The following is a 144,179-nucleotide window of genomic DNA, read 5'->3' as shown; positions in this document are numbered from 1 at the left end:
CTTATTACACGTGAAATAATTATTCCTCCACCTGACAGCGGGGACCCACCGGACGGGCCACCGTATTTCGCAAAAAAAACGTTTCCCCCCTGACTGCTGGGACCCACCAGCTACACCTTCGCACGCAAGGAAGTGCGTCTGGGCTAAAAAATGATTCGCCCCCTGATAGCTGGGACCCACCAGCTACATCTTCGCACGCAAGGAAGTGCCTGACAGTCGGGACCCACCTGGTCGAAGCGTACGTAGCGTTGTCATTCTGGTCGCGAACATATACGTACATATATACTGGTCGATGTAGAGGCGCGCACGTGTCGTAGTAGAGGCGCGCACGTGTCGTAGTAGAGGCGCGTACGTGTCGTAGTAGAGGCGCGCACGTAGCATGTACACGTACATACAGCGGCCAGTGTGGAAGAAAGAAAATACGGCCACGTATGTGTACATACGGGTGGGGTCTCGAACGCCTACTCGCGCATACATACGGCCAGGGCTCGTGTACATGGCTGGGTCGGAACGGAGAAACAGCGTTGTCATCGTGTTCATGGGGAGGCAACGGAATGCGTCGTGTTCATCGAGAGGCAACAGAACGCGTGGAGCCAACCGGCTTGGACGGAACAGGCGATGGAAACGAGGCCTGGCGTACCGCAGAACGGAGGAAACGGCCTTGTGTTCGACCGGCCACGTTCGAAACGGGATCCTGTTCATCGGGAGGGGTCTGGCGTACCGCAAAATGGAGGAAACGGACCTCCTACGGTCAAAATGGGGGTCTTGTAGATAGGGAGGGGTGTGGCGTACCGCAAAATGGACGAAACGGACTTGTGTTGGAGCGCTACGGTCGAAACAGGGGCCCTGTTCATCGGGAGGGGTGTGGCGTACCGCAAAACGGGACTCCACGGGATACTGTTCATCTCCACCGTCGACCTCCTCCAGCCTCCACGGGCTACGTCGACCTCCTCCAGCCTCCACGGGCTCCTGTTCATCCAGCCTCCACCGCGTGCTACTCCACCGGCTACTGTTCAACCACCCCTCCACGGGCACCCCTCCACCGTCTACTGTTCATCCAGCCCTCCACGGGGTACTGTTCATCCAGCCCCAACCGGCTCGATCGATCGGGGTCCTGATCATCCAGAGGCAACGCCACCGCTCACTGTTCATCCAACCCCCCCCCCCCGCGCAACGCTCACTGTTCATCCAGAGAGGCAGCATTGATCGGCTTCAGTTAGCAGCAGTAGCGAAGGAATCGCTCGATCGGGTTCAGTTAACAGCCATCGATCGATCGCTCGGGTTCAGTAACGCGTAGCCTACAGTGCAATCGCTCGGGTTCAGTTAGAGCCCAACGCCTCGCTCGGGTTCAGTTAGAGCCAACGCCTCGCACACACGCGCGCACACGTGTACGAGAGAAACACGCATCGCTCGGCCCTTGACCACCCACCGTAACCGGGAACTCCCCGAAATTTTCCTCGCCCTCGCTTCTACCACGGTTTTTTCCGTCATGGACGACCCAAAGAATGTCATGCAGCTACGTCTCCGGCCCGCCCAGGACGAAAGGCCCATTTTCTGTCATGATTTTTTGTCATAGAAGTAGGAGCCCACCACATCTGTGATGATACCGGGTTTTGTCACAATTATCGTCATAGAAGTGTCATATGTATGATAGAAAAAAGTTTCGTTTGGCCCAAAATGTCACGGATGTGTCTTTTTTTTGTAGTGATTATAGGAAATTATATCTAAAAAAGGAATTTCAGTGCATATTAAGCAGTGATCAATTCAAGTTGTTCCATTCACAACAGTGTTTATAGGGAACATTAGAAATGAGGCAAACTGCATCTGTTGTTCATTGCCCAGGTCATAGCAACAGGAACTAATTTTGTTGGTTGTTACCGGATCTAATTCACGAAATGATCAATATTAACCAACATAACTTGTAACTAAGAGCATGCAGTAAGACAAGCCAAGCATAAAGAATTAAGATCTATAGAAACCTTTTAATTGCAATAACCAACCTCAATAGACTGTTGTGTATCCTCAGACTCAGTGTAATACACTGCATCCGAGGGAAACTGGCTCTACATTTCTTCTATGCTTGCCACTTCATTCTGCAGCAATTATTCAGAGTAGCATGAGTGTACACCAAAGAACTCCTCTTATTTTCGTGTTTATTTGGTCTTGCTGGCACGGGAAGTAACTTAGGTGGCTGCTTAGGTAGATGGGCAACATAAAAAGTAGCACCTTTTGTTTCTGGTCACTTGAGCCTGGTCATTGTCATCATCCTTTTCTTCAATAGTAGGCGATGAAGTTTTAGCCTTACCACTAGAGCTCGCCTTGTGCGTGAGACAAAACCAATCAAGGAGACATGTGTATATATGGGTATATAACATGAGGGGTTGAAAGTAGCTGCATCTCGGCTTCTTCATCAAGCTTCTCCATAGGACCAGAACTGTCCCACTGGGAGCTCGAGTTCTACACCAGCAAGAACAGAGCCATCCTCTGAGACTACACACAGACACGAAAGGGACGACAAAGCGCATCGAGCTACCCACAGCCTCCAAAACAGGTATAACAACGGAAACAAGCATACACATCCTGCTCATAGGCATACACGAAATATAAGTAGCACAAGAACGAACAACACACAACGCCCAACCATATCCGGAACATTTAAACGATCAGCATGAAATACAGATATTTAAAAGATCACCAAGGCAGACAGCATGACATAGAAGATACTGAAAGTAAAGCACGCACACATGTAGTAGAAAGGAAAGAAGAAACCTTGATGAGTCGAACGACACAGCGACAGAAGAGATCGTACAACCTGCGAAATACACAAAAAACAAGCGGTCAGAGCATAATGACATACTGGCATGCAATGACCACTCGTCGGGCATACAAGCAACAGAACAGCCTATTTACCCGAGGCAGCAAGCAGAAGCACTTTGGTTAAGTAGCAGGACGGACGAGAAGAAGAAGCACCAGCGACAGGAGAAGTAGAGTAAATTGCATAAAACCACCACTTTGAGGGCTCGGTTTGCGAAAAACACCAGGATACAGATTCTCTGCAGAAAGCACCACGTCTTGCGTAATTGTTTTGCAAAAACCACTAATCGGCGGATCGGGCTGAGTTAAGTGAGTTTATGACAGGTGGGGCCCATTTTTCGCGTACGTGGCACTCCAGGCCGTCCCGACAGCCGTTAGACGGCGTTAGACGGCGCCGTTCGGGCTCGTCTTTAGTCATCCACTCCCACATCCGTCTCTTTTCCCCCTCCTCGCTCCCGCCGCCGTCGCCCTCCCCCATTCTTCTTCCCCCTCCTCCTAGCTCCCGCCGCTGTCGCCCTCCCCCATTCTTCTTCCCCCTCCTCCTCGCTCCCGCTGCCGTCGCCCTCCCCCATTGGTGCCGTCGCCATTCCATAGAAACACAGAGATGCGCAGTCCGGCGAAAGGTGGAGATGCTGGTGGCGGCTCTCCGCCCGGCAGCGCCGCACGCATCGTACGTAGTGGAGGAGGACCCGCAGTGGATCTAGGCGAGCTGTGCGCGAGCTCAAACCCTAGCAAGCCGTCGGAGGAAGAGGAGGAGGAGGACCCATGGTATTCGATGGAATACAGGGCGGCCAGAGCATTCACCGCGGCGGTGAAGGCCAATCCGACGGGAAGCCAGCACATCGCGTCATCCTTCGGCGGCGTATAGTGAGATCCACTTTTCTTTGCTCTTCTCTTCCCATTCTCCATTCAATTGCGTTGCCAGGGTACTCCTAGGGTTAGTGTTCATATTGTTCTATCCTATCAGATGCAGTACAAGTGTCAAATGTTGTGATTTTGTTGTCATATGCCCTAGGACATTATTTAGATTAGTTCAGATTATGTGCTTTGTTTGTCCTGTGCCTAGGGTTGACATTTTTAGATTAGTTCTGATGTTGTGCTTTGTTTGTCCTGTGCCCTAGGGTTTACATTTGGTTATTAGTTTTATTAGTGTTTCATTAGTGCTTTATATTATTTGCAGTCTGGATGATGAGGTTTGGGAATTGAGGATGCATTTCCATGACAGAGACAACATTGAGAGATCTATGATGGTGTCAGACATAACATTTTACAACCTAGTAGCACTGATAGAAACAGAAGGTTATGGATTTAAAGATTACATGTACTATGTCAGGGATCCTGGGCTAGGGATAGAAGGAATGGAAGAAATAGATGATGATGACAAGCTTGAGGAAATTCTAGACAACATAGCATTACAAAATTAGAAGATATTGAATGTGACAGTTGTTAGGGCCAGTTCTCCCAATGCTGCAAGTACAAACACCAGCTCCAATGTTATTGAGCAGCAAATCCCTCTAGAAGAAATTGGAGAGCCCAAACTGTATCAGATAGATGAAGAAGGAGTGATGTTCAGTGCACCAGATGTGCATGTAGCAGCAGCAAGTTCAGAAGCAGCAGAAGTGGAGCCAATGCCCATACAGTTTCAAACACAGCATAGCACCAATTTGGAGGAGCAAGTTGCTTTAGGTTATGTACAAGTGGAAGAAAATCATGTATACAATTCAGAGGAGCAAATGGAAATTGAAAAGGTTATGGAGGAGACAAGGAGGAAGGAAATTCAAATGTTTAGAAAGAATAAGAAAATAAAGAGAAGGTCAGTTCTGTGAAGAGAAAAGCTGCAGTGATGGATAATGAGGAGGACAGTGATGATGATGATTTGGAAGAATATGGTGATATCCTTGCTAGGCTTGAGGAGATGAAAAGACAGAGGGAAGATCCACTCCTTCATTTTGAAGGGGACACAGATGTTGAGGAAATGTATGAGACAGAGGAGGAGGATGCACTATATGAGCCTGAAAGTGAAGAAGAGGAGGGAAGAGGATGAAGAGAGTACTCTGGAGGAAGAGAGTAATCTGGAGCAGGAGCAAGATGGACAGAAGAAGAAAAAGAAGAAGAAACACAGAAAAGGCCCAACAAGCAGATCACATGCAAGTGTAGAGGAGTTGTTTGAGGATGACTGGATACCATCTTCTGATGAAGACAAGAAACGAATGGACTTGGGTGTGGAAGATGATGATGGTGCAGAGGCATTGGCATATGTTATGCCCAATGGCAGGAAAAGCAGAGCTAAGAAGATGAAGAAAAGGTTATGGGTATGATGAGAAGAGAGCTCACCCAGCTGAGCAATTTGTGAAGCATCTTTGCTTCATTGATGTGTACCAGTTCAGGAATGCACTTCAAACAATGCACATTGCACAGAATAGGAACTATGAGTACCATAGAAATTGCAGTGACAGGGTTATAGCACAATGCATAGATGAGACATGCCCTTTTTATATAGCAGCTTCTCAGATTGCAAATGAGAAGACTTTTACCATAAGGAAGCAGTATGTAGTGCACACTTGTCCTTCTGTGTCAGAGAACACAAAAGTTACTGCTAAGTGGGTTGCAAAGTTTTGTGAGGAAGCAATCAGAAATGACCCATGCACAACAATCACTACTATAATTAACACTGCAAAGAGCAAGTATGGAGTGGAAATATCAACCCACATGGCATACAGGGCTAAGAAGGCAGCAAAGAATGTTGTGTTAGGAGATCAGAAGGCCTAGTACACCAGGATTAGGGATTATTTGCAGGCTGTGCTAGATACTAATCCAGGTTCAAGGTGTATAGTGACAACAAGACATTTGAGGGAGCATCCAAGCACAAACCCTAGGTTTCATGCATTATTCTATTGCCTAAATGGATGCAAAGAAGGGTTTCTCAGTGGCTGCAGACCATTCATAGGTAATTCCTTGGTATCTAATGTGTGTTTGAATAATGTGTGTTTTCAAATAGTTTGCCTAATGTGTTAACTTGTTATAGGTCTGGATGGATGCTTCATAAAGCTCACTACTGGTCAACAGATCCTTGCTGCTACTGGAAGAGATGGGAACAATAATATATTTCCCATTGCATTTGGAATTGTTGATAAGGAGGACACAGATTCCTGGACTTGGTTTCTGTATCAGCTGAAGGTAGCACTAGGTGGCCAATCTGGGAAGTTTGGCAACTACACAATAATTTCTGATAGGCAGAAGGTAATGAAATCCACTTGTGCTAGCTTTCATTTAGTTCTTTCTAGTAGTTAGTTGCATTTAGGTGTAGCTACTTTTTGTACACAATCATTTAGTTCTTTGTAGTAGTTACACAATCATTTAGGTGTAGTCACTAAGTTAGCTTTACTTCAATTCACACAGGGCCTGCTTAAAGCCATAAATAGAGTCTTTCCCAATTGTCCACAAAGGTTTTGCCTGAGACACATTTACCAGAACTTTCAAAATGCTGGGTTTAGAGGGCCAGAATTAAAGAAATACATGGATGAAGCAAGTTACTCATACACTGAACATGGTTATAATGTTGCAATGGATGAGTTGAAGAGAGAGTGTGAGGCAGCATGGGCTTGGCTTAGTAAAATCCCAAAGCACACTTGGGCCAGACATGCCATGGACACAAATTGCAAAACAGATTTAGTAGTTAACAACTTAAGTGAGGTTTTCAACAAGTGGGTTCTAGATGTCAGGGCTAAGCCAATAAGGACCATGGTTGATGGAATTAGAACAAAATTAATGGTCAAGTTTAATGCAAATAGAACCAAGACTCAGACTGTCAGATGGGAGATTTGTCCAACATATGCAGAGAAATTGGAGGAAGCAAAGAAGTGGTCTAGAAACTGCCAATCATTGATGGCTGGCCCCAACCTTTACCAAGTTACTAGTGAGGAGAGAACATATGCTGTCAACCTAGCACATAGGACTTGTGGTTGTAAGAAGTGGGATATGACAGCAGTTCCTTGCAATCATGCTGTTTCTGCTATACACAAGGCTAAGCTTCAGCCAGAGGACTTTGTTGATGATTTCTTCAAAAAACCTATGTACCTGGCAGCTTACAGTCCTATAATATATCCTGTACCTGGCCCTGACATGTGGCCAAGGACAGATAGTTTGGACATTGAGGCTCCTGTTTTCAAAGAACACAAGGGCAGAGCACAGACTAAGAGGAGAAAGGGCCAATTTGAGAAGCCAGCTCCCAAAGACACTTCAAGAATGGCCTCAATTACCTGCTCCAACTGTAAAAAGGTGGGCCATAGGTACACCAATTGCCATGATGCTCTAAAGCCTGCACTTGCTATGAGAAAGAACAAACATCAGGTAATCACTCTGCTATGAGAAAGACTAAATTTGTTGTTACTTTGTTGCTTACTAATATTAAACTACTTGTTTCATTGCAGCCAAGCACCAGCTCTTACCCACCTGATAGTAGAAGCACACCAGCTCCAGCAAGGACTGCAGCCTCTGCTGCTGCCACTGCTGGTGGATCATCAAGGAGGGCAACATCTGCTGCTAGTCCAGCTCCAGCAAGGACTGCAGCCTCTGCTGCTGCCACTGTTGGTGGATCATCAAGGAGGGTAACATCTGCTGCTAGTCCAGCTCCAGCAAGGACTGCAACATCTGCTGCTAGTCCAGCTCCAGCAAGGACTGCAACATCTGCTGCTAGTCCAGCTCTAGCAAGGAGGGCAACATCTGCTGCTGCTCCCAAGGGTAAGGCAGCAGCCAGTAAATCTTCATCATCTGCTCCCAAGAGTAAGGCACCAGTTGCTCCCAAGGGTAAGGCACCAGCAACCAGATCTTCGTCAGCTGCTGCGAAGGGACCAAGGTTAGCTTTCATGCCTCCAAGACCAAGTGATGGTTCCTAGAGAGCCAGGAAGCCCAGCAACAGAATGAAGGATTACTTGACTGCCTCTGGTGCAAAATGGTGATGATGGTGATTTGGTTGTGTTGATGTTGTATCAAACTATGGCATTTTGGTTGTGTTGTGAAACTATGTTGTGTTGTTCTGCTACTCCAGTTATGCTACTCTGGAATTCTATTAGTCCTGTGATGATCAAATGTTATGATCAATTTGTGTCAAACTATGGCATTCTAGTAGTACTGCTGATGCTGTGATACTCTTGATGCTGTGATAGTCATGATGCTGTGATAGTCATGATGCTGTGATATTCTTGATGCCTACTTGATGCCTCGGCGTCGACAAAAAGCCAAAAACCCTAACTTGGCCTACTTGATGCCTCGACATCGACAAAAAGCCAAAAACAACCCTAATTGACCCTACTTGATGCCTCGGCATTGACAAAAAGCCAAAAACCCATCACTTGACCCTACTTGATGCCTCGGCGCCGATAAAAAGCCAAAAACCCTAACTTGGCCTACTTGATGCCTCGACATCGACAAAAAGCCAAAAACAACCCTAATTGACCCTACTTGAAGCCTCGGTGTCGATAAAAAGCCAAAAACCATCACTTGACCCTACTTGATGCCTCGGCGTCGATAAAAAGCCAAAAAAACCTAACTTGGCCTACTTGATGCCTCGGAGTCGATAAAAAGCCAAAAACCCTAACTTGGCCTACTTGATGCCTCGGAGTCGATAAAAAGCCAAAAACCCTAACTTGGCCTACTTGATGCCTCGATGTCGATAAAAAGCCAAAAACCCTAACTTGGCCTACTTGATGCCTCGACATCGACAAAAAGCCAAAAACAACCCTAATTGACCCTACTTGAAGCCTCGGTGTCGATAAAAAGCCAAAAACCCTAACTTGGCCTACTTGATGCCTCGGCGTCGACAAAAAGCCAAAAACCCTTACTTGGCCTACTTGATGCCTCGGCGTCGCTAAAAAGCCAAAAACAACCCTAATTGACCCTACTTAACTCAGAATCATCAGTTGAACAGGAACATACTAAAGCAAAAATCATCAATTGCAAACAGATTACTTAAGATAACATTAACCAGCTCTAAATACCACCAAATTCAGCACTAGTTCAATTCCATACATAATCATAGTTTGACATTCAGCACTAGCTAGTTCAAATAGCACCACATTCAGCACTAGTTCAAATGCAAACATCTTACTTAAGATTACATATCCATAGTTCAGGAGTACTCATAGTTAATAGAATTTAAACTACTATCATTACAACAAATGCCAAACCACACCCTGCAAAAGGTCAGCAAATGCCAAATGATATTGCCCATTCTTCTCTTGCACTACTTATCCATTTATGATGGCCTTGATCCCCTCCAGCTTCACATTGCTCTCTTCAACTGTCTTCTTGAGCTCATCAATGTGGATCTGCAAATTCTTCTTCTCTTCAGCTAGCTTCAACTTCATGTTCCTAATGACAGTACCTTGAGCAGCTGCTATGTTCTTCAAAGTGTCATACTTCTCCTGCAACTTGGTTGTTTCAGCATCTTTCCTTTCTATCACTGCCCTCTGCTCCTGGGCATCCATAAGTGCATTGACATCTTCAACCAACTTCTCATAGCTGGCCTGGAGTTTCTTCTTCTCTTGTGTCAGGTCATGAACATTAAATGAATGCATCAGACATTCCTCATTCCTGTCCATCTTACTCTGTTCATACATAGACCACAACTTGGATAGTGCATTCTCAAGGGTAGTGGGCCAAGATGGATCAATCCATTCTACTAGTCCACAGTTTTTACCTTCTTGAAAAAAGAGTATTAACAAAATGAATTACATAACAGTGACTTGCTTACAATGATAGGCTAGATTACTTTATACTAAAATTCAGATCATGCTCTAAAGTAAACAACTACTAAGTAAACAATGCTGGTGTGCTAACCCATGAATATTCTGTCCTAAAATAAGCTAACATGGCAGAGTTAAAAAATGACCTAACTAAACAATATTGCCAGATCCAAACTAAACAATGCTGGTGTGCTAACCCATGAATATTCTGTCCTAAAATAAGCTAACATGGTAGAGTTAAAAAATGACCTAACTAAACAATGTTGCCAGAACCAGACTAAACAATGTTGGCAGAGTAAACACTTAATGAATCCACTGTCCGAACTTCACATTATAATACAATGCCTGCTGGAGCGCCACATTACATGTCCATGGCAAACAAATGACAGATATGTTAAGTTAATCAACAACTTCCAATTAGTTAAGTTGGAACCATACCTTCTCTGCACAACAAAGAAACCTCCTGCCAGTGTGAATCCCTTCGAAAGCAACACGCCTTTCTGCTGCCTTCCCGTGTCCATGGCACAATACATACATATCTATCTCAGGGCCCTCGAAATCTGAGTCTTCGGTGCTAGCAGGAACCTGGAGTGCGAAGGAATGACAGAGATTTGGTCCAATGTTTGAAAAGAAGCTCATTCCAGAAATCCCCAAATATCAAACCCTAACCCTAACTCTGAGAACTGACCTTAATGGTGCCGTCGTCGAAATCTGAGCTCATGCACTGCCTGGTGTGCTCGCTGCTATCCGACCCATCACTCCACGACACCATGGCGCTGTGGCGGCGGCGCGGCGCGGCGGCGACGGGTGCGGCGACCAAGAACAGAGCGAGAGCGAGCGAGCAGAGTGGAGAAGGAGTAACGGTTCGTGCTTTTGACTGCTAGGACCGAACGGCGCCGTCTAACGGCTGTCGGGACGGCCTGGAGTGCCACGTACGCGAAAAACGGGCCCCACCTGTCATAAACTCACTTAACTCAGCCCGATCCGCCGATCAGTGGTTTTTGCAAAACAATTACGCAAGACGTGGTGCTTTCTGCAGAGAATCTGTATCCTAGTGTTTTTCACAAACCTAGCCTTCAAAGTGGTGGTTTTATGCAATTTACTTGGAGAAGTAGGCTGAACCTTAGAACAAGCATCAGCACACACGCATTTCATCGAGCAGCACACACGCATTTCATCAAACATTTTATAGGCAAACACAAGAAGAGTGGACTAACCTCAATACGAAGGAAAGACGGACCCATGGCTCGACACAAGCAACAATAGGAAACCATACCAAACTGCGCACGAATGAAACGAAGGCAAGCATGCGAAATTAGCATGAAGAATCCAAAGCAGCGGCGAAGAACATGTGAACCAGAGAAGTATGAACCTCAACCAGCGGCAACCATCGAGTAGAGGAGGCCCATCGGAACAAAGCATGGGGCTGCTGCATCTTGGCCACCATGCTGAACGAAATGGATAATTGACTGTAATGTGTATGATGAAACATTCAAAAAATTCTCACAACTTCCATCAGTTTGGACACAACATTCAGGAATCTTTGCAAACCTTTTAGAAAATTCTCGCAACTTCCAAAAAATTCCTTGCAAATTACAGAAAAATTCTCACAACTTTCAGATTAAAACACACACGACTTCCAATATAAAAAAAGGCAGACACATGAACAAAAGGGAGACAGATCTTGGACCAGTAGACTGGAGGAGGCCATGGCCTGCGTCCTCCAGATCTTCACACTACTACAGAGCAAGACTATTAACACCCCTCATCACACAAGGTTAGCTGGTAAGTGTGTGCGATAATTGCCAAAACATGATAGTGTGCGATGAGATACGCTCGAGCCACTGGAGTGTGAGGTGACTTGCATCACTTGTGGTTACACGGAATGAACCATTTGTGATGTGCATTGTCACATCCATCAAGCTTGCACAAGAAATAAGGATGTCAGCGGATGCATGTCCGCTGACCTGCTTATTCCTTGGAGCTGAACTTTGAGCCTATTTGCTTGAAGTTATATTGTGTGAGTTACATTGAGTCAGTTAAAAAAGTATCATAATATAAGAAATAAGACTGAGAGGCATATGAATTCTCTCAACAGCTTATCAAGAACTTTATATATCCCTAACAAAAATTAGTGGATATCACCAAGAAGAAGCACAGTGTCTAACTGAACCATTCAGCCTCTTATTATTTTGAGCAAATAGGCTCACAAATAAGTGCAGTCATGGATGTCACTTGCCATCTACCAGCCTGCTTAAGTGAGTTCAGTTGTAGAGTGTTCCTTGCGGTTCAAAGAAGCCATGCAAACATCAAATGAGCCTAGTTTCCCAAACCAAATTCTATGCGACAACTAATTTCAGATAACCTTTCTAACATTTGGAAAAGGGACATATAGCTCAGGAGCACACCACAGATTCTTGCTCATTCAAATAAATGGCTTTTGCTGACTTCCTCTATTATAGTGTGATAGATAGATCATGTGCTAAGTGTTTTGAAAAGAAAAGTTATTTGCCGTCGAAAGAATAAAAAATGAAGCACAAACCTTTCTCACCGAGTCCGATGTGGTGAACTCCTTCCATAGATTCCTAAGGATAAAGATGAACACAAAGCACTGTCGGTCCAGGAAACAGGCAGAGATTAATGTGAGTAATCCAAACCAAACCAAGAGCTCAGGCAACGGTGAGCACTCACCTTGATCTTGTCGAGCTTGCCCTTGTTCAGAACCTTGAAAACGGCGAACCCAGTGGGCGTCTCAAACAGCACCAACATCTCCACCTAAACCACAACTGAACTCACCTGGATCGCAAGGACAGCCACACAACCAAATCAAAACAAAGACCAAAAGTTTCACAAAACAAAGTAGGGTACCAGTGGCTGGGATGTTCCTTGTTCGTCCAGGTACACCGTACACCTCGGTCAAACTAACAAAACACGAGAGGAGTAAGCCACTGCCCAGCAAACTTACCTTGAGGGAGAGAGTAGAACAACTCTCTGCAAAGGTAAAAAAGATAAAACAAGAACAGAGTCAGTCATGAACAGAGCGTCAAGGAATCGATAGACCAACATGGAAGAGACTTTCACACAAAAGAAATAACTCACCCACGTACATTTGCTTCCCACAATCCCTGCAAATTGAAGGAACACAAACAATAGAGCAAAATATGGGGAGAGGAGGAGAATGAGTAAGCCGAGCGAGCACCAGTGGCGAGGTTGCAGGAGTCGGGATGAGAGAGGAGATCGGCCCCGTTTGGAAGCTCTCCACGAGCCAGCTTCCCGAACGAGCCAAGTGAAGCCACCCCGAACATTGTATCTCCGAGAAGCCAGCTTCAGGAGAACGCGAGCTACACAGTGCAATTTTTTAGAGCAGCAGAATCGTAGCTTCACCAAAACAAGAAGTGGGAGTTGCTAGAAATTACACCAGAATGCCCTTCCGAAGTGCCACGCACGAAGCGTTTTCTCTCGCTACAGCCCGGCCTGAGAGCCAGCTCGGCTGTCAGACCAACCCGCGGCTGCCCTCTAGCAACCCTAGCTGCGCCGCCAGGTCGCCGACGCGCCGCCGCACCGCCGCCGGTATTCCGCCGCGGGTCGCTGTCCACCACCGCTTGCAGTTGCGTCCGAAGTCGCCACGCGGCCATCTCCTGCATCTGCCACCATTACCTCTGTTGGTCACCGCCGGCAGCCGGCAATCTGCTCCGTCGAGCCTCCTGCAAGATCCACGCCGGCAGCCAGACCACCTGCTCCGTCAAGCTCAAGGTGAGCACACCCCATCCCTCTTCTGTTCAACTCTGATTTGGCTATTGTTGGTCTCTGAACATGTACAGATGTGTCCACGTTTTCGTCAGTTCATTGATACAGCAGCTAGAGCTTCAGTAGATATCAGGGTGCCGAACGTTTCCTGGCTCCACGAGAATCTAGCAGGAGCTGGATCAATGAGAAGCTGGCTCGTTTGGGAAGCTAGAGAGCTTCTGAACGGGGCACAAGCCCACCGTTCTTCCCCTGCTGCTCCTTGCGCCCCACGCCGGCCTCTTCTCCATCCCGCAATGTGTGCCGAGCCTAGAGCTCGGGCCTCCTTGCTCCCCCACCGGCGGCCTCCCGGCCATCGCCTGCTCCTCCATCCCAGCGGCTAGACCCCGCCTCCTGTCAGCTTGTTGACGCCGTGCTCCCCATCGGCTTCCTGCACGCAGGCTCACCAACGGGCGTCCCCTGGCTCGCGGTGGCGGCGGACCCTGACCACACCGTAGACGAAGGCTTCCAAGTGAAGTCAAGGAGGGAGGTGTGCCGGGCGTGGCGGTTGCGGGGATTGGGAGAAAGAGGGCCAGGGTTTGACTGACGCGACGTGGGACAAGGGCATGGGATGCACGTCGCGCCGCGCAGGGCAGGACGATTTTTATCTCCCGCTGGATGACCTGGAAGAAAACAAGCCCAGCTACCGTTGTGTGGGACCATCAGCCAACAAGGCCCACCCGTCATAGTTCGTGGGGCGGGTTCGTACGTGTCAGTACATCCTCTATCTCCCTCTAGCCAATCACAGATGAGACACAGCCAACAGAACCTCATCACGCGAAAGGAAACAACCCAAGCGATAGATTTGTGGGACCAGGATTCATCGCGGACCACCAGTCATTGTGTGTAAAGGTAGCGGCAGGTGTACAAGCGTTAGGCCATCTGCTCGGACTGCTACCACCAACAGTTGAAAAAAATGCACCCACGACGCGCGGCGCGCGCGGAGAGGCTTGTCTGAGCACCCGAGAAGCGCTCACCCAGCCAATCACGTGAGAGGCCGAGCCCACAGGTCATGGTCCGATGTGAACTCACTGCACGGTCAAAATGATTCCAACGAAGATCCAACGTCTACCAACAAAAGAAAGAGCAGTTTCACCAAGATCCAAGGGCTAAAATCAAAGCAAATTGAGGGACAACCGTGGAGACGAGTTGTCCAGGCTTCTTATAGGTTAGAATATGTCATTTTGACCTAGAAAAAAATAAGGAGAGGACTTTCGGGATGAAGCGCCGCTGTCTCGAGGCAGAACTTGGGCAGGAGCACTTTTGAGCGATTCCGTCGGGGGAACTTCCCTCTCGAAGGAGGAAATCATCGTCATCATCATCAGCAACAACTCTCCCATCTTGGGAAGGGCAATCTAAATCAACATCTTCAACAATACCATCTCATCTCAAACCCTAGTTCTTGTTACCAGAACTATAGATTGGCGCTTGTGGGTGACTAGTAGTGTTGATTACATCTTGTAGTTGATTACTATATGGTTTATTTGGTGGAAGATTATATGTTCAGATCCATTAGGCTATTTAATACTCCTCTGATCATGAGCATGATTATAATTTGTGAGTAGTTACTTTTGTTCTTGAGGTCACGGGTGAAATCATGTTGCAAGTAATCATGTGAATTTGATATGTATTTGATATTTTGATAATATGTATGTTGTTACTCCCTTAGTGGTGTCATGTGAACGTCGACTACATGACACTTCACCATATTTGGGCCTAAGGGAATGCATTGTTGAGTAGCAATTATATGATGGGTTGCGAGAGTGACAGAAGCTTAAACCCCAGTTTACGCGCTATTCCGTAAGGGACCGATTGGATCCAAAAGTTTAATGCTATGATTAGAATTTATTCTTAATACTTTTCTCGTAGTTGCGGATGCTTGCGGGAGGGTTCATTATAAGTAGGAGGTTTGTTCAAGTAAGAACAACACCTAAGCACCGGTCCACCCACATAACAAATTATCAAAGTAGCGAACACGAATTAAACCAACATGATGAAAGTGAATAGATGAAATTCCCGTGTACCCTCAAGAACGCTTTGCTTATCATAAGAGACCGTTTTGGCCTGTCCTTTGCCTCAATAGGATTGGGCTACCTTGCTGCACTTTTGTTACTACTATCGTTACTTGCTCGTTACAAATTATCTTGCTATCAAACTACTCTACTACTTACAATTTCAGCACTTGCAGACATTACCTTACTGAAAACTAGTCATTTCCTTCTGCTCCTCATTGGGTTCGACACTGTTACTTATCGAAAAGAGCTAGAATTGATCCCCTATACTTGTGGGTCATCACTTGCCTCGTTAGCACCAAAGAGGAAACCTACCACACTGCACCCGCTGGCGCCCGCCTGGCCTTGGTCGTCATGGCTTGCGTCACCTCAACCTCATGAGGTGAGTGCTTGCATAGGAATCTCCGCTCCTCGGGGACCAGCCTAGGGAGGCCGCTCCCTCCGGAGGCCTTGGTGTCCCGGGCCGCGCGAGGCTTGACCCCTCGCGAGGGTCTTGTTTTGTCGGTGCTGAAGATGGGCCATACCAGGCCGTCGATGGAGCCACGCCGTGGGCCGCAGGCAGGCAGGTCTGGGTACCCTAATTCCCAGAATGCCAATAGTAGCCCCTGGGCCCCAGGCGCGCTCGGACTTGGCTTCGAGGCAAAGACAAAGGGCAAGGGCGAAGCACCGTGGGCCCCAATCGCCTGCGGACCGGGTCGACGCGTGGCGCTTGATGGGACGTGGCCATCTCCACTTCCCACGCAGCCTCGGCAACCGTCCCGGGCTGACAAAAAGACCCACGCCTGCCGCCGAGCCTTCATTGTCTTCTCTTCATCTTGCTCCAAATCCCCTTTCCTCCCTACCGAGAGCGCCCCCAGATCTGCTAAACTTCTCCCTCAAGTTCTTCACCGATGACGTCCAAGAAGGTGAAGCCCGTTGCTCTGGCCGCGTACTCTGCCTCCTCGCCCGTGCCGGCCCTCAACGCATCCTCACTGATGGCGAGCAATGACAACGAGGGGAAGGAGATGACGCTTCAGGTCGGCTCGACTAAGTGGGAGACCTTGGCGGGGACATTCTATCCCTTCTTCCTCCACAGCTTCTTCGCGGGGCTCGTCCCGCCTTTTTCCATGTTCTTCATTGCCGTCCTTGACCATTACCAGATCCACGCTCTGCGCCTCCAGCCCAACTCCATTCTTCTCCTGTCGATCTTCGCCTTCTACCGCGAGGCGTTTGTGGGTGCGGCGCCCTCCGTTGCGCTGCTTCGCCACTTCTTCTACCTCCGGATACATGACCCGGCCCAGCGCTCCGGGTGCGTCTCCTTCGTCGTGGTCCACTGCGGCAACGCGCTCATGAGGGTCGGGAAGAAGGTGGAGAACTTCTAGCGCAAGTGGATCTTCATGGATGCCAATGGCCTCCACGCTTGGATGGAGCTACCGACTGAGGTGCCGGAGAAGCTGGACCAGTGGTCCCACGAGAAGCTCACCGACCCCCGGGCGGCGCAGGTCCCGAGGCTGATGGAGGCGGACCTGGATTCCGGGGCGCTGACGGGGGCCATGCTTGTCAGGGAGTTCTTGACGCAGCGCCTGGCCCCGCTCCAAGCACACTCATGCCCCATGTGGGATTTCAAGGGCGCGAAGGATGACCTCTGACTGCGCCCAGGGAGCTTGACAGGCAAGGAGGTGGGCAAGGCCGTGCGTACCTTGCTCGAGAAGGACCCGGGAAGCCTCCCGACAGCCTACCTCCTGTTGTACCGCCATGGCGATGGAGCGGCGCTGGCCGCCACCATGCCCATCTTCAACAAGCTGGGGCTCGTACCGCCGAAGCTCCCTAACTCCCCAATGCCGGTGTCCTCTAGCAAGGACTCCGAGGAGAAGGGGGAGGAGGAATCGGAGGCGACCATGGATGATACGGAGGGGACTTCTCCTCCGTCGCAGAGCGAGCTCCTCCGCGATCTCTCCGATGACGACAACGCCACCGACTACTTGGTTGAGGGATCCCCGCGCCCCACCGGGGTTGTCACGAGGTCCGGAGGCACCCCTCTGTGGAGGCTCGGCCGAGTGACTCCGAAGAAGGGTGAGGCGGCATCGTTTCCTCAGGGCGACGCTCCCGCCTTGTCGCCCGTCGCCGTCGCCCGAGAGCCAGCTGCCGTGGGCCCGGTTGGTCCTTAGGGCGCAACGAATCCCACACTCAAGAAGATCGGAGGCTCCGTGGTCCTGGCCAGAAAAAGGGCTTAAGTCGCCGTAGATGAGTAAGCATCTTACCTTTGCTTTCGTTTTCCATACTTGATGCCGCGCCCGTGACACTCCTCTCTTAGTGACCAGGCTCAAGCCTGTGGTGAAGAGGAGGAAGGAGGAGGTCGGGGCTCCCGAGGCCACACCATCTGCCATGGCCGTGGCGACCTCGACGTGGTCGAGGAGGCCGCCTCGCATTCCCTGGTGACGGAGCGGACCCCCAGAGCCCGTCGGCGAAGACTCAAGAGGAGACCTCTTCTATGGCCGAGCAGCCTCCGAGGCTGCACGTTGCCACTATACCTGCGACGGGTTCAGGGTCTCTAGAGCCCCCTGCTGCTTTTGCAGCCTCGGCGGCGTCCGTCCAGGCGCCGGTGCTGCCTCCTCCCCAAGCCCTCATGTTGGCGGACCCTGGATCCTCTGCCAGGTCTGGCTCTTTGGAGGAGGCCTACGCCGCGCTGGACCAGCTCCAGATCGATCTTCAGGGCGCCTACAGGCGTCCGGCGACGGGGCGTCTGGGGTTGATCTTGGGGTGGCTCTAGGCCGACGCGTCCATCAGGACGGCCTGGCGCCAGGCCGAGGCTGCTGTCGAGGAGGGCATGAAGGAGGCTGGCGAGGCCATAGTGGCCCGCGACGCGGTGCTGATCGATGCAACATCACCCAAGGAGCGCTACAACCCGGTGGAACCCAACTGAAGGCCCTCCATGAAGAGCAGGCTGTCCACACCCGCCGACTCCAAAAGCGGGAGGAGGAGCTCAAGGCCCGGGAGACCGTGCTCGCCGATCGTGACGCCGAGCTGGAGTAGACGGCCCAGGAACTGGCCGTGGAGCGGAGCCGCCTGAGCAAGCTGAAGGAGGAGGTGGATAGGGCTCAGCAGTCCCACACCAAGCTTGTCTCCGAGGAGACGACCCAGCTAGAGGCCAGGGAGAAGATCCATGCCGCGGCTGAGAAGGCGGCCGCTGCGGGGCGCGACGCCTTCGTCTCCCTCGAGCTGAAGTCCCGCGCGGCGCTGCAGTCCCTTTACGGAGAAGGGTACGAGAAGCCGCTGGCGACTCCGGAGGATGGCCTTGCCGGTCTTCTCGCCAAGCTCGCCGGGGAGCTCGAGGGCCTCGTCATCGGAGTGGGCACCATGGTGGAGGGGGAGTGCCGCGCGCTTTTCACCTCGGCTGCAACGCGCGTCTTCAGCCACCTGCTCCTTCGGGACCAAAGCTTCGACCTTGCCGCTCTGATCGAGCCGGTGGCTCCTGAGTCTCACGACGCTATTGCTGAGGTCGTGGAGAAGCAGGTGGAGGCCCTGCTGCAGAAGTTTCTCTGCGTCGACCACACGGCCGCGACGGTCGGAGCTGGCGACAAGGACGGCGACGGCGTTGTCAATGACGGGCTCCCCAAGGTGGGCGACGGCGGCAACCAAGGTTGAAGAAGAGGCTCGAAGGCGGCACTAGCCCCAGTTTAATCCTGTGACATTTACCATGCCTCATGGAGGCGTGCGAACTTTTGCTTGAACTTGAGAGACATTATGTTTTATAATAATTTGCTTAGGACTCCGCGATTTCCTTTATGTTTGCTTTTGGTGTTCTGCGTCGGCAGGGCCCGGCCCCGCGCATACCTCAACCGCCATTGGGGCGTCCGGATCACCAGGACGAGACCAAGGGGTGAGGGGCTACGTGACCAGTGAGGCCCCTGAGTCGCGATGCCCAGGGGTCCCCCTTGATGTACGAACAACTCCCATGAAGGAAACGTGAGCATCGTTTTTAGTGTTCTGCGTCGGCAGGGCCCGGCCCCGCGCATACCTGAACCGCCATTGGGGCGTCCAGATCACCAAGACGAGACCAAGGGGTGAGGGGCTATGTGACCAGTGAGGCCCCTGAGTCGCGATGCTCAGGGGTCCCCCTTGACGTATGAACAGCTCTCCATACCTTTTCTCGCCGGCTTCTGCTCAGGAGGGACGTGAGAAGGCCAGCAGCGTAAGCCAGGCGTGACTTGAGCATAGCCCCTGTGCCCAGCCCCCTCGCGTGACTCTCCCATGGGGAAAGCGGCGCGGTGAGACTGGACGGCGGGCTCAAGAGCCCTCCTGAGGTTACTGCAGCCGCTAGGGTGACCTCATTTGTTTATTCACCAATGCGGAGCATGGTGCTTCCACTCTTGCATGGGCATATCCGCTCCTCGACTGTGTCGTCCGCCAACGCGGAGCATGGGGCTTCCACTGGTGCGTGGATGGGAGCTCCCTCTGAGGGGAGACTCTGGGGCGTGTACAACCCCGTCCTGACATGTGGATTGCACGACAGGACTGGAGGAGGTGTATATGCCCGTGAGCCAGCGCGAGGCTCACGAGGCCCTACCTCAAGGAGGGTCGCGCCTGAATTTCTGGTCAGAACGTTTGAAAGGGTCCTGCGAGATGGTCAGGTGGCCTGCGCTGAGTGACTCTCCGGAGGTTATCGCATGAGAAGGCCAAACACCAACGACACCACGAGGTGACGTGAACGAGGCCGGCCCGCCAGACAGAGCTCAGCCGTTGGGTTTATCGATGCTGCAGGGACGGACCCGAGCACAGACGCCGTGCCCAGTCTTCTCATGGAATGGTCCTACAAAAAGACAGTCGGCGCGTAGCTCCCATGGCGGTGAGGCACCGGGTCGCGCGCCCTAACTTATCCGCTCTTGATTAGTGCTACTTCTTGAGCTTGCGTTGGTTTTTCCCTTGAAGAGGAAAGGGTGATGCAACAAAGTAGAGATAAGTATTTCCCTCAGTTACAGAACCAAGGTATCAATCCAGTAGGATACAACGCACAAATCACCTAATACCTGCACAAACAATCAAACAACTTGCACCCAACGCAATAAAGGGGTTGTCAATCCCTTCACGGTTACTTGCAAAAGTGAGATCTGATAGAGATAGATAAAACTAAACAAACGATAAAGTAAATAGTTTTGGTATTTTTGGTTTGTAGATCGGAAAGTAAAAGATTGCAAATTAGTAGATCGGAAACTAATATGATGGAAATAGTAGACCGGAAACTTATATGATGGAAAATAGACCCAGGGGCCATAGGTTTCACTAGAGGCTTCTCTCATGATAGCAAATAATAGGTGGGTGAACAAATTACTGTCGAGCAATTGATAGAAAAGTGCAAAGTTATGACGATATATAAGTCAATGACTATGAAATATAGGCATCACATTCGTGTCAAGTAGACAAAACGATTCTACATCTACTACTATTACTCCACACATCGACCGACTCCTCCCTGCATCTAGAGTATTAAGTTCATGAAGAACAGAGTAACACATTAAGTAAGATGACATGATGTAGCGGAATGAACTCAAGCAATATGATGAAAACTCCATCTTTTTATCCTCGATGGCAACAATACAATACGTGCCTTGCTGCCCCTACTGTCACTGGGAAAGGACACCACAAGATTGAACCCAAAGCTAAGCACTTCTCCCATTGCAAGAAAAACCAATCTAGTTCGCCAAACCAAACCAATAATTCGAACAGAATTACAAAGAAGATTCAAATAATATTCATAGATAAGTTGATCATAAATCCACAATTCATCGGATCTCGACAAACACACCGCAAAAGAATATTACATCAGATAGATCTCCAAGAACATCGAGGAGAACATGGTATTGAGAATCAAAGAGAGAGAAGAAGCCATCTAGCTACTAGCTATGGACCCGTAGTTCTGTGGTAAACTACTCACGCTTCATCGGAAGGGCAATAGAGTTGATGTAGAAGCCCTCCATGATCGAATCCCCCTCCGGCAGGGTGCCGAAAAAGGCCCCTAGATGGGATATCACAGGAACAGAAGGTTGCGGCGGGAAATGTCTTTTTGTGGATGCTTCTGGTGGTTTAGGAATATATGTGAATATATAGGCGAAAGAATTAGGTCAGGGGAGTCACGGAGGGGGGGGGGGCACAAGGCGGGGGCGCGCCCTCCACCCTTGTGGCCGCCTCGTCGCTCCTCCGACTTCATCTCCAAGTCTCCTGGGCGAAGGTTTTATTCCGTTTGGACTTCGTTTGGTATTTCTTTTCCACGAAGCTAAAAAACGAGGAAAAACAGAAACTGGCACTGGGCTCTAGGTTAATAGGTTAGTCCCAAAAATAATATAAAATAGCATATTAATGCATATAAAACATCCAAAATAGATAATATAATAGCATGGAACAATAAAAAATTATAGATACGTTGGAGACGTATCAAGCATCCCCAAGCTTAATTCATGCTCTTCCTCGAGTAGGTAAATAATAAAAACAGAATTTTTTATGTGGAATGCTAGCTAACATATTTTTCTATGTAGTTTTCTATATTGTGGCATGAATGTTCATATAAATAAGATTCAAAACAAAAGTTTAATATTGACATAAAAACAATAATACTTGAAGCATACTAACAAGGCAATTATGTCTTCTCAAAATAACATGGCCAAAGAAAGCTTATCCCTACAAAATCGTATAGGCTGGCTATGCTCCATCTTCATCACACAAAATATTCAAATCATGCACAACCCCAATGACAAGGCAAGCAATTGTTTCATATTTTTGATGTTCTCAAACCGTTTCAACTTCACGCAATACATGAGCGTGAGCCATGGACATAGCACTATAGGTGGAATGGAATATGGTGGTTGTGGAGAAAAAAAGAGGAGATAGTCTCACATCAACTAGGCATATCAACGGGCTATGGAGATGCCATAAATAGATATCAATGTGAGTGAGTAGGGATTGCCATGCAACAGATGCACTAGAGCTATAAGTTTATGAAAGCTCAAAGAAAACTAAGTGAGTGTGCATCCAACTTGCTTGCTCATGAAGACCTAGGGCAATTTGAGGAAGCCCGTCGTTGGAATATACAAGCCAAGTTCTATAATGAAAAATTCCCACTAGCATATGAAAGTGATAACATAGGAGACTCTCTATCATGAAGATCATGGTGCTACTTTGAAGCACAAGTGTGGAAAAATGATAGTAGCATTGCCCCTTCTCTCTTTTTCTCTCATTTTTTTGTTTGGTTTCTTTGGACTCCTCTTTTTTTATTTCCTCGCATGGGACAATGCTGCTCTAATAATGAAGATCGTCACACTTTTATTTAGTTACAACTCAAAAGATTACAACTCGTTACTTAGAACAAAATATGACTCTATATGAATGCGTCCAACGGTATACCAGGATGTGCAATGACTCAAGAGCGATTTGTATAAAAATGATGAAAGGTGGCTTTGCCACAAATACGACGGCAACTACATGATCATGCAAAGAAATATGACAATGATGAAGTGTGTCATAATAAACGGAACGGTGGAAAGTTGCATGGCAATATATCTCGGAATGGCTATGGAAATGCCATAATAGATAGGTATGGTGTCTATTTTGAGGAAGGTATATGGTGGGTGTATGGTACCGGTGAATGTTGCGATGTACTAGAGAGGCTAGCAATTGTGGAAGGGTGAGAGTGCGTATAATCCATGGACTCAACATTAGTCATAAAGAACTCACATAATTATTGCAAAAATCTATTAGTCATCGAAACAAAGTACTACGCGCATGCTCCTAGGGGGATAGATTGGTAGAAAAGGCCATCGCTCGTCCCCGACCGCCATTCATAAGGAAGACAATCAAAAAATATTTCATGCTCCAACTTCGTTACATAACGGTTCACGATACGTGCATGCTACGGGCTCACAAACCTTAACACAAGTATTTATCCAATTCACAATTACTCACTAGCATGAATCTAATATCACCATCTGTATATCTCAAAACAATCATAAAGAATCAAACTTCTCATAGTATTTAATGCACTTTATATGAAAGTTTTTATTATATCCCTCTTGGATGTCTATCATATTAGGACTAAATTCATAACCAAAGCAAATTACCATGCTGTTTAGAGACTCTCAAAATAATATAAGTGAAGCATGAGAGTTCAACAATTTCTATAAAATAAACCCACCGATGTGCCCTAAAAAGATATAAGTGAAGCACCAGAGCATAATTGCCTAGCTCAAAAGATATAAGTGAAGCACATAGAGTATTCTAATAAATCACGATTCATGCATGTCCCTCTCAAAAGGTCTGTACATCAAGGATGATTGTGGCAAACTAAAAAGCAAAGACTCAAATCATACAAGACGCTCCAAGCAAAACACATATCATGTGGTGAATAAAAATGTAGCCTCAAGTAAAGTTACCGATAGACGAAGACGAAAGAGGGGATGCCTTCCAGGGCATCCCCAAGCTTAGGCTCTTGGTTGTCCTTGAATATTACCTTGGGGTGCCTTGGGAGTCCCCAAGCTTAGGCTCTTGCCACTCCTTATTCCATAGTCCATCAAATCCTTACCCAAAATTTGAAAACTTCACAACCCAAAACTCAACAGAAAATCTCATAAGCTCCGTTAGTATAAGAAAATAAATCACCACTTTTGGTACTGTTCTGAACTCATTCTTTATTTATATTGGTGTAATATCTACTGTATTCCAACTTTTCCATGGTTCATACCCCCCGATACTAGCCATAGATTCATCAAAATAAGCAAACAACACATAGAAAAAAGAATGTGTCAAAAACAGAACAGTCTGTAGTAATCTATAACTCTCGAATACTTTTGTAACTCCAAAAATTCTGAAAAATTAGGAAAACCTAAGCAATTTCTTTATTAATCTTCTGAAAAAACAATTAGTATTTTATCACGCCTCTGTGATTTTAAATAATTCTGGGACTGAGCACAAAAACTATGTTTTTCAGCAAGATCAACTCAACTATCACCGTAAGCCATCCCAAAGGTCTTACTTGGCACAGACACTAATTAAAACATTAAAACACATATAACCAGAGGCTAGAAGAATTATTTATTGAAAAATAGGCAGCAAAAAAATATTGGGTTGTCTCCCAACAAGCGCTTTTCTTTAAAGCCATTAAGCTAGGCATCGATAATTTTAGTGATGCTCACATGAAAGATATCAATTGAAACACGAAGAGAGCATCATAAAACATGTGACACACATATTTAAGTCTAACATATTTCCTTTGCATAGGCATTTTATAAGCAAACAAATTATCAAGGCAAGCAAAAACTAGCATATGCAAGGAAGAAGAAAGAAACAATAGCAATCTCAACATAACAAGTAATGGAGAGCTCCACCCCGCCCACCCCACTGTAACCCTAGCCGCCACCGTCCGGTAATCTCCACCCCCAATCATGGAAATCACCATCCAATCAACCCATTCTCTCCGGGTTTCTGGTTTACCCCTTGGGGTCTCATCTCCATGGCGGTTCAGGCTTCCATTGCTCTTGGTTTTGACTTCTCTCATGGGACGGGTCTCTCACAAGAGATCTGGAGATCCATGAGGCGCACGGTGCATCCCACTAAAGGCTCTGGTCATTTCATCATGGTGGTTTCTTTTGCAAGGCATAATTTTCGCTTGTGTGAGGAGAATGTTGCCCTAGCTCTTGAGGCGGCGATTGGTGGATATTGTTCTTCATTGAAGGTATCATCACTGGTACGCGTCGGTCCTAAACAAACGTTTTTTTACCCCTTTCCGCGACGACATTTGGAACCGTCGCCAAGTGAGTGTGGGCGATAGGGGGGTCCTTCCCATACGACCCAGAAACCGTTGTGCATATGCCCTCCTGGCACACACGCTCGGCAAAATGAGGTCGTGTGCGACCGGCGAGCACTCAAATATAGAAATATGTACAATAGTGCTAAAAAATACAATTATACAGGCAAAATCATTTCTGGTCGTAAGTACATCCCACACAGTCAGTCACCACTAAACGTTTTCGTCCGTATATACATCCCACACAGTCACTACAAGGAAAACGTTTGCGCAAGGTGGCGTAACGCAAATAGTTTTGAAGAGAATGTCGTGTGTGATTGTTCATTGATGCAACATGGTTTATTCCTAGAAACTGTGTGCGTTGCCTTAGGTCATCGCCCACGGTGTTTCCTCATTAACCGTTTGCAATAGGAAAACCCAATTAGCAAGCTAATTGGCCAATTAGGGGGCTAATTGGCCTATTAATAATAATCCATTTACTAATCTAATTGACATTCATATTAAGCACATAATATATTCCATTTAAATATTAAGGAAGCAGGATTTCATAATTGAAATACATCAGAGTACAACATGATATAGCTTCAGCACTCAGCTACCCCATTACACAACTGCACCAGCGCAAGTTTCACATGCAACATCTAGAACCTTTCAAAATTAGCATCACAGAGGGTACATAGAGAGATGCATCTCATCTGGAAAACTGCTGAAGCGGAAGGCAGATATTGAGCCTTCATTCATGTTGAAGGTCTTTGCAACTTTAGGCCAGTGCCTGTGGATGATTGACCGTCCATCCTTCGACCTCTTCAGGAACACCTTAATATTGAACCGTGGGTGTTGTATGAAAACTTTCCTCGCCTCCTGACCACAGAGGTGGTTTGAGAGGTAATCATCAGTGAAGCCTGAAAACAAGGATGTGCATAAATATCTTCTCTATATTGGAAACGGAGCAAAGGAATACAAAAAGGCAAGGTATAATAGTTAGTACCATCTTGTAAACCTCAATGCTTCCCATTGTTTCCCTGCAACACATATAAGGTAGTTAGTCATCAGGTTAAGTAAGGGTTCGCATGCTATCAGTAAAATATGTTGATGATAAATAAGCACATTGCAGATTCATCAGATTAATTCAAGCCACATGGAAAACCCATTTATCCAAACCAAGCATGATTAGGAACTAGGAAAGATAGCACTTGTATATGTTTCTCATGTATTAAGTGCAGCCAAATTCGATTTATTCCTCACATGGTATACAATAACAGAATGCAGCCACAACAATTGAACATCGCATTGCAGAAATGAACCAAGCAGTTAACTAAACACCACAACAAATGAACCAAACGTTAACTGAGCACCACATTGGACAACATAACATACTCCTAATAGAAGATCAGACATTTAGCCAAACCAAGCATGCTTAACAACTTGGAAATATAGCAATTGTATTTGTTTCTCATGTATTTAGTACAGCCAAATTCGATTTATTCCTCACATGGTATACAATAAGAGAATGCAGCCACAACAATTGAACATCGCATTGCAGAATTGAACCAAGCAGTTAACTAAACACCACAACAAATGAACCAAACGTTAACTGAGCACCACATTCCACAATATAACATACTCCTAATAGAAGATCAGACAGTTAACCAAACCAAGCATGCTTAACAACTTGGCAATATAGCAATTATATTTGTTTCTCATGTATTTAGTACAGCCAAATTTGATTTATTCCTCACATGGTATACAATAACAGAATGCAGTCACAACAATTGAACATCGCATCGCAGAATTGAACCAAGCAGTTAACTAAACACCACAACAAGTGAACCAAGCCACAACAAATGAACCAAGTAGTTAACTAAACACCAATTGAACAATATAACATACTCGTAATAGAAGATCAGACAGTTAACCAAACCAAGCATGCTTAACAACTTCAAAATATTGCACCCTGAAGAATTGAACATCACATTTGTAGAATTGAACCAAGCAGTTAATTGAACACCACATTGCACGACATATAGAACATATACACTATAGCAGAAGATTGCATGGTGAAAGTAGATATCACAATTCACTAGAATTTGTTAAGGAAAGGTAGTAGCTAGCAAACTGAACATGGGTCCTTATAGTGAGCTAATAAGACAAGCTACTCCTCATTGTCGGAGATATCAATGACGATTGGCTCCTTGGACATGGAAGAGGGCGAGGTCTCCGCATCGTGGGTGCCCTCGTTGTAGTGGTGAGTTGCCTGAGCCGCTCCGGGCACCAACCTGCTGGTTCTCGAGATGAGGTTAGCACGTGCATGCTGAGAAAACACCTCGTAGTCTTCGTCGAAGGCATCGACGGTGGCCTTGAGAAAACGCCACGAGCTGTCATTTAAAGCAGCCAACCGCGTCACGGCAGCGGTGCGCGAGGCGTCAACGGTGGCCTCGACGGCGAGGTGCTCCACCAAGATTTGGGGGTCGGCACGAATGGCAGCCATCGCAACCTCATCTGCGCTTGCGGCCGTGTTTTGCTTCTCCGCTGCCAAATGCTCCTTGAGGTCCTGGCTATACTGCGTGCACTAGGGCTTAGGCCGACGCTTATTTGGTGGAGGGGTCGGTGATTTGGGTGAAAGGTGTCGCGCTCACGCCGGCGGTCGGGGCATGTGGGATGTGGAAGGAGGACGAGGATGGGGGGTCGGGTGTGGATTACCTGCCTGGAGATGAGGCCGAGTGATACGTCTCCAACGTATCTACTTTTCCAAACACTTTTGCCCTTATTTTGGACTCTAACTTGCATGATTTGAATGAAACTAACCCGGAATGACGCTGTTTTCAGCAGAACTGCCATGGTGTTGTTTATTGTGCAGAAAATGAAAGTTCTCGGAATGACCTGAAAATCCACGGAGATAACTTTTGGAAAATATAAAAAATACTAGCGAAAGAATCAAGGCCAGGGGGCCCACACCCTGTCCACGAGGGTGGGGGCGCGCCCCCTCCCGCTGGGCGCGCCCCCCTGTCTCGTGGACCCCCTGATGCTCCACCGACCTCAACTCCAACTCTATATATTCCGTTTCGCAGAGAAAAAATTAGAGAGAAAGTTTCATCGCGTTTTACGATACGGAGCCGCCGCCAAGCCCTAATCTCTCTCGGGAAGGCTGATCTGGAGTCCGTTCGGGGCTCCGGAGAGGGGGATTCGTCGACGTCGTCATCATCAACCATCCTCCATCATCAATTTCATGATGCTCACCGCCGTGCGTGAGTAATTCCATCGTAGGCTTGCTGGATGGTGATGGGTTGGATGAGATTTACCATGTAATCAAGTTAGTTTTGGTAGGGTTTGATCCCAAGTATCCACTATGTTCTGAGATCGAGGTTGCTATGACTTTGCTATGCTTAATGCTTGTCACTAGGGCTCGAGTGCCATGATTTCAGATCTGAACCTATTATGTTTTCATGAATATATGTGAGTTCTTGATCCTATCTTGCAAGTCTATAGTCACCTATTATGTGTTATGATCCGACAACCCCGAAGTTACAATAATCGGGATACTTCTCGGTGACGACCGTAGTTTGAGGAGTTCATGTATTCACTATGTGTTAATTCTTTGGTCCGGTACTCTATTAAAAGGAGACCTTAATATCCCTTTGTTTCCACTAGGACCCCGCTGCCACGGGAGGGTAGGACAAAAGATGTCATGCACGTTCTTTTCCATAAGCACGTATGACTATATTCTGAATACATGCCTACATTACATTGATGAACTGGAGCTAGTTCCGTGTCATCCTATGTTATAGCTATTACATGAGGAATCACATCCGACATAATTATCCATCACTGATCCAATGCCTACTTGCTTTTCACATATTGTGCTTCGCTTATTTACTTTTCTGTTGCTACTGTTACAACTACAACAAAACTGCTATCTTTACTTTTGCCACTGTTACCATTACTATCATACTACTTTGTTACTAAATACTTTGCTGCAGATACTAAGTTATCCAGGTGTGGTTGAATTGACAACTCAACTGCTAATACTTAAGAATATTCATTGGCTCCCCTTGTGTCGAATCAATAAATTTGGGTTGAATACTCTACCCTCGAAAGCTGTTGCGATCCCCTACACTTGTGGGTTATCAAGACTAATTTCTGGCGCCGTTGCCGGGGAGCATAGCTTTATTCTTTGAGTCACTTGGGATTTATATCTGCCGATCACTATGAGGAACTTGAAAGACGAAAGAACTAAGATTTTCCCCTCAACTATGAGGGGAGGTAAGGAACTGCCATCTAGCTCTGCACTAGATTCTCCTTCTGTTTTGAGCAAGCTTGCGGCACCTAAACCTGCTACTGCTTTGAATTCTGATATGTCGCGTGTTATTGATGATGCCACTTCTGCTATGCATGACACTTATGATGAAACTACTTCTGTGCGTGATACTACTTTGCCATTAGGTGAATTTCTTGATGAACAACTTGCTAGGGTTAGAGAGAATGAAATTATTAATGATGATATTATTGACGATAGTGATGATGAAAGTTCTCCCCCTGATTATGAATTGCCTGTTGTTCCTGAGGGTTATGTTATGGATAAAGAAGCTGCTAGAGCTATTTTTGCTTGCAAAGATAGATATGATCTTAAGAAGTTATTAGCTAAATGGAAGCAGCAATCCCTTAATACTAGAATGAAACCCGACCCCGCTTTTGCTACTTCACATATCTGTGTTACTGATAAGGATTATGAATTCTCTGTTGATCTTGAGATAATTACTTTGGTTGAATCTGATCCCTTTTATGGCTATGAATCTGAAACTGTTGTGGCACATCTTACCAAGTTAAATGATATAGCCACCCTGTTTACTAATGATGAGAAGTCTCGCTATTATTATATCCTTAAGATATTTCCGTTCTCATTAAAGGGTGATGCTAAAACTTGGTTTAATTCTCTTGATCCTGGTTGTGTGCATAGTCCCCAGGATATGATTTATTACTTCTCTGCTAAATATTTCCCTACTCATAAGAAACAAGCTGCCTTGCGGGAAATATATAATTTTGTGCAAATCAAAGAAGAGAGTCTCCCACAAGCTTGGGGGAGGCTTCTCCGATTACTTAATGCTTTGCCTGATCATCCTTTTAAGAAAAATGAAATACTTGATATCTTTTATAATGGACTAACCTATGCTTCCAGGGACTACTTGGATAGTTGTGCTGGTTGTGTTTTGAGGGAAAGAACAGTCGACCAAGCTGAATTACTATTGAATAATATGTTGACTAATCAAAATAATTGGACTCTTCCTGAGCCAATTGAGCCAACTCCTGAGCCTATTCCTAAACCAACTCCGAAGAAGAGGGGAGTTCTATTTCTCAGTCCTGAAGATATGCAAGAGGTAAAGAAATCTATGAAAGAAAAAGGTATTAAAGCTGAAGATGTTAAGAATTTACCTCCTATTGTAGAAATACATGGTCTTAATTTACCGCCTATCAAAGAAACACATTGTCTTGATAACCCGACACAGGTAGTAAAGGTAAATTCTCTCTATAGATATGCTTAGATGAATTCGATGACTTTATGGCTAGACAAGAAAGTTTTAATGCTTATGTTGGTAGAGAATTAAAGAATAATGCTTTCGAGATAGGACGCTTGAGTGATTATATGGCTAGAGTTAAAGGTGAACTTAAACTCATTAGCGAATATGCTTCTATGGTTACCACTCAAGCTGAGCAAGTACTTAAAGCTCAAAGTGATTTGCTCAATGAATTAAATAATAAACATGACTTTGCTGTTAGAGTGGCTACTAGAACTGGTAGAATGACTCAGGAACCTTTGTATCCTGAAGGCCACCCTAAGAGAATCGAGCAGGATTCTCAGAGAACTAATTTAGAAGCACCTAGTTCTTCCAAAAAGAAGAAAAAGAAAAACGATAGGACTTTGCATGCTTCTAGTGAACCTGTTGTAGACACACTTGAGAATCCCAATGATATTTCTATTTCTGATGCTGGAACACAATCAGGTGATGAACATGAACCTAGTGATAATGTTAATGATAATGTTCATGTTGATGCTCAACCTAGCAAAAATAATGATGTAGAGATTCAACCTGCTGTTGATCTTGATAACCCACAATCAAAGAATCAACGTTATGATAAGAGAGATTTTGTTGTTAGGAAGCACGGTAGAGAAAGAGAACCATGGGTTCAGAAACCCATGCCCTTTCCTCCTAAACCATCCATGATGAGGATTTTGAGCGCTTTGCTGAAATGATTAGACCTATCTTCTTACGTATGCGCTTAACTGATATGCTTAAATTAAATCCTTATGCTAAATATATGAAGGATATCATTACAAATAAAAGAAAGATACCGGAAGCTGAAATTTCCACCATGCTTGCCAATTATACGTTTAAGGGTGGAATACCAAAGAAACTTGGAGACCCCGGGGTACCAACTATACAATGCTCCATTAAAAGAAAGTATGTTAAAATTGCTTTGTGTGATCTTGGAGCCGGTGTTAGTGTTATGCCTCTCTCTTTATATTGTAGACTTGAATTGAATAAGTTCACACCTACTAAAATATCTTTGCAAATGGCTGATAAATCAACTGCTATACCTGTCGGTATTTGTGAGGATGTGCCTGTTGTGGTTGCAAATGTCACTATCTTAACGGACTTTGTTATTCTTGATATTCCCGAGGACAATAGTATGTCGATTATCCTTGGTAGACCCTTTTTGAATACCGCAGGGGCTGTTATTGATTGCAACAAAGGGAATGTCACTTTTCATGTTAATGGTAATGAGCATACGGTACACTTTCCGAGGAAACAACCTCAAGTTCATAGCATCAATTCTATTGGAAAAGTTCCAACTATCATTATTGGAGGTTTTGAATTTCCTCTTCCTACTGTCAAGAAAAAGTATGATATTCTTATTGTTGGGGATGTGCATATCCCCGTTGAGGTAACCTAGTGTTATTCAAAATTTCTCCGGTTCCGTGTTATTCAGAATGAGTTTGTTAACAAGACTTGATCAACCTTGTTAGTGGATTCATTTTGATGATCATGAGATGGATGAAACTAGAGGGCACAACCTTCTGTACCCTCTTTTTACTTTCTGTTATTTAGAATAAATAAAGCAAAAATAGTATTATCTGTATGTTTTCTGAATTATCCGTGCAATAAAAAAATACCCCGAAAATAAAAGTGCTCCAAATGCCCTGCAAATTTAGTATGATTTTTTATGGAATATTTGAGGATTTTAGGCACTGAAAACACTGCAGGGGGCAAGCACCTGGCCATGAGGGTGGAGGGGCGCCCACACCCCCTGGGCGCGCCCCCCTGTCTAGTGGGCCCACGGTGGCCCCTCCACTTATTCATGCACCTACACACTCCATCTTCCTCCCAAAAAAATCCCCATCCAGCTCAAGCACGAGTTCTAGCTCATTTTGCTGCGATTTTCGATCTCCTTGCTCAAAGCTCCATTCACAAAACTGCTTTGGGAGATTGTTGCTTGGTATGTGACTCCTCCATTGGTCCAATTAGTTTTTGTTCTAGTGCTTTATTCTTTGCAAATTTTTGCTGCATAGGTGACCCTGTTCTTGAGCTTGCATGTCAAATTTATGAGGTCCCAAGTAATTCTAATGCATGATATAGGCTCTAGGAACTTGTAGGAGTAGTTGCTACCAATCTTGTTTAGTTTTATTCACTTTTATTTTGAAGTTACTAAAAATTTCAGAAATTTTTAGAAAATGATAAGGAGATTTTTGAGGGGCTCTTCTAGCCAAGGCTCTCAGGATAAACAAGCTAAAGAGAAGGAAAATGCCAAGTATAATCTTCCTCGTGTAGCGGAAGTACGGCCGTGTGAATGGCCTTGTGATAATTTCTTGAGAGAAGCCGGGATTATGAAGACTTTTATTCTTTGATTGTAAATGCGGGCCTCACCGACTTCCTCCACGACCGGATCGATCAGTATCTCTTACTCACCAATACTTTCATGCAAAACTTTTATTATCATCCCAAGAATTCACCTCCATCAGTATCATTTCATTTATATGATGAATTCAAGGAAATGTCTTTACGTAATTTTTGCGCGGTATGTAGAATACCCTTTGAGGGCAGATTAGATGAACCACATCGAAAATATGTGGATGGTTTGTTAACACCATTACTGTAGGGGATCCGAAGAAGGGTTCCGATGCGAGAATCACTAGCATACACTTTCCCGTTTTACGCTACTTTGCCATATTTGCTAGTCGATGCTTAATTGGTTGTGGAAATAGTGGAAACTTCAGTGTTCCTGATATTATTATTCTGTTCCATGCCTTGTTTGGTGATAATAGTTTTAGTATGGGTGCCGTTATTGCTAAACGGCTAAGCCTGAACCGTACAAAAGGCCCCATCTTTGGAGGTATCTATGCTGCACGCCTTGCTAAACATTTTGAGATACCTATTAGGCACCATGAGAAAGAGGAGACAAAGTTGCCTCTTTCCCTTTTAGATTACAGGAGCATGGTAGCACATGAGTTTATTGTTCACAATGATGATAAGATACTCCCGTATAACCTGAGATTTAATAAGAAACACAATGATACTATTACCCTGCCTGCGCCTCTGTTGTTTGATTTGACTGCAGTTAATTATCTTGTCTCGCCGGAAGCGGTGTACGCTCATCGAGGCCAGGCATACGCTCCCGGGCCTGAGCCGGAACCTCCACTGGACCCTTATCGTCCATCATCTTACCAGTGGGATCCGGAGGAGATGGCTAGTCAGTGGTATCCTGATGACACCCCTCAGTACACCGGGGAGAGTAGCCGCGGTCCTTGGCAATAGACCAACTTAGGCCAAAAGCCTAAGCTTGGGGGAGTACGTATTTCTCACCGACTTTACATTCATGTTCACACACTATTCTAGTTGTCGGTGCTCATACTCCTTCATTGTATTATCCGTGCTAGTTTAATTTCTTTTTCTAGCTTTCTTCTTGTGTGTTTTATAAACCTTAAGAAAAACCAAAAAAATTAGTTAGTTTAATTTCCATGCTTGTAGTAGTATTTAAAATGAAAAAACCCAAAAAGATTTCTTGTTCTTCTTTTTTTTGTTGGGAGCTTTTCCGTGTAAATAGTTTTATTTCTTTCCTTTCCTTTGGGGGTCGAGAGTAGAAGACCATATTGAAAATGTTTAGTGGCTCTCATTTGCATGATTGTTGATTTAACTTAGAGCCCATATTACTTTGTCTTCTCTCTTGAGTTGAATGCTTGCAGATTCCAGCTTAGTCCAATGCACGTGCACTATTATTATTATACACACCGTTCGGTCGTGCAAGTGAAAGGCAATAATGACGATATATGATGGACTGATTGAGATGAGAGAAGCTGGTATGAACTCGACCTCTTTTGTTTTTGTAAATATGATGAGTTCATCGTTCCTGATTCAGCCTATTATGAAGTAAACATATTTGGAATGACATTTAGAGATTATAGTTGCTTGTGTCATTCTTAATTAGCTATGAGTTTATAATGGTTTACCTTGCGTGCCAACATGCTATTAAAATGATTATGATGTGGTATGATGGGATGGTATCCTCCTTTGAATGAATTGAGTGACTCGACTTGGCACATGTTCACGCATGTAGTTGAAACAAATCAACATAGCCTTCACGATATTTATGTTTATGGTGGATTATATCCTACTCATGCTTGTACTTGATGTAAATTAATTCTAATGCATGTTCATGACTGTTGTCGCTCTCTTAGTTGGTCGCTTCCCAGTCTTTTGCTAGCCTTCACCTGTACTAAGCGGGAATACTGCTTGTGCATCCAAACTCCATAAACCCCAAAGTTGTTCCATATGAGTCCATCATACCTTCCTATATGCGGTATTTACCTGCCGTTCCAAGTAAATTTGTATGTGCCAAACTCCAAACCTTCAAATGAAATTCTGTTTTGTATGCTCGAGCAGCTCATGTTTCAACTAGGGCTGTCTGTATCTTCCATGCTAGGTGGGTTATTCTCAAGAGGAGTGGACTCCGCCCCTCATTCACGAGAAAATGGCTGGTAACCAGGATGCCCAGTCCCATGATCAAAAAGATCAAAGCAAATCGAAATAATTAAACAAAACTCCCCCAGGGCTGTTGTTAGTTGGAGGCACTCGTTGTTTTGAGCAAGCCATGGATTGATGCTTGTTGGTGGTGGGGGAGTATAAACTTTTACCATTCTATTTGGGAACCGCCTATAATGTATGTAGCATGGAAGATATCGCCATCTCATAGTTGTTGCGTTGACAGTGAAAGTATGCCGCTCAAAATGTTATTCATCTCTATTTTAAAATCTAGCTCTGGCACCTCTACAAATCCCTGCTTCCCTCTGCGAAGGGCCTATCTATTTACTTTTATGTTGAGTCATCACCCCTCTTATTAAAAATCACCTGCTGGAGAGCACACTGTCATTTGCATTCATTACTATTAGTTTATATTGGGTATGACTTGACTGGATCTCTTTTAACATGAATTACAATGTTTAGTCAGTCCTTGGTCTTTAAAGGTGCTCTGCATTTATGTTTTGCGGTCTCAGAAAGGGCTAGCGAGATACCATCTTGTTATATCATATTATGATTGTTTTGAGAAAGTGTTGTCATCCGAGTTTTATTATTATTGCTCGCTAGCTGATTATGCCATTGATATGAGTAAATATGAGACCTAAGTGTTATTGTGAATATGGTTAGTTCATAATCTTTGCTGAAAACTTGAATGCTGGCTTTACATACTTACAACAACAAGAGCAAACAGAGTTTGTAAAAGTTTTTCTTTATCACTTTCAGTTTATCAACTGAATTGCTTGAGGACAAGCAAAGGTTTAAGCTTGGGGGAGTTGATACGTCTCCAACGTATCTACTTTTCCAAACACTTTTGCCCTTGTTTTGGACTCTAACTTGCATGATTTGAATGAAACTAACCCGGACTGACGCTGTTTTCAGGAGAACTGCCATGGTGTTGTTTATTGTGCAGAAAACGAAAGTACTCAGAATGACCTGAAAATCCACGGAGATAACTTTTGGAAAATATAGAAAATACTGGCGAAAGCATCAAGGCCAGGGGGCTCACACCCTGTCCACGAGGGTGGGGGCGCGCCCCCCTGTTTTGTGGGCCCCCTGATGCTCCACCGACCTCAACTCCAACTCTATATATTCTGTTTCGTAGAGAAAAAAATCAGAGAGAAAGTTTCATCGTGTTTTACGATACGGAGCCGCCGCCAAGCCCTAATCTCTCTCGTGAGGGCTGATCCAGAGTCCGTTCGGGGCTCCGGAGAGGGGGATTCATCGCCGTCGTCATCATCAACCATCCTCCATCACCAATTTCATGATGCTCATCGCCGTGCGTGAGTAATTCCATCGTAGGCTTTGTAACGCCCCGGATCCGATGCGCCAGGTGTCTGCCAGTTATTCGCCGTCCTTGCCTTGTCATTTGTCCGCGTGTTGCATTTTGCCATGTCATCATCTGCATTTCATATCATGTCATCATGTGCATTGCATTTGCATACGGGTTCGTCTCTTGTATCCGAGCATTTTCCTCGTTGTCCGTTTTGCAATCCGGCACTCCGTTGTCACCCGGCGCCCCCTTTTGTCTTCTTTTCGTGTGCGGGTGTTGAACTTTCTCGGAATGGACCGAGGCTTGTCAAGTGGCCTTGTATACCACCCGGAGACCACCGGTCAAGTTTCGTTCCATTTGGAGGTCGTTTGGTACTCCATCGGTTAACCGGGTAACCGCGAAGTCCGTTTTGGTATTGCAGCAAAACCCCCTTTCAAACAGCCCCAAAACCCCTCTAAGTCTCCGCCATGCTCTCGGTCGTTCGATCACGATCGCGTGGGCGAAAACCGCACCTCGTTTGGACTCTCCTAGCTCCCTCTACCTATAAATATGCCTCTTCCCCGAAATCCCACAGTCCAAACCCTAAAATCTTCCCCTCTCCGCGCCGGACGCACTGCGCCGCCGCTCCCGGCCAATGGCGTCGCGCCACGTCAGCCCCGCCACTCTCTCTCTCCTCCCCGCCGCCCGTGGCCCGCCGCGGCCCGCGCTCGGCCCTCCCCGGCCCGGCTCCGCCCGCACGCCCGCCTCCCTGCCGCCTCCTCGCGCCGCCGCCCGCGAGCCGCGCCGCCGCCGCCTGCGCCCGCCGCCGGAGCGCGCCTCCGCCGCCACAGCGCCCGCCGGGGCCACCTCCGCCGCCGCCCGCGACGGCCCGCATCTTCGCCGCCATGGCCGCCCTCCTCCGCCTCCCCGCGCCGGGATCCGGCCGGATCCGGCGAGATCCGGTCCGGATCCGCCATCTCCGGCGAGCCCCGCCCCTTCCCCGACATCTCCGGCGAGCCCGCGCCGGCGAGCCTCGTTTCCCGTGCCAAGGTTAACTTTCCCCCTCGGCCCCGATTTTTCGTGTCTTTTCTCGGTGATATTATATTGCTCTGTTCAACTGTGTGTAACTTCTTGCATATAGCTCCGATTCGCGCGTGTAATATGTCGAATTGTTCGTCTCGTGATGCTCTACATTTTGTTCAATTGCACCATGTTCATTAGAGGTCAGCTTGATGCCCAAATCTCTGTTGGAGGAAGGCTAGTTGCTGTTATTCTCTGGTTCTTAACAGAACTTGGAGATTTGTCATTTTTGTATCATTTTATCTGTGCATCTTTTGGGCATGAGCTCTACATGTGTTTTGAAGTATGCCATGCCATCTTTCCAGTGGTGTAGTCCATGTATTTTTGTGATCTCTGGGGTGACTAGCACAAGCATGCAAAGTAGGTCCCGTAATATTTCTGATTTCAGGGACTTAAGTGATTTGTCCAAGTCCTCGTCTGCTGTAATTTTATTGCCATGTAAACTTGATGCTACAGAGATAAGCATGCATATTTTGGAGATGTCCAGTAAGGATGTTTTGTATCTATAGTTGTAATTGATCCATTCATGCAATTGTTTGAAATTATGGAGTGCCATAGCATGACTCAATCTTGCTCTACTTTTGCTAAAAAATATTTCTGGCAGATTCTTAACATGATATGCAATTTTGTCAAGCTTATTGTAGTTGATCCTTACATTCTATGCTATTGTTCTTGCCATGGTTAGCTTCATAATCATGACCTCTTGCTGTAGGCATACTTGGTTTGTCATGTATTGCTCTGTAGTGAGTGCATCAAGCTCACAAAGAGGCCTACATATTATTATTTCTGCCATGCTCTGTTTTCTGCTAAGTCTGAAACCTGATAACGGAACTTGCTATGTTTACTTGCTTGCCATCATATCTTCTGGTCCTTTTTGGCTCATGGTCAGTAAGGGACTTTTGTTATATTCTTTGAGTATATTCATGCCATGCCTTTCTTTGCTATGTTAAGTTCCTGTAGCATGTTGATTTCGTGCTCTAAACATTGCAACCTGATGTTACTTCTGCCATGTCCAGTAATTTCTCTAAGTCTGTGAACCTGTTATTATTTGCAATCTTGCCATGTCCTTTTGAGCATGTTCTAGTGACTTCTGGAGATAGCTCAGTGTTCATGTTTTGTTGTACTTTACCTGTACAGCATGCCCATGCCTTTTTTTTCATGTTGAGTTGCTGTAGCATATTGTTTTGATGCTTGCCATATGCCTAGTTGCTGTTTTCGTCAGATTGTTGCTATGTATTGTTTGGAGTGTATGTGTTGCACCGTTACTCCGTTTTGAGCATGCTCTATATGAAACTTGCTTAGTTTTGCATGTAGTCTCATATTATCTTATTGCATCCTTGTTTTGAGGTGTTTGCTTGATGTTTGTTTGCATTTTGCATCAATGCCATGTTTAACTTGTCTTGCTCATATCTTCTAGACCGTAGCTCCGAATCTAATGAACTTTATATGTAACTTGACTAGAATTTCGTGTAGATCTTCATGGTGCTCTTTAACTTGCTGTTTAACAACTCCAACTTAATGCTTGTTCAGTTCTGGACTAATTTCGAAATTTGCATTTGAGGACTTACCGGAATTGTTATATGTTGTTTCCGGCCTCATTTAAACTTGCCTTGGTGTGTTGTTCTTGTATGCATCATTTCTTGCCGTGGTGCAGCCTCATATAGCCTCGTCATGCATCATTTTTGTTTGAGCATCATGCCTTGTTCATGTGTGGTGTGTTTACTTTGTTGTGTGCTTCTTCTCGATAGTTCCCGTGTCGTTGCGATCGTGAGGATTCGTTCGTCTTCGTGGCTTCATCTTCTTTATGGATTCGTTCTTCTTCCTAGCGGGATTTCAGGCAAGATGACCGTCACCTTGGATCTCATTACTATCATTGCTATGCTAGTTGCTTCGTTCTATCGCTATGCTGCGCGACCTATTCACTTGTTCCTCAAGCCTTCCAAATTGCCATGAACCTCTAACCTTTGTCACCCTTCCTAGCAAACCGTTGTTTGGCTATGTTACCGCTTTGCTCAGCCCCTCTTATAGCGTTGCTAGCTGCAGGTGAAGATGAAGATTGCTCCATGTTGGATTATGTTTATGTTGGGATATCACAATATCTCTTATATTATTAATGCATCTATATACTTGGTAAAGGGTGGAAGGCTCGGCCTTATGCCTGGTGTTTTGTTCCACTCTCGCCGCCCTAGTTACTGATATACCGGTGTTATGTTCCCGGATTTTGCGTTCCTTACACGGTCGGGTGATTTATGGGACCCCCTTGACAGTTCGCCTTGAATAAAACTCTTCCAGCAAGGCCCAACCTTAGTTTTACCATTTGCTCAGCCTATTTCTTTTCCCTAGGGAGTCGCTCTCTCGAGGGTCATCTTATTTTAACCCCCCCGGGCCAGTGCTTCTCTAAGTGTTGGTCCGAACTAGAGCCACTTGCAGCGCCACCTCGTGGGAACTTGAGGTCTGGTTTTAGTTGTACGTAGTGCTCATCCGGTGTTGCCCTGAGACCGAGATATGTGCAGCTCCTATCAGGATGTCGGCGCATCGGGCGGCTTTGCTGGTTTTGTTTTACCATTGTCGAAATGTCTTGTAACCGGGATTCCGAGACTGATCGGGTCTTCCCGGGAGAAGGAATATCCTTCGTTGACCGTGAGAGCTTATCATGGGCTAAGTTGGGACACCCCTGCAGGGTATTATCTCTCGAAAGTCGTGCCCGCGGTTATGTGGCAGATGGGAATTTGTTGATATCCGGTAGTAGATAACTTGACACTTGACCCTAATTAAAACGCATCAACCGCGTGTGTAGCCGTGATGGTCTCTTCTCGGCGGAGTCCGGGAAGTGAACACGGTTTCTGTGTTATGTTTGACGTAAGTAGGAGTTCAGGATCATTTCTTGATCATTGTTACTTTCGCGACCGTTCCTTTGCTTCTCTTCTCGCTCTTATTTGCGTAAGTTAGCCACCATACATGCTTAGTCGCTGCTGCAACCTCACCACTTTACCCCTTCCTTTTCCTTTAAGCTTTGCTAGTCTTGATACCCATGGTAATGGGATTGCTGAGTCCTCATGGCTCACAGATTACTACACCATCAGTTGCAGGTACATGTTGTGCGATGTTCATGACGCGAGAGCGATGTTTAATTGTTTTGGAGTTCTTCTTCTGCTTCTTCTTCGATCAGGGGATAGGTTCCAGGTCGGCAGCCTGGGTTAGCAGGGTGGATGTCGTTTGAGTTTCTGTTTATGTTTCATCCGTAGCCGGATGTTGATCTTATGTATGATGTTTGATGTATTGATGTATTCTCACGGCATTGGTATGCCTTGTATGCATCCCCAAATATTATGTAATGTTGATGTAATGATATCCACCTTGCAAAAGCGTCTTCAAGATGCGCTTCTATCCTTGGTGGGACCTTCGTGTTCCTTTAGGATAGGGCCGCATCTTGGGCGTGACAGGCTTGCTGGATGGTGATGGGTTGGATGAGATTTACCATGTAATCAAGTTAGTTTTGGTAGGGTTTGATCCCTAGTGTCCACTATGTTCTGAGATTGAGGTTGCTATGACTTTGCTATGCTTAATGCTTGTCACTAGGGCCCGAGTGCCATGATTTCAGATCTGAACCTATTATGTTTTCATGAATATATGTGAGTTCTTGATCCTATCTTGCAAGTCTATAGTCACCTATTATGTGTTATGATCCGACAACCCCGAAGTGACAATAATCGGGATACTTCTCGGTGACGGCCGTAGTTTGAGGAGTTCATGTATTCACTATGTTTTAATTCTTTGGTCTGGTACTCTATTAAAAGGAGGCCTTAATATCCCTTAGTTTCCACTAGGACCCCGCTGCCACGGGAGGGTAGGACAAAAGATGTCATGCACGTTCTTTTCCATAAGCACGTATGACTATATTCGGAATACATGCCTACATTACATTGATGAACTGGAGCTAGTTCCGTGTCATCCTATGTTATAGCTATTACATGAGGAATCGCATCCGACATAATTATCCATCACTGATCCAATGCCTACTTGCTTTTCACATATTGTGCTTTGCTTATTTACTTTTCCGTTGCTACTGTTACAACTACTACAAAACTGCTATCTTTACTTTTGCCACTATTACCATTACTATCATACTACTTTGTTACTAAATACTTTGCTGCAGATACTAAGTTATCCAGGTGTGGTTGAATTGACAACTCAACTGCTAATACTTAAGAATATTCATTGGCTCCCCTTACGTCGAATCAATAAATTTGGGTTGAATACTCTACCCTCGAAAGCTGTTGCGATCCCCTACACTTGTGGGTTATCAAGACTAATTTCTGGCGCCGTTGCCGGGGAGCATAGCTTTATTCTTTGAGTCACTTGGGATTTATATCTGCCGATCACTATGAGGAACTTGAAAGACGAAAGAACTAAGATCTTCCCCTCAACTACGAGGGGAGGTAAGGAACTGCCATCTAGCTCTGCACTAGATTCTCCTTCTGTTTTGAGCAAGCTTGCGACACCTAAACCTGCTACTGCTTTGAATTCTGATATGTCACATGTTATTGATGATGCCACTTCTGCTATGCATGACACTTATGATGAAACTACTTCTGTGCGTGATACTACTTTGCCATTAGGTGAATTTCTTGATGAACAACTTGCTAGGGTTAGAGAGAATGAAATTATTAATGATGATATTATTGACGATAGTGATGATGAAAGTTCTCCCCCTGATTATGAATTGCCTGTTGTTCCTGAGGGTTATGTTATGGATGAAGAAGCTGCTAGAGCTATTTTTGCTTGCAAAGATAGATATGATCTTAAGAAGTTATTAGCTAAATGGAAGCAGCAATCCCTTAATACTAGAATGAAACCTGACCCCGCTTTTGCTACTTCACCTATCTGTGTTACTGATAAGGATTATGAATTCTCTGTTGATCCTGAGATAATTACTTTGGTTGAATCTGATCCCTTTTATGGCTATGAATCTGAAACTGTTGTGGCACATCTTACCAAGTTAAATGATATAGCCACCCTGTTTACTAATGATGAGAAGTCTCGCTATTATTATATCCTTAAGATATTTCCGTTCTCATTAGAGGGTGATGCTAAAACTTGGTTTAATTCTCTTGATCCTGGTTGTGTGCATAGTCCCCAGGATATGATTTATTACTTCTCTGCTAAATATTTCCCTACTCATAAGAAACAAGCTGCCTTGCGGGAAATATATAATTTTGTGCAAATCAAAGAAGAGAGTCTCCCACAAGCTTGGGGGAGGCTTCTCCGATTACTTAATGCTTTGCCTGATCATCCTTTTAAGAAAAATGAAATACTTGATATCTTTTATAATGGACTAACCTATGCTTCCAGGGACTACTTGGATAGTTGTGCTGGTTGTGTTTTGAGGGAAAGAACAGTCGACCAAGCTGAATTACTATTGAATAATATGTTGACTAATCAAAATAATTGGACTCTTCCTGAGCCAATTGAGCCAACTCCTGAGCCTATTCCTAAACCAACTCCGAAGAAGAGGGGAGTTCTATTTCTCAGTCCTGAAGATATGCAAGAGGTAAAGAAATCTATGAAAGAAAAAGGTATTAAAGCTGAAGATGTTAAGAATTTACCTCCTATTGTAGAAATACATGGTCTTAATTTACCGCCTATCAAAGAAACACATTGTCTTGATAACCCGACACAGGTAGTAAAGGTAAATTCTCTCTATAGATACGATAAAGTTGAAATCCCGTCTACTAAATTCCATAGCCCATGCTTAGATGAATTCAATAAACTGTGTGGGATGTACTTGATTTTTTGTCTTGATTTGAATTACATAATGGGGTCACAGCGGCCATGGACGGTGTTTGAATTGGTAGACCTTTTATCTGCAATGATCATAAAAGAATTGGAATTATTCAGGGCTCGTTTGGACATTTTTATGCATTAAGTGAGTTTTCAATGCATTTATGTGCATAATTCAAATTTGAACTGCATGCACATGCTCCAGTGCATATAAATTGGTTGAAAAATCAAATTTCTGTCCTTGGGTGCATGCTTAGGTCCCATGCAAGAAACTGGAATGAATTTCAAACACTAGGGCACTGTTGATTGCCGGCAAAACATTGAGATGCCTGGTTTTTAAATTCTAGTAAATCCAAAACTCGTCTGAAATTCATGAAACTTGGCATGCTATCATGGAGCGGCATCAACATGCCGTGGTACAATTTTTGTCCCATTTGGGGCAGGTTTGGGCATATGCTTCTCACAAACCGGAGCTTGTCACAACAAGCATGATGGTTTTTGGTAGGGAACGTCCCACCTTTGGGGACGAAATGATATCCATTGCCTCTTATTACTTTCAAGTTTTTTTCTCGTGTCAACATAGAACAACAGGAGTGTTGTGTGAATTTTTGTGATTTTTTGGGGTTCTTTTGGACATTTTAAGCATTAACTGAGTTTTCAATGCATTTATGTGCATAATTCAAATTTGAACTACATGCGTATGCTCTCCCATGCAAGAAATGGGAATGAATTTCGAACACCAGGGCACCATTGATTGCCGGCAAAACATTGAGATGCTTGGTTTTAAAATTCTAGTAAATCCAAAACTCGTTCCTCAGATCTCGACTGTCGTCAGCTATCTGTCGATGATGATTCTGAACTCCTCGGAGCCATCATCTCCTCCCACGGGGGCTCCGTTCAACGCATCTGCATCCCGGCATGCTACCTGCTAGACATACCCTGCACGGTGGCCGCCATTCTGACATCCCGTCAATTCGATAAACTCCAGCAGCTTGAGTTCTACCATGACTATGTATGTAACATACCATGAACCGATGTATCTGTTCCCTCACCACTGATGTCCATCACGTGGTTTTCCTCCTCTCTCCAAACTGCCACCTTTGCCCGATGCCATCTAGCAGACAATATAGTACAAATGCTTCGACTCCCACTTCTAAAAAAACTTGCACTTGTGGTGGTTGATCTGTCGGAGGCCGCACCGCACAACATCATCCACTCCAGCTGCCCTGCCCTAGAGCGCTTGCTGCTTGTTTTTGCAATGGAAATTCATATCCGTTGTCTCAAAATAAAGTCGCCCCACCTTGTAAGACCGAAGATGCCCCTTCACTTCAAAGGTTGCTCCTTGATTCTAGTATAGTACCTTCACAAATAACTATAGTCTCTGCGCCTAAACTGGAGACCTTGGGTGCAATTCGTGATCCTTTTAGATGGTTCAAAATGGTGTTTGGCTCCACACCTATTGAGGTACTGTATATTATTCACGTAAAATTTTGTAATCTGCCTTTTTCATTTGTGTGCATAAGTTAAGTATCATCTTGGAGTACACTTTTGGTACTAATATTATGTTCTATGCTCAATCAAGAGCTTGTCCGTCCTATTAGTGGTGGTGGATTCTATCAAGACCTTACATATCAGTATGTGGTGTTTTGATCTTAACACGATTATTGGCTTGCTGCAATGCTTTCCATGTTTGGACAATTTGTATATAAAGGTGATGATTTCACGCACATTGAAAGCCCATATATAATGTACTATTATTAATCGTTGAGCTATCACTCTTTCAACATATTATTTTTGGACATTAACTGTTTTCAATCTTCATCTCTATTTAGGCACTAACACATGGAGAAAAAGGTATAACCAATCGATGATTCAAGAAGCACCGGGATTTTCTCAGATCTCATGACATTCGTTTTAAGACAGTAACACTGGAAGGATATGCATCCAACAATGAAAACACTAGCTTTGTCACATTCTTCCTGTTGAATGTGAGGGCATTATTGTCCGTGAGGATTATGTTTTTCGACAAGAAATTTCTTACAACTGCAAGTGTTGAACAACATAAAAAGAAGTTTCAGGTGGACCTAAGAGCTTCTGATCGTGCTCAGCTTCTGTTTACAGCAGCTTGTCATCATGTACCAGTAGAATTTCTAGCCGGGGATCTTGATTTTATGGATCAGACCGATCCATTTGATTGTGACTGCCGAAAACTTTGGTTGAGTTAGATGTCATTGTCCTGTTCAATCTGGATTTTGTCTAAACCTGATGAGCAATTAATCCTCGTGCTTTTATACTGTTTGTAAGCTGGAGTTAGATATTGTTTCCCTTTTCAACTCGGTTTTGACCCATATTTTCTTTCATACTGGTCCAATTGCTTGCCATTTCTTTCATTAAGACTTATATATTATAAGCATTCACAACATAGGGAAAGAACATCACTGTTACTGTTAGTCCAATTTGTGACAAGTTTTGGTACAAGCTTCTTACAAACCAGAGCTTCTCTCAAAAAGGCTCATGGTTTCGAGAGGGACCTTGTCACCTATGTGTGGGAAACGACATACGTTGTCTCTTCCCGCCTTGATTTATTTTACAGAGGCAACATGCAACTATATATAGTAGTGTCGTCCTAAAAATATGAAATTATTCACGGTTCATTTTGCCTTTTTATACATTATTTGAGTTTCCTAGGCATTTGGAAAATACTTTCGTGTGTGCAAAGGTCATGTGTGTACTAGCCACATATGTAATTTGATGTTCAATTTGTTTATGGAATCAAGTCCTTATAAGGTATAAGTACATATGCTGTTGTTCTGTCTGCAATGACATCGCACACGGACCCTCCTGGGGAACCCGTCGGTGATGATTTAATCAATCGCTGACAATTGTATACCACCAAGCGTTTGCCCACAACACACACGGCTTATTAGTAGCAATCGTCTGTGTTATTATGGATCTTCGCACACATTTCTGATTACAGACCTGTTTGCCGCGTAGTACACACATCTTGTTATATTGAACCATTTTTGTTCTCTTGGCTCAAAGCAAAGAGTTCATCCGACTGAACCGCATGCCGTATATCGCACACACCTTCATCTGGCTGGCCGTTTCTTTTGTGTTGCCTAATCACAAACAGTTCATCCGAGTGAACCGTATGATGTATATCGCACACACCTTCATTTGGCTGCCCGCTTCTTTTGTTCCTCATCATCACAAACAGTTCATTGAACTGAACCGTATGCCCTGCATCGCACACGCAACTAAAATCTGAACCGTGTTTGATGCATCCTCCATCGCAAACGTTTTGCACCTTTTTTGACATTTTTTACATCCCCGTTTGCGATTAGTGCATCGCACACAGTTTCGTGAAAGGGTCTCTGATCATAGTGTCGCGTTAGCAGCATCCTGCAGTAGTGCATGTTTACGTGATCGTGTTTTCTCTTTTCATGTCTCATGCAAAGAGGTTGGCTTTTTGATCTTGCATCAACGCAATCATGTCTGCCCCCAATTCAAGTGTCATTTTCATCTCTGGGTCATGGAGGGCCTGATTGGTCTAAGGAGTTTAGATCATGGCAAATTGAATGCAATGATGAATGGATCCTAGTTAGCCCGTCTAAGCGTAGGGCACGTCTAGGTCTAGCTGCAATGCTGCATGCCCCTGCAAAATCTTCTTTGCGTTCCAAGGGTGGTAATCATCCTTGCAAGAGTTTGCGTTTTGCTATGTTTCTTAATTATGATGCATGCAAAGGATATCGTTACAATGTGTCGGATTTCGGGGTCCGGTAACCCGTGAGAGGTTCGAACACTGGGGTGTGTGCGGAGATCTCAACCTGCCTAGCCTGCCTACTCGCGATCCTCCCTAGCCTAGCGCGAAGAGCTCACAGAGACAGAAAGACACAGAGATTTATACTGGTTCGGGCCACCGTTGTAGTGTAATACCCTACTCCAGTGTGGTGTGGTGGATTGCCTCGAGGGGCTATGGATGAACTAGTTACAAGGATGAACAAGCCTCAGGAGGTGAGGTGTTCTTGAGCTAGTGTGATGCTCGGGTGGAATTGTTGTCTGTCCCTTTCTATGGTGGTGGCTAAGTCCTATATATAGTCGCCTTGGTCCTCTTCCCAAATATGAGCGGGAAGGGATTCCACAACGGCGGGATTTGAAAGGGGACAAGTAGTACAGTCTATCCTGACAAAAGTAGTCTTTGCCTGCGAAAAGCCTCTGGTCGTGACGCTGCGGTGGGCTCGGTGATGACCTCCGTCTTGCCATCCTGGCGGTCTTGGTCTTGTTGCACCAGAATGGAAACCTTTGGCTGATTCCTCGGGACTCTGCGCCTGTGGCTTACCTCCCTTGCATCAAAGAGGAAACCTGCGCTCTGCACCTGCCTGGCCTTGGTCGTCATGGCTCACGTCAGCTGAGCCTCATGAGGTAGCTGCATAGAACTCTCCGCCCCTCAGGAGCCCTCCTGAAGAGGCCAACTCCTTCAGGGGTCTTGGAGTCGCCGCCTCGCGAGGCTTGGCCCCTCGCGAGGGTCTTGTGGTGTTTATGTTGAAGCTGGGCCATACCAGGCCATCGATGGAGCCACGTGGTGGGCTGTCGGCAGGCAGGACTGGATACCCCCAAGTCCAGGACGCCGACAGTAGCCCTCGGGCCCAAGGTGCGCTCGGACTTGGCTTCCAGGCAAAGGCAAAGGGCAGGGACGGAGCGCCGCGGGCCCTAACAGCCTGCGGCCCTGGTGACACATGGCGGTTGATGGGACGTGGGCGTCTCCACTTCCCCACGCCGCCTTGATATCCGGTAGACCCAGCAGCCGCTCGTTGTCAGAGCAACTCGCCCTTCGTGGTGTACCGTGCCCAACTCCTGTTTCTTCTTCCCCAATCTCGCCTTTGCGCCTGTGGATCTGGTGCCGGCGCCTTGCTCTTCCTTGGTATCCGTCATGGCCCCTAAGCCAAGGAAGAAGAAGTTGAAGCCGTGCGCGCCGGCCTTGGAGCCGGCCCTTGAGCAGTCAACGGTGATCAATAAGGAAGGGCTGGACAAGGTTCGCCATGTGCTCGCCGCCAGCTCCAATGAGGGGGGAGGGGGGGCGTGGCTGCCCGCCCCGCGTCTTGGCGAACCAGAGAGATGAGCGCCACTGAGATTCCCATCCACCTTCATGCTCTTCTTGCTGGGTTGATTCCTCCCTTCTCCCCCTTCTTCAACGCTATGATGTCGCATTACCAAATGCATCTCCTGCATTTGGATCCCCGCTCCGTCATCCTCCTTGCCGCCTTTGCCTTCCTCTGCGAGGCCATGGTGGGCATCACTCCCTCCGTGGCCTTGTTTCGGCATTTCTTCATGCTCCGGCTGTTGGATGCTCACCAGCGCTCTGGGTGCGTGACCTTCGAAGCCGTGGCCGCGACCGCTGGCTCGGGGATCCACTTCGAGTTCTCGCCCGTTGCGAAGAGATTCCGGAAGCAGTGGCTTCTGATGGACGCCCGCGCGTTCAGCCCCCTGCTCACGATTCCCGGGTCGCCGTCTTCGCCAAGCTCTCGCTGGTGCCATGTGAAGCTCACTGACCGGCGTCTTGCTTTTGTCTGGAAGAGGTTGGCGAGACTCCAGTAACTGGGGGTGACGGCGCCAATGGTGGTGAAGGAATTGGTGAAGTAGCGCCTTGCTCCCCTCCAGCGCCATTCCCGCCCGATGTGGGACTTAAACGGCACCGAGGATCCGTTGAGGCTGCAGAAGCCGTCGCTTGCCGCCGATACCTTGAGCGTGCTGCTCAAGCTCCTGACCGGCGAGCCTGAGCCTGATGACCTCCCAGGGGGTGGCTGCCTCCTTTATCTATGCTCAAACAAGGAGGCCTTCGCGGAGCAGATGCCCCTGTTTGATAAGTGGGGGTTGCTTCCCGAGGGCATTGAGGGGCCCCGTGAGAATCCAGTCTTCGTGGCTCCTCTCCTGCTCGATCCTGCTGCGCGCGCCCCAAGTGTGGAGGTAGGGGGACGCGCGCCTTTGTCAGCCATTGAGAACTCCTCCGGAGGCTTAGCCTTGCTAGAGGCTCAGGAGCCTCAGGCTTCTGGGGTTCCGGCAGGGGCTGCTGCAGAGCCTGCACTACACCAAGCTCCGGAGGCAGAAGCCTCTGACGTCCGGGGCGGTGGCTCCAGAGCTATTGCTGGCAACGAGGAGCCCATTAACGGCCCTAGAGCTATGAGCCAGGACTCCACGCCGGGCGCCCCTGCCCTCGGGACCCCTGCCCTAGGTATCACGCCGGACACTCCCCCTCCTGAGGATCGCCCGTCGGGACCAGGTCGGCGCCGCCTGTGCCTTGAGTCGCTCCTGAAGAGGAAGAGGTCCCCGTGCCGCGACGATGGCACCCGCCGGCCGCTGAAGCCAAGGAGATATGTGGCCGCCAACGAGTAAGTATCTTCGCTCCTAATCTCCAAGCGCACTGCATTTTCTCATGGTTGGGGTTTTGCAGGATCTTCATGAAGGCAAAACCTCAGGAGGCGGGTGCCCCCAAGAGCTCCAGCACATCGTAGGCGCGCAGTCCCTAGCGCCCTCAGCCTGCGCAGGGCGTGAATCCAGCTCTCTCCAGCACGGTGTCGTGCAGGTGCACCGGAACCGAGCCCCATGTTCTGTCCCCCTCCGACTCTGTCCGTGAGGGGAAGGGTGCGCCGGTAATCCTTCCTCTTGTCCTTGCCGGCAGGGGGGCACCCTCTGGGCAGCCTTCGTCTTCAAGCTGCGGGGCCCCACCGGCCAGCCCCAGCCGGCGACTGGCGGAGCCCCCATGTAACGCCTCGGATCCGATGCGCCAGGTGTCTTCCAGTCATTCGTCGTTGTTGCCATGTCATTTGCTTGCGTGTTGCATTTTGCCATGTCATCATCTGCATTTCATCTGCATGTTTTTCAAAACTTGCATCCGTTCGGGTTCCCCCGGTTCTATCCATTTTCCGTTCTGAGCCCAACCACACTCGCACGCGCCCGCGGCACCTCCGAAATATTATTTTTATAAGTGGCATAAAAATGTTCTCGGAATGGGATGAAACTTGTCGAGCGGTTTTATTATAGTGTAGATAGACCGCCGGCCAAATTTCGTTGCGTTCGGAGTCCGTTTGATAGCCCAAGCGTTAAACATACAACCGCAATATAGCCGGTGTAATCGTCGGACGTTTCGGTCTCCGAAACAGTTGCCGGGCTGCCCTTCCCTTCTCTCTTCTCAGTCTAGCCCATCTAAACACACCCACCTAGCCCATCCAAAAAAACCCTCCGACCGGAGCCATCAGATCATCATCGGAGGGTCCGGAATGCCCCTAAACCCTCCAACCCTAGCCCTTTCGCTATATATGGACACCTCACGTCCATTTCAGGCAACCTAGCCTCCCCTACCCTCAAACGCCGCCTCCCGCCTCGTTCTCTGTGGCGGCCACCCCTTCTCCGCTACTTGGCGCCTCACCGCGGGTCAGCGCCTCTGCTTCAGCTAAGCGCAAGGCGCCACGCGTAACCCTAGCTCCTCCCCACCCGCGCGGCCCGTTGCAGCCTGCTCTGGCCCGAACTCCGCCGCCGCCGGGCCCGAGCGTGCCTGCGCCCCGCGCCTCCCTGCTCTGGAGTGGGGTAGGAGCCCGATCCCGCAGCTCCTCCTCGTCTCCCACCCACCACCGCCGACGCGCGGCCACAGGAGGTCGCCGGAGCCCCGATCTACCGCCCCTCTCCCTCTCTTTTCCTCCTTGCCCCATCGTCTCTTCTCACCGCGCCCTCTCCCCTTCCTCTGCAGGACCTCGCCGCCGCGGCTTGCGGATGTCGTTGCCGGCACCGCCCAACGCCGGGAATGGTCACCCCACGCCCAGATTCTGTCTCCAACCCCGCGGATCCGCCTCCCCAGCCTCCCTGCGCGCAACCTCGTCGCTGGGATCGCGCCTCCGCTAGTACTGCCGCCATGGCCCTGCTCGGGTCGAGCAGGGAGCTCGCCCTCGCCCGCTTCGCGCGCCCGGGCCGGCCCAGCAGTTTGCATAGCCATAAATTGATGCATGTTGCTCCGATTTGCGTGTATAATATGTCAAAATGTTCATCTCAGGGTGCTCTTCGTGATGGAGTAGTTTGCATACATATTACTGTTAATATCGATGTCTTAATCTTCGTTACAAAACTGCTATGTGATATGAACTGCTGGAATCTGCTGATTGTTAACATCATTTGTGCATCTTATGAGTGCTACAACTTTGTCCCTGTTGATGCTATGATGATGATCGCGATATGCACATGTTCTGCTCTTGATACTCTACACGTTGGTGTGCTTTTCATTCATGTTAGGGTGCATCTAATATCTTACTCCCTGTTGCAAAAGTGCATGTTGCTGTTAACTGCTGAAAACTGCTGTAACGTGCTGATTTGTCATTTTTGTTGCATTTTGTGTGTGCATCCTATGGGCATGATGTCTACATGTTTTAGAAGCCTAATAATGCCATCTTTAGAGGGGTGCAATCCATGTACTTTTATATGCCCTATAGTGATTGCATCAGGCTTGTGAAGTGGGTAACTTGCTGTTAACTTTCTGTCAATGCTGAAACTGCTATATCATGTTGCCACGTTTGCTTGATGCTACCAATTCATCCATGCATATTATGGAGATGCTTAGTTGACATGTTTTGTTGTCTATGTTATTCTGTATCATACCATGCCATTTGATGCCTCATATATGTCATGTAGCATATGTTTTCATTGCCATGAAGATGCTTACATAATATCACAGATTCCTGTTAACTTCCTGATGCTATGTTGTGAGCTTTGTAGTAACTATTGTATGACTCTTTTGAGATCCTCCAATTACATGTTTTGTAATATCCTATGAGTGTTTTGCTCACATGCCATGGTTTTTTATTTTGGATGTCATATGCCTCTGTTCCATGCTTGCAAACATGCTATCATAATGTTGCTGTTTTACACTTGCTGAAACTGTTTCAACGTTCAATCTTGTCATGTTGGTTCCTATTAATCCATGAGCCATATGTATATGATGCCATGATGTTATCTGCTCTTTGTTATGTGTACTTTGATGCCATGCCCCTAGTTGCTATGTTTACTTGCTGTAGCTTGTCTCTTTATTGCTCTCAAGTTGCCATCATATTAACTCTGCTCATGCATATGTTCCTGTGTTATAAAGTTGCTTTTTGCATTGATCATATTGGTTTAATCTTGATGCCTTTGAACCTGGACCTTAATTATATTTGACGTATGTTATCTGTACATGAAGTACATGTCAAGTTTGTGATCATATAATTCCTGTAGCATGTTGTTTTGATGTTTGCAAAGTGCCTACTTGCTGTTTTGGGCAGATTGTTGTTACATCTTGTTTGGAGTGTGTGTTGCACGGTTGCTCCGTTTTGAGAATGCTCTATATGAAACTTGCTTAGAATTGCATGTAGTTTCATCTTATCATGTAGCATCCTTGTGTTGAGAGTGTTTCCTTAATGTTTGATTGCATTTTGCATCAATGCCATATTTAACGTGTTTTGATCATATCTTCTAGGCCGTAGCTCCGAATTAAATGGACTTTATATGGAACTTGCCTAGAATTTCGTGTAGATCATCTTGGTGCATATTAACCTTCTGTGTAACAACTTGAACATAAGGGTTATTCAGTTCTGGACTAATTTCGAAATTTGCATATGAGGACTTACCGGATTTGCTATATGTTGTTTCCGGCTTCATTTAAACGTGCTTTGATGTGATATTCTTGTATGCATCATCCCTTTGCCATGAGTAGCATCATATATCCTTGTCATGCATCGTACCTTGGTTGAGCATCATGTCATGTCTATGTGTTGTGTGTTTACCTTGTTATTTGCTTCTTTCCGGTTGTGCTTCTTCTCGATAGTTCCTGTTTCGTTGCAATCGTGAGGATTCGTTCGTCTACACTTGGTTCGTCTTCGCCCGTTCGTCTTCTTCATGGACTCGTTCTTCTTCCTTGCGGGATTTCAGGCAAGATGACCGTTACCCTGGATCTCACTACTATCACTGCTATGCTAGTTCCTTCGTTCTATCGCTATGGTGCGCTACCTATCACTGTTTATCAAGCCTCCCAAATTGCCATGTCAGCCTCTAACCTTTTCACCCTTCCTAGCAAACCGTTGTTTGGTTAAGTTACCGCTTTTTCTCAGCCCCTCTTATAGCGTTGTTAGTTGCAGGTGAAGTTGAAGATTGCTCCATGTTGGAACAGGATTATTTTGGGATATCACAATATCTCTTATTTAATTAATACATCTATATACTTTGTAAAGGGTGGAAGGCTCGGCCTTATGCCTGGTGTTTTGTTCCACTCTTGCCGCCTTAGTTTTCATCATACCGGTGTTATGTTCCTTGATTTTGCGTTCCTTACGCGCCCGGGTGTATGGGAACCCCTTGACAGTTCGCTTTGAATAAAACTCCTCCAGCAAGGCCCAACTTTGGTTTTACATTTGCCTAACAACCTATAACCTTTACCTTGGGAGTAATTAACCCGAGAGTCATCTTTATTCCAAACTCCCCCGGGCCAGTGCTTCTCTAAGTGTTGGTCCGAACCGAGCAGCCTGCGGGGCCACCTCGGTGAAACTTGAGGGCTGGTTTTACTCGTAGCTTGACTCATCAAATATGCCCTGAGAACGAGATATGTGCAGCTCCTATCGGGATTTGTCGGCACATTCGGGCGGTCTTGCTGGTCTTGTTTTACCATTGTCGAAATGTCTTGTAACCGGGATTCCGAGACTGATCGGGTCTTACCGGGAGAAGGAATATCCTTCGTTGGTCATGAGAGCTTATAATGGGCTAAGTTGGGACACCCCTGCAGGGTTTAAATTTTCGAAAGTCGTGCCAGTGGTTATGTGGCTGATGGGAAAATGTCCGGTTGTAGAAAACTTGACACTTGACTTAATTAAAATGCATCAACCGCGTGTGTAGCCATGATGGTCTCTTTTCGGCGGAGTCCGGGAAGTGAACACGGTTTGGGTTATGTATGAATGTAAGTAGTTTCAGGATCACTTCTTGATCACTTATAGCTTCTTGACCGTTGCGTTGCTTCTCTCCTGGCTCTTATTTGCGTATGTTAGCCACCATATATGCTTAGTCGCTGCTGCAACCTCAACACTTATCCTTTCCATACCCATTAAGCTTTTCTAGTCTTGATACCCATGGTAATGGGATTGCTGAATCCTCGTGGCTCACAGATTACTGCAACAACAGTTGCAGGTACAGGTAATGCGATGATCATGACGTGAGAGCGATGTTCACTTGTTTTGGAGTTCTTCTTCTGCTTCTTCGATCAGAGGTCGGCAGCCTTGGCTAGCAGGGTGGATGTCGTTTGAGTTTCTGTTTGTGTTTCATCCGTAGTCGGATGTTGCTCTTATGTATGGTGATGTTGTATTCGTGTGGCATTGTATGCCTCTTGCATGTATCCCCAACTATTATGTAATGGTACGATGTAATGATATCCACTTTGCAAAAGCGTCTCCAATATGCGCTTCTATCCTTGGTGGGACCTTCGAGTTCCTTTAGGATAGGGTCGCATATTGGGCGTGACAAGTTGGTATCAGAGCCTCGACCGACCAAAGGAGCCCCCTTGATTGATCGTAGTTGGCCGTTGTAGAGTCTAGAAGAAAACTATTTCTGAGTCTAGTTATATCGGAGAGTAGGAATTATTTTTACTCCTCAGCCTGTTCGTCGCTCTGGCGAGGAATCTTGACGTAGGTGTTTTGAATTACTCCTCTTCCCCTTCAAACTTTCTTTAGGATCACGCGGTTAGTTTTTTTTGTTCGTTGGTTCTCAGCTCCTTTCATCCGGTACATTTCTCGTCAAGTCGATTCGACCTCTTTGTTTTCGCAGGTTCAATCCTCAGTTGTCTTCTTTTCCCACCCGCCCACCCTTTTCTCTTCTCGGAGCCAGAGTCCCAATCGAGTATCCATCCTACTCGTGCGAAGCTTTTGCATTCTTTCAACTGGTGTTTTCTCTTCAAGCTATTCGTTGATTCCCCCTTCCAAGTTGCCTTTGTCTTTCCCGCCCTCCTACCCTCTTCTTCCCGAAGCTTGAGTCTCTTTCGAGCATCAATTTCACTCGTGCGGAGCCTCTTCAGTCTTCCCTCAATTATTTCAACCGATGAATTCTCGTCTCGTTTGACATTCTTCATCTCTTTTTCTTCTCCGGTGGACTCAATTCAAGTTTTTTTCCGGGTTGATCATATTCTTTTCCCTGTTCGTTTGCCTATCGCCAGCTTATCCTTCCGGAGTGCTCAAGACATCTTAGGAGATTCGTCTGTGTTTGAATTAATTCGAGGTTGTCACCTCATTCAAATATTTCAATTGTTCTGGTGCATCATCTCCTCTTCAATCCTTTCCAACGGCGTTTTCTCTTCAGTGGACCCTAACCCACAGATCTTTTCCCAGGATCTTACCCGACTCTTCTAATTTTCCGGAGCTATTCTTAAATTCTTTTCAAGTGTGACGTAAGAATGGATTCCATCAGTCACATGCCTTCTCTTGATCGCGGTCAAATTCTTTTCATCTTTGGTTCAACCCTTCCTCTTTTCATTCTACCGGAGTATCTCAGTAATTTTGGTGGTGTTTCCTCGTCGTCATTTGAAGACAGAAGAAGAGTTTTTCCTCTAAATCTTGCCCGTTCTCTCGAAGATTCGTGGTTCTAGTTTCATGCTATCCTCTCGAATTATTCTGTTTGCCGGTTATTCTTTCTTACCAATCCGGAGTATGTCAGGAGTTGTTTTCCGTTTCTTCTCACCGGAGGCCATCATTCCAGAAGAATTATTCGTCCTCACATTTCAGCTATCATTATCCAATTATTCCGGTGCATCTGTCAAGTATTCTTTAATCAGCTCGTTATCTCTTTGTTCTTTTGCATCTAAATCCCCTCAAGCATATTTGTTCCTCTAATTCTTTCCGGTGATTCATTCTCTTTCATCAGTCATTTTCGAATTCTTACGGTGGTTCATTCAGATTATTTTTCCTTTGTTATCATATTAATCCATTCGTTCTTTCCAATCCTACCGGTGGTTCTTTGAAGACCTTCCTCAAGGTTGCGCCATATCCCCCTTAATCCTTTTCCAACAAGAATAAGTAGTATGCAAAATCCATTGCTTGTCATCAACTTAATTTGATGAAGGTTAAGAATACAATAAATCTTATTCTTATTTCTCCCAAGTGATTAATCCCTTCCTTTGGAGTTTGTTCATGATGAGTAATTTCGTGCTTCGAAGTGTTTTCATCTTTTCTTTTTCGGAGTTCAAATTTTCCTCGGCCATTTCGTCGGAACCTCCATCTAAATCACCGCCAGGCTCATCTTATTCTTTCATCCTTCATTCTATCTCATCATCTTTTTGTGACCGGAGTTCTTCATGGTGGTTCTTCATGATTTAATTCATTCTTCAATAGTTCATCAAGATTTTGTTGGAGGAGTTCAAGTATCTTTTCTTCCCGCGTCTCGAAGTGCAAATAATTTGCCATTCTCTTCTGAAGTGGAGTTTTGCATTTCTTTGTTTTTCTCAGATATTCAGACATTTGGTTGTGGTATAATTTCACCTCAAGTTTTGAGATGTTTTTGATAAGTCCACAACAAGCTTATTCTTTTGTTGTTGTTTTTCCTCAACAACTCCGTTCTAACCTTCTTCTAAGGATGCTATCGAATTCATTCATGGTGGAAGTTGTTGTTCTTTCATCCGTTCTTTTCATTCCATTCTTTGAATTCTTCCGGAGGCATTGTGTTGTTCAGCTCATCAAGTGTCATCCCATCTTGTGAAGTTCATGTCTCCATTCCTTCCATTTTCACTCAGAATGCTGCCGGAATTCTTATTCCTTTCCTATCTATTCTAACCGGAGTGGTTTCAGAGTCTATCTGGCTTCTTGAGCTTTTGATTCTCGTCATATTCGCCATTCATCTTGTCTACCCGAGTGCTCTCGACTTTCTTCATTTTCTCTCTTGCGTTCTTACTTCACCTCCTCCACTTTCTCTTCCGTCTCGTTCCTAAGATCTCGGGACGAGATCTCTTGTTAGTGGAGGAGAGTTGTAACGCCCCGGATCCAATGCGCCAGGTGTCTTCCAGTCATTCGTCGTTGTTGCCATGTTATTTGCTTGCGTGTTGCATTTTGCCATGTCATCATCTGCATTTCATCTACATGTTTATCAAAACTTGCATCCGTTCGGGTTCCCCCGGTTCTCTCCGTTGTCCGTTCTGAGCCCAACCACACTCGCACGCGCCCGCGACACCTCCGAAATATTATTTTTATAAGTGGCATAAAAATGTTCTCGGAATGGGATGAAACTTGTCGAGAAGTTTTATTATAGCGTAGATAGACCGCCGGCCAAATTTCATTGCGTTCGGAGTCCGTTTGATAGCCCAACCGTTAAACATACAACCGCAATATAACCGGTGTAATCGTCGGACGTTTCGGTCTCCGAAACAGTTGCCGGGCTGCCCTTCCCTTCTCTCTTCTCAGTCTAGCCCATCTAAACACACCCACCTAGCCCATCCAAAAAAAAACCTCCGACCGGAGCCATCAGATCATCATCGGAGGGTCCGGAATGCCCCTAAACCCTCCAACTCCAGCCCTTTTGCTATATATCGACACCCACGTCCATTTCAGGTAACCTAGCCTCCCCCTACCATCAGCCGCCGCCTCCCGCCTCGTTCTCCGCGCCGGCCGCCCCTTCTCCGCCACTTGACGCCTCCCTGCGGATCAGCGCCTCCGCTTCAGCCAATCGCAAGGCGCCGCGCGTCACCCCAGCTCCTCCTCACCCACGCGGCCCGTTGCAGCCGCAGCTGGCCCGCTCGGGCCCGAACTCCGCCGCCTCTAGGCCCGAGCGTGCCTGCGCCCCACGCGTCCCCGCTCTGGATCGGGGCAGGAGCCCGATCCCGCATCTCCTCCTCGTCTCCCACCCACCACCGCCGAGGCGCGGCCACAACAGGTCGCCGGAGCAGCGTCCAGGTCGCCGGAGCCCCGATCTGCCGCCCCTCTCCCTCTCTTTCCTGCTTGCCCCACCGTCTCTTCTCACCGCGCCCCTCTCCCCTTCCTCTGCAGGACCTCGCCGCCACGGCTTGCGGATGTCGTCGTCGGCACTGCACAACGCCGGGAATGGTCACCCCACGCCCGGATTCGGTCTCCAACCCCGCGGATCCGCCTCCCCAGCCTCCCTGCGCGCAACCTCATTGCTGGGATCGTGCCTCCGCCCGTGCCGCCGCCATGGCCCTGCTCGGGTCGAGCATGGAGCTCGCCCTCGCCCGCTTCGCGCGCCCGGGCCGGCCCAGCAGCACCAGTGCCGCCCAAGCCCAACCGCCCCACCAATCTTGCCTCGGCCCAGCAAGGAGAGCCCCGGATCCAGCCCTAACCCTCGCCCTGGGCGCCTCGTAGCTATTCGACGCTCACCCTTTTTTCTGTAAAATTCGCCTGTCCCTGAAAATTGACATTATGTGTGCATGTTTGCATAGCCATAACTTGATGCATGTTGCTCCGATTTGCGTGTATAATATGTCAAAATGTTCATCTCAGAGTGCTCTTCATGATGGAGTAGTTTGCATACATGTTCCTATTAATATTGTTGTCTTAATCTTCGTTGCAAAACTGCTATGTGATATGAACTGCTACAATCTGCTGATTGTTAACATCATTTGTGCATCTTGTGAGTGCTACAACTTTGTCCATGTTGATGCTATGATGATGATATTGATATGCACATGTTCTTCTCTTCATGATCTACATGTTGGTGTGCTTTGAATTCATGTTAGGGTGCATCTTGATATCTTAATCCCTGTTGCAAAAGTGCATGTTGCTGTGAACTGCTGAAAATTGCTGATTTGTCATTTTTGTTGCATTTTGTGTGTGCATCCTATGAGCATGATGCTACAAGTTTTAGGAGCTTAAGAATGCCATCTTTACAAGGGTGCAATCCATGTATTTTTATATGCCCTGTAGTGAGTGCATCAGGCTTGTGAAGTGGGTAACTTGGTGTTAACTTTCTGGCAATACTGAAACTGCTATATCATGTTGTCATGTTTGCTTGATGCTGCCAATTCATCCATGCATAGTCTGGAGATGATTAGCTGACACGTTTTGTTGTCTATGTTATTCTATATCATTCCATGCATTTTTATGCCTCATATATATCCTGTAGCATATGTTTTCATGGCCATGAACATGCTTATATAATGTTTCAGATTCCTGTTAACTTCATGATGCTATGTTGTGAACTTGATAGTAATTATTCTATGACTCTTCTGGAGATGCTCCAATTACATGTTTTGTAGTATGCTATGATTAATTTGTCTACAGGCCATGGTTGGTAAGTTTTGAATGTCGTATGCCTCTGTTCCATGCTTGCAAACGTGCAATCATAATGTTGCTGTTTTACATTTGCTGAAAATGTTTCAACATTCAATCTTGTCATGTTGGTTCCTATTCATCCATGAGCCATATGTATATGATGCCATGATGTTATATGCTCTTTGTTATGTGTAATTTGATTCCATGCCCTTGGTTGCTATGTTTACTTGCTGTAGCTTGTCCATTTCTTGCTCTCAATTTGGCATTATATTAACTCTGCTCATGCATATGCTCCTGTGTTATAAAGTTGCTTTTTGCATTGATCATATTGGTTTAATCTTAATGCCTATAAACCTGAACCTTAATTATATTTGAAGTATGTTATCTGTACATGAAGTGCATGGAAAGTTTATGCTCATATGATTCCTGTAGCATGTTGTTTTGATGTTTGCAAAGTGTCTACTTGCTGTTTTGGGCAGATTGTTGCTACATCTTGTTTGGAGTGTATGTGTTGCACGGTTGCTCCGTTTTGAGAATGCTCTATATGAAACTTTCTTAGAATTGCATGTAGTTTCATGTTATCATGTTGCATCCTTGTGTTGAGAGTGTTTGCTTGATGTTTGATTGCATTTTGCATCAATGCCATGTTTAACTTGTTTTGCTCATATCTTCTAGGACGTAGCTCCGAACTAAATGGACTTTATATGGAACTTGACTAGAATTTCGTGTAGATCATCTTGGTGCATCTTAACTTGCTGTTTAACAACTTGAACATAAGGGTTATTCAGTTCTGGACCAATTTCGAAATTTGCATATGAGGACTTACCGGATTTGTTATATGTTGTTTCCGGCCTCATTTAAACTTGGTTTGATGTGATATTCTTGTATGCATCATCCCTTTTCCATGAGTAGCATCATATATCCTTGTCATGCATCGTACCTTGGTTGAGCATCATGTCATGTCTATGTGTTGTGTGTTTGCCTTGTTGTTTGCTTCTTTCCGGTTGTGCTTCTTCTCGATAGTTCCTGTTTCGTTGCAATCGTGAGGATTCGTTCGTCTACGCTTGGTTCGTCTTCGCCCGTTCGTCTTCTTCATGGACTCGTTCTTCTTCCTTGTGGGATTTCAGGCAAGATGACTGTTACCCTGGATCTCACTACTATCATTGCTATGCTAGTTGCTTCGTTCTATCGCTATGTTGCGCTACCTATCACTGTTTATCAAGCCTCCCAAATTGCCATGTCAGCCTCTAATCTTTTCACCCTTCCTAGCAAACCGTTGTTTGGCTAAGTTACCGCTTTTACTCAGCCCCTCTTATAGCGTTGTTAGTTGCAGGTGAAGTTGAAGATTGCTCCATGCTGGAACAGGATTATTTTCGGATATCACAATATCTCTTATTTAATTAATGCATCTATATATTTGGTAAAGGGTGGAAGGCTCGTCCTTATGCCTGGTGTTTTGTTCCACTCTTGCGGCCTTAGTTTCCGTCATACCGGTGTTATGTTCCTTGATTTTGCGTTTCTTACGCGGCCGGGTGTATGGGAACCCCTTGACCGTTCGCTTTGAATAAAACTCCTCCAGCAAGGCCCAACTTTGGTTTTACATTTGCCTAACAACCTATAACCTTTCCCTTGGGAGTAATTAACCCGAGGGTCATCTTTATTTTAAAGCCCCCCGGGCCAGTGCTTCTCTAAGTGTTGGTTCGAACCGAGCAGCCTGCGGGGCCACCTCGGGGAAACTTGAGGGCTGGTTTTACTCGTAGCTTGACTCATCCAGTGTGCCCTGAGAACGAGATATGTGCAGCTCCTATCGGGATTTGTCGGCACATTTGGGCGGTCTTGCTGGTCTTGTTTTACCATTGTTGAAATGTCTTGTAACCGGGATTCCGAGACTGATTGGGTCTTCCCGGGAGAAGGAATATCCTTCGTTGGTCGTGAGAGCTTATAATGGGCTAAGTCGGGACACCCCTGCAGGGTTTAAAGTTTCGAAAGCCGTGCCCACGGTCATGTGGTAGATGGGAATTTGTTAATGTCCGGTTGTAAAGAACTTGACACTTGACTTAATTAAAATGCATCAACCGCTTGTGTAGCCGTGATGGTCTCTTTTCGGCGGATTCCGGGAAGTGAACACGGTTTGGGTTATGTATGGACGTAAGTAGTTTCTGGATCACTTCTTGATCACTTATAGCTTCTCGACCGTTGTGTTGCTTCTCTCCTCGCTCTTATTTGCGTATGTTAGCCACCATATATGCTTAGTCGCTGCTGCAACCTCACTACTTATCCTTTCCATACCCATTAAGCTTTGCTAGTCTTGATACCCATGGTAATGGGATTGCTGAGTCCTCGTGGCTCACATATTACTACAACAACAGTTGCAGGTACAGGCAATGCGATGATCATGACGTGAGAGCGATGTTCACTTGTTTTGGAGTTCTTCTTCTGCTTCTTCTTCGATCAGGAGATAGGTTCCGGGTCGGCAGCCTTGGCTAGCAGGGTGGATGTCATTTGAGTTTCTGTTTGTGTTTCATCCGTAGTCGGATGTTGCTCTTATGTATGGTGATGTTGTATTCGTGTGGCATTGTATGCCTCTTGTATATATCCCCAACTATTATGTAATGGTACGATGTAATGATATCCACCTTGCAAAAGTGTCTCCAATATGCGCTTCTATCCTTGGTGGGACCTTCGAGTTCCTTTAGGATAGGGTCGCATATTGGGCGTGACACCCTAGCACCTCCCGAGCGACCTCCTGAGCCGATGAAGATCTTGGCGACGAGCTCCCGCTTGCTCGCGGGCGCAGTGTGGTGCGCTTCGGGTTCTTCGTTGAAGCGATGCATGCGATGGTCCATCTTGGCGGGGAGCTCGCCAACGTCGACACCAGGCTTGAAGCAGAGAACCGCCGCCTGGAGGGTGAGTGGCAGCGGCTGATGGTGGCCATCAACCTTAGGAAGCTTCAGCGAGACGAGGCTGAGGTGCGCGCGGAGGCCTCGCTCTCGGCTTCTCGGGAAGCTTGCGCTCGCGCCATGGAAGAGGCCGAGGTAGCCAACCGCCGTCGCGAGGCGGCTGAGGAGCGGAGCGGGATCTTCTGTCTTCGAGTGCTGCCCTGCTGCGCGAAATCGAGGAGCATCGTGCCCTGCTGGCCTCCTCACCAGGTGAGGTGGCCCTTGCCGAGGCGGAGCTCTTGAGGCGCCATGAGGACTTGACGCTGGAGGCTGTGGATCATAGCTTGGCGCTGGAGAGGCTGGAGCTGAGGGAGCGACAAGCCATCATGGCTGAGGATGCTGTCGCCGCCCGAGAAGCTCAGGTTCAGGCAGAGGTGGAGGAGAAGGTGGTGAAGGCACGTGCTGAGCTAGCTGAGGGGCACCGCCTAGACCTAGAGCTGCTCAAGGCTGAGTTTGAGGGCCAGACCTCCGTCCTGAGGACCGAGCTGCAGGCGGTGAAGCAGCGCGAGGGCGCTGCCCGGGAGGCCCTGGCTTCTTCTGAATCCGCCCTGGATTCTGCTCGCGCCGAGATATCCTTTCTCCGGAAGCAGGCCGAGGACGCTGCCTCCCTCCTGGAGAAGGCTTCGGGTGAAAAGTGCCGCCGCCGAACGCTGGAGCGCGAACACGGCCCCATGCTCCAGGGTCTGCGCATCAGAGCCAACAACGCCTTGGGTGCCGTTTGCGATGAGAGCACTCCTCACCCGCACGAGAGTGATTATGCCAGCCATCTCCGCTTCTTCACTGATGTCGTGACCCGCCTGGAGGATCAGGCCGCAAAAGCCCGCCAGCTCGTTGAGGAGAGAAGCCGGGGCCTCCTTGGGCGTGCGCTCTCGCGCATCTTCAATAACCTCCTGAACCTCGACTCCCACTTCGACTTCAGCACCGTACTAGCCCCCGTGCCTGCGGCCACCCAAGACAAGCTTTCCAAGTGGGTGGACGGTTATGTGGATGCTCTGGTGAAGGAGCTGACTCCTGAGGATGACACAGCCGTGCTTGCAGCCAAAGGAGCTGGCGCGGGTGGAGATGACGAGGAGGGTGGCAGCTTCAGCACAAGCAGTATGGACGGGAGTGACGAAGAAGGCGCGTCCAGCTAGGCCCGTATTTCTTTTGCTTTAACCTGTATAACGAGAACTCAAACATATCCTTGTGAGAGCATTTTGGGAAGGGGGTGCCCCTTATGACATATGAGATTGCTAAATGCTTTTGAAGTAGCACCCGGAGGGGGGCCCAGCAGGACTGCGGGCCGATGAACGGGATATTTTTTTACTTATCTTGGGTTTCGTGGGTCCTGAGTGGGACCTGGCGCCCAAGAACTGCTCCTTCTTCTGAGGCGAGCCTGCTGCTGGCTCGCGAGGCCCTATGCCTCTCGAGGGGCATGCTGGCCTGCCGTGGAGTGCCTCGTGAGGATCCAACTACAAGATTATGGCAAGGTGGGCGCGCGGAGCGGCCGCACCTTCGAGCCCCCGAGGGGAGCGATCAGCGCCAGCGCGTACACCGTACTCAGCCCCCGCTCACGAGGTGCTAGAGGGCATGGTAGCCATCACGAGCTCCAAGAAAAGAACACAAGAACTGAAGGCAAGAAAGCAACACGAGAAAAAGAAAACTCCCCCTGTTTTATAAACGCACAGAAAACGAACTGCTCCAAAAAGTCGGAAAGCGAGTACAAAAAAGAGAGGCAAAAAGCAGGCGGCCGCGTCCAGCGCCTAACTGGTCTTCAATCTTCAGTCTTCGGTCTTCTCACCAGCGCGGCGCTAAGTGCTTCCATAGGCTGGGCATAGTCATTGGGGACTGTGTCGACGGCCAGCGCGGAGCATGGTGATTCCACTAAGACGTGGGTGGGAGCCCCCGTGAGGCCCCAGGGCGGCACTCAGGAGACTCCGGGGCGTGTACAACCCCACTCATTATTACGTGAGAGTGTCACGAGCGGAGACCTTCATAGGCCGGAGCCTTGCTTCATGTCGCCCGACAAGGACCCGCCGTGCGCCGCCCCTGACCACCATTGGGGTGGCCGGCAACCAGGACAAGACCAAGGGGCCAAGGGGACGCTGGCGGCGTCCTCGACGACCGTAGGCCCCCTGCCGAGGGGAAGGCCTCGTCGGCGCCTTCCCCGGCAGGGAACCTACCTCCAGGCTGGATCCTGCTCTGCGCAGCGTGAGGAGGGCCCTGCCGCTGGGCTCCCCTCGCGGTGCTCCCAATGTCCTTCGCGCTCCTGAGGAGGGTCCGCCGTCCTGAGGGTCCTGGTGGTCGCCGCGTCTTGGTTTACCTGCGATCCATGGTCAGTGTAAGCGTGCCCCTACGGCGTTAACTGTACCCAGAGGCTGCCGCTGTTGGGGATGTCGGCAGGGCTTGGTGGTGGTTTGAAGGAGAGCTCGGCCTCGTGTATGTCCAGCGCCCAGCCTGGTGTGGGGGATCGGCTGGGGCCCTCTCCTAGCGTGTGCCTTGGATCCATCGCTACGGGAACGTAGGCTTCCGGGACGTTCGCACCAGGGGCGCCGCCCGGCCGCCTAACGTTCCCGCCCCCTTCTGCCATCCTCTGGTCCTGGTGGTTAGGGGCCGGCACTCCAACGCGGCCCCTGGTGGTGTCGTCCAAAGAAGCCCCGTGCCGAGGGGGCGCATTTGGGGCGGCGCGGGCTGCTCCACGAGGCTGGTTGGCCTCGAGAGGCTCTCTGTGGCCCCTGGGAGAGGGCGCGGGACTGTGTCGGGGATGAGCACGTGCCCCCACCATCGCCTGCGACATGGGGAGGGTGCAGAACGGCACCGCCGCCCCTGCACGCCGCATCCAGCAGCACAGCGACCCGTTACCGCAAGGCGTCGCGGCCGCTCTCAAGCAGCCTGCACCGCAGAAGCTCACGGGCTACGATGACCGCCACCCGCATGTTTGCTTGTTCCCTGCATGAGTACGGAGCAGTAGCTGCAGCGTAGTTCGCAGATCGCGCAGCTGCGCGGCTGCGCCGCAGTGCCAGAGGAGAAGTCTGCGCCGCGCGACCCCCGCGGCCGGTCGCCCCCGGTGGAATGCGCGCCGCGAGCAGGGCAGAGTGGAGGTCTTTTTCGCCGGTGGGTGCCGCCGAGGAGGTCTGGACGACCCAGTGCTCGATGTGGGCTCTTGGGGCGTCGGCCATCGAGATGTCGGAGCAGAGACGAGTCAAACGACGGAAGAGAGGATCCGACGCACCCCTACCTGGCGCGCCAACTGTCGGATTTCGGGGTCCGGCAAACCGTTAGAGGTTCGAACACTGGGGTGCGTGCGGAGATCTCAACCTGCCCATCCTGCCTACTCGCGATCCTCCCTAACCTAGCATGAAGAGCTCACAAAGACACGAAGACACAGAGATTTATACTGGTTCGGGCCACCATTGTGGTGTGATACCCTACTCCAGTGTGGTGTGGTGGATTGCCTCGAGGGGCTATGGATGAACTAGTTACAAGGATGAACAAGCCTCAGGAGGTGAAAGTGTTCTTGAGCTGGTGTGATGCTCGGGGTGGAATTGGTCTCTGTCCCTTTCTATGGTGGTGGCTAAGTCCTATATATAGTCGCCTTGGTCCTCTTCCCAAATATGAGTGGGAAGGGATTCCACAACGGCAAGATTTGAAAGGGGACAAGTAGTACAGTCTATCCTGACAAAAGTAGTCTTCGCCTGCGAAAAGCCTCTGGTCGTGACGCTGCGGTGGGTCGGTGATGACCTCCGTCTTGCCGTCCTGGCGGTCTTGGTCTTGTTGTACCAGAATGGAAACCTTTGGCTGATTCCTCGGGACTCTGCGCCTGTGGCTTGCCTCCCTTGCACCAAAGACAAAACCTGCGCTTTGCACCCGCCTGGCCTTGGTCGTCATGGCTCACGTCAGCTGAGCCTCATGAGGTAGCTGCATAAAACTCTCCGCCCCTCAGGAGCCCTCCTGAGGAGGCCAACTGCTTCAGGGGTCTTGGCGTCGCCCGCCTCGCGAGGTTTGCCCCCTCGCGAGGGTCTTGTGGTGTTGATGTTGAAGCTGGGCCGTACCAGGCCATCGATGGAGCCATGTGGTGGGTCGCAGGCAGGCAGGACTGGATACCCCCAAGTCCAGGACGCCGACACAATGCTTCTGCTGAGGACATCTCTATAGTTCAGCAAGATGCGGGTTATACTCTGGATCCTCGAGAATTGATAGTTTCAAATGGCAGTTTATCATCCCAAGAGCATGTATCACAAGTTGATAGCTCGCCGTTGGTGGCCTCCTCATCGGAGACGGTGTTGGGATTACAGTTTGGATCTGTTTCGCCACCTGCCCGTCTTTCTCAGGATACGGTTTCTAATAATAACCGTAGGATAATCTTTTCGCCTGATATTGTCTCCGTCACATTTCCTTCTATGGGCTCTATGCAAAACCCTTTAGTTCTCTCGGATGATGAATCTGAAGATGATGGGCTATGTTCTACCCCTCCTAGTACATTATTGGGCCCTGGTACCTCAGTCAGCCCGGTTCAATCGCCAAGCAAGTCACCTTCGGAAATTGTTCGTGATTTGCAAGTTTAGATGAAGTTGTGGAAGAAATTGATGCACAAGTTTGGAACTGTACACGTTGCTTGGGTATGGGGCATACCTTGGATAGGTGCATAAACAAAATCCGTTGTCATCGTTATTACCAGCTGGGTCACGTTAAAAAAGGTTGCACACGGTCACCTCCTAATTTAAAGGTTTGGGTTCCCAAACGTAGCAGCCCAACTACCAACCTCGAGTCCCGTGCCTTCAAGCATACCCCGGACCCATGGTGCTCCCAAACAGTGCAAAGATCCCCTGTCAAAAACCCTGCCTCCCCTGCTGTGCAGCCAGGTTATTCCACACCTCCATCATCAAGCCGCATGCCACCCAATAGTTGTGCACCGCCTCCACCACCACCGTCCATGGTGAACTACGAGCTCGATCCACGGTGTTTTTTGCCGGCGGGTCACGACATTGTGGATGCTGGTCCGCAAATGCTGCTGTCGGTGTCAAAACTGGCAGATATCGGGTAGGGGGTCCCGAACTGTGTGTCTGAGGATCAATGGTAACAAGGGACGATGGGGACACAATGTTTACCCAGGTTCGGTCCCTCTTAAAGGAGGTAAAACCCTACGTCATGCTTGATTGTATTCAATGAGTATAGGGGTTACAAGAGTTGATCTACCTCAAGATCGTAATGGCTAAACCCTAGTTGTCTAGCCTATGAGAATTATGATAGCCTCTACGGACTAAACCCTCCAGTTTATATACCCACCGGAGGGGCCTAAGGTTGTACAGAGTCGGTTTGGAGGGGAAGGAAATAACATATCCGGACATCAAACTTGCCATCCACGCATATAGGAGTCCTACCCGGACACGGGGGAAAAGTCTTCTACTTTTATCTTCACGGCCCATTAGTCTGGCCCATATCAAATAGTCCGGGCGCTGGATGACCCCCTAATCCAGGACTCCCTCAGCTGCCGCGCACGTTCTACACTCTGGCCCACTCCCCTCCCCGACGCCATGAGTCCTACATGGTGAGCATTGTTGAGCCCATCCCGTAGCCTGAGGATGTGCCTCTCCTCCGCCAGCAGGTCAGAGATTTCATCACCGATGGACTATAGTTGCCAGTTTTATCCTCTCAGACTTGGTTCCAAGGTGTTGGGCTGTATCAGATGCAAGACCCAGTTATTTGTAGTGCTTTGGTTAATCATGCGCCCTGGCCGCTCGGTTAGATCAGCATGAAGAAGAGATTTTTGTTAGATTCATTAACCATGATGATGGTGAGGGTTTTCGAGCTTTATAGGGACATAGAACTGGTTGGCTCATGTTTATTGGTGTTCCCCTTGATTACCGCAATGAAGAGATCTTTTCTGAGGTTGTGGATACTTTCGGGCAATTTCCCTATTGGAATCATGAGGATGATCGATTGGTCCGTTCTTTGGTCTGTGCTTCCTTCCCTGATAATCTGCTTGTGCCAAGAGATGTTGTTTTTTGTAAGTTTGCCAATGTTGGAGGCGTTGTTGTTTCATGGATCGCCTCTTGTCACATCTTAACTGCTGCCTTTGCTGAACAATTACATCAAGATGAGGATATGATGCCCATAGATGGTAATCCTCATCCAATGTCGGGTCAGCTTCAGCCTAATGAGATCTTCTGGGCAGTGCCACCGTACCCCGCGCTTGGCTGGAATGATATTCCGCAGCCTTGGCACCATGATCAGCCACAGCAACAATAGGATGAGCAACAAGATGGATGGGGTCAGCCTTGGGATGCACCAGCTGAGGAGCCAGCTAATGAGCAACCACAGGTGCATCAGGATCAAGCTTCCATGATTTTAAATCCTTCAATGGGCTCCAATGACTCCTCCCAACAAGACAACCAGTTTGTGGTTGATGGGCCTCCAGTGGACCAGCCTCATATGCCTAAGCTAGTACAGGTGGGAGATGGGCCAGTTGGCCCAATTATTCAGAACCTTGAGGAAGGGGCAGTTGCTGTGGATGACCCAGTTGCTCCAATACAACCACTCATTTTACCTGCTGCACATAATTTTGTTGAGAATCTTTAGAATGACCAAGTTGTTGAAGGCCATATGGATGAGAACCAGCTACTGGAAGACCCTATAGTGCCTGATCACAATAACAATCTTGTCATTGTTCCATACTGGCCACCCTTACAACCACCTCTATTTGTTGGAGCTGCTAGGATTGTGTATGGCCCAGTCTTACCACCTGAGATGATCTGGCAGAGAACTTTTGAGTTGTTGTTGCCTACTTTTTTGACTTCAACTTTGCCCAGAGAGATGCCAATTATGGTTGATAGTTTCTCACTGAAGAGAACTTGGCTGCAAGCTTTTCCTGAAGAAATGCACTTTTCTTGGCCCCTTGTTCAGTTGTAGAGTCAGCATCAGTCCTTGCCTCTGTTGCCCTCCCCTTCTAGGTCGGTGGCACGCAAGTTGACGTTCGTAGATGAGTCAAGCAACCTTCTCGTGCAATCTGTCTCTGTTGATAATGTGCAAGTTACACTACCTTTTGTGAGTGTTCCTACTGCTGCAAAGAAGAGAGCCAAAAAGCCTAAAGCTCTGGTGGCTCCTCGAGCTGACTTCTTTGACAGAAGAATGACTCGCACGCTGCAAAATTGCAGGGTTACAAGCCCACTTCTGCAATTCCAGTTAACCCTTACCGCCAAGAAATCCACGTGCGAAGAAGCCCAAGATTCAGGAGGCAAATGATCAGCAGCCTAGTCCCAAGGTGTCAGAAGCTAGCCCTGCTCCCATTCCTATCAATGTTATGCAGAACCTTGGTGCTTTCTTGGGCATCTCACCTGAAAAACTGACAGTGGAGCAGCTTATGGCTGAGCCCAAGAAGACTCAACATAATGATGTGCCCAATGACAAGTGAACTACATTGCTTTAATTCAGGGAGGCAGACCCTTTGTCCTGTCATTTATTTTCTTTTGGGTTTATTCTGTGTCCTATCAGACTTGTGTGAGTGCTCAGTGGGTCCTGAGGATGATCTGAACTATCTTTTGCAGTGTTTTGGTTATGATGTGTGCTAGTATTATTATGTGATACTATGTTTGGCTCCTTATCTTTCAATATTTTATAATGTGTGCATCTGTTAATAAGGACTGGAAAGTACTCTTCTAGAATGCCAGAGGACTGAATTCTGAACTTAGACAGAGGGCTGTGAGAGCCAAAATTGAGGAAAGCCAGTGTTCTGTTGTTTGCTTACAGGAAACAAAGTGTGATTTCTTTGATCAGAGATCTATCATGAAATTTTTCACAAAAGATTTGATAAATTTGTATATTCTGCTTCTGTGGGTGCTTCTGGAGGAATTATTATGTTATGGTGTTTTTCTGCTTTAACTGGTACCCTGGTTGAAATCCAAAGTTTTGGCATTATCATAAATTTCACCTCAACTCATAATAACCAAAAATGGACTTTGGTCAATATTTATGGACCGTGCCAGGGAGAGCTAAGAGATTCTTTTGTGCACTGGATGTATCACATTCAAATCCCACAAGATAATCTCTGGTTATTTTTAGGAGATTTTAATTTTATCACATATGTGGATAATAGAAATATGCCAGGAGGTGACATCAATGATATGTTCATTTTTAATGAAATTATTGGCCACTTGGGTCTTATTGAGTCGCCTCTAAAGGGAAGATCATGCACATGGTCAATTATGCAGGAAACACCTCTACTGGAATAGCTTGATTGGTTTTTTAGCACACCAACATGTACTGGGGAATACCCTAATACAATGGTGTACCCTCTAGCTAAGACTACCTTTGATCATGTGCCCTGTGTGGTCTCCATCTCCACCTCCATACCCAAAGCAAGGATTTTTCATTTTGAAAATTACTGGGTGGACATGCCTGGGTTTATGGAATGTGTTTAGCTTTCTTGGTCTGCCCCCACAAAAAGGACAAATTTTGCTGCCATTCTCACTAAAAAATTCAAAAGGCTAAGGACGGATCTTAAGAAATGGCATACAGGTTTATCCACATTAAAACTTCTGATGAATGCTTGTAATGCAGTTATCCTAGCTTTTGATAATTTGGAGGAACAAAGACCTCTATCTAGGCCACATTTCAATTTCAGAAAGATTCTCAAGTTGCATCTTGAAGAGCTTTTACACCTTCAGTACATTTATTGGAAACAAAGATGCACTATCAAATGGATTAAAGTGGGGGAAGAGAACTCCAAGTTCTTTCAAGTAATGGCAACTGAGAGATTTAGAGGGAATACTATCTCCGGTTTAATTAATGATTATGGTTTGTCTTTGTCCTCCCACAATGCTATGGCTGGACTTCTTTGGTCTTCATATAAAGATAGAATGGGAGTTTCATGTGGGATTGACATGTTGTTTGATTTGGAGGATTTGATCTAGCCTGTCCCTGGGCTTGAGAGTTTGTCACAACCTTTCTCACATGAAGAGATAAATGAGGTATTGAAGCACCTACCTCAAGCCAGAGGACCAGGACTAGATGGGTTTACTGGGTTGTTTGTAAAGAGATGTTCACATATAATCAAGCATGATTTCCTCAAGTTAATTTCTGACTTCTATGAAGGAAGAATTTCTCTGCAGAGTATAAATGGGTCCCTAGTCACACTCATCCATAAAATTTTATCTCCTGAGGGACCAAATGATTATAGGCCAATCTCTCTTACAAACACTTGCCTCAAGTTCCTCACTAAACTCCTGGAAAATAGGCTGCAGAAAGTTATTCTCACATGCATCCATAAAAATCAATATGGTTTTCTTAAATCAAGGTCTATCCAAGACTGCATTGCACGGAGTTTGGAATATATTCATCAGTGCCATTAATCTAAGAGACCAATTCTCATCCTTAAGCTTGATTTTGCTAAAGCTTTTGACACTGTTGAGCATGATCTGATCTTGCTTATGTTAAAATATAAGGGTTTTGATGCAAAATGGATTGGTTGGATTAAAAAACTCCTTTCTTCTGGATCTTCTTCCATCCTCCTCAATGGTGTACCAGGCAAGCAGTTTAATTGCAAAAAAGGTGTAAGGAAGGAGATCCTTTGTCACCTCTTCTCTTTGTTATTGTTGTTGATCTGCTGCAATCTGTGGTTAATAAAATGCTCCAGCAAGGTCTACTTTCACTCCCAATACCATCTAATGACCCAGATTTCCCAATTGTTCAGCATGCATATGATACCTTGTTAATTGTTCAAGCTGATGAGGCCCAATCGCTAGCTCTCAAGAACATGCTGATTGCTTTATCTAAATCAACTGGATTAAAGGTCAACTTCCATAAGTCTTGCATTAGTTTGCCCATCAATGTTGCACATGATGAAGCAATCAGATTGGCTACAATTTTTGGCTGCCGGGTTGGAACTCTTCCTTTCACTTACCTGGGTTTGCCTGTGGGTACTACAAAGCCCAGAGTACAAGATCTGGTACCTGTTGTTGACGGAGTTGAAAGGAGACTCTCTGCTAGTTCCTCACTGATTTCCCAAGGTGCCGGATTACAGCTTTTACAGTCAGTTCTCTCCTCTATGCCCATTTATTTCCTTTGTAGTCTTAGTCTACCAGCTGCTATTGTTAAACAACTGTAAAGAATATTGAGGCAATGCTTATGGAGAGGAAATTCTGATACCCCAAAGCAGTTTTTAGCAGCCTGGCCAATGGTCTGTAAACCAAAAGATAAAGGAGGCATGGGTATTATCAACCTTGCTGTTCAGAATAAGGCCTTGCTCACTAACCATCTACACAAGTTTTACAACAAGGATGATATACCTTGGGTCTCTTTGATTTGGGACACTTACTATAATGGAGTGGTTCCCCATGCAACAGTCCAGTGTGGCTCTTCATGGTGGAGGGACATCATGAAGTTAAATGAGGTTTATAGATCACATTTTTTTCATCACAATCAATGATGGAAATAGCTCTCTGTTCTGGCATGATACTGGGATCTTGGGTGGATGTCATCTTCCTATAAAGGAGAGATTCCCAAGACTTTTCTCTTTTACACTTGGTGACAGGATTTCAGTCAGGGATTTTATTGAAGATTTTGACATTGCCACATTTTTTCAACTGCCTCTATCCCATGAAGCAATGGATGAGCTGGTATCTCTTAATATTGCCTTACATGGATTGCAGAGAAATCCCCATGAACCCGATTCTTGGTCATGGAAGCCTGGTAAAGGTTCTTACTATGCTAAAAGTTATTATACAATGGCACATGCACATCTACCAGATGATGACCCCTGTAAATGGATTTGGAAAAGTAAGTGCACTATGAAAATTAAGGTTTTTGCATGGTTATTGTTGAATGATAGGCTCAACATGAGAGACATGCTTCTTAGAAGGCATTGGAGGTCCGAGGAGGATGACAATTTATGTCCCATGTGTCTGGCTCAATTGCATGAAGACAGAGATCATCTCTTCTTCAAGTGCACTTTCAGTAACAGAGTCCGGAACTATCTGTAGATTAATTGGTATGCAGGGCTATCTCCTAGAGAATGTATTTTTGCTGCTAAGAGGATTTTTAGCACCCTTTTTTCTTTGAGGTAGTTTACCTTGCTGCTTGGAGCATCTGGATTACGAGAAATGATAAAATTTTCACGCATATCAGACCTACTTTTGGGGGATGGAAGGCCAAGTTCATCCACGACATCACCCTGCACTCCCAAAGGATGAAGGATTCAATCAAACCTCTGCTCCTTCAATGGATCAATGGCCTGCCATGATCGAGGTGACATGGCCAATTCTTGTACATTTGTATATAACACTGGTACAGCGAGGTGCTATACAAACGGGTTTTAACCCCTTTCCGCGATGGTGTTTGGAACCGTCACCTAATGAGTGACTGCGATAGGGGGTCCTTCCTACACGACCCAGAAACCGTCAGGGATATGCCCTCCTGGCACACACGCTCGGCAAAATGAGGTCGTGTGCGACCGGCGAGCAACCAAATACGGTTATATGTACAGTAGTGCTAAAAAATATAATTATACAGGAAAAATCGTTTCCGGTCGTAAGTACATCCCACACAGTCAGGCCCCGCTAAACGTTTCCGTTTGTATATATATCCCACACGGTCGCTCCATGGAAAACATTTGTGCAAGGTGGCCTAACACAAACAGTTTTCAAGAGAATGTCGTGTGTTGTTCATTGATCCAACATGGTTTATTCCTAGAAATTGTGTGCATTGCCTGAGGTCATCGCCCACGTTGTTTTCTCAATAACCGTTTGCAATAGGAAAACCTAATTATCAGGCTAATTGCCCTATTATTAATAATACATTTATTAATCTAACTGACATTCATATTAAGCACATAATATATTTCATTTCCATATTAAGGAAGCAGGATTTAATAATTGAAATACATCCGAGACAACATGATATAGCTTCAGCACTCAGCTACCCCCATTACACAGCTGCACCAGCACCAAGTTTCACATGCAACATCTAGAACCTTTCAAAATTAGCATCATAGACGAGACATAGACAGACGCATTTCATCTAGAAAACTGCTGAAGCGGAAGGCGAATATTGAGCCTTCATTCATGTTGAAGGTCTTTGTAACTTTAGGCCAGTGCCTGTGGATGATTGACCGTCCATCCTTCGTCCTCTTCAGGAACACTACAATATTGAACCGTGGGTGTTGTATGAAAACTTTCCTCGCCTAGTGACCATAGAGGTGGTTTGAGAGGTAATCATTAGTGAAATGCTTTGGAAAGGCCTGAAAACAAGGATGTGCATAAATATTTTCCTATATTGTAAATGGGGCAAAGGAATAAAAAAGGCAAGGTATAATAGTTAGTACCATCTTGTAGTGAACTGATGTCTTCTTCATTGTGCAGACAAATATTTTGTCGTTTTTTGCCGCTAATTTCTTTATCCTAACAATCTTCCTGAGTTTCTTGACTTGATTGATATTCATGGACAACTCATTTCCCCATATGCAAAAAGGGTCGAACTGTGGGTCAAAACCTCAAGCAGGGACCTACATGTGCAAGACCAAATTGTTAAAAACCTAAATATTAGAATGGTTCCTGCAATTGCACAATGATGTTCTATTAGCCAACGGACCATGCACGTGCTAACCTCGACTGTAAACCTCATTGCTTCCCATTATTTCCCTGCAACACATATTAGGTAGTTAGTGATCAGGTTAAGTAAGGGTTCGCATGCTATCAGTAAAATATGTTAATGAAAAATAAGCACATTGCAGATTCATCAGATTAATTCAAGCCACATGGAAAACCCATTTATCCAAAGCATGATTAAGAACTAGGAAATATAGCACTTGTATATGTTTCTCATGTCTTAAGTGCAACCAAATTCGATTTATCCCTCACATGCACAACAATACAAAATTCTACCCACAACAATTGGACATTGCATTACAGAATTGAACCAAGCAGTTAACTAAACACCACAACAAGTGAACCAAACGTTAACTAAGCACCAAATTGCACAATATAACATACTCCTAATAGAAGATCAGACAGTTAACCAAACCAAGCATGCTTAACAACTTGAAAATATGGCATTTGTATTTGTTGCTCATATATTTAGTACAGCCAAATTCAATTTATTTCTCACATGGTATACAATAACAGAATGCAGCCATAACAATTGAACATCGCATTGCAGAATTTGAACCAAGCAGTTAACTAAACACCACAACAAATGAACCAAACGTTAACTGAGCACCACATTGCACAATATAACATACTCCTAATAGAAGATCAGAGAGTTAAACAAACCAAGCATACTTAACAACTTGGAAATATAGAAATTGTATTTGTTTCTCATGTATTTAGTACAGCCAAATTCGATTTATTTCTCACATGGTATACAATAAAAGAATGCACCCACAACAATTGAACATCGCATTGCAGAATTGAACCAAACAGTTAACTAAACACCACAACAAATGAACCAAACGTTAACTGAGCACCACATTGCACAATATAACATACTCCTAATAGAAGATCAGATAGTTAACCAAACTAAAAATGCTTAAAAACTTGGAAAATTGCACCCTGAAGAATTGAACATCACATTTGCTGTATTGAACCAAACAGTTAACTGAACACCACATTGCACGACATATAGAACATATACACTAGAGCAGAGATTGCATGGTAAAAGTAGATAGCACAATTCACTAGAATTTGTTAAGGAAAGGCAGTAACTAGCAAACTGAACATGGGTCCTTATAGTGAGCTAATAAGACAAGCTACTCCTCATTGTCGGGGATATCGATGACGATTGTTCCTTGGACATTGGAGAGGGTGAGGCCTCCGCATCGTGGGTGCCCTCGTCATAGTGGTGAGTTACCTAAGCCACTCCGGGCACCAACCAGCTGGCTCTCGAGATGAGGTAAGCACGTGCACACTGAGAAAACACCTTGTAGTCTTCGTCGAAGGCACCGAGGGTGGCCTTGAGAAAACGCCACGAACTATCATTTAAAGTAGCCAACCGCATTGCGGCATCAGCGCGCGAGGCGTCGATAGTGGCCTCGACGGTGAGGTGCTCCTCCAAGACCTGGGGGTCGGCACGAATGGCAGCCATCGCGACCTCATCTGCGCGTGCGACCGCGATTTGCTTCTTCGCTGCCAAACGCTCCTTGAGATCCTGACTATATTGCATGCACCATGGCTTAGGGCAGCGCTTATTTGGTGGAGGGGTCGGTGATTTGGGTGGAAGGTGTCGCGTCGACGGTCGAGGCATGTGGGATGTGGAAGGAGGAGGAGGATGGGGGTCGGGTGCGGATTACCTGCCTGGATAGGCGAGGCCGAGCAGCGTGAAGGAGGGTCGCCGGTGAGGAGGCAGCACTGCAAGCAAGGAGTGAAGCTTTCAACTTGGAAAAGAAGGCGGAAACAGGGTAAATGTGGCTTTTGGTAAGTAGGAGGGGCGGGGAGGTAGATATTTCCACGGAAGCCGGAAATTTGGAATCGCTTCAGCGAAAAAACTAGAGCGCAAAGTGTCATTAGACATGGTCCCTTATTCAGAGCGGGTTGTGGACTGTAGCCGTCGCACCTTCTCGCGTAAGCCGTATGCGTACTATACTCCGACGGTGCTCCAAGATATTTTGTGTTGCATCTCACACGGTTGGTTATAATAAACTGTGTGGGATCTACTTGATTTTTCTTCTTGATTTGATTACATAATGGGGTCACAACGGAAATGGACTGTGTTTGAATTGCTAGACCTTTTATCTGCAGTGAACATGCAACTATATGTGTGTCGTAAAAAAATTGGAATTATTCAGGGTTCGTTTGGAAATTTTATACATTAAATTGGTTTTCTAGCTATTTTAGGTGCTCAATTCAAAATTAAAGCACAAGAACATGCTCCGGTGCACCAACATGGGTTGTCAAATCATATATGTGTCCTTGGGTTTATGCTTATGTCCCATGCAAGAAATGGGGATGAATTTCGAACACCACGGCACTGTGGCTCTCCGGAAAATGTTGAGGTACTTGGTCTTGTAATTCTAGTAAATCCAAAACCCGTCTGAAATTCATGAACCTTGGCATGCTATCATGGAATGGCATCAACATGCTGGGGTAAAAAATAATGTCCCATTTGGGGCAGGTTGTGGTATAAGCTTCTCACAAACCAGAGCTTCTCACAAGAAAGCCTCATGGTTCCATTAGGGAAACGTGTCACCTTTGTGGACAAAACGATAATCATCACCTCTTCCTCCTTTCAATTTTTTTCCTGGTGTCAAATAGAACAAGAGGAGTGTCGTGTTAAATTTTGGATTTTTTGGGGATCGTTTGGACATTTTTATACGTTAATTGAGTTTTCTAGGCATTTATGTGCATAATTAAAAATTGAACTACATGCACATGCTCCAGTCCATAAAAACGGGTTGCAGAATCAAATGTTTGTCCTTGGTTGCAAGATTAGGTCACATGCAAGAAATGAGAATGAATGTCAAACACCTTGACACTGTCGCTCGGCCGCTAACATTGAGATACATGGTTTTAAAATTCTAGTAAATCGAAAACTCGTCTGAAATTCGTGAATCTTGACATGGTATCATGGAACGGCAGCGACATGCCATGGTAAAAATATTGTCCCATTTGGGGCAGGTGTGGGTATAAGCTTCTCGCAAACCAGAGCTTCTCTCACAACAAGCCTGATGGTTTCGGTAGGGCACGTGCCACCTTGGGGGACGAAACGATATCCGTTGCCTCTTCTTACTTTCAAAATGTTTCTTGTGTCAACATAAAACAACACGAGTGTTGTGTCAATTTTCGGGATTTTTCGGGGTTCGCTTGGACATTTTTATACATTAACTGAGTTTTCTATGCATTCATGTGCATAATTCAAATTTGAACTATAGGCACATGCTCTAATGCATATAAATTAGTTGAAAATTCAAATCTGTGTCCTTGGTTGCATGCTTACGTCCCATGCAAGAAATGGGAATGAATGTCAACACTACAAAAAAAGACACATCCGTGACATTTTGGGCCGAACAATAAAAATTCTGTCATACATATGACACTTCTATGACGATAATTGTGACAAAACCCGGTATCATCATAGATGTGGTGGGCTCCTACTTCTATGACAAAAAATCATGACAGAAAATGGGCTTTTCGTCCTGGGCGGGCCGGAGACGCAGTTGCATGACATTCTTTGGGCTGTCCATGACAGAAAAAACCGTGGTAGAAGCGAGGGCGAGGAAAATGTCGGGGAGTTCCCCGTTACGGTGGGAGGTCGGGGGCCGAGCGATGCACGTTTCTCTCGTACACGTACGCACGTGTGTGCGAGGCGTTGGCTCTAACTGAACCCGAGCGAGGCGTTGGGCTCTAACTGAACCCGAGCGATTGCACTGCAGGCTACGCGTTACTGAATCCGAGCGATCGATCGGTGGTTGTTAATTGAACCCGACTGAGCGATTCCTTCGCTACTGTTGCTAACTGAAGCCGATCGATTGGATGAACAGTGAGTGTTGCGGGGGGTTTGGATGAACAGTGAGCGGTGGCGTTGCCTCTGGATGAACAGGACCCTGTGGTGTGGAGGACTGGATGAACAGTAGACAGTGGAGGGGTGCCCGTGGAGGGGTGGTTCAACAGTAGCCGGTGGAGTAGCACGCGGTGGAGGCTGGATGAACAGGAGCCCGTGGAGGCTGGAGGAGGTCAACGGTAGCCCGTGGAGGCTGGAGGAGGTCGACGGTGGAGATGAACAGTATCCCGTGGAGTCCCGTTTTGCGGTACGCCACACCCCTCCCGATGAACAGGACCCCCATTTCGACCGTAGCGCTCCAACACAAGTCCGTTTCGTCCGTTTTGCGGTACGCCACACCCCTCCCGATCTACAGGACCCCCGTTTCGACCGTAGGAGATCTGTTTCCTCTGTTTTGCGGTACGCCACACCCCTCCCGACCAACAGGACCCCCGTTTCGACCGTAGGAGGTGCGTTTCCTCCGTTTTGCGGTACGCCACACCCCTCCCGATCAACATGACCCCCGTTTCGAACGTGGCCGGTCGAACACAAGGCCGTTTCCTCCATTCTGCGGTACGCCAGGCCTCGTTTCCATCGCCTATTCCGTCCAAGCCCTCCCAATGAACACGACCACGCATTCCGTTCTGACCCAGCCGGTTGGCTCCCACGCGTTCTGTTGCCTCCCGATGAACACGACGCATTCCGTTGCCTCCCCATGAACACGACGCATTCCGTTGCCTCCCCATGAACATGACGCATTCCGTTACCTCCCCATGAACACGGCGACGACGCTGTTTGTCCGTTCTGACCCAGCCATGTACACGAGCCCTGGCCGTACGTATGCGCGAGTAGGCGTTCGAGACCCCGCCCGTATGTACGTACGTGGCCGTATTTTCTTTCTTGCACCCTGGCCGTTGTACGTACGTGTACATGCTACGTGTGCGCCTCTACTACGACACGTGCGCGGCTCTACATCGACCAGTATATATGTACGTACACGTTCGCGACCAGAATAACAACACTACGTACGGTTCGACCAGGTGGGTCCCGACTGTCAGGCACTTCCTTGCGTGCGAAGATGTAGCTGGTGGGTCCCAGCAGTCAGGGGGGCGAATCATTTTTTTTGCCCAGACGCACTTCCTTGCGTGCGAAGATGTAGCTGGTGGTTCCCAGCAGTCAGGGGGGCGAATCGTTTTTTTTTTTGCCCGGACGCACTTCCTTGCATGCGAAGATGTAGCTGGTGGGTCCAAGCAGTCAGGGGGGCGAATCATTCTTTTTGCCCGGACGCACTTCCTTGCGTGCGAAGATGTAGCTGGTGGGTCCCAGCAGTCTGGGGGGCAAATCGTTTTTTTTGCCCGGACGCACTTCCTTGCGTGCGAAGATGTAGCTGGTGGGTCCAAGCAGTCAGGGGGGCGAATCATTTTTTTTTGCCCGGGCGCACTTCCTTGCGTGCGAAGATGTAGCTGGTGGGTCCCAGCTGTCAGGGGGTGAATCGTTTTTTTTGCCCGGACGCACTTCCTTGCGTGTGAAGATGTAGCTGGTGAGTCCCAGCAGTCAGGGGGAAATTTTTTTTTGCGAAATACAGTGGCCCGTCCGGTGGGTCCCAGTTGTCAGGTGGAGGAATCATTATTTTCCGCATAATAAGGAGGCACTTCCTTGCTGCGGCCGTGGACCCAGCTGTCAGCCTCTCCACGTACAGTCCACGTCCGATGGAAGTCATTCCTTGACCACGTTGACCAGGCCGCACCGAGAGCACCACGGCGGTGGACGACGGTGAGGCCTAGGAAGGGGACGACGCGGAGCCGGGGAAGACGCGGCAGTGGAAGCCCGCGTGGAGAGGAGTATGAGGGTTCACTGGTTCGGGTGCGGTGTGAGGCTGCCGTCGCCGCAGGGGCTGGCCAGCGATGGGAATAGTAGGTGGCGGTGAGGCCTCCGCGGCAGCACAGTCGGCCACAGGAGGTAGGAGCATGCGACACGACCGGCGCAGCTTTGGGCGGCTGGAGCAAGAAGACCAGAGGTTGAAGAAGCACTACGGCCGTTGGATGGACATCGTACGGTCACTGGAGCTAGAATCGTTCATATTGACTAAGTTGACAACGCCCTCCGTCCCCGTCAACTTAGTTGGCCCGCAAGTCATCCTCCCACTATGGTGGGTCCCAGCTAGCAGGGGGTATTCATTTTTTTGTGCGTAATAAGGTGGCACTTCCTTGCGTGCGAAGATATAGCTGGTGGGTCCGACATGTCAGCGGGGAGAACGTTTTTTTCGCGAAATACAGAGGCCCTTCCGGTGGGTCCTAGTTGTCAGGTGGAGGAATCATTATTTTGCGCGTAATAAGGAGGCATTTCCTTATGTGCGGCCATGGACCCAGCTGTCAGCCTCTCCACGTACAGTCCACGGCCGATGGATGTCGTTCGTTGACCACGTTGACCAGGCCGCGCCGAGAGCACCATGGCGGTGGACGACGGCGAGGCCTAGGAAGGGAACGACATGGAGCCGGGGAAGACTCGGCAATGGTTGCCCACGTGGTGGGGAGTACGTTGGTTTACTGGTCCGGCTACCGTCGCCGGAAAATAATAGGAGGTGTGGGTGAGTAGAGGAATGGTCTGGCCAGCAATGAAGTAGGGTGGGGCGGTGCGGCCTGTGCGGCAGCACAGCCGGCCACGGGAGGCGGGAGCAGGCAGTCCCACCGGAGCTGGCTTGGGCGGCTGGAGCAAGAAGATCAGATATTGAAGAAGCAGCACGGCCGTTGGATTAACATCCAACGGTCACTGCTGCTAGAATCGTTTGTGGACTAAGTTGACAAAGCCAAAGTACACGTCAACCTAGTAGACCCACAAGTCAGCCTCCAAATCTGTCCCAAACAGCATGCAGCCCGAAATTTCTAGCCAGATTCAAATTAATTTTAAATCTAAATATACCTTAATTTAAATTCAATGAAATTTTACCCGCACAAAAACAATGAAATTTAAAATATCAAAATCCGGAAGAAAACAGTATTTTCGAACTAATTGCCTGTTTGCTGTATTTTTTTCATTTTACAGCCCATTTATTATTACTTATAGCCCATTTTCTAGGCAAAATGCATCCCTCCTCGTCTTGAAAGATTTCCGGCCCAGCAGGGCGTAGAAGAGCAAGTAGGCCTATGTTGGTTATTCTACAAAAAACAAATTAGCTGGCTAGCCATTTTTCAGAAAGGAAAAAAAACAAACTGGGCTGGTCATGTGCTAAACATATGAAATAAAAGCCTGGGCTGGACGGGCCACGGGTCCCGCACAACCCAGTTGATACCCTTCTCCGTCCCGAAAAAACAAAATTACTGCGCGCGCTGCTGGGTCCCTACTGTCATCCTCACCATGTATAGTCATCTCCTTATTCCTCTCGGTTGTTGACCATGTTGACAACACCGGAGGGCGGCGCCGCGGCGAGCGAACCAAGGCGGAGGACGATGGTGAGGCCTCGGACGGGAACAAACAGGAGCCGGGGAAGATCACAGCCAGCCGTGGGAGGCGGGAGCGGGCGGTCCCGCCGGCGCTGGTTTGGCTTTGGCGGCTCGAGGAAGAAGAGACTAAAGAAACACGACAGACGTTGAATGTCAATCCAACGGTCAAGGTTGGCACAATCGTTTGTTGACTAAGCGGACACCAAGTAGCATACTTTTTTATATATAGGAAGAAAACTGCGAGGAAAATGTGTTCGTCTGCCGTCCTCCTCACAGGGAACGTTCGCCACACAAGTGACTAGCACCCTTGGTTTTCAACCGAGAGGTCTTGGGTTCGAGTCCCAGGAACTCTCAATTTTGTCCTCCTTCCTTCCTCGCAAAAAAGGGAAAGAAAATCAAAGACTTGGGAAGGCGTACAGAACAAGCTAGTGTACCAGTAAAGAGACGTTTCCGAGTTTTAGAAAAAAGAGAGACGTGCTCCTGTAGCTGGTTCAAATCCAAACCTAGACTATGACTATATATGGTGCTATGCTACTCTGCAATTAATGAAACTGACATATCCAACGTTCGCTTCTCCTCTTCTCTACTTACTCTTCCTAGCATCAGAAGCACTGGCCGCAGCAACCATGTCCGCTGGCTGCTCGTCCACCTGCTCTTCAGCAGGCAACAACCAGATATGTGCCAAGTCGCCACCCATACCATCGCCTGTGGGTCTCATCACACCCCTGCCGGCACGCGCACCGCAGCCGATTGCTCATCGCAACCCGCTGCCGTTGGTGTGGTGCCACTGCTGCAAATCACGCAGAGTCATCCGTCGCATCTCAACCACAATCCTCAACCCTGGCCGAGTCTTCTACAAATGCCCGAATCATGGGGTAATAATATGTTTAAGTGTTGTTCTGCTGCTTTCAGTTGCTGATTTTTTTAATAGTTTGGTTGATGATCTTCCAATTTGATTCGTGCAGAAAAGGGAAGATTCGTGTGATTTGTGTTTCTGGGAAGTTGCTGATGTGGGGGAATGCAACTACGCTGATTATTTGGTTAGCCGAGGAATCCCAATACCAGCAGGTTGGGGTGTTGGATAAGTAACTGAAGGAACGACAGAAGAGGAAGATGCAGAGCAGAAGGTTAAAGATGCAGTTCCTCTGATCATGGCCAAGCAACAGCTGCTGAACGGCCTTGACAGCAATGAGGAGATGAAAGAGCTTGTGAAGATAATGGGCAAAATCGATGTGCTCCGTAGGATGATTGTCTCTTTATTTGCAGTGTATGTAGCACTCGTGATGTATTCAGTGGCTACGACATGAGCACTTTGCTGAAACTAGTAATGAATGAAACCTGTGTAGCAGGCTGGGCGTAGTGTTGTGAACATCTAATGATTTCTATTAACGGAAATCAAAGGGTATCCCCTTTTGTTCATAAATAAATAAATAGCAGAGGCCCTGTCGGGTCAGCTTTGTTCTCATTCGAAGACGTCGAGCAAATTGCAGTCCAACAGCAAACTATGTCATCAAATTCAAGTTTCACAGCCAAATATGAGTACAACTAAACAACAATGTCATCATGTTTTAGTTGTCATACAATCACCAAACACAAATCAGCATACATAACAAGTGATGTTCTCACAGCAAAATACTAAACAACATGTTCATCAGGTTTCAGTTGTCATAGCAAACACAATTTCACATAGTAGATAAAAAATGCTTTCTGACAGGCAAATACGACAAAAGCAATGTAATCATCATCCGCAGCAGCAGCGTCAACATCTTCGCCATGTGTATCAGTCTGAATCATAATTCCCCACGGTGTCATTTTCTTCTTTGTCCTCAACGTCCTCGAACGTTGGCTTCTTCTTGATCAACTCTTGTATGTCCATAGCACGATAGGCAATCTTTTCGCCGGCGTCATTGACGTGATGGTTCTCAAAGATATTAGGAACATCTGTGTTATCTTGTAGATCAGGAGCAGTGTAAGCATCATCTTGTTGTGCAACTTCATTAAACGAATTCCTCTGCTCAAACCTTTGCAATACTCTCCAGTCATCGCTACGTGCAAATGTGTCTTCCAAGAAAAATATCTGTGTTGCTTGATTTGCCAAAATAAAAGGCTCGTTGGTCTGGTACGCCGCCTTGACATTGATGGATTTGAAATAATCATCAGCTCTGGGTTTTGCGATCCTAGAAAATAGGTTATACCAACGACAGCACAACAAAACCACACACCGATGATCCTCGAAACTGGAGATATACTGCAACTGAACAATGTCTGTTATGTTAGCATACATTTCAGTTGTCTCCTTGTCATACGTATCCGTGCTCATGATGGCACTGTTTTGGGTCTTCCTGCCTTCGTCTCGTGCAAGGGTGTTGTAGCGCACATCTCCAACAACGCAAGATTCATAATGTCTTACCCGAGTATCAGGACCCATTGCTAGTGAGTAAAGGGCATCATCAACTGCCTGCCCATCCTCCCGCATCTTCTTAACCTATGGTTAGAAAATAGACCAGCTGATCATCTTATGTACTCAATATATTAAAAAAACTGACAGTGCACTTCAAAAGCTTACATGGTTCTTGAACCATTTCGCAAATCCTGCCATAACCAATTTGTCAATGTTTCTTGGATTTTGCGGCAGTAACTCCTCTTTGTAGATGCTGCACAACATAGTGATCGCGTCAAACATCTAAATATATAAGAATGTGCTGCAAGTTTAGTAGATTATGATGTATAAGCTGCAGTACTGCACTTACTTGATATAAGGTAGTATCTCAGGACAGTTATTCAACACATACCAAACCATTTTGTCCAAATCTTTAGGTTTGTCCTCTTGTCGACTCTTCCCTGTAACTCAAACAGAATAATCGAAAACATTGAGCCCGGGATTGTCTTCACCCACCTCTTTGCTAAGCTGATCAGCTATTTCAATGTATTTTGAGCAGAATGTCAACGCTTCTGTAGCAATGTAGGCCTCTGCAATGGAACCCTCGGGCTTAGCTCTGTTCCTAACATAGCCCTTGAAAGTGCCTAGCCGCCTTTCAATAGGGTACATCCAGCCATACTGTACTGGACCTCTAAGTAGTGCCTCATCAGGTAGGTGAACAGCCAAATGCACCATCACATCAAAGAAGGCTGGAGGATATATCTTCTCAAGGTCGCATAGGATAGTTGGTATCTTGTCTCTAAGACGCTCCAAAGCATCTATCCTGATATTTCTACTGCAGAGTTCCCTGAAGAATTGTCCCAACTCTGCAACTGCTCTGTATAAGTCAGGCCGGCCCAATCCTCTAAGGATAACAGGTAAAACCCTTTGAAGTAGGACGTGGCAGTCATGAGTTTTCAACCTTTGTACCTTGTTTCCATCTGCACTGACTCTCCTTTCAAGGTTGGAAGCAAATCCATGTGGGAATCTCACACGTAACAGGACCTCGCAGAATTCTTTTCTTTTTACCTTGTCCAAGACGTACACAGCTGGTGCCATATCCCGTGGTTTACCTTCATCTTGTACCTGCAAATCCTTTCTGATACCCAGGTGTGTCAAATCAATCCTAGATTTTAAGGTATCTTTCGTCTTGCCTTCAATATTAAGAAGTGTGCCGATAATGTTGTCACATATATTTTTCTCGATGTGCATCACATCAAGATTATGCCGCAGATCCAAATCTTTCCAATACTCCAAGTCCCACAAAGTGGACCTGCGGGTAAACAATAATCTCTCTTCTGCCCTGCCACGCTTCCTTTTCCCGCTACCATTACCAGGATGGTTTCCTGGTGTAATATGCCTGACCTTCTCCAATTCCACTTGCAACTCATCGGCGGTGAGCCTCTTTGGCACATCATGGTTTTCATGCTTTGCATTGAACACATGTCTTCGGTATTTTCTAGGATGCGGCTTGTCCTTGGCAAGGAAACGGCGGGGTCCAATGTAACAGATCTTGCTAAGTATTGCGTATGACAGCGGATTCCTGTCACAGCGAACACATGCATTGTAACCATGTGTCGTTCGTCCCGACATAGTGCCCAAAGCCGGATAATCATGGATGCACTAAATTATAACAGCACGCAGAAAGAAATCAGCTGGTGGGCTGCTATATAGGTCTCGAGTGAGAACACCCTTCCATAGATGTTGAAGTTCCTCCACAAGAGGCTCCATGAACAAATCAAAATCCTTTCCAGGACTTTTTGGACCTGGGATGAGCAAGGCCATCATGTAGTTTGATTCTTTGGTGCAGACATTTGGAGGCATGTTGTAAGGGATAAGAAGCACTGGCCACATGCTATATGTGGCGCTCTGGTGGCCAAATGGGTTAAATCCATCTGAAGCTAACCCAAGTCTAATGTTTCTCGGGTCAACAGCAAACTCTTTGTGTTTATCATTGAAGCTTTTCCACTCACTACCATGAGATGGATGGCTCATTACATTCTGATCTATGTACTCCTGGTTCCTAGAATGCCACAGTACATCCTCTCTTGTTTCAGCATCATGAAACAACCTCTGCAATCTTGGTGTAATTGGAAAATGTCTCAGAACATTATGAGGAATCCTCTTCACAGCATCGCCATCTTTCCATCTTGATGATTTGCATTTCAGGCATTCACTTAAGTTGGCATAATCCTTCCGGAACAGAACACAATTATTCTTACAAACATGGATCATATCATATCCAATTCCAACTGCACGAAGGAAATTCTTCATTTTACTGTAGGTGTGTGGCAGCTCAGACGCATCTGGGAAAGATTTGCGGAAAGCAGCCAACATCGCATCGAATGATTTGTTGGTCATCCGCTCAGATGTCTTCACCTGAAGAAAGGTGACCATAGCTGAGAATACTGACAGCTTATTTCCTGAGGTGACAGCAACGTTGCATTGTTCCAACATGCGGGCCCACCGTTTTTCTTCTGCAGGTGAAAGTGCACGGAATGCACGAGCATTTCGTAGCATTGTTTCAATGTTGGTCAAACTCACTGGCTCCGCCACCACCACCTCCTCCTCCTCCTCTTCCACCTGAGCATCAGGCAGATCAAGATGGTGATCTGCTGCTTCCACGTAGTCAATAACATTGACGTTCACAGCTTCACCTTGATGAACCCACCTAGTATATGTGACCGACATCCCATACAAGTGTAGATGATTTTGCATAGTTGACTGGGGTCTTGTAACTGAATTCATACAACTGCTACATGGGCAGAGCACATCTGATTTCGGACCACCGTACTCAGCTCTGATAAAGTTCATGAAGTTTTCAACCCCCTCGACATATGCAGCGGAGAATCTTCGAGCAGAAGTTATCCAAGTCCTGTCCATCTGTTAGACATACAAATTAGTTCTTCTACTAGATATTACAGGAAAAACATATATGCTTTTTTATGAAGTCCAGAAAAAAAATACCTAGGTCGATGTCTAAAGCTATGGTGTCACGACCGGTCTTTCAATAAAATAGTTATTGAGAGACCAATCCCTTTTACGGACCAGTAAGGAAGAATTCCTTCTCACTGGTAGACAATATCTTGGTCATAGAAGAAAAATACCAGGAGTACTGAATATAATACAAGGTTGAGCGGAGACTGCCCAACAATTTATTACATGCACGCCGATAAAACAAGACGGCGGATAGGGTGGCATAACTACCAACTCACGATAATAACGGTGGTGGAAATATCACCACGAAGCGAGTGATATGACTCCTGAAGACTACAGCTCTTCGAGCGTCGGAGTGAGGCTCGAGGAGACTTATTGCGGGTGGCGGAAGCGTATATAATACAAGTGACCAATATCCGGGATCGCGCAGGACTGACTGGGACTCCTCTAGGCGTCGGACGCGCTATCAAACTCTTCATCCAAGAGATCGCCTTCGTCAACATCTGGCCAAATCAACAAGCCAGGTGAGTACTATGAAAGTACTCGCAAGACAGTTCGGACATAAGATATAACAAATGTAAACATGAAGCGTATGAACAAATTAACCAGTGCGTTCAGACATAGAGATAGTACATACTGGGTGCCAAACGAGGGTCTGAATGACTCCTCGAGAGGAAACTGCAAGAATAGTAATACTGGTGCCAAACGAGTGTCTGAATGACTCCTCGAGAGGAAATTGCAAAAATAATAATGCCACAGTCGGGCGTCGGGGCGACACCACATAAAGGGCTTATAACAAAAAAATAAAGGCAGTGCGTGCCACAGTCGGACGTCTGAGCGACATCACATAAAGGGCTTATATTTAAAGTAAGAAACAAAAACACGCCACAGTCGGACGTCTGCGTGACGTCACATAAAGGGCTTATATTGTAGCTCAATAATTCAGTAGCTCGAGATTATAAATTATTACAAGTACGAGACAAATATAAGGTTAGTCCATCCACAATAATAATAATTTAACTGGGTTTACCACTTGAGCTTGTTCACCGGGGACAAGTTTTCCACGCGGATAGATATGGATATACTGATTACACTACTTGATCATGGATACGATGACTTGGAAGAATTTGACTCTGCAGAGTTTGTACTTAACCACAGCCAACGGATTTCAGTAGTCACGGGGACTAGTTCCGTTTATGGTGTTTTGGAAGAAACACGTCTAACCAGTACACAACCATTCAACATTCCGAAGCCAGGGATCACTCTCGGCAACCTTCAAGAAAATCCTTGAGACGGGGAGGCTACAACCTCGCGTAGCATGGGATCAAATTTCTATACGCGCGCTCTAAGGGGGTGCCCCCCTCTCGGTCCCAACCGGAAACACCCATGCCCCCTGACCGGATGACTGGCTTTAATCCTGGGCCAAGGAACCATCATCCCGGCCCCTCTGTTTGGTGTGTACACGGAAAGAGGCTACCAACTTACTAAACCGCATCCTGGCAAATGAAACATGTGGCAGCACGGAGGGGAAAAGAACGATAACGTGACTCCGTCCACGTTAATGTCGGAATTCGTCGGATGACGCAAGGCTGGTATGCTACAACAGTACCACCTTGCTGCCCTTCATGTCACCACATGATTAGGCCATCTCTCACCAGAGATCATCGCGACTTCGGAAAAAGCGGGTAGTTGCCTCACAAGCAACGAGGTACTCACTGACACTCATATGCCACGCACAAACTGTCACGCAAACATGCAAAACACCTATCATATCCAAGGTTCAAACATGCTTGCCTGGTTCGGAGAAGTCGGAGTCTAGCTCGGAGAAGTTCGCGGCTCCGTCACCCCTTCCGGAACCTACGGCATAACGAAAACGGGCACTAACGTGAAAACCAACGCGTTCATAAAAATTTCTCCAAAAATTTTCCAAGTAAATCCCATGAAAAACTAGACATAATTTTAAGACTGTCAGAAAAAGAATCACTCAAAAATCCCTTTTTATTAAAAAGTTATAAAGGTTTCTGTCCAGGGACTCATCTGTAATGAAACAGAAAAGTTCCAGGGTTTAAACTGAGAAAACAGAAAACGCTTCGGAAAGAAATGCGCCAGCTAAAGAGAGAAAACGTATTTTGCCCGAAGGCGCCAACAGAAATGGTTCGAGGGGGAATAGAACAGAGGCTGACATGGGGGTCCACATGTCAGGTTCAAAAAGCTCGCCGGCGCCCGAAGACTGTGGTGGACGCCGGCGTCGAACCACGGCGAGTCAGGAAGATCGGAGGGTACCAAGAGCTTCAGCGTGTCCTTCCGCGTCGGTGGGTGGTGGACTCGACCGACGGAGAGCACCACGTCGACGGCGACACTTTCTCCGGCGGACGGCGGTTCGGGTGATGGTGGGGAACTCCGGTGGTGAGCTACAAACCTCGAATTGAAGCGCGGGTCAGAAGAGTGGATGCATCGGGAAGCTACTGGCAAGAGATGGGAGGCGGAGGTGCACGCACGAGGGCGAATCGAGCTGGATCCCGTGGCGGGTCGCGGCGGACGGAGTCGAGGAAGGAGACCTCCTCGGGGCTCTTCCAGTGGCTAGGCGTGCTCTAGGTGGAGTCCAGAGGTGGTGTGGGTTCGAGTTGAAGCTCGGGGCCTCTATTTATAGGCGGATCGAGGGGGTGGCCGTGAACGGAGAATCTCCGGCGAGCGATTACGGTGAGGTAGTGGTTGAGCAGGTGGTTTGAGTGGCCAGGCAGCATCAGTGAGGTTTACTGGTGCCGTTCCACTGCTAAACTGAGTTGGTCTTGGCGTAATGGCGTCGGTCCACGGTGGGGTGGCCGCACGGGCACGTCGGCGGCAGAGAGCGCGCTCCGCGCCCAGCGGTTCACGACGAGGGTGGCAGCGCGTTCTGGGGAGTGGAAGGCCACGCGGCGAGCTCCGGTGGCTTGGGCGGCGCTGGGTGGCGCCGTCGGCGCCGCGCCTCTTTCTGGCGGCCGCAAAGCCGCCGCTGGCGTCGGTCACGGGGCGGCGCACCTCCTCCTGCTCGTCGCCGATGTCCGCAAGCGTCCAGGCGCTCGTGCAGTGCAGGAACAAGGGGGAGGGGACGGGGAGCAAGGCGACATCAAGGCACTGTCGAGATCGACAACAAGTTCTGAAGAAAACGACAGTGTACTGAAACTGTTTCTGAACTTTACTGAACTTGACATTGACAATGCACTGCAGGTGTTCGACAGAATGATTTGGCAATGAGAAAAAAAATTCCTCGGGCTGGGACTTGGTGAGGTGACCACTCAATGTACCCAGAGGCTGCCTGATTTTACTTGGAAAATTTGGAGAAGGATTTGAATGAATTTCACCAAATTTGACAAATCTGGTCCAAACTTGCAGCAAGTGTAGTTTGAAAATTTTGAACTGAAGACCAGTGGATCTTCATGGATCTTGGTTGAGGGTTCAAAGGACTAGGAAGGGGAGTTGGTTTGGGGGCAAAAATCAAAGCAGAGATGGTAGCTCCTTTGTAAATCTCCAAGGGCTAGAATAGAAGACAGAAATTTATTTGATAAGACTTAAATGGAAAATAATTATATGGAGAGGTACAACTTGCTGGATTTGATGCAAAACATGATCCAAAGATGAGGGAAGGTTTAGGAGAGTGGATTTGCACTAAGGCCATGGCAAGAGGGAATTGTTGAAAGTGGTAAAGGATCATTCCAAAAGCCATAGTGCAAATTTCAAAGAGATTTTCATAAGGCATTTTTCTCAAGTGAAAAGTATTTTGTCTTGAGTCAAAATAAAAAGGCAAGGACCTCCAAGACCAAAAGCAAGTCTTGGGTGAATCCAAAATAAAAAAAACTCTTGCCAAAAAAAAATATTGAAAGGGAGGTTTCTTTGGAAGAAAAATTTAAATCACCTCCCTCAAGTCAAATAAAATCTTTTGAAAAATCCAAATAAATTTTTGGGTGTCACATATGGCAAGATATTTGGACGAGCAGATCTAAGTAACGAAATATATGTAAAGCTAATTTCAGCAAACAGATTTGAGTGCTAAATTATGGCAGGCTGTTTCAGCAGTCAATGAGGCCGAGCACACAACCATCGAACTATCGAAGGCCATCGCGGCAACAAAGATCGAGTATAAAACGGTGTAGAGCTATTTCACCTAACAGATTGGCTACTAGACCATGGCAATCTACGTCACAATAAATATATGGCAGGATATTTTAGCAACTAATCAGCCTTGGCATGCCATCTCAGCTAAGCAGATTGAGTGCAGAATAGGGCAAGGAAGCTTCTTAAGCAGAGCATATTGACAGTAAACTACTTCCGCAAACAGTGAGATTAACAGCGTCTATCAGCTAACATTCAGCGCTACACCGACATGAACGGGGCCTCAGTCTAGAATGTGCGTACCGTGGGAGAAGCTGACCGCCGTGCGTCTCCACACGAACGTCGCCAGCGGTGGCGGCGCTGACCGCCGTGCGCCTCCACAAGAACGTAGCCAGAGGTGGCGGCGCGGCTAGAGGACGGAAGTCTACGAGAGCGTACTGTGGGAGCGAGAGGATCGCCGTGCGTCCCCTCGACGAACCGCGGTGCCGACGTATCGGCGCGGCGGGGAGGGCGGCTTTGGTGGAGCGAATGGAGTGGAGGGGGACGGGGGGGGAGGGGGTTTGGGGAATAATATTGGCTAGTTGGACGAAGGGCGGTTGAATCGGATTTGGGGGGAATTTTTGTGTGTAGGGGGAGGGGAGGATTTTTGCGCGGTGGGCGGGGGGAGTTTGGCGCATGGTCGGTTTCTCCAAGTGCAGTCCCACGTGTCAGTGAAGAGGCAAGCCGAAGCGCGTTCCGTTTGCGTGAGCCGTGTGCAGGACCGAACGTGTGTGGGGTGCAATGCGACCGCGACAGGAGTGTTGTGAGTGTACCACCTTTTTTCCTTTTAAACTAGGTGCTTCGCCCCCTCAAAAAAAATTGTTGCTTCGCGCGATCCATCGATACTACTAGTAGTAATCCGGTAATCCCGACTAAAACGGCGCGGCCGGGTCTTTTCCCACGCGATATGCTGGGAGGTTGGCTTAGTTGGGTTTTTTAGGACGAGTAATGCTACACCTACGTAATCCCAGTTACGTAATTAACGTAATGTGAAACGTGTGAGCTGTTGATTGTAGATTGGGGGGAGGGAGGGGCCCACCACCATGAAAATCAGGGGAGGAGAGAGAGGCAATTTACGTTAACCCTTTCGTAGGTTCCCATAGATGTAGAAAGATGTGAAATGCGTGAATGTGTAGTGGACGTACTATTGGAATGCCTAAGTTAATTTGTGTATGTATAGACCCTATGTGTTTATTTTACTTCGCATGTTAAATTTGTCTCGGTTCAATAAAAAGCAGAGTTGGTGATGATGGTGTGCCTATCATCCTGCAATATAGGCCATCCGATCTATATCTAACGGATAGGAAGGAAACTATGACAATTTACCCGCACTCCTCTCCACATTTGCAGATAAAGGCTTTCCCTCGTTCATCCTTTTCTCCCACAAGATCTTGATCTTCCGTGCAACGCACGGGCATCTTGCTAATACTCCTACAATATGTATATTATTGTGAAAGTTCATATACACCGGCCGAGATTAATGCAAACACGACAGATTTTCATTACATTTTGAACTTTTATAGGACAGAAAAATAAAAGAAACCCGACCCTAAACCTATTCTACGGCGGCGACCGACGTTCTCCATCTGCGATCTCTATGTACGGGGGTGGGGTTCAAGACCCGTGAAGTGAAGGTGCGGTCTCCGGTGAGGAAGAGTAGAACACGGGATACGGACCGGCCAGTTGGCACACCATGCCCTGCCGCCTCCCATGCCCTACTCATCCTCGGAGGAGTCCCCGACCTCGGCGGTGCCGGACGTTGGACAGCGGCAAGTAGGACGCGTGGCTGATGGTGCTCCTGTCGTCGGCCGCCAGCGTGGCCACCGCTTGTGTGGTCGCGTCCGCGTCCGGCTACGCCGCTATTGCGTCGCGAGAGGCGACTTGAGCGAGGGCGGCGACCTCGAGCTTAATCCCCGAAGACAAGCTCTCCCGCAGAGCGTTCGCACTTGCGGTCATGGCGGATGTGGTGCCAGGTAGGAGGACGATGCGCTATGGTGTGGAGGTTAGCTGGGCGTTGCCGCTTTAAGTAGCGCATTCCGGTGAGGCCAAGCGTCCGGGTGCGTCATTAAGTCGCCGGAGTTGGTTCCTCGGGCACCGAGCCTCTTAACTACGACATACAAACGGACGGCATGAATGCGGGTAGCTGGCGCCGGCTGGGAACGCACCGCGCGACGGCGCGAGGGACGAGGGTTTTGGTGTGCCAGGGTAGTCAGCTGCGGTCGTGGCAACGTTGGAGATGCCCTTTCCTCACATGCGATCCCCGCATGTCATTGAAAAAGCAAGACAACCCGGCATGGTCTCAGGTCCAGAGGATGCAGTTGGCCGCGCTACACCACTCCGCGGACGCGTCGCGGCGCCCCGTGCATCCTCGACGAGCCGGGTGTTGGGGTGTCTTTGGATTGTGGCCAAAGTGCACCTTACCAAAATTTTGGTCATGACCCAAAGATTGGTCTTTGTTTGGATGGTTGCCATTTTTTTGGCATGCCAATGAACTCTAGCCAACTCTAGTTCATTTTTCTTGCCAATGTCGGCCAAATCATAGGCAACCAATACCCCAACCAAAATTTTGGTCATGACCCAAAGATTGGTCTTTGTTTTGATGGTTGCCATTTTTTGGCATGCCAATGAACTCTAGCCAACTCTAGTTCATTTTTCTTGCCAATGTCGGCCAAATCATGGGCAACCAATACCTCGACCAAAATTTTGGCTACCCAATGCTTTGATGGGGCAACCTTGGGCACAAACCAAACATACAGTTGGTCGTGCCACAGCACTAACGCCACCCTCGGCACACTGAAACCGACCGTGTCTAGCGACGATATGAGCGTGTCGCTCACCGCGATCGCCGTGTCTAGAGGCGGTGCTGGAGCTGCGCCCCGTTGTTGGCCCCAACGACCCACATGAATGGTTGTCGGTGGCGAGGAGGTCGTGGGCCAGCTCCTCCATTAGAGTACTCTGCGCTATGTCGTCCCGACCGGTGTGCCCCACATGTCGGTTTCCCTGTTTTCCCGGCCATATTCGAGCGTCAGTGCTCCACGTTGCGCATTAGGCCTTTCACTATGTAGGCCAAGCGAGACAACTTATTTTTTATTTGAGCCGTTCAAGTATAATCATGTGGCATTTGCTTATTTCTCATTCCTCTCCAATCCTCTTCTCCATCGATCATGTCGCCCTCCAGTCGAGTCCATCCTCCCGCATGCCTCATTTGAACATTCCGCCGAGTATCATTCACATGTACCCACCCTAGTCCTCTTTCAATAGATCTCCGGACCCCGAGATGAAATCGAGAGGGAACGAGTGGGGGCACGTGATACCTAAGGCGGATTCAAAATTTTGAACCGGTGATCATAGCATCCGCAAATCATATATAAAGGGTATTCAATGTTCGTTTCGTTTTTGAACATACAATATACTCCCTCCTATCCTTTCTAGTTTACATATAAGTTTTATGTGTAGTCAAAGTATCTCTACTTTGATTAAAAAGGTATCAACATTCAACAACGCCCAATCAATATTGTTAGATTCGTACGTACTCCTAGATTTGTACTCGAGATGGTTTCCAATTTGACTATTGACAAGATTAATAGTACATGAGATGTATAATGTGAAAATTATATCATTGGAATCTCCTTTCACATACAAATTTGACCGTATGCTTTGTGTAAGTTGCATGTCATATATTATTACTCTAACATTTGGTCAAAGTTAGCCTCGAAAAATGCATTAGGCCCTGTATAGTAAATGGAAGGAGGGAGTAGTAGTGGAAGTGGATCCTCTGACGTAGGTATCCCTACCTTACCCTCCCTTTCGGTCACTTACGGGCGGACCCCATGCTTGCTAGGCCCCGCATGTCAGTTACTCAATGGGTTCGGCCACGTCAGGGGATCCTCATCCGTAGTATACTCCCTCTGTTTTTATTTAGTCCGCATAAAACGGAGGGAGTGGTAGTATAATAAATGACGCGGGCGGGGGAGGGGGAGGGACATCGGTTTGCTCTCAACTGCGGTCCCACAAGCGAGCGAAAACACAAGACGAAGCGCGTTCCATTCGGTGAGCGACGTGGAGGGTCCAGGGTGCCGGGCTGCAACGCGAACGCGACAAGAGCGATGTACAGTCAAAACCGATTGACCGGTCGTCACCGGGACCACTATTCACACCAGAACCTTCGCTACTCGGCCTACGCCAGCCACTGCCCTAAAACCACACCAAATCTCCAGCCCATTCCCCCACCTTTCGATCCCCTAGCCCGCATCAAGCGTCCCCTAGTTCGCTGGAAAGCCATGGTGCGCCGCAAGATCACTTACTACAAGATGCTGACGCCGGAGTGCCGCGCAGAAATCACGGCGGCGGTCGGCGCCACAGACCTCCTTTCCCAAGCTCGCTTTGCGGCGGGCCAATCCCCGAGTTCTCTGGAGCCAAGCTACGAGGAGGAGGAAGCCGATCCAATGTTCATGGCGGAGGTCGCGGCGGAGAAGGCCCCCGATGGGTATGATACGATGGACGTCGACTTTGTGCCGGCGTCCGAGTCCCCCATGGTGCAGGCGGACCAGCAGTTCAACATGGCGATACTAAAGGAGGACCGGGAGGTAGAGGCTCAACTCGACGCGGAGCGCGCGCATGCCGCTGCCATCGAGGCTCTCCTGCAGGCGGAACCGGATGTCGTGGATGTGAACCGGGCGGCGGAGGCTCAACTTGAGGCGGAGCGCGCGGATGCCGCTGCCATCGAGGCCCTCCTGTAGGCGGAACCGGACGTCTTGGACTTGAACCGGGTGGCAGAGGCTCGACTCGACGCAGAGCGCACAGATGCCGCTCTAATCGATGCCCTCCTGCAGGCGGAACCGGACGTCCTGGACTTGAACCGGGCGACGGAGGCTCGACTCGACGTGGAGCGCGCGGATGCCGCTGCCATCGAGGCCCTCCTGCAGGCGGAACCGGACGTCCTCGACTTTAACCGGGCTGTGCTCTCGTCCGTGCAGAGCGCCCGCACGCTCCGCTTGAACGAGTAGCTGGAGGCCGAGGACAACTATGGTGCGGAGACACACGTCGGCTGGTTCGCGCCGGCAGCCAAAGACGACGAGGCCGTCTCTTTCCGCGAGCAGTGATAGTTTTTCTTTATGTTGTTGTTTTTATGGATCTTTTGCTGTGTAAAAACATATATTTGTTATGCAAGTCGCCTGACTTGGGCCAGTCTACCATTTCAGGCGGTTGGATGAATATCCTAGGTCTCCTAACCCTTCTTTCCTTCTTCCTCACCTCTTCTTCTTCCCCAACAGCCACCGCACGGGCCGTATGGATACTCCACAACATGCGGTTGGATAAACATACTTTATGAATGAAAATTATGTGTCAGCGATAGGATGGCTGAGTTTGGTTTGTTCACATGCGACAACACGTGTCAGTGAGGGTGCGTTCCCTTGGTTGGGCTTGCGGCGTGCAGGAGCGACGGTGTGAGGGTGCGGTTCGACCGCGACAGCCGTGCGCAAGTGTACCTCCTTCTCATTTTGAAAACTTTAGGCAAGCTTGGCAAAAATATGTGGCGAAGTTTGGCAATGCAAGCCCTAGACCCAAACAGGATAAGTACGTACGTACTAGGAGTACTAGTGTTAAAAAAGAAAGGCGGGGTTTTCCTTCGCAGGATTTAATCGATACAAATCCTCGTTTCACGTGTCAATTAATGCATATTTTTTCTCCAAAGACCAAAGAGCTAACCATCTCACTCCTCATCGCTTGATTAATGCAGCGCCATGCAAACCAACCTTCTCGCTTCTGTTGGAAATATTAGCACTTTTTCAATTAATCTAATCCACGAGTAAACAGTAATCATGGCAAATATGGTATGCATCTCATACCGATATCTAAGCATGTGAGCACGTATAGTTCATAGAAACGAAACATCTATGAACAGCATATATACGGCTAGCACATGAATGAGCAAATAGGGGATGAACGAGTCATACCCTCCGGTTGGCTAGGCCAACACGGCGGCGGCAGCGGCAGCCTCGGCATCGGCCGAGGCCTTCTTCTTGGCGGCAGCATCGTCAGCCATGGGGTCGATGCAGGGGAAGTAGTGGAAGCAGAGGCGGACGGAGCCGAGGACGGATTGGGAGTAGTCGCGTCGAGACGCTCCCCAAAAATCTTATTGCCGTTCTCCCGGGCAGGATCTCGAACGAGAGGGTTCCGGAGGCACCTGCTCTCCCGACCAACCGTGCACGCGGTCGTCGGGATGGGATCGCCGGAAGAAGCACAAGGAGAGGAACAGTAGATGACGGCTAGGGTTGTACGAGAGGGAGTGAGTGAACTGAGTTAGGGTTCACTCCACTGGCCAGTGCCTTCTTATATAGGCCGTCAGGTAGATGGGCATGGGCCAGGCCCACGACCGAGTCCGCGAACAGCCCACGATCCAACGTCTCGGACAGTGGCGCTTCCGTAAACGACTCGTTAATTAATTAACAATTAATTAACCATTCCTGAGCGGCAACAATAAGCTTCGGCTCAGCTCATCCCCACAACCCGTGGCGCGCGCGCGTCGTGACGAGGCGAGGCGGGCGGCGGAGGAGGAGGAGCGCGCGTGTACAACTCCTATGCCCAAGCTCCCAATAGCAAGTGGTAGAGCAGCCCTTATAAAGAGGTCTCACTCTTCATACTGTAGCAGTATGGGACTAAACTTCCCACACATCCCACCACTTGCCGTACACGTGCATGGGCCTTACTGATTAACTAGGGATTATTGTCTTATATGGGCCTAAGCCCATCCATAATCCATCAGTCCCCCACCAGATCTCGAGGCACAAAAGTTTGTCAACTGTTCCAAACAATGTTTGATATACCAGAATTTTCAGTGGAAACTGTTAAGTTGAACTTCCACCTAGAGCAATAGGATTAGACTTCTTCACAACTGAACAATTGACTATGCCTTGAATTGTCAGTTTGGCGTGTAGAAGTTTCGCCTATTGTCAGCTGATACGTGGCTGCCAAAGGCTAAACCCCACGGGTGGAGCTTATTAGTCATACTCCGTACCTTCTCATGAGCTTCCTAGAGATCACCCAATCTCATAGACTGTGACCAGCAGTCGGGCTCACATAGGTGTGTTCCTCCAAAGAATGCTCTGTAGGTTAGCATCTTGCTTACATAAGCTTTGGAACACATTAAGACAAAAGTCAGCCAGCCTTACAGAATTGAGAGTATTATTGCATCTCCAACGGAGTGGGATAATTAAGGATACTCTCCTCAGTTGACCGCTGGATTGTTTTCCCAGGTCCTAACTCACGGGATCTCCGATCACATAGGTTGGGTTACCCCCATGGCAACTTACGTGGGTCTCATACCCATCTCCCTCGATGCATTTTCTATCACAATCCATGATAGCCCTTTCGTAAAAGGGTCTGCCAGATTCTAACCGTCTGGATATAATCCAACGCTATTACTCTGGAGTTTCTTGATTTTCTGACAGATTTTAATCTTCTTCTTATGTGCTTTGTGGATTTCAAGTTGTCCTTTGAACTCTTAGCCTTGGCAATCACTGTTTGATTGTCACAGTTCATAAGGACAGCCGGGACTGGTTTATCAACCATCGGCAAATCCATCAAAAGTTCTCGAAGCCATTCTGCTTCGACGCATGATGTGTCTAATGCTGTGAGTTCTGCTTCCATAGTCGATCTGGTTAAGATCGTCTGGTTGCAAGACTTCCAGGAAACAGCACCACCACCAAGTGTGAAGACATATCCACTTGTGGCTTTCATCTCATCAGCATCAGATATCCAGTTAGAATCACTATACCCCTCAAGTACCGTCGGGTACCCAGAATAGTGAATCCCGTAGTTCACAGTACCTTGCAAATAGCGCATCACTCGCTCAACAGCATGCCAATGCACATCTCCCGGATTGGACACAAACCGGCTCAGTTTGCACACAACAAATGAGATGTCAGGGCGAGTAGCACAAGCTAGGTACATGAGTGAACCAACCACTTGAGAATATCTCAATTGATCTACAGCCGTGCCTTCGAACTTTCGAATCCGCACGCTAGGATCATATGGTGTTGCAGAAGGTTTGCAGTTCAAATATCCAAAATGGCTCAAAATCTTCTCAACATAGCGGGATTGCAAAAGTGTAATTCCACCCTCAGTATTTCCCAGTAGCTTGATGTTCAAGGTAACATCAGCCACACCCAGGTCTTTCATCTCAAAATTATGAGATAGAAATGCCTTGACCTCCTCAATGACCTTGAGGTGGGTCCCAAATATCAGTATGTCATCGACATACAGACACAGTATAACTCCTTCGCCCCCACCATAGAGATAGTATACACATTTGTCAGCTTCATTAACAACAAAGCCAATAGATGTCAAAGTTGTATTAAACTTCTCATGCCATTGCTTAGGCGCTTGTTTCAGGCCATACAAAGATTTCACTAGCTTACACACCTTTCTTTCCTGACCATTTACAACAAAGCCATCCAGCTGCTGCATGTAAATTTCCTCGTCTAGCTCTCCATTAAGGAAAGCCGTCTTAATGTCCATCTGATGAACGAGAAGACCATGCGAGGCAGCCAAAGCGAGTAACACTCGAATTGTTGTCAGCCTAGCCGCAGGTGAGTAAGTGTCGAAGAAATCCTCTTCTTCCTTTTGGGTATAACCCTTGGCCACAAGCCTAGCCTTGTACTTCTCAACAGTACCATCGGGCCTTAGCTTCCTCTTGAACACCCACTTACATCCCAATGGTTGGCAACCATAAGGACGATCAGTGATCTCCCATGTCCCGTTAGCCATGATGGGATCCATCTCGCTACGGACAGCATCCTTCCAGTAGTCAGCATCCGGAGATGCATAAGCTTCTGAAATGGAACTGGGAGTGTCATCATCCACGAGGTACACGAGGAAATCATCACCAAAAGACTTTGCAGTCCTTTGTCTCTTGCTCCTAACAGGAGCTTCCTCGTCATCCTCTGATGAACTTTCATCACTTTTGTGTTCATAATATTCCATCGGAATGGCAGGTTCAGGAGTCTCATCAGATTCCAGTCTAGAAGTGTTTTGCATGTCTCTCATGGGGAATATATCCTCAAAGAATGTAGCATCCTTAGACTCTACAATTGTACCGACCTTCTGGTCAGGTACCTCAGATTTCACCACTAGAAATCTATAGCCAACGCTATTCTTAGCGTAGCCCAAATTAACTCAGTCCATGGTCTTTGGTCCAAGCTTACTCTTTTTGGGGATCAACACATTGACTTTCGCCAAACAGCCCCAAGTGTGCAAGTAAGAGAGTGTAGTTCTTTTCTTTTCCCATTGCTCATAGGGAGTAGTCAATACAGCCTCCCCCCACCATGCCTTAGATAAACCCGATGTATCTAACATGGCGTTAGCCAAATCTGTTAGAGTACGGTTTTTCCGTTCGGCCACCCCATTTGATTGGGGTGAATAGGGAGGCGTCCTCTCATGAATAATACCATGTTCCGCACAGAATAAATCGAACTCACTAGAAAAGTACTCTCCACCACGATCAGACCGGACTCGTTTAATTTTCTTCTCAAGTTGGTTCTCAACTTCAGCCTTATAGATTTTAAAGTACTGTAGAGCCTCATCCTTTGTGTTTAACAAATACACATAACAGAATCTAGTGGAATCAGCAATCAAAGTCATGAAGTATTTCTTTCCACCTTTAGTCAACACACCATTCATCTCACAGAGATCTGAATGTATGAGCTCTAGTGGTGCCAGGTGTCTCTCCTTCGCAGGCTTGTGAGGCTTACGAGGTTGCTTTGCTTGCACACACGCATGGCACTTAGAGCCTTTGGCTAAAGTGAAACTCGGGATTAGATTCATCTTAGCCAGCCGCGTCATACAACCGAAATTTATGTGACAAAGACGTGAATGCCAAACCTCACATTCGTTCACATTAGAATGAATTTGGTTCACAACTTTATTACAGAAATCCTCCAGGGAAAGGCGGAACAAACCACCACAATCATATCCTTTTCCAACAAATAGTCCATACCGAGATACGACTACTTTGTTAGACTCAAATACTAACTTAAACCCTTCTTTACATAGAAGGGAGCCACTAACGAGATTCTTCTTGATAGCGGGGACATGCTGCAAGTTCTTCAGTTGCACGATCTTTCCCGAAGTAAACTTCAGATCTACCGTGCCAACAGCATGAACAGAAGCATGCGAGCCGTTCCCCATCAAGACGGAACAATCTCGTGTGACCTGGTAAGAAGAAAACAAAGACACATCAGCACACACATGAATATTGGCCCCAGTGTCAACCCACCAATTGGTGGACTGACAAACTGAAAGTACGGTAAACCAATTACCATACCCTGATGCCGCATCATTGTTGCTCAGAGTCACATTGACAGACTTTGCGTCCTGTCCTGGCTTCTTATACTTGTTTGGGCACTTGTTTGCCCAATGTTCATCTGAACCACAAGTGAAGCAGCCATCTCTCTTCTTATCTTTCTTCTTACCCTTCTTCTTGAAGGTAGTATTTTGCTGGACAGAGTTCTTTCCCTTGAACATGTGGGAGTTCTTCTGCACCACATTGGCGCTAGAAGAACCCTCTGCCCCTTTCATGTGTGAGTCCTTTGCTCTCGAGTTCTGCTCAACACTTAGATGACCGATGACATCCTCAACAGAGAATTCATGTCTCAAGTGCTTGAGAGAAGTAGCAAAGTTCCTCCATCCAGGAGGGAGTTTTGCAATAATGCAACCCGCGACAAACTTGTCCAGTAACTCACACTTCAGGAGCTCCAGCTCCTTAGCAATGCATTGTATTTCATGAGCCTGGTCCAATACAGGACGGTTATCAACCATCCTGTAATCATGGAACTGCTCCATGGCATACAACTCACTGTCAGCATCGGTTGCGCCGAACTTAGCTTCGAGCGCATCCCACAAATTCTTGGCAATGCGCATATGGAGATATGCGTCGACTAGATTGTCTCCGATCACAGTAAGAATGGCTCCAACAAAGATGGTGGTTGCCTCCCTAAACGCATTCTCCTGTTCAGGAGCAATCGTTACCGTGGGAGACACACCACCAACCCAGAACACGTTCATTGCTGTGAGCCACAAGGTAGTCCTCGTCTGCCAACGCTTAAAATGCGTTCCAATAAACTTTTCCGGTTATAGAGTAGCGGCGAAGCCATGAGTCGAAAAGTGCCTAAAATAAGGTTTTTGGATTGTTGGAAATATTAGCACTTTTCCGATTAATCTAATCCACGAGTAAACAATAATCATGGCAAATACGGTATGCATCTCATACCGATATCTAAGCATGTGAGCACGTACAATACATAGAAACGGAACATCTATGAACAGCATATATACGGCTAGCACATGAACGAGCAAATAGGGGATGAACGAGTCATACCCTCCAGTTGGCCAGGCCACTGCAGCGGCGGCGGCGGCAGCCTCGGCATCGGCTGAGGCCTTCTTCTTGGTGGCGGCGTCGTCAGCCATGGGGTCGATGCAGGGGAAGTAGTGGAAGCAGAGGCGGGCGGAGACGGGGACGGATCGGGAGCAGTCGCGTCGAGACGCTCCCCAAAAACCTTATTGCCGTTCTCCCGGGCAGGATCTCGAACGAGAGGGTTCTGGAGGCACCTGCTCTCCCGACCAACCGTGCACCCGGTCGTCGGGATGGGATCGCCGGAAGCAGCACAAGGAGAGGAACAGTAGATGACGGCTAGGGTTGTACGAGAGGGAGTGAGTGAACTGAGTTAGGGTTCACTCCACTGGCCAGTGCCTTCTTATATAGGCCGTCAGGTAGATGGGCATGGGCCAGGCCCACGACCGAGTCCGCGAACAGCCCACGATCCAACGTCTCGGACAGTGGCGCTTCCGTAAACGACTCGTTAATTAATTAACAATTAATTAACCATTCCTGAGCGGCAAAAATAAGCTTCGGCTCGGCTCATTCCTGCAACCCGCGGCACGCGCGCGTCGTGACGAGGCGAGGCGGGAGGCGGAGGAGGAGGAGCGCACGTGTACAGCTCCTATTCCCAAGCTCCCAATAGCAAGTGGTAGAGCAGCCCTTATAAAGAGGTCTCACTCTTCTTACTGTAGAAGTATGGGACTAAACTTCCCACACTTCCCACCACTTGCCGTACACATGCATGGGCCTTAGAGATTAACGAGGGATTATTGTCTTATATGGGCCTAAGCACATCCATAATCCATCAACTTCCGCATGCATGCAGGGGATATTAATGTCCTTGGTTGCTAACCCCATCAATTTTGCCTTGATTAGTGTTAGTGGCCCTTTGCAAATTGTAATTTTGATATACTGGCCTTGTGTACAAAAAAATGGAGGTAGTAACTATATTTGACTTCCTTCCCCATTGCGGTGACGTCGACGATATCTTTTTTTTTGTGGTTTGGCGAAGTGCGTTCGGAAGTGCCGCCTGCAAGCCGAGACAACCGCCTTATTTGCATCCAGGAAGTCCGTTGAACCAAAGGACTAGTACTACTAGGAGTACTAGTGCGGTGAGATGGTTTCTCGAAGAAGGCGATGGAGAAGCGGAGTCAGCGAAGAATGAAATGATGGTTGCTTCGTCCGTGCTTTTGTGATTTGATGCCTCACTGCTTTGTGATTTGTGATAGAAGGGACAGGGGAGTAGACTCTATGCTCTATACTGTACTATATGCGTCCAAGCATGGGAGAAAGAGGAGAGACGTTGCATTTTTCTATTCCTTCAATCAATCAATCAGGGAGCTTCGGTTCCATCTTTTTGGCTTTGGCAACACCGTCCACAATGGTTCCCACGATGCCAAAAGCTATTTTCACATTTGGCTACATATTGTGGATGCCCTTAACCGTACCACTTGGTTTTGCTCCTGTGTGCTATCTATACAAATCTCAATGATATTGATCTAAAAATTTATAGAATCAAGATTGGTAAAAAGGAGGTGATTTTGCCGCGCGGATGGCGGGGGAGGTTTCTTATTTTTGGAGGACGTTGTCCTGGCGGTTCGCTAACATGCGGTCCCATGTGTCAGTGCTTTACCAAGCCGATCCGCGTCCCACATGAGGCAGAACAACGACAGAAGCTACACGTGGTTAAGTTGAAGAAGATGAGGGAGAAGCGGATTCAGCAACGAGTGAAATGATGGTTGCTTCGTCCCTCCAACTTCTTTTTTTAGCATTATTACTTCGTCCCTCCAACTTAACTGCGGGAAAGGTCCAGCTTTGTGATTTGACGCCTCATTGCTCATTACTACACCGGCGCCATGACTGGGGTGCTTCACCCCGGCTGCTCTGCACTGTATTCCGGTATGGCACGTGGACCCGGTAGCTTGATGTCCCACATGTCGGCGAAAGGGACTAGAAGATTTATGATAGCGAGCGCTCCACTCTTATGACGGAGGAGTAGACGACACGACAGCCCAGTGAACTGTCACTTGTACTGTATAGTACTCTAGTTTTGCTGTTTCGCATGATCCACTGATACAAACCTGATTAAACAGGAAAGGGCGGGATTTTTCCCGCGCGGTAGATGATACTGGCCATACATTTCAAAGGCAATTTTAATGTATGCAAACTGAATAATTATAAGTAACAATATGATATCTAGTAAAACTAAAAACACATATGATTTATTGTGTTAGAGTGTAGTAGTAGTGTTGTAACATGCGAGAACGTGTAGAGATGTAGTTTTGGAGGGCCTACAGAGAGAAAAGCGTAATACAGTCACCGAACTTCAGAATAAGCTGATTACAGTCACTATATACGTTTTGCGGTGATTATACGGTCACTTGCTCACGGTTCAGCATCGGATTGCACTCTGTTGACCGGCCAAATAGTCTGTGTGGCTCCACGTTGACTAGTTAAATTGACCACGTTCCTTGTGGGTCCCACCTGTTAGTTCGCATAGGGAAAAGGTCAGATAAACACAAATTTACGCAGGCGCGACAAGGCTCCAACCCGTGCGCGGGAATCACCTGGTTGTGTATGTGTCTGTCAGGGCCTGATGTGTGTGCATGCACGTGTAGGTTGAGCACTTGAGCGTGAGAGTGTGTGTTGGTCGTGTGGTGTACTGGTGTGTGCATGCATGCGTGCGTGTGTGCGTGTGAGTGTTGCGTGCGTGCGTGGCTGCGTGTGTATGTGTGAGTGTTGCGTGCGTGCGTGGGTGCATGTGTTTGTGTGAGTGTTGCGTGGATGCGGTTCGTGTGCATGCGTGCGTGTGTGTATAATCACTACACCAGCTCCTGTGTTAAATTGCCATAGTTTCTTTCCTATCCGTCAGATATAAATCAGACGACCTATATTGCAGGATGGCAGGCACACCATCATCACCAACTCTATTTTTTATAAGAGTGTATTTTATGCATTTTATAAGAGTGTAGATGTAGAGTAGATACAAGTCGACAGGTGGGCACGATGGTAGTGAGATAATGTGATGCAACACTAGAGGTGCCACGTGGAGCGTTTAACTGGTCAACTAGTCATGTCATGAGCAAATACAGAGTTGTACGGTGAGCCCGTGACTGTATAATAACCACTAAATGTAAATGGTGACCGTAATGAGTGGATTCTGAAGTCCAATGTACGTATCGTGCTTTCGCTTCAAATACAATGATCGTCATTGCATATATCGCGACAGAAAGATGAAACATGCGTGAATTTCCTGGGGGCTTACTTTTAGAGGACTTGGAGATAGTTTTGTGTGCATACATGAAAGGGGCGTACAGGAGGGGTATGCGATGGAGAGAGAGATGCTCTTCGTTTCTCTTTATTATGACTAACTTTGTATATAGTATAAAAATATACAAATTCACAGTGCGGAATAAATATCATTGTGGGCACCATGCAATGCAAATTAGCATTCGTACTCCTCCATATAACTTTATAATGTTGTATATATGTAGAAACTCTAAAATAATTTTTTGGCCACACTTTATTCAAAAGGAATGTTGTATGCGAAATAAACGTGAAGAGAGGGCTTTTTAGATCAATGGGGTACGTGATGTAACATGTGTGAATGTGTAGTTGATGCATTTGGCGGGGCCTAGAGAGGTATGTGTGTGTATTACATATTCGAGAGAGGCATGGATAGAGGGGGCGACGGGGGGGCATGGGAGAGATAGCACGAGAAATGAGAGTGGTCTAGAGAGAGAGAGACGAATATGACGTCACGACGAGAGATTCCATTCCCTCGAGTGTGTATATGCATGGGGGGAGGGAATAGAGGCACCAGGAGAAATTTTCTGTGTGTGGTGGTTGTGTTGGTATGTGTGGGTGTGAGAAGATAATAAGACGTGGGGGCAGAGGGTGTGTCACCGCGTGAGGTCCGGTGGGTCGAGGTGAGGCCCTTCGTTCGGTTCCGTCCTGCGCCCCATTGGTCGGCCCGTGACGCATTTAGGAAGACCCATGGATGACTAGTCGTACAAGACAAAGATAGCAGAATTGTGAAGGACTCTGTGTCCACTGACAAAGCCGGCTAGGATTTGTAACCCTAGGTTCTCGGACTAAGGTAACCCCTTTATCTCTTATATTACTATTCATCCAACCTAACTTTAAGGGGCATCCTACAGAATGCTCTGCTAGAATCATACTTGTTGATTAGGAAGAGAGGTGTGAGACAATGCGTGAGAGACAGGCCTAAAGATAATGTGTGTACATGAGACACATAGGCAGGTCCATGTATATAGAAAGGGTCGATGGGGATTGTGCGTGTGTATGTTTGTGAGAGGAAGAGTGCTTGTGATAAAGGTTAGTGAAAACAGTTGTAAATGGTTACGAGAGGGAGGGAGGGTTATATCTAGAGCATGTGTGCGAGAAAGACACCTCGGGAGAGAGTGTGTGAGCATGTGTGAGAGACCACCGATGGAGAGTGAAACTACACGTAAAAGACTGTTGTACACATTGATTAAAGATATAAATTGTATCAAAATATTAGGATGGGATCATGATATTTGCAATTCGCGTAAGGAGCGGTCATTGATCCATCAGACATCTAGATTCTATCGAATTTGAGCATGTCTATGTTATTATTTGACACAATTGATCCACATAGTTAGTATTTTGAACTCCAGACAATGCATCGCTTTAGCAATCCAATATAAACGTGATTATAGTTCATGTTGTGTGTGTAAAGCACATTATACATACGAAAGTTACACAATGAACATTATAAATAGCTACCTATGAACTATCATACATTTGAATTCAACTTAAGGTGGTTTAAAAAAATCGAATTCAACATGAAGTCCATTCAATTATTTGAATTTGATATCATGGCATTTGTAAACCATACCTAAATTATGGGGGCACCAATCTTTGCTCTGATTTAGTACATAATAGCATATGTAGTCGTGTACAAAATAGATTCAAATTTAGCTCCTCCATTCCAAAATAATCGTAGTTATAGGATTTGCAAGTTTCAAAATTTCAAAAAGAAGCGGATAATTTGATGAGGTTTTCAAACATACAAGGTCAAATATAACGTTGTCTATTTAGGTCAATCCTCATAGTTCAAGAGTACTCTAAACGGGAATGCTTGTGTTTCAAAATTTTGAACAAAGCGCCAAAAGAGCATCTACTCGCCCGAAACCACGTGAGACCAATGTTTGGTAGTACAAGGAAATTACTTTTCTAATAACTCCGACCCGTGAAACCTACCGGCCCGACGTCCCAAGGTCTAAACCGGGGTAGGTTTGTTGCTTCATCTAGACGCCACGCAACCGCCTCCGAAAAATATTCGTACACAATGGCCGCCTATGCGCGCGGCTGAAATCGCTCCCGCCCACTATTTGGGACACCTGGGATTACCATCCAACCCCCAACCCGCAGTAGGTCCGAAATTTAAGAGGGGGGCAAAGTTTGTACTTTCCCCAAATTTCAAACAAGCGCGTCCCATCTTCTGTTCAAAAAAGCCAAAAACAAGCGCGTCCCAGACCGAAACATGGTTCCCCCCCACCCGTTCGATTCCCCATCGTACTCCGTGGGCGCCAGAACTACCTCTCCACCAGCCGCGAAACCCCGGCGTCCTCCCTCCGCCACCCCATCCCACCCATCAACCGCCGCCCTCCTCCATCACGCCGGAGCCGATACCCCGACGTCGTCGTCCACCGCAACCTCAACCGCAACGCCCTCCATGGCTAGTAGTTGAAGCCGAGGCCGAGCCGTCCGTACCCGAGCCAGTTCAACCACGCCGTCCTGCGCCTCACCGCTGTCGCTCCAACTTCGCCACCGTCCACCGCACCGAAGCTGTTCCTGCTACGCCATCCTTCGCCGCCTCGGATCTGCTTCCCCTCCGCCGACATACGGCCACGGCAACACAGTCAACAATTTGGCCATGGGTTTGTCCAAGCTTGCACCCTCCAGAACATCGGTTTCCCTGGTAAAAAGAAGAAGATCGGCGCAACATGTGGAGGTGACCACACCGGCAACCAAAAAAGGTACTCCTCTTCCCTTATTCGTGCAAATCTTACGTCTCTGCTTGCACGGTATTCATCCCACAGAAGACACTAGTTGACCGCTTCTCCTTGATACTAGATGTTCCTAGTAACTCGTGATGCACAAGGTTTCTCCTCATATACTATTTCACCTTAGCTAGAGGTCCGTCGCCCCCTGAATTTCAATTTTTGGCCAGTTGATTCCCAATTAACGGAAGCATTCCCCGGCGTAACAGGCGCTAGTACGCCTATTACGCCGGGGAAGCAGCGCCTTGGTGTTTATCTTAGGTACGTGTGCGGCCTAGAGCTACTGGCGCCCGATCTGGAGGTCGGCCGGGATTAAAGGGATGGCCTGGGGGCGCTGCCAAGCACGGCGGTGGTGTGAGGTCGAGGGGAGGGCGGGGCGGCGGAGGCAGGGGTCTGGGCCGGTGGTCGCTGACGGTTCGAGAAAGATCGTCAACAGTGACTGGCGGGAGGTAGACGAAGGTCATCTGCCCATTCCTTATAGATCGGACGGTTCATTAAAAAAATCGACTGACCTATTTATTTTCAGTCGACTGTTATCTTAGATATGACCACATGTGGTGGTGTGCTGGAGGAGTACCTGCATTTCCTGTGCTCATATATTACAAAATCATACGGAGTAGAATCTAATTTTGTTTGCCATGCAATGTTGTAGAGCTATCATATGACTCCTGTTATTTATTTTTCAGCCACTTGCTATCTGCTACTTTTACAGTGCACTAGTTCTGCACACACTTCACCCATATTGTCACTATTGTGTTTTTATGCAAGGGTATTTCAGAGTCTGCCGAAAGAGAAGCAGCAAAGAAAAGAGAGAAGTCGCGCCAGCTTTCTTCGCGGGTATGCACGACACGTTACAGTGCTATAAAGGGTGCAGTGTCAGCAGATGGAGACGGTAAACGTAGCTCTGGAGTTGATGACCTCGCTCGCAATGAACCACCATCCCAGGTGCTTGCTTTAACTTCGCGGTGTCATATGTGGTTGCATGTTCCATATGGTGTCTAGCTTGTATTCGAAAGGCCGAAAGATATTTTTTTACATGAACCACCATCCCGTGAGCACCAGAAGACAAATAGCTAGTCAGGGCACTGGCCGAGCCAGTGAGAAGCCCAGCAAAGATAGGCATCACCTCGAAGCCAACTAAAAAGCTGCGATGGTGGCGAAGCAGCCCGCCTCCCACCAGGTTCTCAGGTCCTAGATGATCATGCTCACCACTCCAGGCGGATGTCTAGCTTGTATTGCTTCCAATTTGGTTAAATTGCATCTTCTTAGCTTACACATTATACCTTTGAATATGACATGCCTTTCTATTTTCGGTACATACTAGTGTTGGGGATCGTAGCAGAAATTAAAATTTTCTACGCATCACCAAGATCAATCTATGGAGTTTACTAGCAACGAGAGGGGAGGAGTGCATCTACATACCCTTGTAGATCGCGAGCGGAAGCGTTCAAGAGAACGGGGTTGATGGAGTCGTACTCGTCGTGATCCAAATCACCGATGATCCAAGCGCCGAATGGACGGCACCTCCGCGTTCAACACACGTACGGAGCGGTGACGTCTCCCATGCCTTGATCCAGCAAGGAGGAGGGAGAGGTTGAGGAAGAAGGCTCCAACAGCAGCATGACGGCGTGGTGGTGGTGGAGTGACAGTTCTCCGGCAGGGCTTCGCCAAGCACACGCGGAGGAGGAGAGGTGTTGGGGAGGGGAGGGGCTGCGCCTTGGATGTGGTGCTGCAGCCCTCCCCTCACCCCTCTATTTATAGGGAGAAGGGGGAAGGGGGCCGGCCCCTCTAGATGAGATCTAGAGGGGGGGCGGCGGCCAAGGGGGGAGGGAGCTTGCCCCCCAAGCAAGGGGGGCGCCCCCCTTTAGGGTTCCCCCCAAACCCTAGGCGCATGGGCCCTAGGGGGGTTGGCGCCCAGCCCACTAAGGGCTGGTTCCCTTCCACCTACAGCCCATAAGGCCCTCCGGGGCAGGTGGACCCTCCCGGTGGACCCCCGGAACCCCTCCGGTGGTCCCGGTACAATACCGGTATACCCCCGAATATTTCCGGTGACCGTATGGTGACTTCCCATATATAAATCTTTACCTCCGGACCATTCCGGAACTCCTCGTGACGTCCGGGATCTCATCCGGGACTCCGAACAACATTCGGTAATCACATACAAACCTTCCTTATAACCCTAGCGTCATCGAACCTTAAGTGTGTAGACCCTACGGGTTCGGGAATCATGCAGACATGACCGAGACACCTCTCTAGCCAATAACCAACAGCGGGATCTGGATACCCATGTTGGCTCCCACATGTTCCACGATGATCTCATCGGATGAACCACGATGTCGAGGATTCAAGCAATCCCGTATACAATTCCCTTTGTCAATCGGTACTTTACTTGCCCGAGATTCGATCGTCGGTATCCCAATACCTCGTTCAATCTCGTTACCGGCAAGTCACTTTACTCGTTCCGTAATGCATGATCCCGTGACTAACTACTTAGTCACATTGAGCTCATTATGATGATGCAATACCGAGTGGGCCCAGAGATACCTCTCCGTCATACGGAGTGACAAATCCCAGTCTCGATCCGAGCCAACCCAACAGACACTTTCGGAGATACCTGTAGTGCACCTTTATAGCCACCCAGTTACGTTGTGACGTTTGGTACACCCAAAGCATTCCTACGGTATCCGGGAGTTGCACGATCTCATGGTCTAAGGAAATGATACTTGACATTAGAAAAGCTTTAGCAAACGAACTACACGATCTAGTGCTATGCTTAGGATTGGGTCTTGTCCATCACATCATTCTCCTAATGATGTGATCCCGTTATCAATGACATCCAATGTCCATGGTCAGGAAACCGTAACCATCTATTGATCAACGAGCTAGTCAACTAGAGGCTCACTAGGGACATGTTATGGTCTATGTATTCACACATGTATTACGATTTCCGGATAACACAATTAAAGCATGAACAATAGACAATTATCATGAACAAGGAAATATAATAATAACCATTTTATTATTGCCTCTAGGGCATATTTCCAACAGTCTCCCACTTGCACTAGAGTCAATAATCTAGTTACATTGTGATGAATCGTACACCCATAGAGTTCTGGTGTTGATCATGTTTCGCTCGTGGAAGAGGTTTAGTCAACGGATCTGCGACATTCAAATCCGTATGCACTTTACAAATATCTATGTCTCCATTTTGAACATTTTCACGAATGGAGTTGAAGCGACGCTTGATGTGCCTGGTCTTCTTGTGAAACCTGGGCTCCTTGGCAAGGGCAATAGCTCCAGTGTTGTCACAGAAGAGAGTCATCGGCCCCGATGCATTGGGAATAACTCCTAGGTCGGCAATGAACTCCTTCATCCAGATTGCTTCATGTGCTGCCTCCGAGGCTGCCATGTACTCCGCTTCACATGTAGATCCCGCCACGACGCTTTGCTTGCAACTGCACCAGCTGACTGCCCCACCATTCAAAATATACACGTATCCGGTTTGTGACTTAGAGTCATCCAGATCTGTGTCGAAGCTAGCATCGACGTAACCCTTTACGACGAGCTCTTCGTCACCTCCATAAACGAGAAACATATCCTTAGTCCTTTTCAGGTACTTCAGGATGTTCTTGACCGCTGTCCAGTGTTCCATGCCGGGATTACTTTGGTACCTTCCTACCAAACTTACGGCAAGGTTTACATCAGGTCTGGTACACAGCATGGCATACATAATAGACCCTATGGCCGAGGCATAGGGGACGACACTCATCTTTTCTCTATCTTCTGCCGTGGTCGGGCATTGAGCCGTGCTCAATCTCACACCTTGCAATACAGGCAAGAACCCCTTCTTGGACTGATCCATATTGAACTTCTTCAATATCTTGTCAAGGTATGTGCTTTGTGAAAGACCTATGAGGCGTCTCGATCTATCTCTATAGATCTTGATGCCTAATATGTAAGCAGCTTCTCCAAGGTCCTTCATTGAAAAACACTTATTCAAGTAGGCCTTTATACTTTCCAAGAATTCTATATCATTTCCCATCAATAGTATGTCATCCACATATAATAAGAGAAATGCTACAGAGCTCCCACTCACTTTCTTGTAAACACAGGCTTCTCCATAAGTCTGCGTAAACCCAAACGCTTTGATCATCTCATCAAAGCGAATGTTCCAACTCCGAGATGCCTGCACCAGCCCATAGATTGAGCGCTGGAGCTTGCATACTTTGTCAGCATTCTTAGGATCGACAAAACCTTCCGGCTGCATCATATACAATTCTTCCTTAAGGAAGCCGTTAAGGAATGCCGTTTTGACGTCCATTTGCCATATTTCATAATCGTAGAATGCGGCAATTGCTAACATGATTCGGACGGACTTCAGCTTCGCTACGGGTGAGAAGGTCTCATCGTAGTCAACTCCTTGAACTTGTCGATAACCCTTAGCGACAAGTCGAGCTTTATAGATGGTAACATTTCCATCCGCGTCCGTCTTCTTCTTAAAGATCCATTTATTTTCTATCGCTCGCCGATCATCGGGCAAGTCTGTCAAAGTCCATACTTTGTTTTCATACATGGATCCTATCTCGGATTGCATGGCTTCAAGCCATTTGTTGGAATCTGGACCCGCCATTGCTTCTTCATAGTTCGAAGGTTCACCGTTGTCCAACAACATGATTTCCAGGACAGGGTTGCCGTACCACTCTGGTGCGGAACGTGTCCTTGTGGACCTACGAAGTTCAGTGGTAACTTGATCATGATCGTCATCATTAACTTCCTCTCTAGTCGGTGCAGGCACCACAGAAACATTTTCTTGTGCTGCGCTACTTTCTGGTTCGAGAGGGGTCATCTCATCAAGTTCCACTTTCCTCCCACTTACTTCTTTCGAGAGAAACTCTTTCTCCAGAAAGGACCCGTTCTTGGCAACGAAGATCTTGCCTTCGGATCTGAGGTAGAAGGTATACCCAATGGTTTCCTTAGGGTATCCTATGAAGACGCATTTTTCCGACTTGGGTTCGAGCTTTTCAGGTTGAAGTTTCTTGACATAAGCATCGCATCCCCAAACTTTAAGAAACGACAGCTTAGGTTTCTTTCCAAACCATAATTCATACGGTGTCGTCTCAACGGATTTCGACGGAGCCCTATTTAAAGTGAATGCGGCAGTCTCTAAAGCATAACCCCAGAATGATAGCGGTAGATCGGTAAGAGACATCATAGATCGCACCATATCCAATAGAGTGCGATTACGACGTTCGGACACACCATTACGCTGAGGTGTTCCAGGCGGCGTGAGTTGTGAAACAATTCCACATTTCCTTAAGTGTGTGCCAAATTCGTGACTCAAATATTCCCCTCCACGATCTGATCGTAAGAACTTTATTTTCCTGTCACGTTGATTCTCAACCTCACTCTGAAATTCCTTGAACTTTTCAAAGGTCTCAGACTTGTGTTTCATTAAGTAGACATACCCATATCTACTCAAGTCATCAGTGAGGGTGAGAACATAACGATAGCCACCGCGAGCCTCAACGCTCATTGGACCGCACACATCAGTATGTATGATTTCCAATAAGTTGGTTGCTCGCTCCACTGTTCCGGAGAACGGAGTCTTGGTCATTTTGCCCATGAGGCATGGTTCGCACGTGTCAAATGATTCATAATCAAGAGACTCCAAAAGTCCATCTGCATGGAGTTTCTTCATGCGTTTGACACCAATGTGACCAAGGCGGCAGTGCCACAAGTATGTGGGACTATCATTATCAACCTTACATTTCTTGGCATTCACACTATGAATATGTGTAACATCACGTTCGAGATTCATTAAGAATAAACCATTGACCAGCGGGGCATGACCATAAAACATATCTCTCATATAAATAGAACAACCATTATTCTCGGATTTAAATGAGTAGCCATCTCGCATTAAACGAGATCCAGATACAATGTTCATGCTCAAAGCTGGCACTAAATAACAATTATTGAGGTTTAAAACTAGTCCCGTAGGTAAATGTAGAGGTAGCGTGCCGACGGCGATCACATCGACCTTGGAACCATTCCCGACGCGCATCGTCACCTCGTCCTTCGCCAGTCTCCGCTTATTCCGCAGCTCCTGCTTTGAGTTACAAATATGAGCAACCGCACCGGTATCAAATACCCAGGAGCTACTACGAGCGCTGGTTAGGTACACATCTATAACATGTATATCACATATACCTTTGGTATTGCCGGCCTTCTTATCCGCTAAGTACTTGGGGCAGTTCCGCTTCCAGTGACCGTTTCCCTTGCAATAAAAGCACTCAGTCTCAGGCTTGGGTCCATTCTTTGTCTTCTTCCCGGCAGCTTGCTTACCGGGCGCGGCAACTCCCTTGCCGTCTTTCTTGAAGTTCTTCTTACCCTTGCCTTTCTTGAACTTAGTGGTTTTATTCACCATCAACACTTGATGTTCCTTTTTGATCTCCACCTCCGCTGATTTCAGCATTGAATATACCTCAGGAATGGTCTTTTCCATCCCCTGCATATTGAAGTTCATCACAAAGCTCTTGTAGCTAGGTGGGAGCGACTGAAGGATTCTGTCAACGACCGCGTCATCCGGGAGATTAACTCCCAGCTGAGACAAGCGGTTGTGCAACCCAGACATTTTGAGTATGTGTTCGCTGACGGAACTATTCTCCTCCATCTTACAACTGTAGAACTTGTCGGAGACTTCATATCTCTCGACCCGGGCATGAGCTTGGAAAACCATTTTCAGCTCTTGGAACATCTCATATGCTCCGTGCTGCTCAAAACGCTTTTGGAGCCCCGGTTCTAAGCTGTAAAGCATGCCGCACTGAACCAGGGAGTAATCATCACTACGTGACTGCCAGGCGTTCAGAACGTCTTGAGTTGCTGGGAAAACAGGTGCATCACCTAGCGGTGCTTCAAGGACATATGCTTTCTTGGCAGCTATGAGGATAATCCTCAGGTTACGGACCCAGTCCGTGTAGTTGCTACCATCGTCTTTCAGCTTGGTTTTCTCTAGGAACGCGTTGAAGTTGAGGGCAACATTAGCGTGGGCCATTTGATCTACAAGACATATTGTAAAGGTTTTTTAGACTAAGTTCATGATAATTAAGTTCATCTAATCAAATTATTAACGAACTCCCACTCAGACAGACATCCCTCTAGTCATCTAAGTGATACATGATCCGAGTCAACTAGGCCGTGTCCGATCATCACGTGAGACGGACTAGTCATCATCGGTGAACATCTTCATGTTGATCGTATCTGCTATACGACTCATGTTCGACCTTTCGGTCTCTTGTGTTCCGAGGCCATGTCTGTACATGCTAGGCTCGTCAAGTCAACCTAAGTGTATTGCGTGTGTAAATCTGGCTTACACCCGTTGTATGCGAACGTTAGAACCTATCACACCCGATCATCACGTGGTGCTTCGGAACAACGAACCTTCGCAACGGTGCACAGTTAGGGGGAACACTTTCTTGAAATTTTAGCGAGGGATCATCTTATTTATGCTACCGTCGTTCTAAGCAAATAAGATGTAAAACATGATAAACATCACATGCAATCAAATAGTGACATGATATGGCCAATATCATTTTGCTCCTTTTGATCTCCATCTTCGGGGCGCCATGTTCATCATCGTCACCGGCATGACACCATGATCTCCATCATCATGATCTCCATCATCGTGTCTTCATGAAGTTGTCTCGCCAACTATTACTTCTACTACTATGGCTAACGGTTAGCAATAAAGTAAAGTAATTACATGACGTTCCAGTTGACACGCAGGTCATAAATAAATTAAGACAACTCCTATGGCTCCTGCCGGTTGTCATACTCATCGACATGCAAGTCGTGATTCCTATTACAAGAACATGATCAATCTCATACATCACATATATCATTCATCACATCCTTCTGGCCATATCACATCACATGACACTTGCTGCAAAAACAAGTTAGACGTCCTCTAATTGTTGTTGCAAACTTTTACGTGGCTGCTATAGGTTTCTAGCAAGAACGATTCTTACCTACGCCAAAACCACAACGTGATATGCCAATTTCTATTTACCCTTCATAAGGACCCTTTTCATCGAATCCGATCCGACTAAAGTGGGAGAGACAGACACCCGCTAGCCACCTTATGCAACTAGTGCATGTCAGTCGGTGGAACCTGTCTCACGTAAGCGTACGTGTAAGGTCGGTCCGGGCCGCTTCATCCCACGATGCCGCCGAATCAAGATAAGACTAGTAACGGCAAGTAAATTGACAAAATCGACGCCCACAACAACTTGTGTTCTACTCGTGCATAGAAACTACGCATAGACCTAGCTCATGATGCCACTGTTGGGGATCGTAGCAGAAATTAAAATTTTCTACGCATCACCAAGATCAATCTATGGAGTTTACTAGCAACGAGAGGGGAGGAGTGCATCTACATACCCTTGTAGATCGCGAGCGGAAGCGTTCAAGAGAACGGGGTTGATGGAGTCGTACTCGTCGTGATCCAAATCACCGATGATCCAAGCGCCGAACGGACGGCACCTCCGCGTTCAACACACGTACGGAGCGGTGACGTCTCCCACGCCTTGATCCAGCAAGGAGGAGGGAGAGGTTGAGGAAGAAGGCTCCAACAGCAGCACGACGGCGTGGTGGTGGTGGAGTGACAGTTCTCCGGCAGGGCTTCGCCAAGCACACGCGGAGGAGGAGAGGTGTTGGGGAGGGGAGGGGCTGCGCCTTGGATGTGGTGCTGCAGCCCTCCCCTCACCCCTCTATTTATAGGGAGAAGGGGGAAGGGGGCCGGCCCCTCTAGATGAGATCTAGAGGGGGGCGGCGGCCAAGGGGGGAGGGAGCTTGCCCCCCAAGCAAGGGGGGCGCCCCCCTTTAGGGTTCCCCCCAAACCCTAGGCGCATGGGCCCTAGGGGGGTTGGCGCCCAGCCCACTAAGGGCTGGTTCCCTTCCACCTACAGCCCATAAGGCCCTCCGGGGCAGGTGGACCCTCCCGGTGGACCCCCGGAACCCCTCCGGTGGTCCCGGTACAATACCGGTATACCCCCGAATATTTCCGGTGACCGTATGGTGACTTCCCATATATAAATCTTTACCTCCGGACCATTCCGGAACTCCTCGTGACGTCCGGGATCTCATCCGGGACTCCGAACAACATTCGGTAATCACATACAAACCTTCCTTATAACCCTAGCGTCATCGAACCTTAAGTGTGTAGACCCTACGGGTTCGGGAATCATGCAGACATGACCGAGACACCTCTCTAGCCAATAACCAACAGCGGGATCTGGATACCCATGTTGGCTCCCACATGTTCCACGATGATCTCATCGGATGAACCACGATGTCGAGGATTCAAGCAATCCCGTATACAATTCCCTTTGTCAATCGGTACTTTACTTGCCCGAGATTCGATCGTCGGTATCCCAATACCTCGTTCAATCTCGTTACCGGCAAGTCACTTTACTCGTTCCGTAATGCATGATCCCGTGACTAACTACTTAGTCACATTGAGCTCATTATGATGATGCAATACCGAGTGGGCCCAGAGATATCTCTCCGTCATACAGAGTGACAAATCCCAGTCTCGATCCGAGCCAACCCAACAGACTCTTTCGGAGATACCTGTAGTGCACCTTTATAGCCACCCAGTTACGTTGTGACGTTTGGTACACCCAAAGCATTCCTACGGTATCCGGGAGTTGCACGATCTCATGGTCTAAGGAAATGATACTTGACATTAGAAAAGCTTTAGCAAACAAACTACACGATCTAGTGCTATGCTTAGGATTGGGTCTTGTCCATCACATCCTTCTCCTAATGATGTGATCCCATTATCAATGACATCCAATGTCCATGGTCAGGAAACCGTAACCATCTATTGATCAACGAGCTAGCCAACTAGAGGCTCACTAGGGACATGTTATGGTCTATGTATTCACACATGTATTACGATTTCCGGATAACACAATTAAAGCATGAACAAGGAAATATAATAATAACCATTTTATTATTGCCTCTAGGGCATATTTCCAACAACTAGTACATCTGTGTATTAACCATGTTCTTACATCAAACTAATGTTCTTGTGTATCCCTCATCAATCACTTATGACGAGGCAGGTAGGCAACGGGATTACTCCTCATTTAAAGAATGTTGCGTCAGCCTCCCGACATGATTCTCAAGAAACAGAAATAATAGATGAAGATAGTGAACGTAGCTCTGTAGTTGATTACAGCATTTCCCCTACACTAGCATCGTAGGTGCTTGCTCTAACTTGGCAGCGTGATATGTGGTTGCATGTTGCATATGGTGTCTAGATTGTAATTCTTCCAATCTGGTTAAACTGCATGTGCTAGTCTGCTTAGCTTATACGTTATACCTGTTAATGTGACATGCCTTCCTGTATTTAGTACATAGTACATCTGTCTATTAAGCATGTCCTTACATAAAACTATTGTTTTTTTGTATCCCACATCAATCAATATGACGAGACACCTTTATTATATGCAGTGTGATATTAGTTGCATCTTTCATATGATTTATAGCATGCGCTGCTTCTAATTTGTTGAAATTCCATTTATGATGGGACGCTTTTAACTTGGCAGAGTCATATTGGTTGCATCTTTCATGTGGTGTCTAGCTTGCATTGCTTCTTATTTGCTGGAATGGTTTCTTCTTAGTTTACACAAACAGTTGTGAACATGCCATGCCGTCCTATTTTTCGTACATATTCCATCCTGGTATCATGTGTTTGCCTTACATGAAAGTAGTGATTGTCAGTATCATGCATGAATGAGTTCTGAAGAGAGAATTTTATTGCTTTTTCTTGTCGGTTTTACTTGACAATTCAAAATCAATAAAGCGGAAGGAAGTTAGCAAGGCAGCGGATAAAGGTGCTCCTTCCGAACGGAGGGCCTCTACAGTTTCTACTCCTCCACACCCCCAAGATGATTTCCAAGACAACACATGCATAGACACTCAACAAAGCTGTGTTTATGATGAGCACGTCTCCCCTAGTGCAGCATCACCGGTGCTCCCTCTAACTTGGCACTGTTATATGTGGTTGCATGTTATGCGTGATGTCTAGCTTGTATTGCTTCTAATTTTGTTGGATTCCATCTGCTTACTTTACACATTATACTTGAATAAGACACGTGTTCCTTCCATGTTCTTACATCAAATTACTACTGTTGTGTAACCTGCAATAATCACTTATCATAACACACGTTTGACTTCGGAGTGTGATACAGGTTACATCTCGCATTCTTTTCTAGCTTGTACTACTAATTTGTTGAAATGGCACTTATGACGAGACAGTTTTAACTTGGTAGAGTGATATTCGTTGCATCTTTCATATGGTGTCTAGCTTTCATTGCTTCTAATTTGTTGAAATGCCTTCTCCTTAGTTACACATCATAAGCTGTGAATATGCAATGGCAATAATGACGAGAGACCTCTAACATGGTAGTATGATGTTGTTTGCATCTTGCATATGATTTATTCTTGTACTGCTTCACATTTGTTTAAACGCCATTTATGATGAGACACTGTTAACTTGGCAGAGCGATATTTGTAGCATCTTTCATATGGTGTCTACCTTCCATTGCATTGCTTCTAATTTGGTGAAATGTCTTCTTCTAAGTTTACACATCATAGTTCTGGTTATCTCTTCCGTCCTGTTTTTCATACATATTACATCCTCCTATCATGTGGTTGTCTAACATCAAAGTTCAATTCGTCTGCATCACACATCAATTTGTTCTGAAGAACTAAATTATTATTCGTTTTTCTTGTTGGCTTGACTTAACATGGCACAGAGAAAGAGGAAGAAACACAGAATGGCAGGGAATGAGAAGCAGATGAATCCTGCAGATTCTGCTGGTACTGATGGTGCAATAGAAGGTCAAAGTCCAGCGGAAAATTCTACAAACACAGCATCCCGTGCTACACGAGCTGCAAAAAAAGCCAAACAGAAACTAATAGCTGCTACCAAACAAGCAGAGATAGCTCTAGTTCTTGCAACACCTACCACAGTACTACCAGCTGCACGACATACTCGTGCGTCAACTGAGCTAGCAGCACGTTCCCAAGCTCCCTTGCCACCTGACACTACTTCCCAAGCACTCTTGACACAAGACGAGTTGGCAATATCAGATGAACCTTGTGAGCTTCAACAGCAAGAAGGTAGTTGCTGGAGTCAAGTTATAGTTGCATGCTTCTTTATATGTAGTCTCACAGTTTGATGTACACTAACACTTCCTATGTTCGTTGTTGGACTAGAACCTAGGCGCAAGAGGAAACAAACATCAGGGATAATGCTCGATAGGTTAACTAAATCTAGAGGAGGAAGAATGGAGATCCGTTTTGAGGCAGGTTTAAAAAGGCCACGTGATGCTACAGAGTCAGCCAAGTTAGTATCAGAGGCAGCGGTTGCCGTTAGGTGTCATGTACATATCCTCCCAACATGGATTCAGTACAGGAATGACCAAGACGAAACCCAGTTCAACACCTGCCTCGACCATTTATCTGTAAGTATGGTTATGTATGGAAACTAGTAATATCGTCTTGCTCTGTCCCATACTTTCTAGGTTGCTAATAATGAGACTCCCATAATTTTCAACAGATGAGGTTCAAGTTGGATAGCCAAGATGATGCAACCAGACAAGCTTGCACCCATGTTTTCAAGTCTGCTCTACGACAGTATCGGTATAACTTGAGGAAAACTCACTTTGAAGGCAAGGCTAACAGTGAACTTTCCCAAACATCTCCAGTGGAAAATATATCAGATGAAGACTGGAGGGGCCTTGTTAAACACTGGTCTGATCCGAAGTATCAGGTACATTATATATATGTGATCAGATCACATGTTGAAGTCCTATTTACGCATGTGCCACACAAATCTATCTTCTTGTAGGTGAACTGTTCAAAGAACAAGGCCAACCGTACGAAAGTGAAATTCCAACAGACGACAGGATCTCGTAGCTATATTGCACACTGCGAGGCTCTTGTAATTAGCTGCTGTTTCACTCTTTTCGCTATACCATATTATCAGATCTATATTGACTTGTTCGAAATGCAGAGGAAAGCCCGCAAGGACCAAAAAGTACCTGAACCAAATGCTGTGGAAATCTTCAAGGACTGTCACACCAGCAAGAAGAAGGGCATGACTACACCAGTCAAAGCCGCTGTTGTAGGTCCTTAATCCTCATGCCTTTTAACTACTACTTACTCTGACTTGTGCCTTGAACTGCATGGTTTGCAGCCAATGTCTATTACTCTTTTCAATTTTATACACAATTGTCTTAGCGTATCATTGCACCTTACAAGGTTTAAAAGAGAGGAGTGATGTTCCTTTGATCTTGACCCGTAATCTAGTTCCGTGCTGGACTTGCCCACACAACGTTACAATTGCCTGTTTGTATGTTCTCAGTTGTTTTGTGATATGAATGATGTCATACTATCCTTACCGTATTATAAACTTCGTCTCTTTATCCTTAGCCCTCAATACAATGTGAAGAAATAGACAATACATTAGCGATGGTACATGGTCATATGTTTGGAACCTGGTTTTATTATGTACTTTGCAATAAAATACAACTAATATTTTACATGGGTTCACCAGAATAAGTTCTGTATAAAGACCAAAGCTATTTTGTTTGGTTTTGCTGCCTCCTTAATATCTTCTGTTCTGGTACTACTAATGTAAAACCTCAACTTTTCAGCGAGCTATGGAAAAAATGGTGGAACCGCCACCTTCTGAAGGTGGCGAGGCAACTATAACCGCAATGTCAGCTCTTGCTGCAGTGGGTCAGTACCTGTCCACTAACAGTGCCAAAAGCACGTTCCTGCGTAATACTGGGTTGGTTGTTAAGGCAATATCGTCCAAACTGCCTCATGATCAAGATATGCAAGCTCAAAGCAATGTTGTATCTGCGCTCCACACACAAGTCCATTCCCTAACAGAGACCCTTTGTGAAACAAGGAGAGACATTGTTCGATGTCATCAAGATATGCATGGTTTTGAAACCAGACTATCAGACATTTGCTATGTTGTTCAGGAGCCTAGGGGAAATGAAGGTATGGTGCTCCATCAGACAATACAGCATGAAAACGTAACAGTCAGGTCAAATGAACTGAGCTTCTGAACTTCTGGTGGTGCATTTATCTTCTAGACTGTTAAGTTTTATGCCAACCTTCCTTTTGTTATATAGTTGTAATTTGTTTTGGTGCGATACAAAATTTATTCTTAATGTGCAGCCACCGGCTGAAGAAAATAGCAAGCCACTTTTGTATAGTGTAGGGTGTTCCCTATATTTGCACTGGTGGCGATCTTTGATGCCGAGTGGATGTAATCTATGCAATCGCCTTAATAGCCTAGCGTTAGTTTCGGCCTTATTTATTTCCTAGTCGTCTTTTTCCCTGGTTTGCTAGTGGCCGCAACTACCATGGGCCATATACGGGCCGTAGGATCCATGGGTCTCCTACGGGCCGTAGGATCCATGGGTCTCCTACAGGCCGTCGATAAATGGGCCTCCAACAGGGCCGTAGAATCGGCGTGCCTCGGGCCGTCGGATTAATGGGTCTACATGGGCCGTAAACGGGCGTAATTGGTATCGGCCCAGCACGGTAACGCGCCATTAACAGGCCGTAGGACAGCAAAGGCTTAATTCTGTCACAGGCATAACGGGTCATTAATGGGCCAGAATATAGGACGGGCTGGAAACGGCGCAACGGTTTAACAGGCCAAAAACGGGCCGACTCTTGCCATGGGCCGAATTTGGCCCATTAGGGTAACAGGCCAGTAACGGGCCGACTCTTGCCATGGGCCGAATTTGGCCCATTAGGGGAACAGGCCAGTAACGGGCCGGAAGTAATCGAGGGCCGAAAAGGAGCCCAAGAACGTGTCGGCCGTCAATAGGCCGAAAGCTAACATGGGCTGGAAACGGCCCATGTAAATCACGGGCCGTTAACGGGTACAAAGAAAATTACTGTTCATTATGGGCTAGAGTCACCGTGGGCCTGTAAACGGCCGAAAGATAAGAAGGCCTCATATGGGCCGAAAGACGTCGTGGGCCATACATGGGCCGAAAGTGAGATGGGCTGGTGTTATATTCGACGGCCCACATGACGTTGTTGGGCCGATTTCCTTTAGGGCCTAACGGGCCGTGAGTTAACGGGCCGTAAAATGGGCTATTTGCGAAGAGACCGTTAACAGGCTTTTCATGGGCCAGCCCGTTAACTTTTAACCAAGTCAAACGGGCCAGCTTTGTAAGCTAAATGGGCCAGTGGTGGGCCGTGGCATGTGTCGACATATCATAGGCGCCTAGCTGACCGACTGACGAGCTGACACGTGTTTCGTCCGGCCAATAAGAATTTTACACGTGGAAATTTCCCATTGGTCGAGGCTGTTAACGGGGTATCCGATCCAAAACCCGACCCGATAGCTTAACGACGTTCCGTTACGGTGGATGCCACGTGTCGGTCACCCTTGACGAAAGCACTTCTGTGACGCGCGATTTATCGACATGGAAGTGGACACTTCCGTGATGATAATTTTGGTAATGTCATGGAACACTTCTACGACAGCACAGGTATGACTATCTTCATTCTGTCATAAATTTGTCATGGATGTACATGCATGACAGAAAACGTGACCTACTGTGACAAACACGTATCATCACGGAAGTGTATTTTTTTGTAGTGCAAACACCCTACCTCCGTCACTCGAGCACAAACATTGAGATACATGGTTTTTAAATTCTAGTAAATCCAAAGCTTGTCTGAAATTCATGAAACTTGGCATGCTATCATGGAGCGGCATCAACATGTTGTGGTAATTTTTTTGTCCCATTTTGAGCAGGTTTGGGAATATGCTTCTCACAAACCAGAGCTTCTCACAACAAGCCTGATGGTTTCGGTAGGGAACGTCCCACCTTTGGGGACGAAACGATATATATTGCCTCTTATTGCTTTCAAAAAATTTCTCATGTCAACATAGAACAACAGGAGTGTTGTGTCATTATTTTGGGGATTTTTCGGGGTTGGTTTGGACATTTTTATGCATTAATTCAGTTTTCAATGCATTTATGTGCATAATTCAAATTTGAACTACATGCACATGCTCTAATGCATATAAATTGGTTGAAATTTCAAATCCGCGTCCTTGGTTGCATGCTTAGGTCCCATGTAAGAAATAGGAATGAATGTTAAACACCCTCCCACCGTCACTCGGCCGCAAACATTGAGACACCTGGTTTTTAAATTCTAGTACATCCAAAACTCGTTTGAAATTCACGAAACTTGGTATGCTATCATGGAGCCGCATCAACGTACCATGGTAACTTTTTTATCCCATTTGGGGATGGTTTGGGTGTAAGTTTCTCACAAACCAGAGCTTCTCACAACAAGCCTGATGGTTTTGGTAGGGAACGTCCCACCTTTGGGGATGAAACGATATCTGCTGCCTCTTATTGCTTTCAAAACTTTGTCAACATTGAGCAACAGGAGTGTTGTGTTAAATTAAGGAAATTTTCGGGGTTCGTTTGGACATTTTTATACATTAACTGGGTTTTTAGGCATTTTATGTGCATAATTCAAATTTGAACTACATGCACATGCTCGAGTGCATATAAATTGGTTGGAAAATCAAATATGTGTCCTTGGGTGCATGCTTAGGTCCCATGCAAGAAATGGGAATGAATTTCAAACACCAGGGCACCGTTGATTGCCGGCAAAACATTGAGGTGCGAGGTTTTTAAATTCTAGTAAATCCAAAACTCGTCTGAAATTCATGAAACTTGGCATGCTATCATGGAGCGGCATCAACTTGCCGTGGTACAAATTTTGTCCCATTTGGGGCAGGCTTGGCTATATTCTTCTCACAAACCGGAGCTTCTCACAACAAGCATGATGGTTTTCGGTAGGAAACGTGCTACCTTTGGGGACGAAACGATATATGTTGCCTCTTATTGCTTTCAAAAAATTTCTAGTGTCAGCATAGAACAACAGGAGTGTTGTGTTAAGTTTTGGAATTTTTTGGTGTTTGTTTGGACATTTTTATACATTAACTCGGTTTTCTATGCATTTTATGTGCATAATTCAAATTTGAAATACATGCACATGCTCCAGTACATATAAATTGGTTGAAAACTCAAATCTGTGTCCTTGGGTGCATGCTTACGTCCCATGCAAGAAATGGGAATGAATTTCAAACACCAGGACACTATTGATTGCCGGCAAAATGTTGAGATACTTTGTTTTTAAATTGTAGTAAATCCAAAACTCGTCCGAAATTCATGAAACTTCGCATGCTATCATGGAATGGCACCCGACATGATGTGGTATTTTTCGTGTCCATTTTGAGAGAAGGCGCACTAGAATAACAGCCAACAAAGGCATTTTGAAAAAATAGCTGCCACTTTAATGTCTCAAACATTTGTATAATTCAAACTGTGTGCGTTCTGTTAACCATTTATGTGACGCCACGTGTCTTGGTTTTAATGGCTATAGGAGGTGCCGTGCGGATAGCTGCTTGACTGAACGGGAGGCGTGCAAGCGTAGTCCGGTGCGCAGGCTCACTGGGAAGCGTGCGAGCTGTTCACCGCAGGATTTGTGCATCTCTTCAACGCAAAAGGTTCAGATTGAATACGGTATGAGCCGTTTAACCGTGCCATGCTTCAGTTAAGCAGTAAAGCAGAAGAAAATAAACCAAAAAATATACGTGCTGCCACACGCCCCGTGTGCCATGCGAGCAAGTGTGAGTTTGCGGGACGCATGCGAGCAGTCCGCCGTGCAAGCATACCGGGAGGCATGCGTGCAGGTGTGCGTATTGACGGGGAGGCGTACGAGTAGCTATGTGAAATGATGGTAGGAATGGCAGAAGTCCGCCGCGCAGGCTCACCGGGAGGTGAGACAACTTTTGACCGCAGCCTGCCTCGCTCCCACTGGTCTGTATTAATTGCGTGCCCGAGACGCGGACATAATAGGCGGCCGCACCCCCGGTCCACAGTGGTCACCAACGTCTGGACACTGGAGTGTGTGCCGATGTCGCTGAAGCGCACCAACGGAGGGAGTGGCGACGTCGGGGCTGGTGAAGCACCCGCGCAACACGTGAAGCTGGGCACAGAAGTTTCCGTCACCTCCGATGAGGTCTCGCGCGGGCAGCAGCATGACCTAGACTTCATCAGCGCCGCGTGCCCCCCCCCCCGGCCGGCCGGAGCCGGAGGTCAACAGCAACTCCGGCAACGACTGCGACTCCGACGGAAAACCGGTTAGTCATCTATATACCCATCTGTGCGACAAACATATCATGTGTTTTCTCTGGTTAATCCCCCCACCCCGCCCCTCTATAATTTTTCTGGAATACAAATCCTATGGTTATGTTCTCTCAGTCCAATTAATCAGAGTAATTAAGTGTCACAGCCCTAGAAGTTGATTGCAGATAGTTGCACCAGCACCCATGCATCATGTCTAAATTTCTTTGAAAGTTGAAATGGGGATTGTTCAATCCCTAACACCAAAAGAACTCAACTAGGTTCAACTTAAAAACATTTCAATGAACCCACAATGCCTCAAGAAAAGTTCATGATTTTTGGTTGAGGTAGAAACCTCTGCCAAAAATGATGAATATATTTCTAGGACATTTTTGGAGTTTTGAATTAACTCATATTGTATTTGAGTTGGAGCAAATAAATCCTATAATTATGTTTATTGCTCCAATGATTCTGAAACATTTTGTGGAGCTTTGGAATAATCCATATTGCATCTACAATAAATCTTAGAAGCTACAAAAAACATTTGGTTAGCAAACCAAATTCAAAACAATGAAACAAAATAGAAAACAGAAATAAAAGGAGAGAGAGGTTACATGTGCAACTTACCTGGCAGCCCAGCTGGCCCAGCACTGTATCTGAGGCCCAACCGACTAGGGCGAAGCGGTCGTCTTCAACCTCTGCCAGTAGGCAAAGGCGTGTCGACGCTAGCGCGCCCGAGGCCTCCACCTCCTCCCTGCCTGCCTGGCCTCCCTACGTCGTTCTCTCGCGCCTGGGAGATGGCCAGCACCCCCTCGCCCACTCCCCTGCCTTTCTGCTCTCTCCCTCGCCTCTGCACCGCCACAGCCGGACGCATCTGTCGCCGCCGCTCGCAGTTGCCGAGGCCAGAACCACCTCCTCGCCCTCCGTCTGTGTCCAGAAGCGCCGCCTCGTCTGCCTCATCCTCTCCGTCGACGCACACGATGCCGAACGCCCCCAAGCGACGACCCCGAGCCCTTCATCAACCTTGGGCCGCCGAGATCGCTCACGCCGCCCCGCTCGCTCCGACGCCTCCCCGAGCCCACTGGCCTGCTCTGTGAGTTCACTGTGAGCACCGAAATCTTCCCCCTCTCTTCTCCCTTCCGTTTGCGCGCCCTAACTAACTTCATAGCCGAGCCCGCGAGCACATCACCGCCGGCCATGTCGCCGTTGTCGTTTTGGTTCGCCTCCGCCCAAACCGAGCACACCACCGTGCTCCTGGTGACACGAGGAAGCTGTAGACCCCCTCAGTTGGGCTCCCCGTGCTTCATAGCCGCATCCCGCTCGAGGCCGAACTCCGGCCGCCACCATTTTGGTCGCCGCCGTTGACTCCATCCACCCCCACTCGAACCACGGCCACCCGTGGATGCGTCTCGCTCCCCTCTTTCAAACGCGCCCTTCCGCCTGTCGAACGGTGGCCCGTAGAGCAAACCCGACACGGGCACCGCCGCGGTCTGTGGTCGCCAGCGGTTAAACGCCGGCAGCTGACGTGGAACCATTAGCTTAGGTGCTAATCATGTTTAGTTAGTGCCTTGTGTCGGTGATATGTGGGTCCCTGAGCCTAATTAGGTTAGCCTAAATTTCCTGTTTAGATTAGTGCTAATCTTGCGGACCCCACGTGCCAGCTTTGACTTTGGCCATGTCAGCGTTGACTGGTCCTACCTGTCATCCACCCAAACCAGCCCTAAGACACTGACGTGTGGGCCCCAGCCATTAGGTTTGACCTGGACTGTCGTTGTTGACCTGATGACATCATGCTGCCATCATGCTGACGTGGTTAACAATTTCTGGATTTAAAACAATCCAGGAAATTTCAGAAAATAGCTAACACTTCAGAAAATCATAGAAAATAATATGTAACTCCAAATGAAAGATTTATATATGAAAAATGATCGGAAAAATCCAATCTGTACAATTTTCATGCATGTTGGAGCAACTTAAAGTTGCTGAATTGGACCAAACAAATAAATGGCATTTGAATTTCACATATGGAGTTCGAATTTGAACCTTGGGTTCAAACCAACTTCATTTAAATTGTTGCTAGTTGCATTAGCTCAAACACACTCATTTTTCCATGTCATGATCATGCATCATATTGTGCATTGCATTGATTGTGTTCTTTCTGTGTTGCCAGTGGTTGTTCCCCCTCGGTACACGTATGTTCCGACGATGAGATCGATGACACCAATGAAGAACTATACTATCTTCAGAAGTGCCAGGCAAGAAAAACCCCCTTGTTCATTCTGATACAATCCCAGTCTCTCGCTCCTGCTCTCTTTTACTACATTAGGACAACAATGATTCATCTTTTACATGTTGCAGTAGTTGAACCCTTTTCCTCTGCATGACCTGTCTTTGCCACAGTAAATAGACGAAACCCACTAGCATGAGTTGGAGTTGTTTGAGCCCTGATGTGCCTACTCATTCATGCTTGTTTGTCATGCCTGGTACTGCTTAGAGTTGTGTCAGGTCCGATTCATCGAGGATGAATTGGAATGGTCATGAACATGCCCTACTGTGTGTGAGCTAAGTGTGTGAACACGATTTGGTAAAGGTAGCGGTGAGAGGCCATGTAGGAGTACATGGTGGGTTGTCTCATTGAAACCGTCCTCAGGAACTGAGTTCTATGTTTGTGATCCATGAACAACTACTACCACGCGTTGGGACCGAAACCAATGGACCCCCTCGACCTCTTAACCGCCCCTGTCCTCTGTCAGAGAGTTGTAAGTAGTTTCTGGTGTTTGAAGTATGCTGGAGGCCCTGCGCAGCGCTCACCCGAGGGGTGGGATGTGATGCGGTAGGCACGTGGCACGGCGTACCGGGATGCCCGTTTGGTGCCTCGGGAACCCTGCACACATCGTTCGGGGTCGTATGTGGAAACCTCGGCCGGACTCCCTGGGGATGGAACCTGAATAGGCGATAAACCAAGTCTAGGGACTTGTGTGGTTAGTCAGGTCGTGGCCGATACCCTCGCCAGGCTTCCGCTTGAAGGTTGCCGAGATACATAACGTGTACATGGCGATAAGTGGCGAGAGCGTGTGTGAAGAAGTACACCCCTGCAGGGTTAACATCATCTATTCGAATAGCCGCGTCCGCGGTAAAGGACCTCTAGGTTGCCTATACAGTTCATAGACAAGTGAAAGTGGATACTCTAAAATGTGCAAGATAAGCGTGAGTGCTATGGATGGCGTTTTTGTAGGGAGACAGGAGCGGATCCATAGTGGTGTATTGATCGGTGAATATGTGGACTCGTGTGCGCCACCCCAAAAGAGTTACTTGCAGTCGTAGTTCAGGATAGCCACCAAGTCAAAGCTGGCTTGCTGCAGTTCAACTCCACCACCCCTTTGTTGATACTGATGCATATGTAGCTAGTTCTGATGTAAGTCTTGCTGGGTACATTTGTACTCACGTTTGCTTAATTTATGTTTTTGCAGAGAGACTTCAGTCGCACTAGTAGTTCCGCATGGACTTCGACGTTTAGCTTGTTACCTCAGCTACGATCTTGTGCCCTCGGCAGGGTCTTGTAGATAGTCAGGCTTCTCAGCCTTTTTCATTTGTAGTTGTCTGTACTCAGACAAGTTAAGCTTCCACATGTGCTTATTGCTTGTATGACTTGAATGCTGGGTCATCAGAGCCATGTTTGTACTATCTGGCTCCTCGGAGTCTAATGAATAAATACTTTGAGTCGTAGAGTTCTGTTGTGATGCCATGTTGTATTGCACATATCGAGCATATTGTGTGTATGTTATTGAAATGCTTGGTATGTGTGGGATCCGACAACCTAGTTGTTTATTCTTGGTAGCCTCTCTTACCGGGAAATGTCTCCTAGTGCTTTCACCGAGCCATGGTAGCTTGCTACTGCTCCGGAACGCTTAGGCTGGCCGGCATGTGTCCTTCTTCGTTCCTGTGTCTGTCCGTTCGAGGAAATGTCACGCGTTGTTCCTTTAAGTCCTCGTAGCTTGCTACGACTTGGGTTCATACGTTGATGACCGACACGTTCGTTGCTGGGTCATGTATGCCTGTCCCTGTAAGTTAGTGCCACCTTGGGTTTACGACTAGTCATGTCAGCCCGGGTTCTCTGTCATATGGATGCTAGCGACACTATCATACACGTGAGCCAAAAGGCGCAAACGGTCCCGGGCCAGGTAAGGTGGCACCCGTGGGGATACCGTGCGTGAGGCCGCAAAGTGATATGATGTGGTACATGCTAGATCGATGTAACTTAGGATCAGGGTCCTGACATTAAGATCCGTTAGATGCACGTAGTGGATTGATTGTTTGAACGTTAACCGTATAGAGTTTGATTAATTGTTTGTTCTTTACAAATGATTTTTCTTAATAATCCGACTAGGGTTAGCTTGCGTGCTAATAATTCATGGCCAGATCTTGAGAATTGATTTTGAATGTCCTACATATATGTTTGTGCCTTTTTTCTTCCTGATCTTGAGAATTGATTTCAAATGTCCTACATGTTATGCCATTTTTTTCTTTGAGATTGGTATGTACATAGATGAGGCTCCGGCCAGCGCCACCGCCAGATGTAGATCTTGGACCAGGCTGTGCAGCCAGAAACGCCCCTAGACCTGAGGAACCAGTAGAATCTCTGGCGGACCGCATCAGCGATCTCCCGGACGGCATCCTTGGAGAGATCATCTCCCTTCTCCCTACCAAGGATGGCTGCCGCACACAAGTCCTTGCATCTCGGTGGCACACCGTGCCTCTTAATCTTGACTGTCGTCAGCTATCTCTCGATGATGATTCTGAATTCCCCGGAGCCATCATCTCCAACCACCAGGGCTCCGTTCAACGCATCTACATCCCGGCATGCTACCTACTGGACATACCCTGCATGCTGGCCGCCTGGCTGACATCCCGTCAATTCGATAAACTCCAGCAGCTTGAGTTCTACCATGACTATGTATGTAACATACCACGAATTGATGTATCTGTGCCCTCACCATCGATGTCCATCACGTGGTTTTCCTCCTCTCTCTCCACACCGCCACCTTCGCCCGGTGCCATCTAGCAGACAATCTGGCACAAATGCTTCGACTCCCACTGCTAAAAAAACTTGCGCTTGTGTTGGTTGATCTGTCAGAGACCGCACTGCACAGCATCATCCACTCCAGCTACCCTACCCTGGAGCGCTTGCTGCTTGTTTTTGCAATGGAAATTCATATCCGTTGTCTCTAAACAAAGTCGCCCCACCTTGTAAGCATGGGGATTTGATTTTTTGGACATGATCTCATCATCGAAGATGCCCCTTCACTTCAAAGGTTGCTCCTTGATTCTGGTATAGTACCTTCACAAATAACTGTAGTCTCTGCACCTACACTGGAGACCTTGGGTGCAATTCGTGATTCCTTTAGATGGTTCAAGATGGTGTTTAGCTCCACACCTATTGAGGTACTGTATATTATTCACGTAAACTTTTGTAATCTGCCTCTTTCATTTGTGCACATAAGTTAAGTATCATCTTGGAGTACACTTTTGGTACTAATATTATGTTCTATGCTCAATGAAGAGCTTGTCCATCCTATTAGTGGTGGTGGATTCTATCATGACCTTACATATCAGTATGTGGTGTTTTGATTTGAACATGATTATTGGCTTGCTGCAATGCTTTCCATGTCTGGAGAATTTGTATATAAAGGTGATGATTTCACGCACATTGAAAGCCCATATATAATGTACTATAATTAATCGTTCAGCTATCACTCTTTCAACATAATATTTTTTAGACATTAAATGTTTTCAATCTTCATCTCTATTTAGGCACTAACACATGGAGAAAAAGGTATAACCAATCGATGGTTCAAGAAGCACTGGGATTTTCTCAGATCTCATGACATTTGTTTGAAGACAGTAACACTAGAAGGATATGCATCCAACAATGCAAACACTAGCTTTGTCACATTCTTCATGTTGAATGCGAGGGCACTATTGTTCGTGAGGATTAAGTTTTTCGATAAGAAATTTCTTACGGCTGCAAGTGTTGAACAACATAAAAAGAAGTTTCAGGTGGACCTAAGGGCATCTGATCATGCTCGGCTTCTATTTACAACATCTTGTCATCATGTACCAGTAGAATTTCTGGCCGGGGATCTTGATTTTATGGATCAGACCGATCCATTTGATTGTGACTGCCGAAAACTTTGATTGAGTTAGATGTCATTGTCCTGTTCAATCTGGATTTTGTCTAAACCTAATGAGCAATTAATCCTTGTGCTTTTGTACTGTTTGTAACCTGGAGTTAGATATTATTTCCCTTTTCAACTCGGTTTTGACCCATATTTTCTTTCATACTGGGCCAATGGCTTGCCATTTCTTTAATGAAGACATAAATATTATAAGCATTCACAACATAGGGAAAAAACATCACTCTCCCGGGATCCTTGAGATCTTTGTTCATTACAGAACCCGCAAGTTCTTAGCGCCCACCAGCACCCAGAAACTTATTTTTAGGTAGCAGACAAAATGGGTTGTAATTCTTAATAAGAAAAGTTGCATGGTAGTGACAGATTTGGACTTGTCATTTGGGACCCATGAGGAAAAGGCCTATCCAGGGCGGTGCCGACTCGACAGTAAATATTGAGAAACCTGGTTTTAAAATTACTATAAATCCAAAACTCGCCTCAAAATCATGAAACTTGGCATGGCTGTGGTAAAAAATTAGTCCAATTTGGGACAAGTTTTGGTACAAACTTCTTACAAACCGGAGCTTCTCTCAAAAAGGCTCATGGTTCTGAGAGGGACCTTGTCACCTTTGTGTGCGAAACGGCATACGCTGTTTCTTCCCTCCTTGATTTATTTTACGGAGGCAACATGCAACTATAGTAGCGTCGTCCTAAAAATATGAAATTATTCACAGTTCGTTTTGCCTTTTTATACATTATTTGAGTGTAGACACTTTGGAACGTACTTTGGTGTGTGCAAAGGTCATGTGTGTACTAGCCACATATGTATTTGGATGTTCAATCTGTTTATGGAATCAAGTCCTTATAAGTTATGAGTACATATGTTATTGTTCTGTGTGCAATGACATTGCACACGGACCCTACTGGGGAACCCGTCGGTGATGATTTCATCAATCGCTGACAATTGTATACCACCAAGCGTTTGCCCACAACACACACGGCTTATTAGTAGCAATCGTCTGTGTTATTATCGGTCTTCGCACACATTTCTGATTACAAACATGTTTGCCATGTATCACACATATCTTGTTATATTGAACCGTTTCTGTTCTCTTTGCTCAAAGCAAACAGTTCATCCGAATGAACCGCATGCCGTATATCGCACACACCTTGATCTGGCTGACCGTTTCTTTTGTGTTGCCTAATCACAAACATTTCATCTAAGTGAACCGTATGTTGTATATCACACACACCTTCATCTGGCTGTCCATTTCTTTTGTTTCTCCTCATCTCAAACAGTTAATTGAACTGAACCGTATGCCCTGCATCGCACACGCAAAGAATCTGAACTGTGTTTGATGCATCCGCCATCGCATACGTTTTGCACCTTTTTTGACGGGTTTTTTACACCACCGTTTGCGATTATTGCATCACACACAGTTTCGTCGAAGGGTCTCTGATCATAGTGTCGCGTTATGTCGGGGAAAATATGCTGGGGTATGTATTTTCCCCTGACTCGTGCACGGACAAGCTAAGATAGAGCCAAGATGTACAAGGAACCAAGAGATTCGAAGGACCAGCATGCAGATTATAGAGACCAAGCTCGAGCCAGAGAAGCAGGATATCGCCAAGAGAAAGGCCTCCTTTGCCGTGCAGGCGAGCTCGGCAAGGGGCGGGGCCACCCCCAGAAGCAAGCAATCGAAGCACCCCGGCAGGGCCTGCCGGGGCTCACGGAGGCAAAACCACCTCACCAACAACTCCACCATGACCCACGTCATCGATCAGTGTGGTGTCAAGCCGCAAAGTTACTGACTGGCAGTCATTTGCCACATGGCTACCTCAGATGGCACCCGTCCTGCGACGTGTCAAGCAAGCAGGTGCGGAGCTGGCAAGATTGCCCGGCAAGCCTTGCCGGGCAACCAGTGATGTGACACTAAGCGGTGCATTTAATGCGCCCTATCAGCCTGCAGAGTTAGGTATGATAGCACTGTTTGCTATCATATCGGTGCATAATGACTACTTTGCCATTGTGGTGACCCCTCGATCTATAAAAGGAGGCCCGTGGCAACCGTAGAAAGTGTTAGAAGATTGGATAACTTATGCTTCCATACGCGCGTAGTCACTTCTGCCCGAAGGCAACCCCTACCGGGCAAGAGTACAACGCTCCACCACCACCTTTTCCACCATCAATCCATCAAAGCAGGAGTAGGGTTTTAAGCCTCGCGGCGGCCCGAACCTTGGTAAATTGCTTGTCTGATCCCTGTCGTGCTGCCCCACGCTCATCTGCTCTTTGTGCAATGTGTCGCCCCCCTACCGAACTAGCAAGGGGCCTCCTGGTCCCATAGGTGGCCATGGTTTCCCGCGACATCTTTGGCACGCCAGGTAGGGGGCTCGCTTGTGCAAATCTGAAGGCGTGCGCAGAGCCTCGACTCCATCACCATCCTCGTCTTCGGCGACGCCGTCAACCGTGGCGAACACGAAGACGCAGAGGCGAAGCGGGATCATCCCTGCACTACATCATTGGTCTCCACACTTCGCCGTAGCCACCGCTACGGCTAGGACCGCCCCTGGTGATGATACGCCTGCCTCGACGGCCCATATGGCGTACCCACCATTCGGGCGCCGTTCGAAAAAAGGGCATAAGAGGTGCGGGCATGAATTCCCTCCTCCCCATCCTTTCCATTCGTCAGCATTCGAATTGCCTTGGCTCGGCGTCGTCGATGTCGACGATTACCGCGCGACGCTTTGTTTAGTATTCCCCCATTTTGGGTGATCCTGAGTGGAGCGCCGGTATGAGTCCGTCAGTAGACATCCCGGCAAGTGCACTTCGGCGAGGCTGCTTGCATCGGAACGACCCGTGCGACGGCAGCCACCGGACTGTCTCGAAAGGAAAGGAGAAAAAAGGGAGGGGGCCACAAGAGCCCGACAATACGCCCCGATACCCACCAGCCACAGGAAATGTAATATGTCCCTGCCAGGAACAAAGAAACAATCTGACTGACTCCCGCTCCTCCAAGTGCCGCGGGCGCGCCCGACGCGCGCGACCCTGTAGAGTAGGGAGAAGCTCCAAATGAAAGCTAAGTTTACGTTATCGCCTCTTGTTGATACATTCCAGGATTTTGCTATCATTTATCCCTTAACTCTAGTGGACGTTCATATCGTGAAAGCCCTCGTGTGATGGAACCTTGGCTAGTTTCTTTGATTGCACCATCGTCCTGTCCAGAGCCATGCTCATAGGTCGAGAGGCTGCATCGAGAACTACCTAGGAAAAACCCGCCAAGACGCATCCACGCCAAGATGACTGTTAAGGTTCAGACCCTTACAACAATCGCGGCAATATGATATCGGCAGACATCCAGAGCATATATGGGTATTGATCATACGAACGCGAACATATAGAGCTCAAAGGGATAAACACACATTTAATGATCCAGCTAGAAATATCAGTTTCGCACAAATACTAGAGATAGAATAACTAAACACAAAATAGATATCACGTTCCATTACAGGGCCCAGTGGAAACGACAACGGCCCGATACTTGGTCTGGTAGCCAGGTGGAACAGCTTAAACGCAAAGAACCCTGCCGGCATGGGGAGCGGCTTTCTTCTCGACGGCTGCGACATCGGCACCTGCTGGTCGCTTCTTGAATACATCATCAAGATCGAGCTCTGGGTGGCTGCAGGCGATATTGCTCAAGACCATGAAGAGGGTGTTGCGGCAAGCCTCCGGGACTCGGTCGCAAATGCTCGGCCCTCCCCTCTTCATGCGCTTCCAGCTTCTCGATCAGTTTGTTGAAGAGGAGCACCAGTTTGATGCTTGGGACCTCCTGCTTGCTGGCCGAGAAAACTAGGCCGTCCATACCCATCACCGTAGCCTGGGCGCCAAGACGCTCGGCAAAGTCGACCAGGCTCTTGATGCAGAGGTTACTCATGTCGACCTGATTCTTCAACTTCTCCTCTACGCCTTGCCGGAGACGCTTAGCGTTTTCCAAGTACTTGGACAGCAACTGCTGGCGGGACTCGAGGGACTCCGTCGACTGCTCCAGCGAGAAAATCCGCGCTTTCATGTCCGTGATGTTGCCGTTGGCAGCGTCAAGGCTCTGGGTCTTGGAGGTAAGCTGCGACTGCACATCAGCCAAGTGGATCTCTTCCTGCCGTGCTTCTTCTTTGAGCGCCTCCACCTCTTTGGTGCTACCGACAAGATCTTCATTCAGCTTAGCTACCTATCGGTCGAGCTCAGTCTTGGCGGAGGATGCAGTGTCTAGATCTTCAATAAGCTTCTTCAACTGGGCAGCATGGTCAGTGACAAGAGTGTCCAGGGTAGCTCCATGCTTGTCCTCGAGCTCCTTAGTACGCTGCCGCACAAGAGCCTCCAGATCCTCATCCTTGGCGCGAAGAGTAGCATCGAGTCTCTCCTCCCGCAGGGAGATCTCTCGCTCCCTGGCGTCCAGAGATGCCTTGTGGTCTGCTAGATGCGCCTCCCGAGCCATGACATCCTCCCTCATCATCTGGAGGGTCTCTTGCTGCCTCATGAGCGCCTTGAACTGCTTGTCGTGCCATTCGCGCAGCTCCAAACACTTATCCTTCAGCTTCTGGTCCACCTTGCCGGTGGACTCGCATCGTTCCTTGAGCTCCTGCCACTTCAGACAGTGTCGAGCCTGCATTTCCTTCACGCCCACCACCATGGACTCCATGAAGGACATATCCATCGTGATAGCAGCTGAGTCATCGGCCTCCCCGATTCCCAGGTATAGCGGTGCCAGGAGGCGCTGAAGCTCTTCGTCGAGCTCCGCGTCTGTCGAGGACGGGCCTGGGGCTCCAATGTCAGGCAACGATAGCTCCATAGCCAACGTGCTTGAGGAAGACGGCGGGGCCTTAGCGATGACGCCGAAGGAGGGGAGTGGGCCCATGGTTTGGAGGGGAATCTTCGCCTCGATAATCACTTCCTCTACCGGGGCCTCCTCCAGAGAGTGCTCCACCACTGCCAAGGAGCTATGTGCTTCGTTGGCAGCGATATCCCGTCCCTCTGTGGCGTCAAGCTCTGCAGCTTCATCTGCGGTGGCCCTCCCTATATCAGCCACCAGATCCAGCATGTATGGTTCCTCGGTTTGAGGGGCTGCGTATGAAAGGACCAGTAAATGATGAAGAAACGGAAGCCTCGAGCAAGTGGAGAAGTCAGCAAAAACAATCAGAGCATGAAGAAAAGGAAGAATTAAATAAGGTACCTGGAAAGGCTGCTGGGCAGAAGTTTCTGTCTCCCCAGCAACAACTATTGCCGGGTCATGGGCCTCGTCTTCTGCCAGGGTGGGCTCAGCGGCCTTCTGTGCGGCCTCCGCCGCGGAAGGTTCCACAGCAATTTGTTCGGCTCGAGCGACAGGGGAAGCATGCCCCTCAGGAAGGGGCTCGCCCTCAGTCATCTCACCTCCTCCTTTGCCGGGGGAAACGAGGAGGCCGTCCCCGTCACCTCTGACATATGGGGCCAAGTCTCCGCTCTCGGGCCGGGGGCTGACCTGGGGGCTCGGCGCGGGGTCCTCTGCATCACCCCCCACCAAGACCGGGCTCTCTGCTCCCTTCAACGACCCAAGACGTTGGAGCCTCTTCCGGGAGCGGTGGACGAGGGTTTCCGTGTCCTCCTCCACTTCCCTGACAACGACAACAAGAACAAGAGGTTAGTCAGCAAAAGTAATTAGACATGCATAAGCTATCCATGAAAGGAAAAATCCTCCTTACTCTTCCGCGAGGAGCATGGAGTTCAAGCTGAACTCCATGGGATGTGGAGACTCCCGTCTTCTCTTTTGAGGCGGACGTACAGAACTCCCAGGCAGCTTTGGTGCCTGTCATGACATCAGGAGCTCCGGGGTAGACGAGCTCTGCGAGGAGCTCGAGCCGGAGCAGGGGCTGGACTCCGCCTCCATGGTCGCCGGGCATTTGGCGGAGGAAGCCATGGTCTGGGCGAGACAAGGGGATTGACGACACGCCACCTCTACCTTGGTAGACATGGTGGAAGTCTTCTTCACCCTCTTGGCAACTGGCGTCAGGTTGGAGGTCGCCGCCCCTCGGGCTACGGCGCGCCTACGGGTGCGCTGAGCTGGGTCCGGTGCGGGGGCTTGTGGTCCAGCTGCGAGCCACTCGTCGTCAAGGGCCGCCACCGCGTCCTCCTCCTCCTCGTCCTGAAGCTCCGTTGTCGCCGTGGCCAGGGCATCTAGCCCGGCAAAGTTAACCCCGACAAGCTCTTCCCCGACAGATCCTTCTGTGGCTTGCGCCTCGCTACCGCCATGGGAAGAACTACCGTCCCCAGCTTTCCCTTTGCCTTTCCCAGCCTTTAGGGCCTTCTCCATCTCCGGAAGCCGGGCAGCCTTGTCCTCCTCGACCCTCTTCAGAATATATGGCACCTCCGCGGCAGAGGTGCGTTTATACATCCCATCTTCAGTCTTGGTGGACTTATCCACCAAGGTGCTCGACCACTAGAGCTCTTCATCCAGGTTGGGAAGCTGCCAAGTGCTCGATACCCCTTCAGCATTGCAGTCTAGCATCCACTTCAGTATTTGGTCCCTGGCAGAATTGATATTAAGGGGATGATGGTTGCCGGGAGCTTGAACAACTCAAAGAGACCAAACAATTGGTCGCACAACCAAGCATGACCATAAACTGATAATTTGTTGGCCAACACTGGAAGCAGCCTCATCCTATTCGCAGCATCGCCATACAGCCACGCGGGTCTGTCCCTTTCTTGCAGCGGCGAGATGCGGCAGAGAAGAAAAACTGCCCCCACAAGTTCAATGGTTAACCCGGCAACCACCAGACGGGTGATCCGGTTGATTGCCGGGAACAACCTATCCTCATTGAGCCATCTTAAGCTCCAATCCTTGCCACGCTCGACAAACACCTTCCGTGCTTCGCAGAACTCGGGGGCTTCCTTGTCCTAAATCCAGCACCAATCACCTCTTCATTCATCCCACCTCCCATGCTGGTACCTAGGGAGGTAATCCCAGGTCTTCCTCGCCACGCGCAGCATCCAACTGATGATTCCGGAGCGGTTGACTTTGCTCTCCACCCATGGGGCGAAGTAGTGCCAGAATAGATCCACATTGGGCCTGACTCCAACAAAATTCTCGCACAAATATGCGAAGATGGCTATGGTCACCATCGCATTGGGCCTGAAATCGAGAAGGTGGAATCCATAGATGTTCATGATGGCTTCGAAGAACTCGGAGAAAGGGGGATAGAGGCCACGGATGAAATAAGCACAGAAGAAGTGGTAAGAATTCAGCGGATCTTCCTTCCCCGCCGCATAAACCACATGCACTCCATGTCCTTTCTCGACGGGCCTCCCCCACAAGTATCCATACCTCACCTGGAGAACAGGACCGCTCAAGGTGGACGGGGGGAAGACAACGTCCTCACTCCGCTTCTTGTTCAGCTCTGCCGACCTCTTGCTCCCCTCGGCGGCGGCCTCCTTCGTCGCGGCCGTCGGCTTTCTCTTCTCCCCGGGTTTCTTCCCCATTCCTACGGCAGCAACACGGAAAGATAAAGGATTCGATGAGGAGGGCGGCGATGGAAGGGAGAATGAGAGGAGGAACTGTCGCTTGGCTTGCGGAGGGAGAAGATGGGGGAGCGGGGCAAGAGACAGGTGAATCGTGCTGCTCTATTTTTCCCTACTCTTAAGGGAGAAAAGCGGGGCAGATGCGCGATGCTTCAGAAAGTTACCATTTTACCTTAACTGCAACAGTCCCACGACCCCACGACACGCAGTAATTGCGCAAAGTGGACGTTGGATTGACTAGTCATCATGGCAAACCGGCATGCACAACCCTCTCCTGCCACGTGTCCGTGCACTGTTTGGGGCCTAACCCAACGTGCCACACAACACGTGTGGCTCAGGCCCGGGGGCTTATGTCGGGGAAAATATACATGCATTTTCCCCTGACTCGTGCACGGAAAAGCCAAGATCGAGCCAAGATGTACAGGGAACCAAGAGATTTGAAGGACCAGCAGGCAGATCAGAGAGACCAAGCTCGAGCCAGAGAAGCAGGATATCGCCAAAAGAAAGGCCTCCTTTGCCGAGCAGGCGAGCCCAGCAAGGGGCGAGGCCACCCCCAGAAGCAAGCAATCGAAGCACCCTGGCAGAGGCAAAACCACTTCACCAACCACTCCACCACGACCCACGTTGTCGATCAGTGCGGTGTCAAGCCGCAAAGTTACTGAGTGGCAGTCATTTGCCACATGGCTACCTGTCCTTACAGGAAAAACCCATACATGACACCCGTCCTGCGATGTGTCAAGCAAGCAGGTGCGGAGCTGGCAAGATTGCCCGGCAAGCCTTGTCGGGCAACCAGTGATGTGACACTAAGCGGTGCATTTAATGCGCCCTGTTAGCCCGCGGAGTTAGGTATGATAGCACTATTTGCTATCATATCAGTGCATAATGACTACTTTGTCATTGTGGTGACCCCTTGATCTATAAAAGGAGGCCTGTGGCAACCGTAGAAAGGGTTAGAAGGCTGGATAACTTACACCCCATACGCGCGTAGTCACTACTGCCCGAAGGCAACCCTTGCCGGGCAAATGTACGACGCTCCACCAACACCTTTTCCACCATCAATCCACCAAAGCAGGAGTAGGGTTTTACGCCTCGCGGTGGCCCGAACCTAGGTAAATTGCTTGTGTGATCCCTGTCGCGCTGCCCCACGCTCGTCTGCTCTTTGCGCAACGCGTCGCCCCCCTGCCGAACCAGCAAGGGGCCTCCTGGTCCCATAGGTGCCGTGGTTTCCCGCGACACGTTAGCAGCATCCTGCAGTAGTGTAACTTGGTGTATTATGATAGGTAGGTCTTTTAAACTCCTAGTTAGCTTTTACTTTGTGTTTCCTTTTCTGTAAGACTTGGGGCTCTATTTTAATAAAAGGCTGTGGGGCTTTTGCCTCATAGTGTTCAGTCAAAAAAGAGAGGTAATTTAGTAACATGAAAATTTCTACAACCATATTGTCTTCTGTCATAAGAATTACATGTAGGATCATTTTCTCAAATTCAACAATATAGCTATCACATAAAAGTTTCTCTTCGTGATCCACATGTGGGAGATCGTTGCAGAAATTAAAAAATTTCTACGCATCACCAAGAACAACATATGGAGTCTTCTAGCAACGAGATGGAAAAGAGTGCATCTACATACCCTTGTAGATCACGAGCGGAAGCGTTCAAGTGAACGGGGTTGATGGGGTCGTACTCGTCGTGATCCAAATCGCCGATGACCGAGCGCCGAACGGACGGTATCTCCGCGTTCAACACACATACGGTTGGGGAAGACGTCTCCTCCTTCTTGATCCAGCAAGGGGAGGGAGAGGTTGATGGAGATCCAGCAGCACGACGGCGTGGTGGTGGAAGCAGCGGAGATCTCGGCAGGGCTTCGCCAAGCTCAGCGTGAGGGAGAGGTGTCACGGGAGGGAGAGGGAGGCGCTAGGGGCTTGGGGTGCTGCTCCCATGCGCCTCCCCACTATATATAGGGGTGGAGGGGGCTGGTTTCTTGCCCTCCAAGTCCATTGGGGCGTTGGCAAAGGTGGGGGGAAGAAATCCCATCATTTCCCTTCCCCACCGATTGTTATCCCCCTTTTTTAGGGATCTTGATCTTATCCCTTCGGGATATGATCTTATTCCTTCTAAGGTGGGATCTTGGTGCGCCTTGACCAGGGGTGTGGGGCCTTGCCCCCACTACCCACGTTCATGTGGGTCCCCCCATGCAGGTGGGCCCCACTTCGGAACCTTCTAGAACCTTCCCGGTACAATACCGAAAAATCCCGAACATTTTCCGGTGGCCAAAATAGGACTTCCCATATATAAATCTTTACCTCCGGACCATTCCGGAACTCCCTGTGACGTCCGGGATCTCATCCGAGACTCCGAACAACTTTCGGTTAACCGCATACTAATATGTCTACAACTCTAGCGTCACCGAACCTTAAGTGTGTTGGCTCCCACACGTTCCACCTTAGCGTCACCGGGAGACATGCAGACATGACCGAGACGACTCTCCGGTCAATAACCAACAGCGGGATCTGGATAACCATGTTGGCTCCCACATGTTCCACGATGATCTCATCGGATGAACCATGATGTCGAGGATTCAATCAATCCCGTATACAATTCCCTTTGTCAATCGGTATGTTACTTGCCCGAGATTCGATCGTCGGTATCCCAATACCTTGTTCAATCTCGTTACCGGCAAGTCACTTTACTCGTACCGTAATGCATGATCCCGTGACCAAACACTTGGTCACATTGAGCTCATTATGATGATGCATTACCGAGTGGGCCCAGAGATACCTCTCCGTCATACGGAATGACAAATCCCAGTCTCGATTCGTGCCAACCCAACAGACGCTTTCGGAGATACCCGTAGTGCACCTTTATAGCCACCCAGTTACGTTGTGATGTTTGGCACACCCAAAGCACTCCTATGGTA

At 47.4% G+C, this 144,179-nt stretch overlaps 1 protein-coding gene across 1 annotated transcript; it reads right to left on the bottom strand.

Annotated features, from left to right (window-relative positions):
• Positions 1-8,814: 8,814 nt before the first annotated feature.
• LOC123124595 (uncharacterized) lies at positions 8,815-11,259 on the bottom strand. The gene is made up of 5 exons (XM_044545181.1): positions 10,930-11,259; positions 10,775-10,837; positions 10,246-10,511; positions 9,996-10,142; positions 8,815-9,419 (listed from the first exon to the last, which is right to left on the bottom strand). Exons 3-5 carry the CDS (start codon positions 10,327-10,329, stop codon positions 9,060-9,062), a joined length of 591 nt encoding a protein of 196 aa, XP_044401116.1. The 5' UTR covers positions 10,330-10,511; positions 10,775-10,837; positions 10,930-11,259; the 3' UTR covers positions 8,815-9,059.
• Between the last annotated feature and the right edge of the window lie 132,920 nt (positions 11,260-144,179).

This window comes from Triticum aestivum, chromosome 5D, assembly GCF_018294505.1.
Source record: "Triticum aestivum cultivar Chinese Spring chromosome 5D, IWGSC CS RefSeq v2.1, whole genome shotgun sequence".
Classification (NCBI taxonomy): Eukaryota; Viridiplantae; Streptophyta; class Magnoliopsida; order Poales; family Poaceae; genus Triticum; species Triticum aestivum.
This window is presented reverse-complemented; position numbering and strand designations above follow the sequence as displayed.

Excerpts from the sequence above, each read along its gene's own strand:
- LOC123124595 (XM_044545181.1), bottom strand. The coding sequence starts at position 10,329 with ATGGTGTCGTGGAGTGATGGGTCGGATAGCAGCGAGCACACCAGGCAG. Across the intron at positions 10,143-10,245 it reads TCGACGACGGCACCATTAAG|GTTCCTGCTAGCACCGAAGA; the intron begins GTCAGTTCTCAG and ends TTCGCACTCCAG. Across the intron at positions 9,420-9,995 it reads TTCTTTGTTGTGCAGAGAAG|AGTAAGATGGACAGGAATGA; the intron begins GTATGGTTCCAA and ends ATGTATGAACAG.